Consider the following 106,659-nt stretch of genomic DNA (forward strand, 5'->3'; position numbering starts at 1 on the left):
AAACCTCAAATTTTGACGTTACCAATTGAGACACAATATCGTGCGTAACGTCAAAGCGAAAGAAGCACGTCATACTAGAATTCTTATTACATAACTGATCATGTAAAAAATATTAGATACGCACACGTCAAGTTATTTAAATTCGATGTTTTAGGCAAAAAAGATGGCTGATAAATTTTAGAACGGACAGGATAAAGTAATAGCAAATAAAAGTTATTTTCGACAATGTTTCTATGCCATATTGAACCTATATTGCTCACAAAACCTACAAACTTTAAAAATCACTTATAATAAAAGCATGACAAGTTGAATAAAATAGTTTAAACGTCGATTTTTTTGCCGATCGATTTCGCGCCTTTTAAACATCACCGACGACTGTAGCGCTACCTAATTAATTCCCCCTACTATTGTTGCTAATAGAGTTTGACGACAACGGACGTTTCCAATGACTTGCTTTCCAACTGTACAAAATATCTTGTATGCAAATTACCGTCAAACAATCACCAGGGACCACTATGTAAAGTATGCACTCACTATCCCAATGACGTCATACAGAAAAAGATATGGTATGATTGTCAATGAGACAACTATCAAGAAAAGAAACTAGAGGCTCTCAAGAGCCTGTGTCGCTCACTTTGGTTTATGTGCATATCAAACAAAGGACACTCTCCAACATTGTAGACGAGAATAAACTTCATGACAAAAATCTCTATCTTGTTGATCTTGTATTACTGATCTTTTCGTCTGTTTAGTCTCTATTTTCTTTAGTTTTTGCTCAAAAAGAGGATTAAACAAATCCTCATTTAAGGCCAATCACTCCTACTTTTTAATTGATTTTGCCTTGCTGATCATATTTTTGTGATTTAAAGTGTTTATTTATCTATAACAATTTAAATCATATAATGCATAACGAAAAAAAATGTTTCTCTCTAAATATCATAGTTTTCATGATAATAGGCAAAATAAAAAAAAAATGGTAAAATTTGTCATTTAAAGGCAATAACTCCTATAAGAATTTGTCTAACAGTTTTGACAAATATGGACAATTGGTAGAGCTCATCATTCTGAACATTTTTGCTCCGTTCAGATTTTCTCTATTTATAACGGTTCAAAAAATAAAAGACACAACTTGTATTTTACCCCTCTGTGCTATTTTTAGCCATGTCGGCCATGTTGGTTGGTAAGAAACATCGGACACATGTTTCAAACTAGATACCCTAATGATGATTGTGGCCAAGTTTGGTTAAATTTGTCTCAGTAGTTTCAAAGGAGAAGAATGTTGTAAAAGATTTACAAAAAATTGTTAAAAATTTAATATAAAGGGCAATAACTCCTTAAGGGGTCAATTGACCTTTTTGGTCATGTTGACTTATTTGTAGATCTAACTTTGCTGTACATTATTGCTGTTTACAGTTTATCTATATCTATAAGGATATTGAAGATAATCACCAAAAACTGCAAAATTTCCTTAAAATTACCAACTCAGGGGCTGCAACCCAACAACGAGTTGTCTGATTTGTCTGAAAATTTCAGGGCAGATAGATCTTAACCTATTTAACATTTTGACAACTTGTCAGATTTGCTCTAAATGCTTTGGTTTAAGAGATATAAGCCAAATTCTGCATTTTACTCCTATGTTCTATTTTTAGCCATGTCGGCCATGTTGGTTGGCAGGGGGGGGGGGGGGACAACAGACACATTTTTTAAACTAGATACCCTAATGATGATTGTGGCTAAATTTGGTTAAATTTGTCTGTGTAGTTTCAGAGGAGAAGATTTTTTGTAAAATATTACAAAAATGTTCAAAAAATTGTTTAAAAATTACTATAAAGGGCAATAACTCCTTAAGGGGTCAATTGATCATTTTGGCCATGTTGACTTATTTGTAGATCTTACTTTGCTGTACATTATTGTTGTTTACAGTTTATCTATATCTATAATGATATTGAAGATAATCACCAAAAACTGCAAAATTTCCTTAAAATTACCAACTCAGGGGCAGCAACCCAGCAACAGGGCAGATAGATCTTGACCTGATGAACAATTTTACTCCAGTCAGATTTGCTCTAAATGCTTTAGTTTCAGAGATATAAGCCAATATCTACATTTTACCCTTGTGTTCTACTTTTAGCCATGGCGGCCATGTTGGTTGGCGGGCCGGGTCGTCGGACACATTTTTCAAACTAGATATCCAAATGATGATTGTGGCTAAGTTTAATGAACTTTGACCCGATAGTTTCAGAGGAGAAGATTTTTGTAAAAGTTAACGGACGACGGACGACGACGGACGACGGACGTTAATTGATGAGAAAAACTCACTTGGCCCTGTGGGCCAGGTGAGCTAAAAAGGGCAATGATGTGAGCAACTATAGGTTATTGTACTGCTTTTATGAGTAAGACAACCTAAACCGTATATAGCAAGCTAAAAAAGGACCTGAGAGGACGAAACGGAAACAGTTCAAAAGAGAAACAAACAAACGGCCTGATTGATGCTAAGACAAATAAACGATCTGAAAGTTGAGCGGAGACCAACCAACGACAACAACTAGATTATAGGATTTAAAGTGTAAGTCAAATATCAGTTTGTACCATACAATTATTTCATACGTTATAGATTAATAACTCGAATATAAATCGTTCCGAATATGTCAAACTTATACAGGATGCCATATGTGGAGGAGGTTCTGCTTTCCTTTCCGGGTCACCTGAGATCCCCGGTTTTTATTTTTCTATTTTGTATACTGTTGTTTGTCTTCTCGACCTTTTTCGTTCTTTTGCCATGGCATTGTCAGTTCGTATTCCATTTATATATTCGAGTTTAAACATTACTGTGGTACCTTCTGCCCTCTCTTTTATAGACGTTTTCTTATTTGAGTAGATTACCAAAGAAAGAAAACACAAAACAGATCACCGCAGTTCCAGCAACAAAGGGCTTAATGCGAAAACAGTAGACACAATAAGTTGGTTTATAGGATTCACTAACAGGAAACATGAGAGGAGCTTGAAATTCTATACTAGACAACTAAGCATGAATTCATGTAAACATGCAAAGTGATCATTAATAGCAGATGTTTGTATTCCTTTTCATAAACTTGTCATTTTTCATAGTACTGTTTATGTTGAAACATTGTGAGATTCAGACATGAACATGATAATCTGTGGATTGTTTCTTTTAAATGCCTTATTGTTTGTTGTTTGTTCTTCAGCTACCAATATCTCCAGAGGTAAGTTCATAAATTATCAATAACAAAACATGAAAATAAATATTAAATCACCGTATAAGCGTTTCCAAAATGTTGTCTTCATCAGCAATACTCGAAATCGTTTAAAATGTAAATTAAAAAGACATACCGCAACCAGCAAATCAACAGAAGCATATAATCTAGCAAATGTGCAAAGGAAAATATAGAAAAATCAATGACATGCATAAAACTCACGAGCCTATTCGATTTTGTCCAATACAAAAAACAAAAGGTTATTAAAATTGATCGATAATCTATAGTCAATACAAGGCAAGAGGAAACGGTGTCTTTTTGAGATAATATTAATTTTGTATTTTTATATTGAACCTTTTGTATTCATTTGTTGTCATGGTAACGAAACACTTGTTTTAAATAAAATATCGCTAGAGTATCGACTTTTGTATTTATATATTATTTTATATAACATTATGAAAAGTTCTTTTTACGAATATGTAAAGTGTTTAAATTTCCCGCAACCTTTATTAGTAAATTAATCAATAGAGCACTGAAGTGATATTTTGATAAAGATAGTAAACAATTTTTTTTTTTTTTTTTTTTTTAATTTTTTGCATAGTAACACTTTTTTATAAGTGTATTGGTGTTTTCGATATTTTGCATTTTGATCAATCGACACTGAATATCTATCAAGACTATATGTTTATATTCTCAGTTCAGAAAGATTTAGTTTTAACAAGATTACAGCAACTGTTTTACCTTTTTTCCTTAATTTGATTAGGTATAGCAGAGAGTTGTTGCTCTTTTGAAGCTAATGAAAACTGGGTGTAATCAAAGGGACATCTATTGTTTCACATTCCAGTATGTGTTTGTTTTGACCACAAATCCTAGCTGTCACCAAGCAAAGCAGCAAAGTACATATTTGGTTAAAAGAATATGTACTGATATTAACTACAAACAAACATTTAATAACGTGCTATAGTGTTCTTTTGTTTGTCTTTGTAAATTATTACTTTTACTGCTAAGTCTATTTTTGGTAATATTCATTTGACGTGGCTCGGTACTTAAACATTCCATCACAGTGTTATTGTTCTATGGTAAATTTTTGTATTCTTGTCTTTCGTTTTTGATAAATGTGTTTTGTCTATATGCCTTTTTGTTTTTCTTTGTTGACATATTTGTTTGTGTTTATTGTAATTAAGATTAAAACACAATGTTGACTGCTATACCCCTATTTTGACATTTTTACCTATTATGTCTGTTTGTTTTGTATGTCATAAAAGTGAGAGGTTTAGCTAGCTATAAAACCAGGTTCAATCCTACATAAGAAAATGTGTACCAAGTCAGGAATATGACAGTTGTTATCCACTCGTTTGATGTGTTTGAGCTTTTGATTTTGCCATTTGATTAGGGACTTTCCGTTTTGAATTTTCCTCGGAGTTCGGAATGTTTGTTATTTTTCTTTTTATATTTATGTTGTTATTCACTATATTAACTTTCATTTGATTAAGACCTGTGCAAGCTGAATTTTCTGTTTTCGGCATGCGACCGAAGTTACAATAGCTTGTACTTAAATTTTCTATGAGTCCCTAGTTTAGGGGTTTTACATTATGCAATATATGAGCCTGTTTTCAAATAAATTTGTTTTTTCAAAATAATTACACATAGATCTATTAATTTATATTTTCCTCAATGATTACAGCATATATTGAAGATTTTGGATGGCATAGGTTCTTGATAAATTCTTATTTATAAAGGTTATAAAGGGAAGTATTCTAAACTTAACGGCTAGATGATGATATTTTTATCTGACTTGATACATCCATTTTATTGACACACAATTTTCATGAACTCATATTGGGTTTAAAACGTACATGCATTAAATTGATATATTCATAAGTGTCCGTAGCTGGTGCTCGTGTTCAAACATTTTCAATCAAAATCAATACGATGATCTGCCTTTCGTTGATAAATAATTCGATTTAAAATTCAATTATATGGTTCGAAATTTCAATTTAAGCTAACCTGTATATGTTTATGAGCGAAAAGAACAATCAATGAGGAACATTTGATTTAAGAAAAAGATAAAGAAAACTATGTGTTTTTTTACAATTATTGGTTTCCGACCGGCAGTAATACTGGTATTCAACGCGTGTATTCGCTTCATTCATTTTAAACCACTTAATATATATTGTAGAAGTAAGGAATGATCGTGAGTCTTCAGAAGATGATATGAAAATTGAGAACATCATGACTACTCTACTAGGTACGTAATTTTATGTTTTCCTATGACCGTATATCTAAATATGAATCCAAAATCAATATTGTAGAAACAAAAAAGAATTATCTTGCATCCAGGTAAACATTTTAATTCATTGACATGATTTTGGTGATGAATTCAGAACGAAACAAGCCTATGCTTCATATATCAGTGTGGACATAACACATCAAGCGTTTCGAATAATACCTTCATCATAGTACACCAGAGAACAAGTCTTTGAGAATACAACTTAAATCAATTAAAGAAAATTTGCAAATGAAAAAAAAAACCTTAATAGACTCTTATCTCAATCTACTCATCAGAATCAGATAACTTCATATGTTGTTGATATATGAATTGTTAGTTGGTTCTCAATGGCGTTCCTAGAATGCAAATCTTCAATTACAAAAGAGTGAAACTTTGTTATGCAAATCCGAAACAAGCCCTTCGAAAAGATACTTTGTGGAACTCGTATCCCGGCAGGCAAATCAGAACTTAATATTTCATCTCCTCCTATTAATTTTTTTCCGGTTTTTTGTTTGTTTGTTTTTTTTTCTTCATTTCCTTACGACTTTATTTCTTCAGGTATCTGTATTCATGATAATCCTGATCAAACAATTAAACAACTTCGGAAAGACACACAATCAATTTTGAAAAGTAAGTTTTTTGTTTGTCTTGGTGATCATAAATATAAATAAAAGAGAATATGGGCAACTAAATGATAAACAAATTGCATAAATTGGGATAAATAGTTATTTAAAAAAAAATCAGTAAGATATATTTTACTTCTACCGTACTTTATAAAATACCATTAGCCAGTAAGTCAAAACTATAATGATTTCGATAACGCATTTCATAGTTGAATACGAATTGTATAGATAAACTTTAACATAGATTGTTACTATTTCAAGTAGACTATAATTTATCTAATTTTTTTTAAATCAGATTATCTAAGGTGTTTAACAATATATGCTTTATGTCGTCGATAACAGGGAAAAAACATTGAAATCATTTTTATTTGTACAAAACTGAATGCATTTCGTGTTATGTACAATTACATTATTTTATATATTCTGCTAGATATTGGTATCTACAAGGAAGTAGTAAAATTGAATAAACAGCTAAGAAATGAAATAGCATGGATTGTTGACGGTACGTTTATAAATGGTTTCTATCAGAAATATATACATTAGCACCTTTAGTTAAACAAGGCATATAAACTCTAACCAACTTTGTTATTTAGAGAAGTTAGAATTTACACACAATTTGACACAGCAAATTATAAAAAGGGACACATTTAGGAAAGAGTAAAATATCAAAAATACCGAACTCCAAAGGAAATTTAAAACGGAAAGTCCTTTATAAAATGGCAAAATCAAAAGATCCTCTACTGTGGAAAGTAATTATCTGATGCTCAAAACTGCAGTTTTGACAGATTGATTGAGTTATGGGTTATATTTAAGATTAGAAGTTATGAGTGCTCATGAGCTAACACTCTTAAGATATCCTGAATGTATTGATTTTTATTTAGACATTATCACTGAAATGAATGAATTAAAACCATCTTACAGTAGTCCTTTCTTTATACTAAAAATTACTATTCCATATTATTATTTTTCATGTTAAAATGCAAGTTTATTTGTGTGGTTAATACAAGGGTAATATTCAAGCCAAACACTTGGTTCACCTGGTATATACATTTTAATCGTACAATGAAAACTAGCAAAATAAAACTAAACTATTACAAGACAATGATAGGAGAAAATTATCTTGAATAAAATCAAACAGCACATAGCTGAAAGGGTAATAGAGCATATTACCATTTAAATAAAAATCACCAAACTCGGCGTCGCCTTGATTGAAAGTATTGTCTCGTATATATTCCATTTCATCCTCTTAGGAGTATATGTTACTTGTTTACTCAATAATTGTATATGCCCATTTCATTGAGTTGCAATAGGCAAATCCTCCTAGAAATACTATTATTCAATGCCCGTAAAAATCAAAACTAGTACCTGCTGCCACGTCCACTATGTTTTTTTGTTAGATGTATCTATATTTGTATCCATCTGACGAGTTAAGCCTTTTTTCAACTGATTTTTATAGTTTGTTCTTGTGTTTTACTGTTACACTACTGTCCCAGATTAGGGGAGGGTTGGCGCCTTCAAACTAGTTTAACCCCGCCACATTCTGTATGTGCCTGTCCCAAGTCAGGAGCCTGTAATTCAGTGGTAGTCGTTTGTTGCTGTGTAACACATTTGCATTTCGTTCATTATTTTGTACATGAAATAGGTCGTTAGTTTTCTCGTTTGGATTGTTTCACCTTTGTCATTACGGGGCCTTTTATAGTTGACTATGCGGTATGAGCTTTGCTCATTGTTGAATGCCGTACGGTGACCTATAATTGTTAATTTCTATGTCATTTGGTATCTTGTGGAGAGTTGTCTCATTGGCAATCATACCACATCTTCTTATTTTTATAGAATATGAAAATATTATAATTTCAGAGAATTACAGGGTTCCATTTTCTTATTTTGATTCTTTTTTGAATGAACATCTTAATTTTCAGAATCTAAAGGACCTAGAGAAAGGAAAAGAATAATTGATCTTCTGAAACAAGATGTAAAGGGTAAGATTAATCATGATGAAAAGCGAAAGGTTAAACATTACCCTAAGGGTATCATCAGTCCGTGTTTAGGTACTGATACAATTTTTTGATACTCTTTATTTAAATTGTTCGTTTATGCAAGAAATTTTAAAGAAGATAAGATTCAAATTCTCTCAGGCAATGTTGACCTTAGATAGATTTGGTAATTTGTTTAGGTTCAGATTGGTCATATAGCTCTTCTGGGGTTTTGGCGCACTTGCACACATTTGGCTTTTAAATATTTGGCTTTCAGCGTTCCCCGTGAAGGAACATTGAGGAAAGCTCTTCAGACCATGAAATTTATAAAATGGTATTTTCTCATTTTTTTATAATCAATTTGATAGCATTATGCTATTCGGCTCTCTTTTAATTGCAAGTTTGAGTTTGAATAATTCTAAATGATTCCGTATTTTTTATTTGAAAACAGTCAATTTGTTAAAAAAAAAAAAAATAATCAGAGACAACGTGTTCGCTTAAACAGTGTGATAGAAAAAAAATATCTTCAGATTTAAACATATCCTATACATATCTCTTTAGGATTAGAACAAGAATCGAGAAATGCAAACTGGCATATAAGTAATACAAACCAGGCAAGTAAATCAGGGAGATGATACCTCGTTCGATGTATTAGGCTGAACTATAAATCTCAAAAGAATTTCTTTATTTGAAATTTAGCTACCAAAAAAAAGCTCCAGTATTATTTGGTACGTTTAGTATCATTACATGTTACGGATGCTTTATTTCTGTCATAAAGGTGTAGATATTGTCATCAAGTAACAAAAACGTCACAGCTAAAAAAGAGAGGAAAGTAATAAGTTTAATTTAATGAACCTGTTCGTTTTACTTAAATATTCTGTATAGAAAAATTTAAACCAATATACTTGTATGTGTTTTGTCTATAATTTCAATGGTTATCCAATCAAGTGATTTTTTTATATACAGGCACATGTGCAGCAGAGAAGTACAAGGACTGCACAGAGATAAAAAAGAAAAGTTATCGGAAAAAAGAAAGTGGTGTGTACAAAATATATCCAGACGGCAAAAAATCTGTTCAGGCATATTGTGATATGTCTACAGACGGCGGAGGATGGACAGTAGGTTTCAATTTGATTTCTAATAGTATTGTAGTTAAGACTTTCTAGACATTGAAGTAAACCAATGAAAATAATTAAAATGCATATTTTATCAATATAAACAAGAAAATAATCTTGGAAAAATATTCAGTTTCCTTGCCCCTTTTACGGTCTCGAATATTAAATATCTGAACATATTAAATTCCATATCAAGACACCGTTCAGCGACATTTTAACAAGTCTGAGACAAGGAAAACGTTCTCCTCTGATTTTATACACTCTTTCCTAGCATTTTTTTCCAATTCTTCGAGAAGAAAGTAAAATGCAGTACACTTTTATTTTTTGACTCTAATTGCGGTTTGCATTGCCAGTTAAAGAGCTGCAATGCAATTTTATAGTAACACTATTAAAACGGTACGCCATACTTGGTTGCTTTCACAGTGTAGAACCCTATCAAGAAATAGAACCTTAACGATAATGGCGAGTTTTGATACAATAATTATTAATATTTTGTAAAATTTATACTATTAAGGTTATTCAGAAAAGATATGATGGGTCAGTTGACTTTAACCGGAAGTGGTTGGAATGTGCAAACGGATTCGGTAACATCAATGGAGAATTTTGGTTTGGTATGTACATCAACATTATAATCATTTCGCCTTTTTACTATTTGTTTATAAATTATGTTATTGTAAAACAAAGGAACATTCTAAATAAATTTTTAAACAGTTATCATTGACTGAGAGTCTCTGTACAAGGTACAGAAAAACAATGGTGAAATAAACATTTGGAAGAAGTATTTTACGTATTTCATGTATTTAAAATAGTTTGTTTATGTTCACCTAAAATCTTAATATATTCCTTATTTGATTGAATATTATTTAAGGCATCTTACCAAATGCTCAAATATTAGTCAGAAATATACAGTCGGGATACCGGATTCCTATTTTCCAAATTATAATTATAGCATTTCTGTAGTCTGTTATCTATTTCCCGCACGAAAAGATGCTTGTCAAATCACACTGAACGGGATGCGTCTTTGAATAATTAATACGAACAAGGCCTTAATTTCTTTGGTCTATCCACAAATATGTTACGTTATTTCGATTTTTAATGGACTATTCGTGGAGTTAGTGAAATCTTCCTATGATTACATTCCCCCTCGTCAACGGAGGTTTGTTATTTCTGCAAAACGGTCATATATTCCACTTCAAACATTGTATTCTTTATGAATCGTAAAAAAAGCTTGAAAGCTTCTGATGTTAACAATAGTCTGGGTATGCGGATTTATATGTAAAGTGAAGTTTGCAAAATCGAAAATATTTCACCAGAACAAAGATCATATTTTCCATAATAGGTTAAAGAAATCACTGGAATTGGAAGATCTCTTAATACTCAATTCTAACTGGTTATCAAACACATAATTGTTTAATTCATAAAATGCTTTCTGCTAAAAACAAAAATGTTTGATGTGACAAAAATAAATCAGGGATGACGAAAGGCAATCCCCCAACTAACACAATTTTTTTAATATCTCATTAGATTTCAATTGTAAATTTCATGCCATTTAGATTTGTTTTACTGGTCCATTGTACCGTTTTAACTGACATAAGTATATCTAATTCAACAGAAGTGTCGATGGTCAAATTCACAAAAATTTGACATTCTTCTTATGCTAACAACACACTTTACAGATAAGTTAATAAACAATTTATATGCTGAACTTGAAGGCAAACTTTTAATAAGTAATAGTACAAGCAATTCAAGAGATATTGCCATATGGCTGAAAAAAACTAAACTTTAAAATTATTAATGACTATAAAGATAATGAAGGAACCCTTTTGCTTGTTAATATTGAAATTAATGACACTATAATAACAATATTTAATATTTATGCACCAAATAATCTAAAAAGCAGAAATACGTTTTTTTAAAACAGTTCACACAGTAATAGAAGGGAAATGTCTGGTCAACTAATTCTAGGAGGAGATCATAATGAAATTTTATCCCAAATTGATTCAAAGAGTAGACTTAAACAACAAATAAATAAAAAAAAAAAATTAAATAAACTAATAAAGTCCCTTTAGCTCAATGATGTGTGGAGAAACAGAAATCCAAATTAAAATCAACTTATATGGAGTGGAAAAGATAGATCCGAGTCAACAAGAATAGATTATTTTTTAATAGCTCCTGAAGTATTCAAAAATTGCGTTTCGTGTGATAATAGATCATTAGTATTGCAATCCACAGACCACAGCTGTAGTTCTTTAAAAATCAATTTAAACAGAGGCCAAAAAGGAAGGGAATACTAGAAACTCAACAGTACAAAATGAAGACTATGTTGAAATAATTAATAAAGTTATAAAAACATAAAAAAAATAAAGCAAAAATAAAAAACTGATCTTGATATTCTGTGGGACAATATCAAAATTGAAGTTAGAGACCAGACAATCGGCTATTGTAAAACAAAGTTTACCTCAATAAAATAGTATTATAGACACATGATAACAAAAATAATAATTTATTACAGGAAGCAGAAAATATAGAAAATAAAATAGGAAAGCTCTTTAATGAGAAAAAAAAATAATCAAATAAGGCCACGGGTAAAATAGATTGAAGGAGAGAAAAATTCAGCATATTTGTTAGGGATGGACAAATCTAGGCAGAGTAGAAACACAACAACCCAGCTATATGATGATAAGGGTCAAGAAACAAGAGATAAAAAAAAATTAGATTAGAAACAAATTATTATAAAAATTATACTTCAGAGATAGAAGAAACAAAAAAGTATATAGATTATCTCAAGGAATAATAAATGACTTTGAAAGCAATACTTGTGAAGGGGGAATATCTATCGATGAATGTACTGATACAATTTTTAAAATGAAACTTAACAAGTCTCCTGGGCTTGACGGATTAAAGGAATTTTATACAAAATTTTTATAGTCTCTGCTATTAATTACTGTTATGAAAAATGGAAGCTATCTAACACTCAGAAAGTTGATTTAATATCCTTAATTTACAAGAATAATTACCTTTTGTCACTAGACAAATATAGACCGATCACTCTTTTAAACTATAATGCAAACTTCCTTGCATACGTCTTAGCCCAAAGATTAAATCCCCTGCTACCAAAGATCATACATACTGAACAAAAAGGATATGACAAAAATAGGTATATTGGTTTTAATATTCGGCAAATACAAGATGTCATAGACTACTCTGAAACTTTTAAAATATATGGGGCAATTTTATTCCTTGATTTTACAATAGCATTTGACTCATTAGAATGGGACTTCAGTTTGAGACGTCTTTAAACATCCTTGGCTTTCAAATATTCGGCTTTAAGCGTTCCTGAAGGTAAATCTAGAAAGGCGCTTCGAACGCATGAAATTTATAACGTGTTGTTTTTATTTTTTAAACAAATTTGGCTTTATAAATAGTTTCAAAATTGGTTTAGCCAATGTACTCTGATATTAAAGGATGCATTATTAATAATGAATTAGATTCTACCCGTTTTAGGGCACTTCGTGGAATGTGACAAGGATGTAGTTATCACCTTTACTTTTTATTTTAGCTGTAGAAGTTATGGCAATTAAGATAAGGGAAAATAAAATCTTAAAAGGACTAGAAATAAAATTAGACAGTAAAAGTAATACGCTTAAAATCTGCCAATTGGCGGATGATACTTCTCTATTTCTTCAATCAAAAAAAGACGTCTCTTTCGCAATTAATTTAATAGAAATATTTGGTACTTTCTCAGGTTTAAAATTGAATAAAACAAAATCTGAAGGGATATGGCTAGGCCAATTGAAACACTGTCGTGAACAATTTGAAAATTTAAATTGCATACATAAAATCACTGCATATCAGCTGGATTCTCAAATTAAGTGACGAGAAAATGATCATTTGACAATTATTTCCAAATTTTATTTCAACAAATTAGGAAAAAATCTTCTTGTATTTAAAATATATTTAAAGAATATATATGACATTGATAATAATTTACAATATTTACCAGACTTTTATAAACAACTAATCAAAGATTGGATCATTGTAAAAGGCGGTAATACAAAGTATCCCCCAAAAAAATTTTCGAAATAAGAAAACAAGTTTTGTGGGGAAACGATAATATAAGGTTAAACAGAAAATGCTTGAATTTTGAAAATTGGATAGAAGTGACATTATCAATATAAAGGATATAAAAGATGAACAGGGTAAAACCTCTGAAACTATCACCTTGTCTAAATTTAATTATAAATAAATTGGACAAAAGAAATATATATTTTAAAAAAAGAAATACAAATTAATTGGAAAACAGCTCTTACTACTGAAGATTCCATTTAATCTAAGGTAAATGTCGTAAATGACTTAAAAGTTATGTATAAAACAATAACTCCCTTACCGATCACGAACGAACTCTATAAAATCTTCATACTAAAAGAAAGTTGTGGTAAACCTAATGGATTGCTTATGTGGGGAAAATTAATTTGAGAAAAATTTAAATTCTAAGTTCAAAAATAATTATGTTTTTATTTTTCAATATCTCACTGATAAAAGATTGAAAATATTCAGATGAAAACTTATTCACAACATACTGCCATGTAATGAATTTTTGAAAAAGTGGAAAATTGCTGAAGACAATTTATGTAAGCTTTGTAAAAAAATAAACACTTTTTTGTGAATTGCTCATTTAATTCTGACTTTCGAAATATAGTAATGAAATTAATGAAATCCCTTGGCATTGACAAAGACATTATTAGCCTTGAAAATTTAGTAGCAGGGTATAAAATTGAAGACACAGCATACTTTGATATTAATTACATATTACCAATAATAGCTTTTTAAATATACAAAGCACATTATGTCTCAAAAAAGACGACAAACAAGATAAATATATTCAAAATCTTTCAGACGGAATTACAGAAATTATTGAAATAAACAATTTTAGTAACAAAAATAATAGTAAGATATTTTTAAAAAACAAATAGATTCATTAGACAGTATCAATTTTAGCATGATAGCATGATCCTATTTATACAAATAACAGAAATAAATATTTTAGATGTTCTACTTTTGATACAATACTTGAGCAAAAGAATACATATACATGTACACTAAAAAATTTACATACTCACCAAATTTTATCAAATTGGTTAAATCCTCTTTAGAATAGTAATAGTTAGATGACACATATCATAAATCTGCCCGATAGCGCACATGTTTGCTGAAGCAGCACTTTGCCCAAATTTAAATAGAACACGGATCACATCGATAACGGAGTTGATTCCGGAAAAATAAGTCATATAAAAAAAAAAACAAAAAACAAAGATCTGTATATTTATTCACAACAATTTATCAAATGCATTTGTGGAATGAATTATATTATAGATACTTATATTATGAATGAGCTATATCTTACCAAATAGTGCTTCCTTAACTATTGGATATAATAACGGGAGAGATACTAAGTTAAAAACTGTAAACTTAGTAATTTGTTACAGCAAATATACAATAAAGATATTGTTACGTCAAAGAAAAAGAAATGTCGATGATGTTGATGATGGATTGCTGTTAATGTCCAGTTTCAAATTACATGCATACTCCGGCCAATAACATGTAAATGTGAAATGAATAAGAACCCAAAATATATGAAAATGTAACCACTTCATTGCTTGATACAGGCAATGGGATATACGCAGCAATGACGAATGTATACTCTTTCAGAAAGGTTTTAGGCTGAGGGGTTGTTGAAACAAAATAGATTTAAAAAAATAATTTTATTTTATGAACACTCGTGCTACATTTTTCAACAAATACGCCAGATAAAGCTCCGAACATAGTCATTTTTGGGGGTGTTATTTACATAACACAAACTATTATAATATGAGTCAGATTTCATTCAGGCACTTGTTATAAACAAAAAGACCAAAGAAACTAGATCATTTTGGTCTTATGACGCTTGACGTGACTCGGTATTTATACATCCCGCTATTGGAATTTTTGACTTTCGGATTCAGGATATTTTTTTTAAGTGTTGTTTTCATTTTGTATACTCTTGTATTTATGTTTTACCTAATTTGTACATTATCGAGAAGGCGTGTGTTATATCCGATATGCGCTATCAACAACAAAAACATTTTTTTTCATTTGCCGTCATTGTCAATATACTATCAACTATAAAAAAAACATTTGTTGGCGTCTTTGTCAAATTTATATTCAACTCTTTTGTCGGCGTCTTTTTTTCAATTATTGTCACATGTACCTATTATGTCTCTTTAGGTTGCACACCAAACTTTGTCAATAAAACGGGACTATAAACAACAGTCAAACAAGTGGGAAGATTAGCTAGCTATAAAACCGAGTTTAATCCTTCATTTTCCTTGGAAAATATATGTACTAAGTCAAGAATATGACAGTTGCTTTTTCTGCATTCTGTTGATTGATAATGTTGGATTTTCTCAGTTTTATGATTTAATTTACCTTAAAATTTGGTATTTTTATATTATTCGTTTCCTATCATGATGTTTTTGAAGGGGGATTGCTGTTTAGAAAGAAACTATTTTACCAAAGGTGTCAACTGGTGAAGTTCAAGTCATCCTTTCGAAAGTTTTACAGGTGGAATTAAGAGTTGGTTAATCGTTAAGGAATATTAGTGTCACAGATGACGACTGATACGTTCTAAATGTCGTTATTACAATCCCGTCCTCTTCTTATCGAGTGCGACAACACTGAAAGAAAACTATAACTTAATCCGTACTTGCCATTAGGAACATGGTGGTTGTAGCATTCATGCAGAGCAACATCTTATAAGATCAAACTGAGATCTTTTTTTTTTTTTTTTTTTTTTTTTTTGCTTTTTCAATCTCTATGTTGTTTCTATTGCAAACAGTCTTGTATATCCCATATTCTCAGCATGTTTCAATATTTAACATTTGGTCAAGTTTAAGGGTTAGAAAATTCACCTGACAAATTTTTTAAGAAGGTGTTGATATATTAGGTTGAGATAAGAGTCAATTACCAATTCGCTATTGTTTGAAGCAAAATCACTTGCTATAACTTATCAACGTTCTCTATCGGAGTAGAAGAATGGTATCACATCCGAATATGTTCTGCTAACCCATGTGGAGAATTTGAGATAATTCACTGATTTTGATGGGGTTCTTTTTGCTTATTCTTCAGATTTTGATATGTAATATTTTTGTGGTTTTTTTTTTTTTTTTTTTTTTTTGTCATGGCGTTGTCATTTCTCGTCGGCTAATGCGCTATGAATGTCCTATTGGTATCTTCTCTCTCTACTTTTTCTCTGAAAATATCTGTTTTTTTTATTTTTGTAGGAAACAATTTCGTTCATACCCTGACTGCAAGTGGAAAATACGAACTGAGAATAGACATCGTCAAAAGTAATAACAAGAAATATGCTGTATACAAAAAATTCAGTATTGGAGATGCTGCTTCAAAGTACAAGTTAACAGTCGGTGAATATTCAGGAAACGCAGGTAAAATAGTATTTACATCCATTTTTTGTAGTAAATCAAGTCCCCTACTAGCAAGCAAACCCATCAAATTAATCCGCTACATAATTATGAAAGCAAAAAAAATTAAAAATATTTTTTTTATATTATTGATATTACATAACATGTTTAAAAAAGAACGGTTGTTCTTTCGAAGACATTCAACTAGTATGATTTATTAAACGATTGATGTTTGTTTATTTAGCGCCCGGTAGTTAAAATTTCTTCAATATTAAGGACGAGATAAAATTTGAAAATAAATCAACTGGTAAGTTCAGCAACAACGGCAACACTAGAAAAAGTTCGATATCGATAGCAACAGCTACAATTTTTTAAAATTCTACAAATTGCTATCAAGGAAAACAAAGAGCAGTATTTCGGTGACATTTCATAAACGTTTGAATTTCTAAATACGAATTTTGATCGTATCGCAGACCTCCCACGACCAAATTTCCATATTAACATTGACGGATATCAGAAATGATTTATTGAAACTAAACGTTTTAATTTTATTAGAAATTAAGAATTACATTACAGGGGATGGTATTACAAGTCATAATGGATATATGTTTAGTGCTAAAGATCAGGACAATGACATATGGCCAAAACATTGTGCCTCTGTTTATCAAGGACCATGGTGGCATAACAACTGTTATCAAGCAAACTTAAACAGACCTTATGGAAAGATGTATTGGGTTGGTACAATATCAGGACCTGTGACGATGATGATCAGGAAACTATTATAAAGAATTATTAATAAATAATATAAAAAAGCTTCGTTTTTCTTTTCCCGTTATCAATGAAAGAAGATGTGGGTAAAGGTCAATGAGACAGCAACCTAACCACACAAATAATCAAAACACAAACTGTATTTTTTTTTATTGAAATGATTTAAAGAAACACAACAGCCTCAATTCCATTGTAAATTAAGGCAACAGAGCCAGCTTCTCTGTGTTGCCATAATTTAACATCGATATGGTCATACTTATAAATAAACTGTTAACAAAACTTTGAATAGTTCTGATAGTTAAGGATTTTCCATCAAAGGACTACATTATCTTATCTGTATTTGGTAAAACCTTTCAGAATTTTGGTTCCTCAATGTTCATCAACTTTGTACTTTATTTGGCCTTTTAACTTTTTGAAATCTAGCGTCAATGCATGCTGGTGAGTCTTTTGAAGACAATTATAAACCTGGCTTCTTGGATGTGTTTCTTTAACCGATGTTCAAATCTCGTAATACGATTGAGAAGAGACAAATAAGGTAACCAACAAAATTGAGGGAATTGCATGAACTTAAAAAGAAGCTAGACCTAATGCGTCGACATGGTAGGCGTCACCTATTATGCATGCACCACTCATCATGTGAATCCACATTCTGTCAAAATGTCACAATCGGTAATAGTGTGACGAAATTGGTGTCCATCAATTACATCCCTTCCACATGATATTGAATTTTCACTTACGTTTTATGAAATGGATATATGTAGTACCTTTAATAAATTGGGAATTCTTTGGGATTGTGGTTTCCCTGAAATGAAACTTGTTTCCCCCGAAATTGGGTGTAAACGTTGTTTTAAAGGTACGGGTAAACAGCTTTGTATGTTGTTGTAAATTTCTGGTTTGGATAATTACAAAATGTATGTTCTCAGTTGTTATTGTTACTATTGTGTGAAAATCCCACACAATTTAGATATTCCTAACATTAAAACTATTATCATGCTTACATTTTTTTTTAACATTCATAACACCTCTTAATTGTTATTTCAATTGAGGTATAAAACGTTTTTTCCAAATATCGATCATAATTTTGATAGTGACCAGTTTCGGTTTTGTAAATGTAGGTATTTCCATAGTAACTTTTGGTAAATGGTAAACCAAACCGGTAAATTGCTCAACATAACTATAAATTCAGCGAACAATTCAAATAAATATTTAGTACAATATTACCCTTGGAATTTATATCGCTAATCCCAAGCGGTTTTAATAAGTATAGGTTCCAGTAACCAGACCAAGTAGCACAAGTGACCAGGCAGACAATAATTACCAAGTCTAAAGAGAATTAGTCCGTATTATTTGGGTTGGTTAATTTTTTAAAACGTTATACTTAGAAAATAGCTCAAATAGATAAATTTTATAACAAATCTTTTGGTATTGAAATATAGTAAACAAAATTACCAACCTCCAAAGCAAATTCAAAAAGCGGAATTCCATAAAAACTGACAAAATCAAACACTATCAATCAACGAAACAAGAGAAAAAAAACTGCCATATTCCTGACTTGGTACAGAGTTTTACCGTTTGCCGATTACTGAATTATAGGGTATATTTTCCCGCTATCAATATTTGTTAAGTCTATATATAAGGTTGATAAAATGTCTATTTATCAAATTTAAACACTGTCAGGTTATTGAATATATATATATGTATATGTATTGTTCATATTCAATGCATCTTAAGTTGATATAAGGTGGGTTTTTTTAACGAGTCTTATTTTCATAAAATACTCGTTTGGAAAGTTATTGTATAAAAAACATCACTCTTTCACAGACCAAAAACTTATATACCTTATTTTTCCCTTTAAGTCCGAAGTGTTACCTTACCAGAAGAATCTACCATACCAGGCTGTATACGGAATATAAGAGTACCACCCTAATAAAGATAAGAGTAACTCAATGTGAATCTTTACTCCTCATTTGTATTTCACTACGAAAACATTCTTATATCCGTGCACTAATGGAAAACATTTTTTATCACTACGCTAAGGCTCGGCCGTTCAGCTTTCGTTGCAATCGGATGCAATCGGTTGAATAACATTTTAGACGACTATATTAGTACCTAACGATCTAAAAGCGCAAAAAACATGTCGCTAGTAAGATGAGACACAGACATATCGTATCGTTCAACTAAGTTGACCGTTGACCGTAAAACGTATGTAGTGTCGATTTCAATCATTCTTCCTCATTACTCCGTAGCGCGAAACCTGTTACTGAATATCCCTTCTTTCGGATTTCCATGGCATGTTTGACAAAACGACTGTTTACTCTTTTCTATAATATTCTATATATTAAACAATTGTTTTGAACTATGACAACACTTGGCATTTGTTTTGAATTTGATATTACTTCGCCATCAATATTAATGATACATAGATTGGCATTCGTCATGATTCCTTATACACTTCGCCACTGACAGTATTAACAATATACATTTAATAAATATCTGGTAAACAATTTTGAAATCATTAAGAAACGCAGGTTCCAACTCCACAAGGTAGTTAATGTTGGATTGTTTTGGCTGAGACTAGTGTGACGATATGTTTTAGGTTAATTCAATATATTGAATAATTCAAAGAATCGACAAACAGGAAGAACAGAGATCCGAAAAATGCATTCAGTTTACAATTCATTACTGTTACCCTGCTGGCAAATTTGAACTGTATAAATATAGTCTGTTTGATTGTGTCTGAAAAAACATATAAAAAAAAAATCAAAGTATTGGAAAAAAGAAAGTGGTATGTTACAGATGTGAAAAGTGCTCATCATTTACAACTTATAGTCGGCAAACTGCTGACCAAATATGAATTCATTCTACTCTGTCGTTTCTGTTTAAAGTGCGATGTAAATGTCCTTTTTTATGAACAAACGGACGAAGAGCACGACGGACGAACGAATGCATAGGGTCGTTGTAATATATAACCTTCTTTTTGAGGTGGGGTATATTATTTACCAAAGTGGATAGTTAGAATTGAAAGAGTTTGAAATGTTTTGTTGAAAAACAAGCAGGGACCAGTTTTCTTTGTAGAAACTATTTATCAACTTCTTTCATGTGTGTACTGTCAATTTCTATATTTGTGCAGTTCTCATGGCTTTATTTGCATGCCCACAAACATGTCTAACCACATTATATCTACCCTTAGTCAGAAGCCTGTAATCCAGTTGTCGTCGGATGTAGTATAAACGTACTGTTTTTTTTTTTTATTTTGAATTGTTTGATATTTTGTCAGCCCGAGCCTTTTATAGCCGACAATACAGTATTTTTATTTTGCAACTTTTGCAAGGCCGTGCGGTGATCGGCAGTTGTTAACATCTTTGTTTTTTGTTCATTTTTAATGAAATGCAATCAATCAACATCTGTTTAAGTTATTTTGTTATCTTATCCTTTTGTAACTAGCATTTATCCACCAGATCGTTTAGTTTTTCCCTTTCAAAAAAGCAACAGGTTTGATTCGGAACGTGTTTCAGTGCATCAGGTTCCATTTCAATCTACTTAACTGATATTGTTTCAATAAAGTATGGTATTGATTACTTTTTTTGCATTATTGAAAAATAACTTCTAATTAACAAATATCACTCGATGCCTTTCCAAGTATGTCAGTATCCTTATATGTCCTTTAACTCTCTATAGATACCTACTTATTTTGCCAAGTGTGGCTTAACGTATATGTTTTTTGCAATATCCACACTGTTTAATTGTCTCAGTATGAGCACAATTACAAAATTATATTCAATTATATTCAAAGCATTTATATATTTTATTCTTACTTCTTACTGTGTGATACTTCTCAATAATCTCTTCTTACTATACAAACGTATCTGTACATATTTCATTCCATAACTTCTTGTTAGATGGCATATAAATATCAATCATACATATAGAGTCATCCATAAAGTTAAAAGATAAATAACAAGTGAGACTGTGAGCTGCTGCTCAATTATGATATCCCCGCTTTAACAAATCGGTAAACAGAATGGAGATGAGCGATTAATGTGAAAATGCATCACAGAGTATAGCATGCTGCGAAGGTGTGGTATGATTGTCAAGCCTGATAACAAAGCTCTGATTTATATTTCCTGAGACTGACTGACAGACGGAGATACGAACATACGAATAAACGGACAGACAAACATGGGTAAAACGGAATATCCCCTTCCTTTGGAGCGGAAGTATAACTATAAGGTCATTCCCATCGGAAGTGTATCTTACAACTCTGTCGATATCTGTTCAAATAAAAAAAAGACAACAGTACTATCTGAAGAAATTGGCGGCATTAAAGATATTTCCGCTCAACCTTCAACTTACCTGTGACAGTGATGTTAAAGCAGAAGATAAGCACAAACTGTTAAAATCTGTTGGAAAGGAGTCACAGATCGGAAAGCACAACAAACAAATAAGAAATGACAAAAAAAATCGTGAATTCATAAGGAAGAGACAATTCACGATAACAAACATAATAATAGTGAATCGCATGAACTCCAAAAGAAGCAGATGCACCGAAAGGGTAAACGTCTCATGCGATGTATACATCACCCATCACCCGCCATGTGATTTCACACTCAGTCAAAATATCAAAATCGGGAATAGAATTCAGTCGGTTAGATTACTGATATCTAAAAATCTGAGACTGCGGAAACATGTCGCTGAGCGAGTTGAGCCACCGACAAATAGTATCGGTCCTCCAATGGTGACCGTAAAATTTATGTAGTGTACCACACAAAGTCCGTCTACTCTCAGTAGTATCCTTAATATATATTTCACTAGCATATATGAGATGTAAAAAGTCTGAAAGTGAAATGAAAGAACTTTGCTAGATGCCTTTTTGTTTGTCTTTGAGATAGTACTGTATGACGTCTGCTTCCTATCAGTACAAAAACAAGTCGGCCAGTAATGGAACACAATTAGTAACAATCTGAATACCGAATGTCAATAAAAAAAAACCGAAATTGGGATTTGTTTAGGAACAAATCATGAGACTTCCCTACAGTTAGACAAATATTTTCAAACATTCCCTGGTAAGGTTATGCTGCTTTGGATATTTACCGATTTGTGTTGGCCACAAAAACTCGTAAGTCGTATGTGACCTCGAAAATACCTCAAGGTAAAGTTTAGAATTTGTAAGGGTATTATCTCCTAAACCGTGATTGTTACGGAAGCCGTAAATAGTGGAAAACGTTTAAGTCATTAAGGGACATAACATCAATATCTTTTGACCGAAGGAATTTGAATTTCTTTTAGGGCAAAACCCGCGTTAACCGTTTGATAAAAGAAATTATGAGCTACAACTCTGATACCATATGTAATAGACGCATGGAGTATTTTTGCAATTACATCGGGGATTTATGATCTTGAAAAGGGTTATAAGTTCAAAGGTCAATTTCACGTCTTAGATAAACCTATTTTAGGAGATTTATGTTGTTTTTGTTTTATAGTTTTTTAGAACAATCTGAGTCTGAATTAGAAAATGTTTTAAAAAGTTAAGAAAAGACCTTTCAATTGTTATTTGAACAATTATCTATTTAGCTTTCTTTTGCAATTCTAATTGAAGATTCAATATTACAATTAAAATTAGACAAACGAAGATAAATTTGTTATCCCCGAGCAAGATGAATCAAAACTGAACACATTATCTAAATGGATCAAACTTATTGCATCATGCATACAGAACTTTAATCAAAATCTACAATGAACAATGCACACATGGGTTCTAACCCGTTTAGGAAGCCCATGGTTGTTGTTGCGGTATCCTCTCTTCACGATGAATATGGTGTTGTTCTAGTAGACATTTAGTATTATTGCTTAACATTCAAAACTCATTTTTGGAAAGGCTAACTAAAGGTCGCGGTATTCAGAGCAAAACTAATAATCTCACATTTACCCCTTCATCATTCGAGAAAAGGGATATTTTAAGAATCCACCCGTCTTTGGTCTTTACACAGGATACCTAAACATCATAAAAGTCCTTAGAAAAAAAAACAAATATAGCCGGGTCGTTTAGATGTTGCAATAATTATCTTCATAAAGTTCCTACCACAATTCTTTCTACAGTAAGATGTCGTTCTCAAATATTATGATATGGTGTATTCAAACAGCGGTGTCAATCAGATTTGTTTTCTTAAAAATTCTGAAGATCTTCTCTTCACATTAATATTCCCGTACTCAATTGAAAGATCGAATATATCGTCTTATTAAATAAAGCCTTTTCTATAAAAATTGAAATCGTAGAAACGAATTTCTTGTTTAAGGTTATGAAAACCTTACTTTGCGGAGAACTGCATTGATTCCAAAAACAAATACAACATACATATAATTGTTTAGTAATGTGGATTGATATTTCAACAAACAGTCGGTATTCCAATAGGTACTCATTGTGCAACCCTACTAGTTGACGTTTTTAGTACTAAAAAAAAAGCAGAAATTATACCAATTAAGCAATTAGAATTTTAAAGAATCGACATCTGATTGACTACGCTAATTGAAGATACCTCATGATATGATGGTGGTAATAATCATCTCATTTTCAGCACTTTTTATGCTCCGTAAAATATATCAAGATTTATTAATTGTTCAATTAAATTTATCTAATTATATGTCTAGACATGATTTGGCTTGAGTGGCGAGCGACTATTTAAAAGGCAATTAATTCATTGTCTTATTCAACATTTATAAATCGACTACAATAAACACTCTTAAAACTTTTATGTACCTTATTAAATCAGTATCTTAAACAACTTGATCGCTATATTGTATAATATACAAAGATTCATCAACGTGTCATCATCTACCTATTGAAATAATTACTGTTCGGATTGATTTATTTATTGATTAATGGATTTATCGATTGATTAGTGTTTTACGCCAATTTTAGTACTATTGGCTATTTCGTGGCGGTAAGATTTTATTGGTTTATGAAGCCGGAGTGCCCGGGGAAAATCACCGACTTTCGGCAGGAAAGCTAACAATCCCAGTCAATTAAGATTAGAGTCGAATGCACCTGCCACATGCGGGGTTCGAATACACAATCTCAGTGTTGAGAGTCTAGGGATACAGTAGTTGGACTACTTATACCACTTGGCCACTGAGTCCCCCTCCATTTAGGACAATCAGCATAGTATCATAACATGTCTTGACATCATTTGATTCAGGTAAAGCGTGACTATTAACATGCACGTTGGTTGGCTGATTTTTTTGTTTTTTAACGAGAGTTGTCAAATATTACAATACTTAACGTACTTTATAGACATGTTTAATCAGACACTTTGAATCTCCTTTACAATACATGTTATGGTAGATCAAACTAAATTTTGAATTAAATTTATCTTATAACATGTCTACACATGATTTGGGTCGAGAAGAGTTTTACTATTTAATTACTTGAATGATAGTAGTTACATAACAGAGTCAATGCAAGTTTCTTGAATATTTGTGTAAAGAGCTTATGTAAACACTGTAGTGATTTTATCGGGTCGCCTATAGCCTTCTTAACTTTTCTTTCAACTGTGTTGCTTAATATATTTGTTTACGTTATATAACACAACATTCAAAAATGTGGTTGCATGCGAAATCGGTTCTCAGATAGGTGACCTAAACGCCACAGTGTACACTAATAACTTATAGATTAATATGCAGTAACTCCTTTTTTTACAGAATCAATGATAAACAATGGTACAAACTCTCGGCAGGTGGGTTATCAAAACAAATGCACAAAGAGTAATCTTGTGTGCTTAATTACATTGGTTTGAAACAACCATATCAAAAGAGACACATATATAACTTTTGAAAGAATATTTATCAGCAGAGAATAATACTCTGTTGTTGAAAGCTGAACAAAAGCAGTTTTGACAGATTTATTAAGTTATGATAAAATGGTATGCATGCTTATGAGCTAAAACTCTTAAGATATACTGAATGCATTGATTTTATATTTAAATGATATTGATGTTATTGTATGGGAGGTGAAATGATCATCATTCATTGTTGGGATACATTTATGACGAATCATGTATATTAAAAAACTACTCTTTTTCTTTTCTTTTCATTAACTTGATATATGAATAAATATAATAGAAATAGACAGCATTTTCTTCTTTATCTCTGTTCTACATATAAAAGCTTGAGAGGAAGCATGTTGTAATTTTATGGTAATGTTACCTGTTTGTGTTGCTTATTTTTTATTCTATATATTTTGTTATTTAGTAACAATCATATTTTTTTGATTTATGAAATCTCCTATCTGATCTTACACATGTTAAATATAATTAAATTCAAGGCTCATTTTCAACAGATGCAACAGATCGATATGTGTTAGATATTTTCACTTAACATGAGTTATATTCAATGTGCAGGAATATGTTAAACTGAAAACGACAAGGATTCTTATCAAAGGCATAATGTAACAATGTGTAGGACTAACAGGCCTTTACATTATCAGAGGGGTTAATATGATTCTGACAGGAGTGAAAGTATGAATTGTATGTGCCATTCTTTAATATTACTAAGTTCTTATATTTCTGATAGGGTATTTCAATACTCAAATGATATATATGTAACACTCAGAAACGTGTCCTTCCCCCCAAACGTGTCCGATTCCCCCAAACGTGTCCACATGACGTCACTGAACTGCAAAACATGTCCTAATGTAAAAGGGCGCCAAAGCGTGTCATTTGTATAAACACCCAAACGTGCCATATACCCCAAACGTGTCCAATCCCCCAAACGTGTCCATATCAAGCTTAATTTTTTTCCTTTACTGGAACTATTTTTCGTGTCCATATTATAAATTCGTAGGTTATTTGGTTATTGCTTTTTCATTAACGTATACTCATTTTACTATTTCATTAAAAAAATAGAAATAAATTACTTTAGGTCTTTTTTTAACCGGCAGTATAATCTGGGTAAAAGTGGGGGTGTTTGTTTGGCTATGTTAGATGTAAATGTAAGCAGCCATACTCAGTTAATTTGTAAATATTAAATCAGATACCTTGTGTAGGGAGAATGTCACTTTCTTTGCGCATTAAAACCTTTGTAGCAATTCACTCTTTCATGGTGCCATCAGTTGTATTTTGGAAGGCAACATTATTTTTTTTTGTTTTTTTAAATTTCCGCAACTTTTATTTAAAACGGCCTCTACTACATAACGGAGATTGAAGTAGTTTCTTACTGAAGTCATAAAAAAATCGGTCTTTACTGGCTTTTAAATTTTTTAGATTAAAATCCCAACTAGTGTTAATCCCGAATAACCGTTAAAATTTAGGCCTAATCCTAAATTCCCGGTATGATAATAAAACCTATGTACAGTATTTATTGTTAACATGATGTCGTTCAAATAATGCATGAAATATTTGGCACTGGACGTTATGTCTCTTGTTTGTGTGTCTTTAGTGATGCTCGAAACCTAAAATTTATTAAAAAACCTGATAAACAGTAAACGTTTGATTTGAAGAGTTTTTTAAAATACCAGAACTGTTGAAAAAAGGGAAGTCAATTCTGCGGAAAGCCCGCCGTGCAATATTCGATTTAATATAAAAGGCATCATCAGAATTTATTAGTGGAAAATAATTCACTTGGTAAACGATTAATTCAACTGTACTAAAATTATTTGTATGTTCGCTCTAAATCAGAATGCAATACTTGCAGCTTGCAATTCAGTCAAAAGTTAATTCATATGTTACAGATTAAATTTGCAATTATGATAATCATTAACAACCGGCATTGAACAAACTAATGATAATAAATGACCATTTCATCAACTGTGTCCCCATCATAGAATTGCCGTAAACGTTATTGATGTCATTTGTTCATGTATTAGCGCTAAAAGACGTGAGATGTTCTGACGTTTAACAGTGGACACGTTTTGGCAAATAACAATTATCGGACACGTTTGGGGGTTATGAAATCGGACACGTTTTGGGCAATATATATAACGGACACGTTTGGGGAGAATTGACACGTTTGGGGGAATCGGACACGTTTGGGGGGATGGACACGTTTGGGAGTGTTACATATATAGTTGACATTGAATTCCGACACAAAAATGCAAAGTGCTTCGTCTAATTGTATTTGCATGACATGGACGTCGATATAAGTAAACTAAAAGCAAACAAAAATTAATACTGAAAAGTAACAGACATGACTACTGGAATATGTACAAGATTACGATATAGCTTTAATTTACAAAAGTATTTATTGTAATCATTGTATTTCTACAGAGATTATAGTATGTACAGATGTCATAACTTATGTCATAGCACTGCATAAGATGCATCAAATATCCGTTAATTTGCAGATATCAAACACTCACTAATAAATCTTCAAGCTTATGTTTCTTAGTGAGTATTAACTTATAACGGAGTGGAACGAAAGACAACGTTACAAATTATAGAAATGGTCATCCTTTTGATGCACCAACTTGAAACTATTTTTTCTTCTAAATATATAAAATTGAGAATGGAAATGGGGAATGTGTCAAAGAGACAACAACCCGACCATAGAACAGACAACAGCAGAAGGTCACCAACAGGTCTTCAATGCAGCGAGAAATTCCCGCACCCGGAGGCGTCCTTCAGCTGGCCCCTAAACAAATATATATACTAGTTCAGTGATAATGAACGCCATACTAAACTCCAAATTGTACACAAGAAACTAAAATTAAAAATAATATATTTGTTTTACTCCTTTCAATATTTGTGGTCAATGAAATAGAAAATGTTGGAGTTTCATTTTATCATGAAACGATATTTCACGCAAAATGAATATACACGACTGAAAAAAACTGAGATGTGGAATATTCATCAATAAGTCAGGAACTCATCTTAGACCATGTAATGTAATTCTATTATCATTGAATATATAGAGATACAAAATATAAATACATGTGAAAATAATGTATCGTATCATCTTTGTACTAATGCACGACAAACAGAAGTAAGACTAAAATTACGATAAATAATTATACTAGTATTGATAGAGGCATAACCTTTTTTTAACGAAGAGTTTTTTTATTTAAGCTGTAGAACAATAAGTAGAGGTAATAATCCTGATGTAAATAAATGTGAATTCAAGAATCATTATAGTTCTATAGTTCCATTTGATTTCGTTACATTGACACGGTTCGCCGTAGGTCTCCGGATGGCCTTCAACAGTGAACAAAACCATACCGCGTTGTCAGACATAAAAGGCCCAGTAATGACAAATCAAAATTTGATGACATAAAACAGAACAAAGTTGTCAAGCAAACCATTACGGCTTTATTTGATTTTTTGTGTTTTAATTTTAGTTACACCGGATAAATTAATTGACAATCTCATAATCTTATAATTAGACTTCGGATACAGCCTGGCATTATAATGCTTTTCTTACATTTAATCGAAAAATCTTATTTTAATTTATACTAAAATTTTCTTATTGGTAGAAATGCAACATGTTTGAACTTTCGTTTAAAGCCAAAAAATAAACGAAGTCTCTTTGTTCTATTATTTTCATTCCCATTCGATACACATTTAAAACGAACAAAAATATCAACAAAACAAAAACAGAAACACGGATCTAAGATAACTAATGATAGAAACATCCAGGTAAAAGCCAATTTCAACTCATAAATTAACCTTGTTTTCCCAGTTAAAAAGCGAACAGTACTCTCGTTGAACGAATTAAGTGCAAAAACGTCATTAGCAGTCATTTCAAAGCACGATCTTTTGATGTTCGCGTTTTATGATCGTGTTGAAATAGGTTTTATCGTTCTATCTACACCATCTGTTCAAATCATAAAACTAACATCAGTAGAAACTTCAAAAGTGCCAAAAGAAATAAATATATCGGCTTAGATTGTCTAATTTCATCATATTTTAATGTTCGTATTTATATACCAAACATAAATTTTGCAAAAGAATTGCGTTCAAACAGTTGCTTGGCGTCCTCTTAAATACATTTTCTCTAATATACAGACTGGTAAGCAAAGTGATGTAGCTCTTTTCCATCTTTTTGAACCAGTACAAAGGAGTACTTAGTATTGGGGTTTATAGTGTGGTGATAAATTTTCTCGATGATGCGCACTTTCATAGATAAAGAAGGATCATGGTCCGGTTGAAATAAAATTGTTATAAAGAACCCTCAATTGCGGATCTTTACAATCCGACCGTTGATGATTCATTCTTTTACGCAAAGTTTGTCGAGTTTCAACAACATAAAGGAGTCCATTGATATTGATATAGCACAATATATAGGTTTATTCCTATATTTAGGAAATAAACACAACTAGTTGCAGTATAAAAACGCTGCTACTTTGATGTTTGTGTTTCGCTGTGCATGTACTGATTTAATGTCATGGATGAATGACTCATATAACTTCGAATTCTTTTCCCCTACATCATGTTGCGATTGGTATAGATTGAATTTTGTTATTGATATATGTATAGATTTTCGCATCAATCTCTTGAATGTCATTTGGTATCTTTCACCCCTCTTTTTCATTCACACTCATATATTTCTTCTCTGAACTTTAACTCCCATCCATCGTCAAAGTTTATATATGTATTGCAAGCATCATTCTCGGATTCAAGTTGAGAACTTGTAGTATCTCCTAAACCGCGATTATGGCGGACGCTTTAAATATTAGAAAACGTTGGGGTCATTAAGGGACATTACATCAATATAGTTTGACCGTAGGGATTTGACCTTTCTTTTCGGGCAAAACCAACGTTCACCGTTTGTTAAAAGAAATTATGAGCTACAACTCTTATACCATAGGTAAAAGACACAGGCAGTCTTTTGCAATTACATCAAGGATTAAAACTGAAAAGGGTTATAAGATCAGAGGTCAATATCATGTCTTAGATAAAGAAGTGTTATTGATCCTATTTTAAGAGATTTGGTCCGGGGACACAGTTATCGTCCTTTGATTTTTGTTGTCTACAAATAGTCACTAGTGTGGACAGTGTATAACTTGCAATTTGTTTTCATACACCTTTTAAATTTATTTCATCATATTTTATGCATCAAATAGTAAGTAGGAGGTGAAGTCACATGTACAAATTTGGGGCATAAATAGGTAAATTAGTGATTTGGTCCAGTTTCAAAAAGGCAAAAATTAGTAAATCTAAAGCTGTCAAACTGAATTTAAGACTCCCTTACAATAAAATTGTCCATATTTTAAGTTAAAGCCGATAGACTTTTCTAAAATTTTGATATAATTTGTCGCAAAAGTATAATACTAATGAATTATTAGCAATGTTTTCTTTATATCAAGTAGAGATAATTTTGTTTAATTCTTGTGCTGAATCCTGCTTTGTAAGAAAACCCACACTTTAAGTCTAATTTTGTTGTGCTTACAGTATTAATCATTGGCAACGGGTTAGGTCAAAATAAACCCGAATGGTCCCTAGGTGTACTTCTAAATTTCTACTGCTCTGCGGAGAAGCAGCTAATTCACAAGTTTTTGACCGAACACGCGTTTTTATTTCTTGAAAAAACTGATACGATATCAGATGAATGGATGAATGAGTGTTGCGAGCAATTTCATATAGCTATGAAATGATAAAAACAAGTTACTAGTATATTTGATAAAATGATATGGACCCTCCTTAGTACTATAGACAGACACGCAGAACACGTTTGTTTTTATCGCACTTGCACATTCAATATAAAGACATGTCCTCCCACTCGAATCCATTGTACTATATCTGAACCATCTAGTATATTTCCGTACTGCTGTGGCTAAGTGGATAATCAGTAAATTAAAATTTAAAGTCTCTGTTTTGACCTAACCAAAAATCAAACCTGATCTTCCAAATGCAATGCTAGCACGATAACCACTACACAAATACATTAAGGGGGTACCCAACACTTTGACTAAAATAGCTTTGGCTCGTTTAATTTTCATAACATTTTGACAAAAGAATTACTTTGACCTATATATAAATATAAAAAAAAATAAAAAATTGGAACCACACAATTTCCCGGAATAATTTCATTGTTTATATATCATTTTGACAAACACCAATTATAATCATTGAGAAGTTTGATTTCTCTATACTAATACTATTTAATTAAAACGTTCAGCAGATTTTGAACAGTTAATTTCCTTAGGTGTTTTGTACCCCCCTAAATGTGGGTTCTAACTTCAGACATCGCATTTAGCTAGTATGCACTACGCCACAGTTAGACAATCGCACTTCAGCGTACCAACAAATGCACTTCAGCGTAGCTATCAACAAGTTAGCGTCACATTGTCACCATCGCACTTCAGTGTGTTACCCAACGCACTTCAGCGTGAACCATCGCACTTCAGCGTGCCCATCGCGGTTCAGAGTCCTACATATATGTAAACAGCTGATGTGAACACTGTAGTGATTTAATCGAGTCGCCTATATTCTTCTTAACTTTTCTTTCAATCGTGTTTGCTTCCCAATGTTGCTTGATATATTTGTTTACGTTATATAACACAACATTCAATAAAAATGATTGCACGCAAAATAGGTTCTCAGATGGGTGACCTAAACGACATAGTATACACTACTAACTTATAGGTTAATATATATATATATATATGCATATTAAACTTTTAAATGAATATCTTGTCTTATTATTTAAAAAAGACGAGAATTCCTACAAGTACCATAGTCAATCGAAAGATTATTTTTTCAAATAAAATTACAGTTATCTTTCATTACAATGATATATAGTTAGAAATGGCAGGTGAGATTGGTCCAGCTTGTCAGTATTATAGAACTGGGTCACTGTACCTAATATATTATTAAATGTACCAGCTGGTTTTTATTGCTGGTCTTAATTGAATGGTTTGATTTATTTTTTGGGGATTTATTTGTATTGTTTTCCTTGTGTCTTTTTTTTTTCATCTGCAATTGTTTTAAACAATCATTGTAATCATTGTATATAAATTTAATGTATTTATTCAGCTCAGCTTTGGGCGCTGTGATTACCAATAAAACATTATTCTATTATATGCAGTACCACCTTATATTTTACAGAATAAATAATAAACAACGATACAAACTCTCTGCAGGTCTGTCATCAAAACAAAGGCACTAAAAGTAATCCTTTGTGCTTAATTAGATTCGTTTGAAACAACAATATACAAAAAGACACATACAGATCTCTTGAAAGATTATTCATCAGCAGAGAATAATACTCTGTTGTTGAAAGCTGAACTAAAGCATTTTTGACAGATTTATTAAGTTATGATGAAATGGTATGCGTGCTTATGAATGCATTGATTTTATATTTACATTATATTTATATGATTGTATGGTAGTTGAAATGATCATCATTTATTGTTTGGATACATTTGAGACGAAGTATATATATTAAAAAGGACTCTTTTTCTTTCTATTCTTTAATTTAATATATGATTAAATTTAATAGAAGTAGGCAGCATTTCCGTCTAATCTCTGTTTTACATATAAGTTTTTAAAGTCAAATTTGAAGGAGAGGAGACATGTTGTAATTTTATGGTAATGTTGTTTGTGTTGGTTATTCTTTATTCTATATATTTTGATGTTTAGTAACAATCATATTTTTTTGATTTAAGACATCTCTTATCTTATCTGACACATCTTATGTATAGTTAAATTCAAGGATCATTTTCAACAGATGCAACAGATCGATATTTGCACTTAACATAGATTATATTCATTGTGCAGGAATGTGAAAAATTGATACACCTTAAAAAAAGAGAGGGGTACATATCAAAGGCACAAGTTAACAATCTGAGGGATTACCCGGCATTTCCATTTTTCAGAGGGGTCATTATGATTCACAAAAGAGTGATCATATAAATTTTATGTGCCATTCTTTAATATTACTAAGTTCTTATAACTCTGATAGGATATTTCAATACTCAAATGATATATATATATAGTTGATATTTCATTCCAACATAAAAATTCAAAGCGCTTCGTCTAATTAAATTTCCATGACATGGACGTCGTTGTAGGTAAAGTAAAGGCAAACAAAAATTATACTGAAAAGTAATAGAAATGACTATTGGAAGTGAATTACATTTTTAATCTACAAAAGTATTTATTGTATAAGCATACTAAAGATATCATATTATTTACAGATGTCAAAATATTTATCATGTTACTGCCTACGATACATCAAATATTTGTAAATTTGAAGATATTAAACACCAACGAATAAATTTCTTAACTTCAATTAGTATCAAATTAGAATGGTATGAAGTAATAGAACACAAGACAAAGATGCGAATTATGGAAATGGTCTACATTGTGCTGCACAAACTCGTTTTTCTTCTTAATAAATATTTATTTTACTTTAACATTTGTGATCAATTTGGCAGAAAATGTTCATTATAAGGGTAGATAACTCAAATAATGTAATTTTTCTAAAGAAATGTGTTATGAATATACCTTTTTTTTTGTTTTGAAGCAAGAAAACAAGATCCGTTTCATCATTTTTGTAATTTTTTGAATGCGCATAACAGGAGCTATCTTTTCAACTTTTATTTTAAAATTCTATCGTTTAGATTTCTTTTTATTACATAAAAATTGTGTTTTCCATTCTGAATTTGTTACAAAATCGGACAATTTTGCCCAAACTGGCTTGAAAAAAACAGTGATCTATAATTTTTATTATCTTAACTTAAAAGGCATGATATTTTAACTACGTTTCGACAAATTTTTAAACACTTCTTTCGATTTTAAATAGATCTTCCGTCTACCTTATAGCTGCTTAATTCGGCGAATCGTATATGCTCGTTAACATATATACCTACATGTACATGACTGTCACATTTGTTAAATTGTCATTTCGATCTATGCATCTCAAGTTTTGGGACTTGTATATGACTATCTTAAAATACCAGTAAATCCCCATAATTTCAGAGTTTAAGATAATGATTTTAAGATTTAGAGCCCATTTTATTTATGATATACAAATTGTGTCCTACAAACGTCGTGGCATTTCGATTTGGATCTGGGTTTTTTTCTACCAGTGCTCTTTCTTTCTTTCCTTGATTTCTGAACAAGACTTTGGATTCAATAATTTGAATATAACATCTTGTAATAATAACTCATGCAACTATCATGTTTGTTTGAAAACATGTAGTAATTTTCCTAAGCTTTAAGTTTATTTTGAATCACAAGCCGTAATAACTGCGTATGTCTGCATGTTGATGATTAATATCTATGATTTTTCATAACTCCTGTTATGAATAAATATTGTAATTTGAATCCGAAAGCAAATAATTCATTATTTTATACATAACTTTACAAGTAAACAAGTATTATTAATCAAATTAGTTTAATACAATTTTCAGCGAATGACTTCGCGTATACGTTTTTATGAAAAATTGATAACAACCGATTTATTTATCTGAATGGTCGAGAAAGGGAAAAGTATTAATTTTAGAAAAAGATTTTTTTAAATGTTGTTTGGATGTTTATCAACTGATAATACATTTAGGACTCCCCCTATCAAATTTGATTTATTATAAAAAACAAAATTGGTATGATTGCCAATGACACAACTCTGCACCAGAGACCAACTGACATAGAAATTAACAACTATCGGTTACACTTCGGCCTTTAACAGTGAGCAAAACCGCATTGTCATATATAAAAGCCCAAGTAATGACAAATGTCATTAATATGTTTTCGGTCGGAATATGCACGGTATATTTGTCACTTGGCGTTCATCAATCAAACATAAATCATTTAAATATTTGATGACATAAAACAGAACACAGACAAAGTTTTCGAGCAACCCATTACGGCTTTAATTGATTTTTTAATTTTCTTTGATTTTACTTACATCAGATGAATTCATTGACAGATTCATTATCTTAGCCTTTGGATCCAGCCTGGCATTATAATGCTTTCCTTACATTTAATCGAAAAATCTTATTTGAACTTATACTAAGATTTTCTTATTGATAGAAATGCAACAAACTTGTTTGAACTTTCGTTAAAAGCCAAAAAGGTATTGAAGTCTCTTTGTTCTGTAATTTTCACTCCCATTCAATACACACTTGAAACGAACAAAAATATCAACGAAGCAAAAACAACAATACGGATTTAAACGTACAGATGTACTTAAAAATTTCAAAAGTCAGGTAGAAGCCAATTTCAACTGATAAATTAACCTTGTTTTCCCAGACTAAAATAGCGATCAGTACTCATTAAACGAATTAAAGGCAAAGACGTCATTAGCAGTCATACCAAAGCACGATCTTGTGATGTTTACGTTTTATGATTGATCGTGTTGAAATAGCGTTTATCGTTTTATCTAAGCCATCTGTTCAAATCATTTAATCTTCAAAAGTGACAAAAGTGCTAAAAGTAATAAAAATATCGGTTTTAAATTGTCTAAATACATCATATTTTAATGTTCATGTTTGTATGTCAAGCATAAATTTTGCAAAGAAATCTACCTTAACCGGTGTTGAAGGCCTCATTGTGACTTTGAGATGCAGAACATCAATAAAAGTGTTTTTTTTTTTCTTTTTTGTTTGTTCTTTTGTTGTGCATGTACTGATTTTGTGTCATTAATGTATAGCCCTTAAACTTTATTTTCTACTACATTGTGTTGCGATTAGTCTATACATAATTCGTTTATTGATATTCGTATTGATTTTCGAATTAATCAGTTGAATGTCATTTTCATTCACAATCAGATATTTCATTATCTGAATGCTAACGCCCACCCATCGTCAGAGTTTATATCTGTATAAGCGTCATTCCCTGAATCTTCACTTAATGTCGCTTTATATCAAATGGTCTTTTCATTTATTCTTATATTTACAGATTTTTGAAATATAGAATATAAATGTTATCAGCATTTGAATCTGGAAGTAAAATTTGAAACATAAAACTTTGTCAAAATTTGTCTAGTGAGATGAAATTAGCATTAATTCACGTGAAATTAATTATAATACATCATATAGCTAGAATTTGAATAGGAATATGTCGATTTTAAAGTAATTAGCTCCAAAAATATTGATTAAAATTCATTCATTATAACAAGCATATATCATAGGATAATAATGTTTTTATCCATATTTACATAATAAATTGTCAACTAGAATTGCGATGTTTTAAAGCATAATCGTTTGTATGAAGATACAGGTATATATCGGGATAGTTACATGTAAGCTCTTTGATGTTAACAGACAATAACTGTATAAATTTCAAAAGCATAGGACTAAATCAAAAGATTCATTTTTCAACGAATTAGAACATTAGCATTTGTATCAATTGAACGAATTAATATCTGATTATAAAAACATTGCACGAGCTGACATTTTTAAAGTGACGCACTTCCGCGCTTGAAACAAATTGTACTCGGTCAATGATTTTAAACCCCAATAAAATTACAAAAACAGCCATTAAATTCTTCAATAAATGGCGTTCAGTTCTAAATCATTTCATACTAACTATTTAACATACAAAGAATTGTATTTTTTCTATAGCAACGAATGATAAAAAATAGGAAAGTTAATTCAAATATATATGTATAATAATTACAGCCAGTATAAAACGCTATTGATATGAAAATACACCGGTGTAATCCAGTCATATATAGAAATATGGAGATGTGGTATGATTTTCAATAAGAAAATTATCCACACGGAACCAAAGGACGATGATATAAACACTTATACATGTAGGTCATTGTACGGCCTGTTACAATGAGCAAACTCCATACCGTAGAGGAAGCTATAAAAGGCCAGAGAATGGAAAAACATGATCCAATTCAAAAGAGAAAACCAACGGCCTGTTTTTTGCTAAAAGTAATATACGAAAAACAAATGTGGCAAACAGCAACCAACGACAATCACTAAATTACAGATTTTTTTACTTGGGACATGCGTGCATATTTAAAGAACGTGTCTGGCTTCCAAAATGATTGTGAATTCTCAATTTTTCCATAACGTGAGACAGTGCAACAGTTAACATAAAACAAATTCAGTTGGAAAGGTCTTGATTCATTAAGTTGAAACAAAGCACAACGAAACAACGAATAAACAAGCCGTAAAAGTAAATACAAAAGGCTGACATAAGAGTACTTAATGATACTGAAAGACAGTTTAAAGCCAATTTCAAATAATTAATGTATCAATTGACTAATCAATCAGCAATCAGTACGCATTCATCAAATGAAGTGCAAAGACGTCAAAACAGTCATAGAAAAGCTCAATCTTATGATATTTACGTTTTAAAATAGTGTTGAAATAGCGTTTATCGTTATATCTACACCCACTGTTAATATCGTAAAACTGCCATATCAAGGCACTTCAAAAGTGCCTAGAAAAATAAATTTATCGGCTTCAGAATGTCTAATTCTAATTTTTCAAAGCATTCCGCTCAAACCGGTAATAGGGGGTCGTCTTAAAAACTTGTAGTTAGATGAGTCTTTGCTCCGTGTTGAAGGCCTAACTGTGGCTTTCAGATGAAGAACAGCAATAAAAGTGGTGTTCCTTCGCTGTTTGTGTTTTTGCTATTCTTGTACTGGTGTCGGGTCATGAATGGACATCCTTTTTTGTCTATTACATCATGTTCCAATCTTCTATACAGAACTTTTATATCGATATTCCTATTGATTTTCGAATCAATCATTTGAATGTTATTTTTATTCACAATCATGAAAATTCATTATTTGAATCCTTACTCCCTCAAATCGTTAAAGTTTCTTTCTGTATTTCAAGCGTCATTCTATGAATCTCCACTTAGATCAGACATTATCATCGAATATCAAGTGGGTTTTTTTCTTTTGTTAAATGTATTACCTCAAATCTATATTGGCCACACGTACTTGGAGACGGGACAAATATGATTGCCCTTCCCCTTTTTCCCAAAATGCGTCAGTTTTTTGTTTTTTGTTTTTGTTTTACTTTCTATTATTTTTGTTTTTTTTTCTGTGTTTAAGACTTACATAAATATACTAGAAATAGCATTTGTTTGCTATCAATTGTTAGTGTACTATCAACAGCGGTCACTGATTATATATATATATATATATATATATATATATATATATATATATATATATATATATATATATATTTCATGTAATGATAAGTACATTGCATATATGTTTCCTTAGAATCCGCTATTATCATTGGCTGACAATAATCATCTGGCACTCACCTATGAATTTAGTTCCGTATAAAATACTGTAGCTATGACTGCACGAGCTATCGATGACAATGTTAAAAGAATAAATAGAAAAACTAATTGAAAGCTTGATATAACTCCTAATTTCTTAGTTGTAGCATTAAAATGTAACTATAAGAATTGAATACTTCTTTTTATAATCTTATAGGATTGTAAAAGCGTTGATCGTGTGCACATGTTTTATAAAAACCGCTTCATACAAAATGTGCTAAGGTCAACGCCTGTACACCCCAATTAAATTATAAAAAGAAGCATCCATTTTTAAAATAAAATGCAATATCAAGACTGCACGTGCCTAGAATTATAAGAAACGAAAACGAGTGACCCTTGCATTTTACAAGAAGCGTCGAGGCTTTTTGCTTACATTTCTTAATTTTTTAATAACACTGTACTAGCATTCAATTCTTATATTTGCAGATTTTTAGAAAAAGAAAAGTTAAATATGTTATTCACATTCAAATCTGACAGTAAAATTGTAAACGCAAAATTTCGGCGTAAATTGAGAAAGTGAGATGAAAGCAGTAGCAATCATCGTGGAGTCATATATCTGAAATTTACAGATAAACATGTCGATTTCAAAGTAGACAGCTCCTAAAATATTGATTAAAATTCATTCATTATTACACACATATATCAAAGGATAATTATGTATTTATTCATATTAACAAGACGAACTGTTAATTCAAACATGCAATTTTTTTAAACCGTAATCGTTTGCATGAATATACAGGTATTTACCTAGATTGTTAAGCTCTTTGATATGGTGAAAAGATGATTATACAAATTTCAAAAACATACGACGGAATCAAAAGATTAGTCTTACGTTAAATTATTGTTTCAGTTAGGGTGAAGGTTGGCGCCTATTTAGACGTTTAAACCCGCTGCATTTGTGTGCACCTGTCCTAAGTCAGGAACCTGATGTACAGTGGTTGTCGTTTGTTGATGTGGTTCATAAGTGTTTCTCGTGGATCGTTTTTTTATATAGATTAGACAACGAAATACAAGATCAGCTTTTGTATCAACTGAACATTAATGTTAATAGCATACGATATTGTAGCAAGGGCAGATAATTATGCATCAAAAAATAACGCGTTGTTTTCGCAATGAAAAGCATATAAAACTCGCGGAAAGTCAAATGAAGTATATTTTAGCACGCGAAATCTGCTATGGGAGCATGAAATTTGAGGCAAAGGTTGCACAATGATGTTGTATTAAGAATACACTGCAACGTAATTTAGTGCCAAAAAAAAAAGAGACTGGACCCGACATTACAAAGCTTTTTTCTTCTAATTCTAGCTAGAAAATAGGTACGTGTACTCCATTTTTGTTTAGCAATCGGCTATGTACTTCTTTAAGAAATTTGATTCGAAAATGCAAGAAAAAAACGAAGACTCGTTTTCTAATGCATTTGTATTAGCGGAAAAATTAGCGAGGTTTTTCATAAGCGATAATTATATGATTTTTACATTTTAACGCATAAAACCTCTATTTCAGTGAATGTCTAAAAGGCCAGTTAATCAAGGAACACTGTGCTAAAACCGGGTGAAAATATCTATGTCCGTTTACAAGTTGTGTTGTTTTTCGGAAAGGTCTTAAAAATTAATTTGTGTTTTAACATGAAACAGGCAAATTTCATCAAAATGAAAAATCTCGAAAAGTAAGTCATGGTTAATACTATTCTTCTTAATTCAAAATTTACTTTCTGATAAAATCTTAAAGAAAATTCAACAAGGAATCTTCTTTGTTTCATATGCCCTAAATATCGGATTGTAAAAACGTTGCACGAGGTAACATTTTTGGTATGAAGTGCTTCCAGGCTTCTAACAAAATGTCTTCGGTCAACGATTTTACACCCAAATATAAAATTACAAAACCAAACGCATTAAATTTTTTAATAAATATCCACACTGGACCAAAGGACGATATTATTAACAACTATAGGTCATCGAAAGGCCTTTAACAATGAGAAAACTCCATACCGTAGGGTAAACTATAAAAGGTCATGGCATGACAAAACATAAAAAATCGATCTGTTTGTTTCAAACAAAATAAAACAACGAAAATAAGTTGTGACATCAACCAACGATAACCACTGAAATACAGATTCTTGACTAAAAAAGGGCATGTTAAGAGTTTGGCGGGGTTAAAAATGATTGTGAATGCTCAAACATTCCCTTACCGGAGACAGTGAAACAGTCAACAAAAGAAAAAACTACAAAAATCGATCGGAAAGGGCCTGACTCATCAGATTGACACTAAGCAAACCAACAAAAAAAGAACCAAATACCAAAACATTTGAAACAAAATACGTATCTTAGAGTACTTAATGATACTTAAAGGCAGTTAAAGCCAATTTCCACTTTTCTCAGACTAAAGTATCAAGTTCAAAGACGTCATAAGCAGTCATAGACAAGCACGATCTTGTGATGTTTACGTTTTATAATTGTGTCGAAATAGCGTGTATCGTTTTATCTACACCATCTGTGCAAATCATATTACTCGTACCCCTAGAAACTTCAAAAGTGCCAAAAGTGCCAAAAGAAATAAATATAATTATCAGCTTTAGATTAACTTATTTCATCCTATTATAATGTTCATGTTTACATACCAACATACTTTTTTCAAAGAATTCCACTCAAACCGTTGCTAGTGTTAAAGGCCAAATTTTGACCTATAATTGCTAACTTTTTATACATTGTGACTAGGATGGAGAGTTGTCTCATTGGCACCCATACAACATCTACTTATTTATATTTAAAGAAGTCGATCTTAAAATAGAAGGCTCCTAAAACTTAAAGTAAAAATCAATTATTATATTACACGTGTATATCATACGAGAATAATGTATTTATCCATATTCATGAGATGAATTGTAAACTAAGATTTGAGATAATTTTTAAGTATTATTGTTTGTATTTACCTAAATTGTTAAGCTCTCTAATGTTATGAACGGTCAATAATTATATAATTTTTCTAAAGCAAATGATGGAATTTAATATCGGATTATAAAAACGTTGCACGAGCAGAAAGTTCTAGTATGAAGCACTTTAAACAAAATGTCTTCGGTCAACGATTTTACATCCAAATAAAAACAAAAACCAACAAATACACATTCAAAAATATTAAAACAATTTTTTGCACGCTATTTGACCAACAATTAATTATATTTAAAAAAAAACGAATTACAGAAAAAGAAATATATATAATCAAATGTCTAACTATAACAATTACAATCAGTATATAACGATCGCGATACGACAATATACCGGCGGAACCCAGTCATTTATAGAAATGTGGAGATGTGTTATGATTTGAGACAATTCAAAAGGGAAAACCAATGGTCTGGTTTTTGCTAAAATAAAATGAACGAAAAATGAATGTGGCAGACAGTGACAAACATGTGTGACCAACGACAACCACTGAATTACAGGTTTGTAATTTTGGACAGACAGGTTGCAGCATATGACGGTGTTAAAACATGATTGTGAATGTTGAAACCTTCCCTAACCTGAGACAGTATAATAGAAAAACAAACAATAAAATTAATGGCAAAGGACTCCTCAAATTGACACGAATCGCAACCAAACAACGAAAAAAAAAAGAAGATAAAAACAAAATGCGGACATAAGAGTTCCGAATGATACTGAAATCCAGATAAAAGCCAAATTATACTTATAAATGCACCAAATTTTCTCAGACTCAAATAGCAATCAGAACACTTTCAACAAAGCAAGTGCAAAGACGTTATCCGTACGATATTGTGATGTTTATATTATATAGATCGTCTTAAAATAGCGTTTATCATTATATCTTCACCTTCTATTCAACGAATCACACTCGCATAACAAGAATCTTCAAAAGTGCCAAAAGTACCAAAAGAAATAAATATATTGTCTAATTGCATTATATTTTATCTTGTTTAAATATCAAACATAAATGTTATTGTGGAAGTATTTTATTACGAAAGCAGAACATATAGATATTAATTTCAATATAAATTGAGAAGTTATTCCATTTTTTCAGTATAGGAGTTTTATATCAGGACTTACACGACATATTTAATATTGACAGATAGGATAAAACAAATTTACAATGAATGTGACGGAAAAATTATTTTCATTTGCTTTGACAATAATATCGTTGACGACTGTCCATATTGATGGTAAACCCTGTACGCAGTCCAGTTCGGAATGCCAACAAGTGAGAATGCCATTGATTTCAAACAACCTACAAGCCCCACTTGTAGCGGAACTTGATATCACGTCAATGAACCAGCAATTGAAAAATTACATCGATGAAGATATCAAATCCTCTTTTTCTGAGGATGTTCAGGACATGGTGAAAAATGAGCAAGAACAATTAAAGAGATCCATGCTACAAGATTACTCGTCCAAACTGAACGGTACAAAGGAAGAATATGACAAAAGGATGTCAAATATAGTTAAAAATCTTGAAGACAAACAAGAAAAGATACAGCTAGAAGTATCTGAAGTTTACAGAAATTTAAGTGAAAGTGAATCAAATTTAAACACGGAAATAACAAATTTGTTGAGTGGATTCGAACACAGACAGGAAAGTTTGAAATTGGCGATGTTGTCAGAATATTTATCCAAGCTTCAAAAATCACAGGACTCTAACAAATAATAAAATAAACGATCTTGCTAGTGACCTTAAATCTCAATTTGCGAATTTATCACAAGAACTCGAAGGAAAAATTACTACTTATTTACAAATTCAAAGAAAGGAATAAGAAGAATGGAGGATAAATTTGACGGAATCATTGAATGGTAAGATTGATTTAAATCCTATGTCCTCTCTCTCTCTCTCTTTCTCTCTCTTTCTTTAAGCGTCGTGTTCTTAAGAATGTCATGGATTAAAGCAGACCTAGCTGGTTATGACAGTATCCGTCATTGAGTGGAATAAAACATTTAACAAAACGAAAACTGGTCGGTGACTGAAAATTATCAGTGCAGCTGATCGTTAAGATAAGGGAAAGAACAGTGTCGTTTCTGACCCTTCAACTTTTTTGTTTCGAGCGTCAGGCACTTATGAGTCTTTCATAAAAGAAACGCACGTCTGTCGTATCAAATTATACGACTGGTATCTTTGATGAGTTATTTCATTCGACTTTAAAGTATTTTGTATAATTGATTTATTGATTGTAATATGCGTTATATCCTTTAACGATGGCTTGCATCTGTGTATTAGTTGATTCCTAAACAGAAAATACACAATGCTTTATTCTAGATCAACAAACATCATTTGTTTTGAGCTATACTGGTTCCAAGAGTGAATACTAGTAAATCAATCTCAAAAGTATATTTAAAGATGGATATTCGGTTATTGATATTACAATAGATGAATAATCTTTGTTTCAATAGCTAGACTTGTAAAGTATTTTATATTTTGAACTATTGAATGCTCATATTAATATTCTATTGTTATTTATTGTAAATTGGAGCGGACTTCGTCAGTATGGTTTCCTTGTGTCCAATCCGTTTAACTTTGACTAAATAAAATATGTTTGAAATAACACCACACATAAAAACTGACGTAAATTGGATACTGCTAGGAACTTCGAAGCTCTTCAGAAAGATAAACTTGCTATTAGACTAATCTAGTATTTAAAATCATGTTCGACATGTCCATTTTTGAGACACCGCGTTATTTGTGGTGTCCGACTGTAAAAAGAGGTGTCCCTATTCTAAAGCAGCAACTAGAATTTGTTTTATGATAAATTAAGACCAGTTACGATAGTTTTTGGGACACGTCTAGAATTCTGATAGTAGTTAAACAGGCATTTAGAACTTGACAATGTACTTTTCAGTAGCAAAACCGACAAAACAAGAACAATAGAAAAGTTACTCTTCAAATGAAAAATCGACAAATCAACAGTAAAACAATGACAGAGACAATACTGATTAAAAACTATTTCTGACAACAATCGTACATCTTAAAAACGGCATTTGTTAAACTGTGTTATTAGAAGTTTACATGCAAAGCAAATGTTTTTTTCATTATTTATCGAAAATACCTGGATAGTGCAATCCTGATGAAGCTAGTTTATCTGGTAAAGTATTGCGTTTATTTTTTATCGCACTGTTAATATTTTCAATGACTACATTGTTCATTTTAAATAGTGTGTTACAATTACATGTTAAAGCAAACAATATAAAAAAGTATATATAGGGTATAAAAGTAGTAACAATCAACCTACTATCCATCTAGCGTGGATCAGTTGGAAATTAAATTATCTAAATGCTTTCTATGATACTTAACACATTTCAAAGTGTAATAAAATAATTGTTATATTTTATAGATCCATGCAATATTTCGCGTGACAAACTACCTTCATTGGGCGAGTGCAACCATCTAGATAACATCATATGCTGATAATTAAGATTATTTGCTACTAATTGTAATTTCGTACAGTTAGATCTATTGGTGCTTTGTAAATTGTATGAAGTTAAAGATTCATTCCTTCGGTTTATGATCAAACTGTTTACATATATATATAGAACTTCACAATTTAAATGTTTAAATGTCAAAACAAGACTCTTTTATTATTGAAAGAAATTTCAATGACATATTAAAATAACATCATGCTAAGCAAGATGGAAAAATGTAGCTAAGCGTCCGTCTAAATGGAGAGAATAGTTATAATGGCTTGAATAAGGCTTAATCTATATTCCTGTCCTAAACATGCATTACAATTTTTGTCTCATGACTAGACGCAAATCAAAATAAATCATTCAATCAGATATTTGTGCATCGAGAAATGATGCAGCAAATCTTAAACGTACGTTCAAAATTTGCATGAAGGGAAACAGATGTCTCATGAATGTGTAGATATTGACACCAAAACGAGATATTACAGATAACGAAGAGATGGCAGAAATACGGAAGATTAAATTAAATGTACGGTTTTTTTATCTATATTTTCTTACTTTATTTGTTTTGTTTAAAATAACCCATCATGATTCCGTCTTGGGATTTGTTTTTAGATACAGAAACATATGAAGAGAAAAGATACAAAGACTGCACAGAGATGAATAAGAAAACCTTTCAGACGATGGAAAGTGGTGTGTACAAAATATATCCAGACGGCGGAAAGTATGTTAATGCATATTGAACATTCAAATGTAAAATGAATAGTACCCGTGTTGTTTCTATAGGGAAACAGACTTGTATATCCTGTATCTTGAAAACCGTGTTTTTATTTTAAAGCATAACGTCAAGATTGTGGGGTAAGAAAATTTTTAATTGACCGATAGTTTGAGAATTTGATAATGTCTTCGCCTACATCATAGTAAATTACAAATTCGTAATTTCGTTTATACTATCAGTTTAATTTATTTGAGTTAAACAAAGGATTTCACATGCCAGTGCAGAAGGATCTCCTTCCCCTGACGGACAATCCGAGAACAACCCAGACTTTAGATGATTCTTGTTGTTGCTAGTCTCTAGTTTTTTATGAAGTGTTTTGTGGACTTCATTACCATTTTGTCGTTTGTTTGTCTTTTGTCTTTGTGTTGTCATTTTACGTCGACTTATGCGTTCTGTATGTCCTATCGGTATCTTTTGTCTCTTTTCTATGTGTACTGATGAACAGCTTTTTTCTTTTTATTGTAGGAAACAATAACATGCATACTCTGACAGTAAGTGGAAAATACGAACTGAGAATAGACATGGTTGACAAAAGTAATAACAAGAAATATGCTGTATACAAACGATTCACTATTGGAGACGCTGCTTCGAAGTACAGGTTAACAGCCGGTGATTATTCAGGAGACGCAGGTAAAACATTATTAACATCAATATTTTGTATTACATCAAATTTAATATCCCCTATCAACAAGCAAACCGATATAATTAATCCGCTACAGAATTATAAAAGTTTAATCAACTCTATTTGAAATATATTATGTATTAAAAATATAAGAATTAGAAGATGTTACAACAGTAGTCTAACTCCCAATGAGACATTTTTCCAACAATGTTTATATTACATGTAGATTAAAGAGATCTGTGATTCCTTCGAAAGCATCAAATTGATCGAATTAATAGTGATTGGTTGTTGTATTTTTTTTTTTTTTTTTGTTTGGCTTAGCATTCAGTGTTTTATTATATTTTGGGACAAATCAAATAAAAACATTCATTCAATTTGAAAGGTCAAGAAATGTTCAGCACTAAAAATAGTTTGTACATTTTTGTTGTGTGTTTGTTTTTGTTCTATAGAAGTTTTGCTTCACATTAGGTAGACCAATGTTTTAACATTTTCAAATATTTCTAGTCTTACAATGAACAGTATGTTAGTCACAGTCATTTTCATAAACGAACAATGTCGTAGTATAGATTTAAACTGTATCGCATACAGTCAATTTCGTCTCTATACATTAACGGATATCGGGATTACACTCCTTGTGTTTCGTGTCAATAAGGTTGTTGTATTTTAACCTTAATTGTTTCATTTACTTACAAGGGATTTATTGAAATATCATAATGGATATAAATTTAGTGCTAAAGATCAGGACAATGACATATGGAAAAAAAATTGTGCCTCTTATCGTCAAGGACCATGGTGGTATCATAATTGTTATAATGCAGACCTTAACATACCATTTGGAAAGATATATTGGAGTGGTACAATATCAATTTCTGTCATGATGATCAGGAAAATATAATTTTTTTTTCTCCATCAATAAATGATTTAATAAATCGTTATTATGTTTATTTTACTTTTTTAAAGACGATATGTGTTATACATGAATGAGACAGCATGTAACAACAAAAAATAACCAAAAATACATACTGTATATCATAATTTTTATTTAATTTCATAAAACATATATTTTTTTTAATGTAACATCTTATTTGTCATTTATCTATTTTACATTTGAAATCATATCAATTGAAATTCTGTAAGATTTAAAATATGAACATGCACATGCACATGGAATTGTTAGAGATGCATATTCACGTGTAAGATTTAAACTAATTAAACATAGTGAACGACTTTGGAAAAAAACACACCACCAGAAATGAAAAGGAACATCGTCTTACAAAAAAGGACATACAACAATCATTAATGTGATTCATAACATTACAGGAACAAAGTACAAATAAAAGCGCGATTGGTTCCCATATGAATACACACAATGTATCGATAATTTCTATTGCCGAAATTTACATGGATATTGTCGAGGAGAAAATTAACAACTTTAATCATCTCTTCAAAGTTCTTGTGAGTAAAATGACATACATATTGATCGTTTTTTACTACAAAAGAAAGGTTTTCGGAACCATTGACATCAGACTATGTGGTACGGGTTTGAGTTATAGTTGAAGACCGTACTGTGACCTTTAGTTGTTAATTTCTATGCTGATTGGTATCTTCTGGAGAATTGTCTTATGGACATTCATACCACATCTTCCTACTTTTGTTCATATGTATACATGTTATTATGATTTGCACCAAATTATCTGATACATTAAAAGAGTTTGGTATGATCATATTTGTTGAGTTTGGTGGATTGATATTTCAACGGTCAGTTGGTATTCGGATTGGTTCTTACAATTCCGTTTCAGACTATTTTGGTTCAATGTGATTGTTCGTCTGTTTTTAGCGACTTTGTTTAAGTTTTGATACTGTCCAATAGGTCTGGAAACCATATTGTCGTTTTTTTATTTTTTTATTTGAACAATATGCAGACTTAAAATAAAATAGAGAAAGGAAAAGAGGAACTTGTCAAAGAGACAACAATCCGACCAAATAGCATAAAACACCTTAATGTATGAAACGCCAACACTATCTTGTTATGACCATTTTCATTATATGATGTGCATGTACCTTTATATGATGTGCACTTGTCATTATATGATGTGCAAACACCTTTATATGATGTGCAAATATCCTTATATTATGTGCAAGTATCCTTATATGATGTCCAAACATCCTTATATGATGTGCATATATACTTATATGATGTGCAAATGTACTTATATGATGTGCAAACATTCTTATATGATGTGTAACCATTCTTATATGATGTGTAAATATTCTTATATGATGTGCAAATATACTTATATGATGTGCAAATGCACTTATATGATGTGCGAAGATCCTTATATGATCTGCAAATATCCTTATATAATGTGCATTTTCTGTTATATCATGTACAAACATCTTTATATGATGTGGTTGTATCATTATATTATGTGTTTGTAACCTTATATGATGTGGTTTGGTGTTCTTCATTATATGATGTCGAAACGTCATTATATGATGTGCTTTCATCGTCGTTATGGTCAATGAACATGATTACGATTAGAACGATTACTGTCTACGTCATTAATGATTCCGATCTGCTTCTGCGGAATTACTATAAACCCGGCTCAAATCTGTAGCTATCGTTTGGAAAATCGTTCTGATATTGTTAGAAAATTGTCAAAATATGAATTGCAAAGTTAAGTTTTAATCGATGGGTCTACAACAATGAACATACGAAGTCTACAATAATGAACATACGGTTAAAGTTATTCAATTTAAGAAATAATTCTTTCATGCCATGCTCTATGCTCATTTTAACAAGGGTAGGCATTATATTTGTCGATATCTTTATACCTAGCGTTAGCATTTTTTCTATAAGAAGTTAATACATGAATTTCCAGTCTGTTCATTTTTCTAAATTTTGTCTTGCTGATCATTTTAGCTGTTCAAGTTTCTCTTTATATATTCTCAAGATAGACACAAAAAATGGGCAAAAATCGGACATTAATAAGGTAATGAATCATATATGGGACCAGTCAGTTGAAACCCAAAAAAGAGGAGATAGGATGAAATAAAGGGGGCCTTTAATTTTATTATTTTTGGAATGGAAAGGTGGCATTCAATTTTTTATAGATATAGATTTGCCGCCGTATAATGTTAAGGCGATGTATTCGTTATCCGTAGACATCAATTGTTACGGCCCGTTCCGCTCGCCTCAATTGTTAAAACCTAAATCCTTAGTTTCAACAATTTTTTTTTAGCAGAGTATTTTTCATCTGAAGCTAATATTGAATGAAGGTGTGGTAAATATTAATGAGACCATAACCGGCAAATCCAAAGTAAGTTCCCTGAAGTCGCAAACAACTACCCCATTTGAAATTCTAGATCCACTACTGACACAATATTTCAAACTTATAATGCAATAGAAACTTAATGCGTTTTTTTTTTTGTTATCATGAACAAAAGTGTTGAAAATGTGTGTGTGTGTGTGTGTGTGTTTGTGTATGATTGTTCGGTGGTGGCTTTTTTGGGGGAATAAGGGAGGGGGGAGGGTAAAATGTTTATGTCTTGATTGTTTTTCCTTCTTCAAGGTGTAGACTTCAATAAAATAAGAGAAATTCCAATGTTTCCTCCCACGTCCCCACCCTCAATGAAAGAAAATGACCATAATCATAATTTATCTATTTTTAAATCTGTTCTTGTCTATACCATTTTGCAAGAAAATGTTTCTCTATAGATAAGTTATCAAGATAGTAGGCAATAAAACAACAAAACTCTTAAGAGTAAAAATTGCCCAGATGGGACCTTTACTATAGAGTATATTCAGACACATTGCACTATTTGTTTTTTTCTAATCTATTGTTGTTTCCAGGATAAACGCAAAATATTAAAAGCCGCTGCCGTAAATCTTCACTTAGAAAAATTCAAAACACAACTCTCTATCTGTAAGAAACCAACAGGTCTCAATAAACAATAAATAAATGCAATGTTTTATGTTCATTTAGACATCAATTTGATTAAATTACAGATATTGTGTGTTCAAGCTTTGCTTACGCCGATCTGAAAACGCTCCATGCTATTTTCTGTTTTAAAGACCATTGGGATTCGCTGGTTTTGTCGGATTAATTCACACCTTCAAAACATGAAGGCTGAAATTTCATGGCTGATGTAATATTTACCAGAACAGAAAGACAGTAAAATTAAGTGTTGTCAGATCCTTGTAACAAAAGCTTTGACAGATGATCTATACATTGTATATTAATCAAATTGGTTAGACACCTACTCTTCATCTAGTGTGTGCAGGAGCACGTGTATTTCCTAGTGCTCAGGACAAACAAATTTTTCGACTTTAATAAAACATAACATGGTTATTTTTTTTTAATTTCATCATTGTTTTATTTTTTCCCTCGTTTTAAATGGAAACAAACTATTTCGCTTCCCTTCTGAAATAGATAAAATCTCTTTCAAGAAATTTGCTTTTATATTGCGGGTTACTAAAATTGAGAATGGAAATGGGGAATGTGTCAAAGAGACAACAACCCGACCATAGAGCAGACAACAGCCGAAGGCCACCAATGGGTCTTCAATGCAGCGAGAAACTCCCGCACCCGGAGGTGTCCTTCAGCTTGCCCCTAAACAAATATGTATACTAGTTCAGTGATAATGGACGTCATACTAAACTCCAAATTATACACAAGAAACTAAAATTAAAAATGATACAAGACTAACAAAGGAAAGATGCTCCTGACTTGGGACAGGCGCAAAAATGCGGCGGGGTTAAACATGTTTTTTGAGATCTCAACCCTCCCCCTATACCTCTAGCCAATGTAGAAAAAACAAACGTACAACAGTACGCACAGTAAATCTCAGTTTAAGAGAAGTCCGAGTCCGATGTCAGAATAGGAAACAAAAGAGAATGACAATAATACATAAATAACAACAGACTACTAGCAGTTACTGACATGCCAGCTCCAGGCCTCAATTAAACTGATTGAAAGATTATGTCTTCATCATATGAATATCAGGCACAATCCCTCCTGTTCGGGGTTTAGTATTATACCGTTATAAAATATATGAGAAGAACATAACCCGTGTCATGCCAACAACTGGTTTTAGAATAGATATGTTTAATTCCGATGCAAAGACCCTATAAGTGAATCAATATTAAAGCCAAAATATGCAATCTTTAATGACCTGACAACAGTATCGTAACTATATCCATTCTTAATAAGTCTGTTTAAAGGTTTTGTTAGCTTTTGAGGTAAATACTGACATTTTTGTGCTTTGTAAAGAATATTACCATAAAAGATTGGATGTGAAATACCCGAACGTATAAGATGTCTGAATGTTGAGTTATATTTACGAATGGTGTCCTTATACCGATGATAAAATTTAGTAAATGTTTTGACTAGTTTATGATATCGAAAACCCTGGTGTAATAATTTTTCAGTAATCTATAAATTTCTCTCGCTAAAATCTAATACGTTGTTACATACACGAGCGAATCGTACAAGTTGAGATATATAAACACCATAAGATGGTGACAAGGGAACGTCACCATCTAAAAATGGATAATTAACGATAGGAAATTAACAATCATCTCTTTTATCATAAATTTTTGTATTAAGCTTCCCGATATAGATATAGATATCAAGATCAATGAAAGGACAGTGGTCATTGTTAGTATTAGCTTTATTTAAAGTAAGTTCAACATGATAAATTTCTTTAGTATACATACTGAAGTTGTCATTATTGAGAGCCAATATATCATCCAAATATCTACAAGTATTGTTAAATTTTTGTATCAGATGTTGTTTCGATGGGTCTTTGCTGATTTTAGTCATAAATTGTAACTCATAACAATACAAAAACAGGTCCGCAATAAGTAGTGCACAGTTAGTCCTCATTGGAATTCCGATAACTTGACGATATACGGAATCTCTAAAGCGAACAAAAATGTTATCAAGTAAAAATTCAAGGGCAGATATAGTATCAAAGCATGTCCAATTGACATAGCTCTTTTGTTTGTTGCTACTAAAAAATGACCTAAAAGAGTTTGAACATATGTATTTGCATTCCGACTTTTTAAATGCCCATTTGATTAGGTGTGTGAATTTTTTCTTAATAAGAATATAAGGCAAAGTGGTATATAGGGTAGAAAAATCAAAACTTTCAACAGATTCAAAATCACCAATATATGCATGCAATTTATCAAGTACTTCCAACGAGTTGTTGAAACTCCAAAAGTAGTTAATTCCACTATTTTCAAAGGCCTTATTTCTACAATTTATTACCAGGTTTTTGATTGTACCAAGTGTACTAGTAAGTAGAATAGACAATTTAGTAGTGGAACAATGACTTGAAGACGAAATAAATCTATATTTGTAAGGTGATTTGTGTAGCTTCGGAAGCCAGTACATAGTTGGGACTTTCATTGTATTTGGTTCTGCTTGTAAAGAAGTAGCTAATAGTTTATGTTTGTAACAGATATTCCTTGGCTTGTTATTTAGTTTATGTTTGATACGAGAGATAGGAATTTTATGGTTGTTGTTACGAGTAAAATATTCTTTAAAATGTTGTATACGTATATCAACTATCTTCATTACTGAATTAAAAAAAGAGTCCTAAGATTTTTTGTCAGCTTTTTCCCGTTTTATCCATTTCAAACAGTAAGCACACAGTGAGTCGTGGATGACATTACGACACTCATTCCTATTAATAATTGACGGGGGACGATATTTAGGTCCTTTACTGAGGAATGATTTTAACTCTCGGTCGCGAACGATGTTAAGGTCTCCTATTATAACATGGGAAATGGGGCCATAAGTGTAATTACTACAATTACATGACGGAGGTGTATTTTCACTGATATTTACATCTTTACAGACTCGGCTATAATTAAACACAAATTTACGGGTAGATTTCTTGTAAATATAACAAATAAGAGGGAGTTCAGTATTATCAAAATATCCAGGATTTTGTTCTTTAACAGAATGGTCGTTAAAAATACCGGCAATATTTACAAAATCAAAACCTTTATTGACATACTTTATTTTAATAAAATATTTTTTATGATCTTCAGGGCGATCAATTTTGGGAAACAGTTTAGAATAACAATATGCCATTATAATTTGAACGATTTCATACTTAGGACTGCAATATGAAATTGTGTTGCAATCCTCTAAAATTTTATTTAATTTATTTATAGGTAAAGAACAGAGCTTGGTTAATAGATAATGTCTGCCGTTGTTTTTTGAAATAGAAGTTAGGTCCGAAATATTTGTATGGTTAGTCCAAAATTTTCTTTGATTGCGATTTTTTTCTACGCCCATGAGAACGGTTTTTACGAACAGTTTTAGAAACTATATCCAAAATGTTAACAGAATCGGATTTTGATATATTACCAATTCCCATGATATTATCATTAAGACCGAGAGGGTAGACTGTCTGTAATTTTTTAATCCAATTTAATTCAATTATTTTACGCGATCGTACAAACTTTGAATGAGATTCACCAGGCTGCTTATTTACTACTTCTAAAGGTTGAACTGTTAAATATTTAATAGGATGATTGTGCTTTTTAAGATGTTGATAAATGATACTTTTGAATTTATTGGGTCTTTTAAAACGATACAGGTGTTCTTGCGTGCGTTTAGATAAATATCGTCCAGTTTCACCTTCGTACTGAATACCGCATCCCGGTTTGTTTCATGTAGACATCTTATACTGTCTAGTTGCGGTGCTTTATTGGTATCATGTTCGCCTCGACCGCGGGAGGTCATGGGTTCAAAACCCCGGCCGGGTCAAAACCAAAGACTTCAAAATTGATATTTGCTGCTTCCCTGCTAAGCACGCGAAATTAAGGAGTAAGAACAAAGGCTGGTCGGCTCGGAATCAGAATAATGTGTCCGGGTAAGGCCACATGTCTTCCTTCTGACTGTTACCTTGTGAACTAGCATGTTAAAAACCCAGCTCAGGGTGTCGGTCTAGTACAAAGCATGGTTAATATTCATATCACATTAACATGTTCTCGTACGAATACTAGTATGCATATCAATTTGCCGCTGGACGTCAAGCATCCATCCATAATCATCTAGTTGAAGCTGTGAAATATATGCACGAAAACATAATAAAAAGCTGCACGCAAATGTAATGCACCGAGTAGAAGTTCATTCCATATCTCCATTAATCCATTTCAGAGGACCGAGTGGTCTAAGTAGTCGAACTACTGTATCACTAGCCTGTCAACACTTAGGTTGTGAGTTCGAATCCTGCACGTGGCAGGTCAGCTCGACTCCAATATTAATTGACATGAATTGTCAATTTTCCTATCGAAGGTCGGTGGTTTCTCTCCGGGCATTTCGGCTTCCTCCACCAATATATCTCACCGCCACAAAATAGTATGCTAGTGTTGAATGTGGCGTCAAATAACAATCAATCAACAAATTAAACAATCAATCAGCCTCTATATCTATATCTTTATTCTCATAAAGCCAATGCATGACATCAGTACAGAGATAACAACAATAACTATTCTCAATATATACAAAACAAGGGAGAGAGGTTACAAAAGTCACTAGCAAGGAGGACAAACGCACGTGTTTATATTTTTTATAAATGAACAAAGCTTCTTCAGGACTGGTTTTCGAGTACTCGACATAAGTTCAGAGAAATTAACTGTTTTATGTCGTTGTACAAAATAGGAGGATAAATACTCTTTATGTTTTTGATCGAAAAAGAGCATTCAAATATATAGTGATATTCGTCTCCAATTTGTCGATTGTAACTTTGATGGCAAAAACCGTTTTCTCTTAATACGTTTTACCACCTTCCTGTTTCAATCGGCAATTTGTTATTAGTCGTTCGAAATCGACAGAGAACCAAGGCACCATTAAAGTTCCAAATATTAGAATATTCCTCATATTCCAGGTTTTAGTTTAGTCCCCACTTCGGTTTTATCCTGTATATCTATCATATAGTCATTTTAAAAATTTTACTGTTTGCAAAATTATACATTATTTTAAATAATAAGGATGTTCTTGTCCCAGGCAGAAAACCCTGGCCGTGTTAGGCGCAACTTTTTAGAAGTTTTGGTCCTCGGTGCTCTTCAGCTTTGTACTTGTTTTGGCTTTCAAACTTTTTTCATCTGAGCGTCACTGGTTGATCTTGTGTGGACGAGACGCACGTCTGGCGTATTGAATTTTAAGCCTAGTACCTTTTGTTAGCTATTATTCGTGTGTTTCTTTGTCCTATATGTTCTCCCATTTATTTGTATTGTGGTCCTGTCATGTGATGTTGTCGTTTTGGTGTTGTGTTTGACGTTGCCATAAAAGCGGGAGGTTTTGGCATGCCACAAAACCAGGTTCAACCCACCATATTTTTCTTAAAATGTCCTGTACCAAGTCAGGAAAATGGCCATTGTTATATTATAGTTCGTTTCTGTGTGTGTTACATTTTAATGTTGTGTTTTTGTTGTTTCGTTGTTCTCCTCTTATATTTGATGCGTTTCCCTCAGTTTTAGTTTGTAACCCGGATTTGTTTTTATCTCTATCGATTTATGAGTTTCGAACAGCGGTATACCACTGTTGCCTTTATTTTTCTTAAAAATTTAATAGCTAATAGCTTTTGACGAATTTTGGATTAGCGAATTCTAATTCTGAAGAAACTGGTTTAACAATCTTTGCTTTATAACAGTTTTTAACCAATCTTTATTAATGAAATGCTGTGTTTCCCATATATATGAGAAACCACAATTTTGAAATATTTTTTTGACAAACAGAATCCATATAATCTGCATGTTATGATGAGCGTTCATATGGCGAGAAAGTTAATATAATATAAACGAAAACTTTGCTTGTTTTCCGGATATCAAATTTGCCCAAAATAATACTGCTCGAACTTTTATATATATGTCGACCGGATGGCGACCTAGTTCCCCGTAAACCATACAATTTGGTATTGAGGATTTCAGATTTAAAAGTAATTTACAGAATTTTAAATGTATCTTTTCTTATATATAATTATTACTAAAACCCCATACTTCGCACCCATACAACAGAATTGGCTTGACCATTTTGTCAAAAAGATCAAGTTGACATTTTACAGAAAGCTGATACATCCCATTCTCAGGGCTTCGTACATGGCTTTTATGGCCTTATCGGATAAATGTTTTTTTGTCATATTAAAATTCCCCGTTTTAGTAAAAACAATTCCCAAATAGTTATGCTGCTTTACTATCTCAATTTTAGTGTCATTGTAAGAAAATCGAAGATATTTTGGCAAACGTCATAAACAAAACACTAAGGCTTTGGTTTTGTCAACGTTTACTTTCAAGTTCCAAGCATGACAATAATCATGAAAAGCATTGAGTTGAGTCTGGAGGTCCTGTGCTGTTTCGGCCAACAATACCGTGTCATCTGCGTACAATATAATAAAAAAAACTTAAGATATATTTCTAATTCTCTTTCCAGATCTTCTGTTATAGTTTTAAGTCCTGTAATATTTTTACTCACAAAGAAATTTTCTTAGTCATCCAAAAGTAAAGAAAAAAGGAAAGGTGATAAGTTTTCTCCTTTTCGTACACCATTGTCACAAGAAAGCAGGTATTCCAATTACAATTATTATATGATATACTAGATTTAATATCACTGTACATATTCAATATTACATTATACATCTTACCATCTTACATCTTAGCTATTATTCGTGTGTTTCTTTGTCCTATATGTTCTCCCATTTATTTGTATTGTGGTCCTGTCATGTGATGTTGTCGTTTTGGTGTTGTGTTTTACGTTGCCATAAAAGCGGGAGGTTTGGCTAGCCACAAAACCAGGTTCAACCCACCATATTTTTCTTAAAATGTCCTGTACCAAGTCAGGAAAATGGCCATTGTTATATTATAGTTCGTTTCTGTGTGTGTTACATTTTAATGTTGTGTTTTTGTTGTTTCGTTGCTCTCCTCTTATATTTGATGCGTTTCCCTCAGTTTTAGTTTGTAACCCGGATTTGTTTTTATCTCTATCGATTTATGAGTTTCGAACAGCGGTATACTACTGTTGCCTTTATTTACCATTTATATTATTCAATAACATTTTATAAAACAAACCATCTCGCCATATTATGCATGAGTCGATAATTTTATAGCTATTGTTATGAAATATTTTTAAAACTGACTTTGAGTTCATTGGTATCTTTTGCATTGAATAGAAATAAGAAGGTATAAGTGCTAGTAAGACAACCCACCATCCAAGTCACAATTTGTAACAAGTAAACAATTATAGGTCAAAGTACGACCAACAACACGGAGCCTTTACTCAAACCGAATAGCAAGCTATAAAGAGCCCCAAAATTTGTTTTATCATATTTTCGCCGCAGCTGGGAATTTCTTTAACTAGCTCCTGTATTTATTGATCTTAATCTTCCTCCGAAATATTTGTAACGTTGATTTTTGTTAATTTGCATTATCTCATTTTTCCTAATAATTGCACTTTCGCTAGCGAAAGCTAGCCTACAGATTTAAGCCGTGTTTATAGTTACTCCGCAGAAGCAGATCGGAATCAGTTATGACGTAGACAGTAATCATTTTAATCGTAATCATGTTCATTGACCATAACGACGATGAAAGCACATCATATAATGACGTTTTGACATCATATAATGAAGTAAACCGAACCACATCATATAAGATAACAAGCACATAATATAATGATACAACCACATCATATAAAGATTTTGCACATAATATAAGGGACACTGCACATCATATAAGTATATGTACACAGCATATAAGTATTTCTGCACATAATATAAGTATATTTGCACATCATATAAGTATATTTGCACATCATATTAGCATATATGCACATCATATAAGTATGTTTGCACATCATATAATGATGTTTGCACATCATATAAGGATATTTGCACATCATATAAGTATATTTGCACTTCATATAAAGGTATTTGCACATCATATAATGACAAGTGCACATCATATAAAGGTAAATGCACATCATATTATGAAAATGAGCATAACAAGACAGTTTTGGCGTTCCATACTAATGCCAACATTGGGTCTTCAGTGCGTCGAGAAATTATGCACCCGGACGCAGGCATCAGCTGGCTCCCAAGCAATAATGTATATTAATTCAGCGAAAATGAACGCAACAACAAACTCCGAAACGTACAAAATGAACCATTTACATTCTCAATTTTATCAAAATAACAAAACCACATAAGACCAACAAAGTCTATTTTAAGATAAAGCATAAACATTCATATAGAACTATCAACCTGTACTGATTTTTTCTCTCTCTGTTTCTGATGCTAACCATGTCAACAAATCCGGTATCACTCCTTTATACAGTTTATCTTCTAAATGCATTTATTAGATATGTTCATCGGTATGCTACTGTAGCGTGTATATGATATTTCAGGGATTGCGTTTCCTATCTTGATTTTCTTCATAGAATGTCGTGGCTAAGGAATCCTTATATCAAAGTTTTAGTCCTCTAGTCGAAGGTTCCGACCCCCTCGGGCAAAGGTGAGCCATACATATTAGTTTAAGACCAATTTTAATTATCTTGCTTTTCCTGTTTGGGTACTTGTAGTTTTTCAGCTATAAAATGAACATCCCAATGATGGTCAATCAAGAAAAGGGCTTTGGACGCATACAAAATATATGCTGTTGTTTTCATTTGTTTACGGACAACATCATGATTTGATTTAATATTTTGGAAGATTTGTATCAGGAAACAACTAATTTTTATTACATCTGGCGTAGCTTCAATCCCTTCCTCTTTTCATCTACTGTGAAATCACCAAAGACCATTTATCACCATACATGTGTACCTATGCGGCCTAAGGGTGCCATTAGGGAAGCATGAATTTTCCTTTCTTCCTAGCAACCGAGTTCAACACGTGTTTATGTTGGGGGTTCATGTTTTTCAATCTTACATTTCCAATGTAATGTTGTGTATACTGTTGTGTCAGTCGTTGTGTTGTTAAATTTCCTTAATCTTACATTTTATACGTAATGTTTTGTATACTGTTGTGTCAGTCGTTATGTTGTTAATGTTCCTTAATCTTACATTTTCTATGTAATGTTGTGTATACTGTTGTGTCAGTCGTTATGTTGTTAATGTTCCTTAATCTTACATTTTCTATGTAATGTTGTGTATACTGTTGTGTCAGTCGTTATGTTGTTAATGTTCCTTAATCTCACATTTTCTCTGTAATATTGTGTATACTGTTGTGTCAGTCGTTATGTTGTTAATGTTCCTTTATCTTACATTTTCTATGTAATGTTGTGTATACTGTTGTGTCAGTCGTTATGTTGTTAATGTTCCTTAATCTTACATTTTCTATGTAATGTTGTGTATACTGTTGTGTCAGTCGTTATGTTGTTAATGTTCCTTAATCTTACATTTTCTATGTAATGTTGTGTATACTGTTGTGTCAGTCGTTATGTTGTTAATGTTCCTTAATCTTACATTTTCTATGTAATGTTGTGTATACTGTTGTGTCAGTCGTTATGTTGTTAATGTTCCTTAATCTTACATTTTCTATGTAATGTTGTGTATACTGTTGTGTCAGTCGTTATGTTGTTAATGTTCCTTAATCTTACATTTTCTATGTAATGTTGTGTATACTGTTGTGTCAGTCGTTATGTTGTTAATGTTCCTTAATCTTATATTTTCTATGTAAGGTTTTGTATACTGTTGTGTTAGTCGTTGTGTGTTATATATAATCTTTTTCTACCATAAACAAAGATATGTGGTTTGATTGCCATGAGGCAGCTATCCTTAAATCTTCTAAACGACATGAATGTGAACAATTACGATTAATAATTGACCACTCTTGTGCAGGAAATGAATGATTAATATACAAATATATCATGCCTACAAAGGGTATTTGCCACAAATACTGGTTGTCAGTTTTTTTGGCAAATGCCCCTTGTAAACTTGCTATAATTGTTTGAATCCACCGCATGTTCTTTGTATCCATCTTGACATCAGAAATGTTATTGTGATCAGGTAATATATATACTGAGTTTCAGCTTGACTGTACAATTTTTGTATATATTGCAGATGTGCTAATTGCGCAGTCAAATTGCATTGGCCGTTTAATAATTGATCATTTCTTATATACAGTCACTGACCGTATATCTATTCATTTATGACGTTGACAATGCTTTTCCGTTGAGTTTTATTTATATAACGTCATTACAAGTACAGGTTCGCAGATTTTTACTCAAAATGATGTTTTTTTATCCTAAATATTTCATTTGGAACAGTTGTAGGAGTTGTAGTATATAAAGAATAACCATAAATTTGTCCTATTTGAAAAGAAATAGTACATTGAGTTATTTTTATATATGGTATTCCCCAACTACAATGGTATTTGCTAGTAAATACCTCAGCACATGTTATTTTCTAATGACAAATACATTTGTGACATCGATGTGAAGTGCGGGGTATGCTTTCAGTTAACTCAGCTGCATGCAAGAAAACGTGATCAATATATTTCAGAAAAAGTGTTTTCAAACGATACATCTGAAAAATCACATATCAAATTGATGACAAATACACCGGCAGAGAAAAAAAATCTCATAACCTATAAATTGGTGGAAAATGCAAATCAAAACGCAGCATGTTTACATGAGGTGGACTTATACACAATATGCGTTGATTGTGTTTGACTTCTAGAGGTATTTCGGAAAAAAAACTGTTATTTGTTCAGTCGATGAAAACTTTCACACGTCACTTTTTACAACGGAAATTTGTTATTTGTTCAGTTATTTATAAATAACTCACAGTTTTCACTTGAAAATATTTATGTCCAAATTTGATTATTTTCTAAATTGTGTAGAAATCTTGAAAACGTCTGATGTTTACAGTAGTGTGGGTTCCTGAAAGACAATTTGTTTGACCGTAAGCGAGCTGTTTAGTGAAGTGAAGCTTTAGCAACGGAAAATTGTGATTTCTGTACAAAGAAACAGCAGTTTTCACCTTAACATATTTATGTCCAAATTTGATTCTCTACTGCAGCGTGTGAAAAGCTCGGAAACGTCTGAGTCTTCGAGAATAATATATCACACGTTTATTTTTTCCCAAATGGTATGGAGTGCTTTGTGATATTATGCATAACGTCAACATGAACATGATGAAGCAATGATCATTGATAGGATTTTGAATATCAATACTGTAACTAAATATCTTCTGTCCTAGACATGTTCTGAACTATTTTGTATTATTTATAGCATATCGTATCATAGTCACATGATGCGACCAATTGAAGCCAATATTTGTTTCCTAGTAATCTCAAGATGCCGCTAACATAGAAAAATTTCTAATAGCTTCGCTTTGCATTGAAATGCGAAACAACAGGAAAAAGAGGTTTAACAACGTTATGAAACCTCTATTTCATTTAATTAATTCATTACGGTTTTTTTTTTCCTTAAAAGAAAACATTGTTTTAGTATGAAAAAAAATAATGACAAAAGGTATCAACAAGCAACACAGACTTTGTTTTTGAAATTAAATGCAAACGCAGGAAAAGAACATATAAATGTGAGATTAATAATGTCAGTGTTAGAAACCAATTCGTCTTTGTATATCCTGTGTATTCAAACCCGTTTGCTTTGTTGTTTTTTTAAACATAACGTTGAGATTGTAAGGAAAGAAAATGTTACTCGATCGATGGTTTACGAGTTTGGTTAAGTCTAAGGCTTACATAACTGTCATTGAAAATCTTGTATTTGGTTTATACTATCACATGTTTTTTGTTTTTGCCTTTGCGTTGTCATTTTTCGTCGACTATTGAGTTATGTAAATATCAGTGACAATACACCTACGTCATGAAATTGCAGTAATTCTGAATACATGTATGGCTTTGACTGTTCATGACGTTAAAATACTAAATCTCTGGGATGTATTTTAGTTGATTTTAGTCTCTGATGCATGATTTTTTATTATTAATTGTTTTCGCTTTGAACTAGCTGTCAGTAACTGCGAGTACTCTCAAATCGTACTTTCTTTTTGATTTGACCTGTTGATACTATTTGTAATGCTTTTTTGTTATTTAATGTTAACATGGATCTTGTATATATACCAGCTTTGATTATTTGGTATTTAATTACTACAAATTTTCACTTCTTCGTACTATGAACATCAAAATTATTTCATTTTTCCTTAGATGCTATTCTTGGACCTGTACAGGAAGTTTTATCTAGCACTAATTGTATATTTTTATTGTTGATATTCACCCCATATGTACCAAGTGTTAGATTAGTTTTGTTGATATTGAAGAAATTTCTTGGTATTCCTAAACGGAAGATTTTATACACACAGAAGAAGAAGTATACATAACAACAAAATTATTTTCATTTACCTGTGTATAATATGACGCAGGTTTCTTCAAAAGTGTTGATTTTTTATAAATTGTTTGAAATTTCACAGTGATAACATACTCTAACTTTGTTTAAACCTATTTATTTACTTTTGACTTTAATTGTTTATCCCTTGTAATTTTTTATTAACTGTGTATTTGCATTCAGGTGTCACAGGTCAAATTTATTCGTTCATTGTGTGTTAATTTACGTTTTTTGATCGAGTTAAGCCTTCCAATTGATATTTTATAGTGTGTTTTTCTATGTTGTGATGTTATACTATTGTTTCAGAAAAGGGAGAAGGTTTGGTACCATTAAAACGTTTAATCCCGCTGCAAATATTTGCACCTGTCCTAAGTCAGGAATCTGATTACAGTAGTTGTCGTCTGATTATGTAGTTCATACGTGTTTCTCGTTTCTCGTTTTTATATAGATTAGACCGTTGGTTTTTCCGTTTGAATGGTTTTACACTAGTAATTTTTTGGGGCCCTTTATAGCTTGCTGTTCGGTGTGAGCCAATGCTCCGTGTTGAAGGCCGTACCTTGACCTCTAATGGTTTGCTTTTATGGATTGTAACTTGGATGGAGAGTTGTCTCAATGGCACTCATACCACATCTTCCTATATCTATGGCTTCAGTTCCCATGTTATAGCAGGAGACCTTAACCTCGTTCGTGACCGAGAGTTGAAATCATTTCTCAGTACAGGACCTAAATATCGTCCCTCGTCAATTATTAATTGGAATGAATGTCGATATATCGTCTATGACTCATCCCGTACTTACTGTTTGAAATGGATAAAACGACAAAAAAAGCTGACAAGAAACATTGTACTTTTTTTATAAAATTCAGTAATAAACATAGTTGATATACGTATACAACATTTTGAAGAACATTTTAATTTTTAAACAACCATAATAACCCTATTTGTTGTATTAAACATAAACTAAAAGAACTCGCCAAGGAATTTGTTGTTGTCCCGGCTGATAAGGCTGCTGATAATGTCATTTATTTATCGTTTGATCTAAATTTACACCGTATAATCGACCCGAATGATTCCGTATATAACCCGGCGAATATGATCGCTAGAATCACGCACTTAAAAAAGCTGGAAGTTTCACATTTCGTTAAATTATATCTTCGTTTTTTAATGAAATATGTTGTCCTTTTGTTCAGACTAATATATATTAGTTACTTAACTCAAATTGATAAATGACTTTTGCATATTGTTCCATTTCTTATACCGTTTATTTCAGTTTTATAATAAAACAAAGGTCTTTTCTCTACCAAATGGAAAGATACGATATGACTACTGATTATTGTTTTTTTTTTTGTCGCCGATGTTTGACAAAATTGCCTCTGTATCTGTATGAAATCTAAAAAAGACCTAGGCGAAAGATACCAAAAGGATAAGAAGTAAAAGAAATCTCACTACAATGGCAAAAATTGAAAAACAGTCAAAATACTAACAACGGTCTACAGAACATAACATAATAATCAAGTTCGCACTAGTATTTCTTTCGAAAATACTTACATGTAATAGGAATTTATAATATAAGCAAAATTAAATATTTTTGAAACAACCAGTTATAACAAGAGACACATATGGATATCGCAAAAGAACATTTATCAGCAGAGAATAGTACTCTACTGTTGGAAGGTGAATTCATGCAGGCTTGACGATTTATCGAGTTATGGTGTTTATTCAAAGATTAAAAGTTTTGCGTGTATATGAGCTGACACTCTTAAGATATACGAAATGCATTGGTTTTATATAGAAATGATATTGATGTGAGTGTATGGTAGGTAAAGTTTTGCGTGAATATGAGTTAACACTCTTAAGATATACGAAATGCATTGGTTTTATATAGAAATGATATTGATGTGAGTGTATGGTAGGTAAAGTTTTGCGTGAAAATGAGCTAACACTCTTAAGATATACTAAATGCATTGGTTGTATATAGAAATGATGTTGATGTGAGTGTATGGTAGGAAAAGTTATGCGTGAATATTAGCTAACACTCTTATGATATACTAAATGCATTGGTTTTATACAAAAATGATATTGATACGAGTGTATGGTAGGTAAAATGAGCATCATTCGATGTTGAAATAAATTTGAGATTATTTATATATAAGTAAAAAAAGGACAATTTTTCTTTTACTTTTCGTCATCTTGATATATAAATAAATATGATAGAAATAGGCAGCATTTCCTTCTTTATCTATGTTCTATATGTTGTAATATGCTAATATATTGTAATTTATGATAATAGTACCTGTTTGTGTTGATTGGTCTTTAATTTATATATCTTTTTGTTTAGTAACAATCTTATATTTCCGATTTACGAAATTGCCTTTCTTCCTGTAAAAGATTATGTTAAATATAACTAAATTCAAATTTCATTTTCAATACATGCAACATGTTGATTTAAATCAGATATTTTCACTTTACATTAGTGAGATTCATTGTGCAGGAATATGAAAAACCGTTACACCTTGAAAAAGGACAGAGGAACATATCAAAGACACAAGTTAACAATCTGAGGGATAACCCGGCACTTCTATTTTCAGAGGGACCATTATGAAGCAAAAAGGAGTAAACACATACATTTTATACGCCATTCTTCAATATTACTTAGGTCGTATAACTCTGATAGGGTATTTCAATACTCAAATGATATATATATACTTGATATTTCATTCAACATAAATATTAAAAGTGTTTCGTCTAATTACAGTTCCAACCCACGGACGTCGATGTACATGTAGGTAAAGTAATAGTAAACAAAAAATTACTATCGGAAGTGCATTATTTGCAATATTGAATAACATCTTTAATCTACAAACAATATTTATTGTATGAGCATACTACAGGTATGATATTATTTACTGATATCAAAATATTTATCATGTAACTGCATATGAATTATCATGCATCTTTAAATGTGAAGATATAAAACCCAAACGAAAACAATTCTAAACTTCAATCAGTATCAAATTATAATGATATGATGTAATAAAACACAAGACAAAGTTTCTAATTTTGGAAATGGTTTACCTTGTGTTGCATCAACTTGAATATATTAAAATTTGTGATCAATTTGGCAGAACTTGTTTGAATTTCATTTTAATGAACATATTAGGGGAGCTAACTCAATTCATGTATTGTTCCCTACGAAATGAGTTATAAATATATCTTTTTGTTTGTTTTTATGCAAGAAAGCAAGTACCATTTCATCTTGTTTTTCTAAATGAGCATAACACGGGCTTTCTTCCCAATTTTTATTTTGAAATTCAATCGTTTCGTTTTCTTTTTATTATAAAAAAGTTTGTTTTCCATTCTTAAAATTCTTTGGTACTTATAGTGTACACATGGGGTTTACCAAACGTCCAGGCATTTCGATTTGGATTTGTTTCTTCTACTAGTGCTCTTTCTTTCTTTTCTTGAATTCTAAACAAGATTTTTGATTCCATTATTTGAATATAACATCTTATAAAAATCTATTAGAATAGAAACAGTTTTGCTAAAAATCACATGTTTTAAATTGTTTTGAATTATTCTTGTGAAATAAACTGCTAATTGTAAATGTAGAACTCGTAAAGGTCGATTCATTTATTTTAAGTAATGACAAGTAAAGTGACATTGGTTTGTTGTTATTCTTATGTTTGCAAATTATTTTTTTTTTACCTATACTTTTGTATTATACTAAATTGTAGTTTACATATATCTGATCTTTTGTTTTATATAAGTTGATATGTGACATTAAATGAAACATGACATATATGTAGCTATAATTTGTCTTTTAATTTATCAGAAAGCAGCCAGACTTTTTAATCTGTATATGAGCATAGCTGTTTCGTGGAAACTTTTGGGTAAAATGATAAGTAACACTATTTCGTGAATTTTTCGTTTGGTCTTTTTTTGTGATAACTGTTCATATCATGCTACTCACTTGAGATAGAAAATCACCACAAGAAACTAAGGGCACACATACTGTTGTTAAAATCAATCTTTGCATTTTACACTGGAAAATCATTTGCGTTTTAGTAATTTTTGGCACATTTTTGCAGCTGTTCAATTATTTTAGGATATACCTTATTTGAATGTTGTTGTTTGAAACTGACTAAAGCCTAATCTATGTACTAATATAGGGAAGTGAGGACGGAAATCTTGTTTCATACTAATAAAATGAATATTCATTTGACATATTTGTTTTTGGCTTGGAACTGTTAACTCAAAAAGAAAATTATAGAATCTCTTTTTAGTTTTTTTACCCTCCAATAATTTTGTTATAATCAATAGTTTTATTGCAGTTATGGGACTTTGATCATAATGTACTGATAAACATCTAGATCTGTGTTCCATCACATTTGCATATTTCACCATAGGCGAATCAAAGTTATCTTTACTTTTTCATTTAAACATGAGCTATCCGATTTTAATTGTGTTTAATAGCTATTTGTATTTACCAAAATAGCTTGTATAAAAAATAATATAACCAACCAAGCACAGGGGAATATTGAAATGTGGTAGTATTTTTTGTATGTGTAGTCATATCATAGTAATCGATTTTATTTGACTAATGCATTGTTATTTAATTGTAAAATATGTTAGACATTGGATTTTTGGTATGTTATTGAAAGTTTTTGCAAATGTTTTAGTTTATTTGTTAACTATTTTCCTACAAAATAAAAGTTTTTGGCTTTAGATTTGTCTTTGTTTAATTTTAGTTTTAAATTCTATGATGGTATTTTTTTAATGAGATACCAGCTCTACAACATTTATTGTATACAATTTCTGGAATGTAAAATTTCATAAGAAGACAGTTGATGCTATTTAAAGGAGAAGGTACACTAGGCCACTGTTTTGCTTTTTGAATTGAAAAATACTTACGTATTTAAAAAACCTAAAAAACATAAAACATCGATGTCCATAAGACACCAGTCAGTCCCATCTTTCTCAGTAACTACATTACAAGGATTTATGAAATTTGGTTTCAGGGTTTATGATGTCACGAACCAGTAAACTTTGCAAACAAACTTGAAAGATAATTAGCTAAAGGATGTACTTTGATGAGGTTTTGGAATTTGTGTCAGATGTTCGGACTCCTTGGTGTTTTTCCCTACGATACAATGTAAAATATTTTGCCCCATAACACCCATTTATTTTTTTCATATAAGACTTTATAGCTCATAAAATGTCATTTACCAAAATTTAAGCAGATTCTTGATTTTCTTTCTTTTGATTTGAGACCCAAAAAATACCAATGCAAATATAAGGTAAAAGTCCGAGTCAGTCTTTTCCCGCCATATTTTGAAAATCAAATATATTGAAAAGGAGCTCCATGACCTTTTTTTAGCTTATTTTGATCCTTATCTAATGATCTTCCGGGTTATGCTATTAATTTTAAATTCTTGATTTATTTAATTTTACCTAGGTACATCCTTAGGCTTGCAATCAACAATCACTGAATGAAATACTTTTTGTCAATAATACGTTATAGATTTGTTTTAGAAGCAAAAAAACATTTAGTATATATGCTTGCATTGGTTCAGTAATTTCAATAGCATGATAATTACAAGACACTTGTTTCATTTGACTTTAATTTTGATTTACTATTTTTGTAATATTGGGTATAAAATAATGGCTTTCATCATACCCAGCCTTTATTTATTTTTTCATCTAAAAAGAATTATCTTATTTCTGAACTGTACTATACATATCAAAATGTCCATTGGAAGTCATATTTTCAAACTGATCTACAGCCAAAGACAAAGCTCTGAACAGTGTTCAAGCTCTAAATAAGACAACGTTAAATAAGGACCTTTTATAGCTGACTATGCGATATGGGCTTTGCTCATTGTTGAAAGCTGTACAGTGACATATAGTTGTTAATTTCTATGTCATTTGGTGTCTTGTGGCGAATTGTCTCATACATCTTCTTTTTTATATTAAATGATCGATCAGCTATATAAAAAAGATGTGGTATGATTGCCAATGAGACAACTATTCACAAGAGACCAAAATGACACAACAACTATAGGCCACCGTACAGCCCTTAACAATAAGCAAAACTGCATAATCAGCTATTGAAGGCCCCGATATGAAAAATGTAAAATAATTCAAACGAGAAACCAACGGACTAATTTATGTACAAAATAATAAGTGAAAAAGAAATATGTAACACAGCAACAAACAACAACCACTGAATTACAGGCTCCTGACTTGGGACAGACACATACAGAATGTAGCTAATGCCTACTAAGTGCACTTTCTTGATTTGATTGTATTTTGTATATCGTTGAGCTGCTAATCAATTAGCCTTTTTATATATTATAATTATTCTATGTTTTTATTTTAAAAGAGAGGCGAGAGATACCAAATGAATAATCAAACTCGTAAGTCGAACGAACTGACAATGCCATTACATATAAAATAGAAAAACGATCAAAAGACAAACAATACTTTACAAAATACAATATAGAAAAGGAAAAAAACTGAGCAAATATTTACCGCACTGATAAACGGGGTTAATATCAGATGCTCCGGAAGGATAAGTGTAAATGTCCGCCAATTATAATCCATCAAATTCACAAGTAATAAAATAAAATAGTAGATTGTTCAAAATTATAGCTTTTACAAACTGCTAACTGAAAGTAGTGTTCCTATGGTTAACAAAAATGTATATATTACTTTAAAAAAGCTACGTTTTGAAACAAACCCATTTAACCTATTTTGTATATACATGTAACATCAAAATAAAGTTATTAATACTTTAAAGTGTTCTCAGTACAAGATTTTCAAGGACGTCCTTAAACAGAGGAAATGTTTTACAATAAGCATTGCGTAAGTTAATCTTCCTCATATTTGTATATGAGAAAAAAATATAAATACAATGTCTTAAGTGCAGTATAATATTTTCCCTCCGTTTAAGTCATTAAACTATATCTGGTTCATTTTGATACATGTTCTTGAAATTGTGAATACTTATTTACAAGCAGACGTTTTTGAAGTGGAATTCATGGTAGTAGTGATATTATCTTTTCTGTTATGTATCTGCAACGGTAATGTGTTTGGTCCTAATACACAAAGTTCTGTGGAGGTGGACAAAAAGGAGCCAAGATGCATACAATCGGACGTTAATGTTTTGAAAGACGATATGCATGAGCTACTTAAAAGAGTATTTAAATACGAAAACGAAATTTCTTCACTTCAAAGTGAAAATCAGTATCTGACAAATAAACTTGAAAACGAAAGGCGTCAATTTTCATGCGAAATCAACGTGTTACATGAATACTCTAACGAACATCAACGAGCATTGAATGATACTAACACGGAGATAAATCACCTTAATGAAACTATAGAAGAATTGAGGAATGGTGTCGATAAGTTAGAAGAGTTACAAAGACGAAGGTCAGAGGAAAACATTACAGAATGTATTGACAAATCAGGTATGCTTCGGTTTAAATTTGTAGACTAGCATGTTCAAATGGGGAGCTTTAAATTATCATTCATTAATTGTTTTTGTACTGTTATGAATCTCAGTATGTGTCCAAGCTCAGTAAAGAGCCGATTAAATTGCATTTAATTGATAAATTCAACAACACTTACCGTTATTTTGATGATTTTTTTTCGTTAAATAATCAAGAATTTTCTAAATATACTGCCTAAATGTACCCAAAGAAACTTACTTTTAATAAATCAAATGTAACTGTCCTTTCCTAGATTTAGATATTTAAGGTTCACACGGGAAACTCCACACTAAAAATTACGGCAAAAGGGACGATTTTTCGTTCCCTATTGTTAATTTTCCTTTTTTGATGATAATGATTCTTTGGCACCATCTTACGGTGTTTATATATCAATACTCAATCGCTATGTCCGTGTCTGTTGTGACGTTTTGGAATTTAATGAACGTAATCTATGTATTACTGGTAAATTATTAAGTCAGAGATTTCGTTACCACAAATTACTTAAAACCTTTACTTAATTCTTCCATAGATATAAATATTTGGTCTTGCAGTTTGGTTGTACCTGTAGAAAACTTATTTCAAACGCACATCTTCGTTTTTAAAATTTTTCAAATATCGGCTTTAGTGGTGACAGGTGGACGATAATAGCACACAAACGACTGCGGGAAAAAATTTCACTCGAACATATATTCTCATTCCAATTTTGTTTTAATGACTGTCACCAATAGATCGAATATTTTTATTGAGGTGATTTTCAATTTATAACAAACTTTTTCATTTTGTCATATTTTGATTGATTTTCAACTTTGATAGAGAAAACTATGCTTAACTTTAAAATGCTAAGGTAACTGTCAATTAACCCTGTAGTTATTACTTCGTTAGTTTTCTATCTTTTCAACAAAGATGCTAAAAAGATGCTCTCTCTCTAAAATAAACTTTCAAAGGTAAAATATCTGGATAAACATTAGTGGATGTAATTAAATTCTCATTCTTAATGTCTTAACTCAATAGCGACATGTGTTCGCAGTTAGAACTTGAGATACTACAGTAGTCATTCAATCTAAAATTTGACCGATGGTGTCATATTCCCGATTCTAGCATATTCACTGAATGTGGATTCGCATTGCGGATGATGCATGAATAGCAGGACACACTAACCATGCCGACGTACCCAGTCTTTCTTCTTATAGAGTTTAAGCCATTCCCTCAAATTGTGTGTGTCATCTTTCTTTTTTGAGCGTCACTGATGAGTCTTTTGTAGAAGAAACGGGCGTCTGGCGTAAATACAAAATTTAAATCCTGGTATCTATGATGAGTTTATTTACAACCACTGGGTCGATGCCACTGCTGGTGGAGTTTTTATTCCCCGAGGGTATCACCAGCCCAGTAGTCAGCACGTCTTTGCTGACATGAATTATCATTGATATGGTAATATTTATAAATTAACTGTTTACAAAACTTTGAATTTTTGAAATACTAAGGCTTTTCTACCTCAGGAATAGGTTACCTTAACTGTATTTGGCAAAACGTTTAGGAATTTTGATCCTCAATGCTCTTCAACTTCGTACTTTATTTGGCCTTTGTAACTTTTTTGGATTCGACCGTCACTGATGAGTCTTTTGTAGACGAAACGCGCGTCTGGCGTAAATACAAAATTTAAATCCTGGTATCTATGATGAGTTTATTTACAACCACTGGGTCGATGCCACTGCTGGTGGGGGGTTTTATTCCCCGAGGGTATCACCAGCCCAGTAGTCAGCACTTCTGTGCTGACATGAATTATCATTGATATGGTAATATTTATAAATTAACTGTTTACAAAACTTTGAATTTTTTAAATACTAAGGCTTTTCTACCTCAGGAATAGGTTACCTTAACTGTATTTGGCAAAACGTTTAGGAATTTTGATCCTCAATGCTCTTCAACTTCGTACTTTATTTGGCCTTTGTAACTTTTTTGGATTCGACCGTCACTGATGAGTCTTTTGTAGACGAAACGCGCGTCTGGCGTAAATACAAAATTTAAATCCTGGTATCTATGATGAGTTTATTTACAACCACTGGGTCGATGCCACTGCTGGTGGAGTTTTTATTCCCCGAGGGTATCACCAGCCCAGTAGTCAGCACAATTGTGTTGACATGAATTATCATTGATATGGTATATTTATAAATTGACTGTTTACAAAACTGTGAATTTTGAAATACTAAGGCTTTTCTACTTCAGGAATAGATTACCTTAGCTGTAATTGGCAAAACGTTTAGGAATTTTGGTCCTCATGCTCTTCAACTTTGTACTTTATTTGGCCTTTGTAGCTTTTTTAAATTCGAGCGTCACTGCTGAGTCGTTTGTAGACGAAACGCGCGTCTGGCGTAAATACAAAATTTAAATCCTGGTATCTATGATGAGTGTATTTTCTACGTAATCAATATATGATACGTGAACATTAGTAATATACTGTTGCTTGTATTTTACTCCATCTTAAAAGGTTTGTCAAAATTCTATTGTCAGTTATTGTTATTGTTGTTGTAGATGTACATCTTATTTTTCTGTGCACGTAAGGATCATGTACAAATGCATCACTTTCGATTATTCAGAAACTTGTATTCTTAACTTTGATCACAATAAGGAAGTAGGAAAACCCATAAGTCAAAAGATTACTTACAGGGGGAAAACACCGAACTATTATGAAGTGTTTGATATACAATCTTCCACTTATTCTCTTATTTCTTCTTAACTTCTTGATAGGCCCTTGAAATTGATTTCAAAAAAATCATCAACATCTCGCTCTAATTGCATTAAAAAGATGAATAAGACAGCCCCAGTTCTAGTTCGACATATTAGAAAGTTACAACTACAGAATATTATACTATCAATACTGCTTCGTTAAATAATCAAGAGTTCTCTAAATATTCTGCCAAAATTTACCCAAAGAAGCTTACTTTAAATAGAAGATTTCCCATAGATTTAGATGATGAAAAATCTGCCATAGATTTTGGGTGACATGACGTCATATTTACCATAGATTTGAAATCTTCAATACATCTGCAATCGATGTATTAAGTCCAATATATTCACTCAGAATATGTTTCCATTCATGCAAATACTGTACAATCGATGAAGATTTGCCGTATCATTTTTCGGCGCTTACAAATCTTTCTGAAGGTTTATTTTTATTTGTGTTTTGTCAAGAGACGAAACTTTGCATGCAGATTTGGGACGGGAATATCTTATTAATTGTTTTATATATATATATATTAGTCAAATGCGTTTTGTTATGATCCGTTCATCATGATTTGACTCTTTAAAATTTAAGAGTCTATCCTAAATTGAGGTTAATTATATGGCCTACCAAATACCGTTTCGATCCCTATCATCACTGAAGAGACATTAATTGTCGAAATCCAGATCTGTTGTACAATTTTTTTGGCACCTCATGTTTGTGGTATACCATCTTTCCCGCAAGTTTATTGTTTTCTGTTTGGTAATAAATTAATAAAGATTCAATTTATTTGGCAATCCCCATTGGCAGTTAGCAGGGTTTAAGAACATCAGTTGTTCGACCTGTTAATCTAATGCGTTTTGTTAAAATAAGTCACAAAAATACTAAACTCCGAGGAAAATTCAAAACGGAAAGTTCCTATTCAAATGGCAAAATCAAATGATTAAACACATCAAACGAATGGACAACAACTGTCATATGTAGAAAATGGTGGATTGAACCTAGTTTTATAGCGCCAAACCTCTCACTTGTACGACAGTTGCATCGAATTCCATTATACTGACAACGATGCGTGAACAAAGTAAACAGACATAATAGGTAAAAATATCAAAAATAGGGGTACAACAGCAAACACGAACCCCACCAAAAACAGGGTGTTTTTCATGTGCTCCGGAAGGGTAAGCAGATCCTACTCCACATGTGGCACCCGTCGTGTTTCTCCAAAACTACTAAAATATACTTTTTCACTTTTTTGGTCTTTTGGAAAATGTTGTTTGTGCTGTATTTAGACCCCTCACGAAATTTGTTTTACATGCATACGTATAAAAATTGCGGTTTTTATCCAACGGAATCATAGGTTTGAACGTTGTTTTCAATTTAGAAATAGAGCTTTCGATGGCCGGGTGTTACCTTTCCATATATATATATAAGTCTAAATTGAAAACAACGTTCAAACCTATGCTTGCGGGTTTTTGGGGTTTCAAAATAGTCAATAACAAATGCGTTATTGCATTTATACTATCAATGTTCTTTAAATGAGGTCAGTAGTTCTTCATCATCCTACCCCAATAAAAACTGCCCGCTATAAAATAACCAATGATAATGAAAATATCATTAAACACCAATCAATCAATCTATAGAATCCAGAAAAAACTGCTTCAGACGCTTCAACACATTTTAAAAGTGATATTTTCAATATTCCTATATTTTCCATTGCAAAATGCTTTGAGTATTCAGAAAAATAGGAATATGAATAACCATGGTTACATTTCAGCAAAAGTTTTTTTATCATCATTTTTATATAAACAAAATCTGGACCAATGAATCACCTTCTCAAAAAAACTTTATTTGGTCTGCTGATAAACCATCAGGACCAACATGATTATATACACGAAGTATTCCTGAAATTCTACAATACAAGTTTTTGTCGCTGACATAAACTTGATTCTGTTGTCACCGATAGACTGACATTTTTACTGATCAAGTGGCACAAAGTAAACATACGATACTAATTTTCCCTGGCGGACTGGCGGATTCATCGATCTGATGGTAGTAAATAAACATATGATACTATTGTTCCCTGTCGGACTGGCGGATTCATCAATCCGGTGGTAGTAAATAAACATATGACACTGATTTTCCCTGGCGGACTGGCGGATTCATCGATCTGGTGGTAGTAAATAAACATATGATGTTCCGTGGCGGTCTGGCGGATTTATCGATCTGGTGGTAGTAAATAAACATATGACACTGATGTTCCCTGGCGGTCTGGCGGATTCATCGATCCGGGGGTAGTAAAAAAATATATGTATGATACTGTTATTCCCTGACGAACTTACAGTATCAAGGATCAAATGATAGAAAATAAGTACGATTCACAGGAACATTTTATATTAAGTTTAACAGAAGAGTCTATTTCGAACGGAAAACGATGGACAGGAGAATTTTTGCTATGTTAGTAATATTTCTAACCATTCCATTTATGACTATCCAGACTTAAGTATGTGAACCAGGAGAGTGTGTATGAAAGAGAATGCTGGGCAAACAATCGAGGAATACAGCCAACTGCTGAAATGAATGAATATACCGGATGTCTGAAAGTTTTTGTCTGTTTGGAAGGTTTAGTCGTTGTACGGAATGTATGTCGTCACTTATATATTCCTGATGTAGCCTACAATTATGAAAGAAAATAACAACGATGAAAGAAACAAGAGTGCACACGCTGAAATGTCTCGCCTTCTTTACTAATCACTGATATTATGTTGATAGTCCTAAATATAAAGCTTTACTACAACTATCACATATCACAAGAAAATGAGGTCAAGGTCATATAAACCAAACAAGAAATACATGTACACCTTACAATCATTCAATACACTAAATATAGTTGACCTATTGTTTATGATATAGTTTCTAAGAATTAATCAGGAAAACTAAACATTAACCAATGAACCATGAAAATGAGGTCAAGGTCAGATGAACCATGCCAGGCAGACATGTACAGCTTGCAATTCTTCCATACAACAAATATGGTTGACCTTTTGCTTATAGTATTAGAAAAACAGACCAAAACACAAAAACCTAACACTGAGCAATGAACCTTGAAAATGAGGTCAAGGTCAAATAAAACCTGCAAGACTGACATGCACATCATAAAATATTTCCATACACCAATCATAGATGACCTATTGCATATAGTATTAGAAAAAAGACCAAAACTCAAAAACTTAACTTTGACCACTGAACCATGAAAATGAGGTCAAGGTCAGAAGACACCTGCCAGCTAGACATGTACACCTTACAATCATTCCATACACCAAATATAGTAGACCTATTGCATACAGTATAAGAAAAAACAGACCAAAACACAAAAACTTAACTATAACCACTGAACCATGAAAATGAGGTCAAGATCAGATGACACCTGCCAGTTGGACATGTACACCTTACAGTCCTTCCATACACCGATTATGCTAGACCTATTGCTTCTAGTATCTGAGATATGGACTTGACCACCAAAACTTAACCTTGTTCACTGATCCATGAAACGAGGTCGAGGTCAAGTGAAAACTGTTTGACGGGCATGAGGACCTTGCAAGGTACGCACATACCAAATATAGTTATCCTATTACTATAATAAAAGAGGAATTAACATTACAAAAAATGTAAACTTTTTTTCAAGTAGTCACTGAACCATGAAAATGAGGTCAAGAACAATGGACATGTGACAGATGGAAACTTCGTAACATAAGGCATCTATATACAAAGTATGAAGCATCCAGGTCTTCCACCTTCTAAAATATAAAGCTTTTAAGAAGTTAGCTAACGCCGCCGCCGCCGCCGCCGCCGGATCACTATCCCTATGTCGAGCTTTCTGCGACAAACGTCGCAGGCTCGACAAAAAACCATGACCTAAGAAAATACGACACAAACTTTAGCAGTGTGCTCTTTTGTTGTCTAGACCATGCAACTGTTGATTCAAAGTGATAATATAAATGTAATGAACAAAATATATCTGTGATAATAAAACAAATGTGCAAAATAAGTACATGCGACTGTTGTTCAATGTTCTGTCAGTGTTGCGATGTAGTGGAAGTACTATTGTACTGATATTTCTTTATAGACAGACAATGTTACTAATCTAGTGGCAGTAATAAACGTATGATACTGAGGTTAGAACAATGCATGTTGATGAAAATTGCCATTTGAAATATATTTCATATTTCACTAAAACTATTGCAACTAAATACTGATATAGAACTGATGATATTGCACTTTTCAGTAACATGAAGTAATGATAATTTGATAATTTCTATTAATTCTGCAACTTTTGATTCACGTCTTGTTACCAATCACCAGCACCGTATCAGGACCCACTAGCACAACGCCAGGACACACCGGCACAAAATCAAGGGGTGTATGAACTGAGAATTTCCACAATTGTATACATTGCTACGGTTTTTCATCACAAAAAAATTGTCGCACAAATTTTTGGTATGGACAGTGAAATCTAGGATCGCACTTTTTTTTCTTTCTTTTTTTAGTCCTAGATGTTTCAAAAATAAGAATTGTTGTGTTACGTATACTGAAACAGGCCAATTGTTTAATTGATTGCATTTGATCGCATACTAAACAAAATTAAAACCTTTCAATTATTTCTTTTCATGATTTATTTGAGAAAACGTTGAACTCATCTTTTTCATTGATGTTTTCCTTTTTTCAATGATCACCACCATTGGTTAGGACCAAATCAACAGCACTGAACATTCTATCGCAAGACAACTTACAAGAGATGTTTGATATTCGTTAATAAGACACCAAATCTTATTAGATCATTAAGTGTAATCTTTAAATATTGAATGTTAAGAGATACAAAATATAAATACGTCATGTGAAAATGATGTACCGTATCATATATGTACTAAAGCACGACATACAGAAACAAGACGAAAAATACAATATATAATTATACTTCTATTGTAAAGACATAAACTTTTTTTTCAAATAAGAGTCTTTAATGTGTAGAGAAACAACTAGAGGTATAAATCCTATTGTAATACATGTGTATTTAAAAAGATTTAACCCAAATAACGTCCACGCTATTTTGTAACTTGAAGAATCACTATGAGTTAGGAACGTTTGCGGAAATAAATTATAACTTTCTCTGGATGATCACAGTCTGCTTCGAGTCAGCAAGCATAGACGAATTATATTCGCTGAACTTTTCAATCTTTACAAGAACATTGCAAAAATGTTGACTTTTGTAGGTATCAGGAAGGAGTTCCACAAAACATTCACGACTAAAATAGATTGTAGGTATACTGAGTTGTGTAAGACTTACGATCTATCTAGTGTTTATGTTTTATGATACTCACTCCTGTAGGCATATGTTTATAAAGATCGGCTCTGTAAATACAAAATTTACTTAAAGAAGCGAAACTATATATATGCCCCCCTCTTTCCTCCCAAAAAATATAATAGTACAGATTTAAATAACAACAACAAAAAAACCCAACTCCTAACAAATTCAAAACGGAAAGACCCTTTTCAAATGGCAAAATCAAAAGCTCAATTACATCAAACGAATAGAAAACAACTGCCATATTGCTGACTTGGTAAATGCATTTCCTTATGTCGAAAATGATGGGTTAAACCTCGTGTTATAGCTAAATTAATCTCTCACTTAAAGCTCATATTGAAACCTTCAATAAGTTCAATGATAATTGGTGTAGAAGGTGTATTTGGTTTTTTTTTCTCTCTATATCAGCATCGTTCAAATATTCTTATTAATTTTCTTTGTCCCAATTAAAGCACTTAATTTCAGCTAATCGTATATGCCCGTATACACTAACAAATTTATTCTATGAATATCTTATGACCAGCTTAAGACACCATTTTAATCATCCTAGAGATTAAGATAATGATTTTAAGTTTTAAAGCCCTTAGTATATACACTATACAATTTTTGTCCACCAAAACGTGGAGGTATCTGAATGTGTCGCTTTTGTTTCTATCAGTGTTCTTTTTTTCCAACAGGACATTGGATTCAATAAGATTAATATAACATCTTAATTTCGATAATTTTATGCACAAATGTTCAATGTTATAAAATCACTAGTATTACAGGCATTATGACTTTTGAACAGTTGTATACTACTAATGCCTTTATATATGTCTGCATGTTAATGATTAATCGTATGTTCGTAAACATTTTTTTTCAAACTTAAATCCGAAAGCCAGTAATTATGTAGTCAATATCTTGAAATTATTTCATATTTAGCTTTACAAGTATTATTTTCATAGAATAATTTTATGTATAAGCGTTGTCGAAAAATTGATAACCACCAATGTATTCATTATATTGTCGAGAAGGTTAAAAAGTCGAACCTCCCAATATCACGTTAGAAAATATAATTATAAAAAGAATTGTTTTCAAATGTTTTTAAATTTGATTTCTTACTTGTTGAATAAGGGATATGCTGGTTGGTCCGATAAATCGACACCGCCAATATTTTCATTCAAAATACTGATATTACATTTATGACACCAATCATTAAATTGAATGCATAATTTATATGTTTTCGTCCGGAATATACATAGAATAGTTGCCACTGGACTTCTACTATTTACAAATACATCAGTTTAAAACTTCATGACATAAAACAGGACACAGACCAAGTTGTCGTGTGAACCATTACGGCTCCGATATTGTCGTTACATCGGATAAGTTCATTGACATGCTCATAATTTAAGCCTTTGGATCCTGGCTGACAAAAATATGCTTCTCTTACATTTAATAGAGAAAAAAAATCAATTGAAGTAAATAAATATTTAGGTTTACATATTTCTAGAAATGCAAAACAAAACTGGTTTGAACTTTTAATGCTAAAAAGTTCTGTGAAAGCTATTTCTCCTGTTATTCTGATTCCACATATCAATGCGTAATAAGAATGTACAAAAATACCAACATACCAAAAATATACGGATCTAAGAGTACTTAATGATACCAAAAGCAAGTTGAAAGCCAATTCAAACTCATCAACAAACCTTATTTTCTCAACATAAAACAGCACGCAATTAACAAAGGAAGTGCATAGACATCTTCTGTAGTCATTGAACAGCACGATCTTGTGATGTTTACATTTTATGATCTTGTTAAATTATCGTTTATCGTTATATTTCACCATCTGTCCAAATCGTAAAACTAGCACTACAAGAAACTTCTAATCTTAAAGGGCTTAGAGTACCAAATGAAAAAACATATATTATCTTATAACATATATAATCCTGAATTTCCCTTCGATTATTCATTTTCCTCAAGTCTATAGAATATTATCTTAATTTAAATTAGGTTGTTTAAGAATAAAGTCTTGTTTAGAGTTAATTTAAAGTTCTCCTCCTACTGCATTTTATGTTTTCAAAATTTGTTGTGTATGCCTTTTATAGCAATTCAAAAGGAAAATTTAAAGTAACTTTTATTTCATTTTTGTTTGATTCTTTCATTATTTACTAGTCCCTAGAGGCAGAATCCCCCAGTGCATTAACTGACAGCCTAATGTACTAGTTTAAGATCATCCCAGTCTTTGCTTTAATGAGAAATGACCAACGAAGGGATTGGAAAATGCTCTATTTAAAAACATGTGCGTGTAATAATTAGAAAACTTTCGTAAGTTGACAAAAGGACGAGGTTATAAACAACTATAAGTCATCATAAGGCCTTCAACAATGAGGAAACCCCATACCGTAGATTTAACTATAAAAGGCTTCGGCATGACAAAAAAGTAAAAAAGCAAATTTACCGAACTCCAAGAAAAATTCAAAATGGAAAGTTCCTTATCAAATGACAAAATCGAAAGCTCAAACACATCAAACGAATGGAAAACAACTCTAAACACGAAACAATCTACATGAGACAGCGTTTGGTCTGCTTTTTGATAAAAAAAAAAAAACCAAACAAACAAACAAAAACAAAAAGAAAAAACAAACCTGTGAGACAGTGACCAGGGTCTTATCTTGGGTCAGGTATGTAGGATACGACGTATTTAAATATGATGGTAAATGTTCATACATTCCCAAACACGAGACAGTCCACCAGTACAACATAAGAACAAACTATAGAAATCAGTTATAGGGCTTTACTCCTCAAATTGACACGAATCACAACCAAACAACGAATAAACAAAGAATGAAAATAAAGACAAAACCGAACTGAATGTACTTAATGATACTGAAAGCAATTTAAAAGCCAATTTCATCTCATAAATAAACCTTGTTTTCCCATACTTAAATAGCAATCAGTTCTCATTTAACGAATTTAGTGCAAAGAAATCATCAACGTTCAGAGAAAAGCACGGTCTTGTGATGTTTAAATTTTATGACCGTGTTAAAATTGCGTTTATCGTTATCAAATCACAAGGAACTTCATCACTGTCAAAGGTGCCAAAAATATGGGCTATATATTGTCTGATTACAGAACATCTTAATGTTCATATTTATATACCAAACATCAATGATATTGTGGAAGTATTTTATTACGAAGGCAGAACTTACAGATATCAATTTCTATATAAATTGCAAAGCTTTTCCATTTTGTCGGCAGAAAAGTTTTATATCAGGACTTACACGATATATCTAATATAATCCGGTAGGATAAAAACAACTCTACAATGATTGTGACAGAAAAATTAATTGCATTTGTTTTGACAATACAACTGTTGACCACTGTCCATGTTGATTGTAAACCCTGTACGAAGTCCGGTTCCGAATGCCAACAAGTGAGAATGTCATTGATATCAAATAACCTACAAGCCCCCCTTGTAGCAGAACTTGACATAACGTCAATGAACCAGCAGTTAAAAGCTTACATTGATGATGATATCAAATCCACCTTTTCTGATGATGTTCAGGACATGGTGAAAAATGAGCAAGAACAATTAAAGACATCCATGCTAGACGATTATTCGTCAAAACTGAACGGCACAAAGAAAGAATATGACAAAAAGATGTCGAATATAGTTCAAAACATTGAGGACAAACAAGAAAAGATACAGCTAGAAATATCTGAAGTTTACAAAAATTTAAGTGAAAGTGAATTTAACTATAATACGGAAATAACGGATTTGTTGAGTGGTTTTGAACACAGACAGGAAAGCTTGAAATTGGCAATGTTATCTGAATATTTAACCAAGCTTCAAAAATCTCAAGACTATAACAATAATAAAATAAACGATCTTGCAAGTGACCTTAAATCTCAATTTGCGAATTTATCACAAGAACTCGATGGAAAAATTACTGCTTATTTACAAATTCAAAGAAAGGAATTGGAAGAATGGAGGATAAATTTGACGGAGTCATTGAATGGTAAGGTTGTTTTAAATCTTTTTTTGTCCTCTCTATGGCTTTCTTTTAGTGACTTGTTCTTAAGAAAGTCATGGATTAATGCAGACACAGCTGATTATGACAGTATCCGTAATTGGGTGGCATAAAATATTTAACAAAACGAAAACTTGTCAGTGACTGTAAATTGCAAGTGCAGCCAATTGTTAAGATAAGGGAAAGAACAGTGTCTTTTTTGGTCTTTCAGCGTTTGTGTTTCGAGCGTCATGCACTTATGAGTCTTTGGTTAAAGAAATGCACGTCTGGCGGATTTGTGTTCTCTTAATCAATTTATGACTTTTGAACAGTAGTATATGACTGTTGCCTTCATTTATCAAGTTATGAGTCTGCTATCTTTGCTGAGTTCTACTTTAAAGTATTTTGTATAATTGATTATTTGATTGTAATATGCGTTATGTCCTATAACGATGGCTTGCATCTCGTCATTGTGTTATTGTGCTATTGTAAATTTTCATTTCTTGCCTTTCATGTTTGCTAATGTGCTTTGTCTATATGCCCTTTTGTGTTTCTTTGTTACATACTCGTTTGTTTTATAGTGATTATATTATAACACAATGTTGACTGCTGTACCCCTATTTTTTACATTTTTATCTATTATGTCTGTTTGTTTTGTTCACACATTGTTGTCCATGTAATGGTATTTTGTGCGACTGTCAAACAAGTGAGAGGTTATTAAGCTAGCTATAAAACCAGGTTTAATCCACCATTGTCTACATAAGAAAATGCCTGTGCCGAGTCGGGAATATGACAGTCGTTGTCCATACGTTTGATGTGTTTAAACTTTTGATTTTGCCATTTGTTTAAGGCCTTTCCGTTTTTTTATTTTCATAGGAGTTCGGTATTTTTGTTATTTTAATTTTTGCATTAGTGTATAAGTTGACTCCTAAACGACAAATACACAATCCTTTATTCTAGGTCGCTAACATCATTTGTTTTGAACTATACTAGTTACAAGAGTGAATACTAGTAAATAAATCTCAAACGTATATTAAGATATGGATATTCGGTTATTGATATTACAATAGATGAATCATCTTTTTTCAATAGCTAAACTCATAAAGTATCGTATATTTCGAACTATTGAATGCTCATGTTAATATTCTAATGTTATAAATTGTAATTCGGAGCGGACTTCATCAGTATGGTTTACTTGTGTCCAATTCATTTAAGAAAGCGGAGCAAGTAAACGGGTATTTGCGACCATCAAATCACCAATTGATGCCGTCGGAGCTTAAAATACAATATTGTTATCTCCATTCTATTGAAACTGACAGAAAAGCACGTCAAATAATACATTTAAAATTTGCCATACTTCGTCTGCACTTGCGCGTACGTTTTCATACCATCAATTGTTAATTGATTCCACGAAAATTTGTGACGTTATCCAATCAAAATGAACGTTACAAACGATGTTGCATTAGAATCTTTTATCATTGACTGAAAGGAGAAGGTATGATAAGCTACGTAGATCGGTCCCCTATTTTAGTGAAAAATTAAAGACAATTGTTTTTATGAAGTATATGTTTTTTAACTTCCAAAAATATCGAACTAACATAAACACCATTTAAATCCGAATATTTCAAACTTTTAGCAATCACAAATACACGATTTTCTTTGCCTAGTAACGCAAAATCAACAAAATGGTAGGTACTTAACTGTAATATCTATTGAATTAAATAGAAGCCCCAAGAAGATATTTTCAAATATTGTCAAAAATGTAATGTTTTGCCACCTTGCAAAAGGACTTTTTGAGCGAGCGTCCGCTCATATTAAATTTTTTTTTTTAAATCTGCTGCAATTTTGCCCCAAAACTAACCTTTTTACCGGTTGACAGAATGAACTCGGTTTTTTGCCAAATTTACGTACATTTTTCCAAGCTCATTTTCATACACGTAGATTAAGTTCAAAGACTTATTTGGACTTTTCCAGTTATGTAAATACATGGACAACAACTACGAATTTTATCTAATGACCAATCAATAGTTCAATTTGAACCGCCGAATTGTAAGACTTATTTTGTGACTCAGTTTTTATCGGAAAGATTGAACTGATACGATAGTTTACATTAGCAAACTACACAGCTGAAAAACAGAGGTATGTACTACATTATGTTTCAGATAAATATTAATTTATAGATGATTTTATTAAAAATCTGTTATAAAACAAGTATACGAAGTCTTATGAAGACATAATCTTTTAATCAGTTTAATTGAAGTCTGGAGCTGGCATGTCAGTAACTGCTAGTAGTCTGTTGTTATTTATGTTTTTTTGTCATTTTGTTTATTTTCTTTTGTTTCCTATTCTGACATCGGACTCGGACTTCTCTTAAACTGAGTTTTACTCTGCGTACTGTTGTACGTTTGTTTTTTCTACATTGGCTAGAGGTATAGGACGAGGGTTGAGATCTCAAAAAACATGTTTAACCCCGCAGCATTGTTGCGCCTGTCCCAAGTCAGGAGCCTCTGGCCTTTGTTAGTCTTGTATCATTTTAAATTTAGTTTCTTGTGTATTATTTGGAGTTTAGTATGACGTCCATTATCACTGAACTAGTATACATATTTGTTTAGGGGCCAGCTGAAGGACGCCTCCGGGTGCGGGAGTTTCTCGCTGCATTGAAGACCCATTGGTGGCTTTCGGCTGTTGTCTGCTCTATGGTCGGGTTGTTGTCTCTTTGACACATTCCCCATTTCCATTCTCAATTTTATTTTTATATTTGCCATAGAGCAACAAATCTCCGATAAACTTGAAAGTTTCAATGTGATGATAGGGAAGTGGCAGAAGATCATCAGCGCAATGGTTAAAAATATTACTGTTGAAAATACTATGCGGTACAATACACGTATGTTTTGTTTAACTTGATATTTGTAAAAACAACCCAACCCCGAATGATTTATTTAGTTTTATCAACTGATCTAGGAAAAAAACACGTCATATAATTAACAGAAGATATAAGTATATCTAAATTACCATGTTCAGACAATTAGCCGCCGTGGCGCAATGGTACAGATCGCTGCTCTGTGACAGATGTTTTTTTTTTTTTTTTTTTTTTTTTGATAATTAAAATTATGTAAATAATATTATTTGAATGCTATTTTTAATCTGTTTTTTAACGAAATAACAACCAATTACAAGGCATGAAAATGTTCACTATGAGGAATTGTAGATGATGATTATAACTGTTATTTTGAGTTCTTTTAATTTTATTGAAACTACTATAAAATTCATACCCGTTTCTTTACGGAAACTTGAATCCAGTTATGTTGAATATCTAGACATAATTATAAAAGATAATGTTTACGTTCCAAAGGAATCGTTGAAATTATCAACAAGCAAACAATTAAAGGATAGTTTTCCCTGTCACGTCCACTCTGTGGATTATTTAGAAATATTTCTGCTTAGTATCCATCTGATGAGTTAAGCCATTTTCGATTGATTTTTATAGTTTTTCTTATGTTGTACTGTTACACAACTGTCCCAGCTTAGCGGTGGGGTTGAGAGGTTGGTGCGCATTCAAACTGGCTTATCTCTCCACATTCTGTATTTGTCTGTCCCTAGTCAGGAGCCTGTATTTCAGTGGTTGTCGTTTCTTGCTGTATTTCATTTTTGTTTTTCGTTCATCATTTTGTACATAAATCAGGCCGTTAGTTTTCTTGTTTGAAATGTTTTACATTTGTCTCGGAGCCTTTTATAGCTGACGATGAGGTAAAGGTTTTACTCATTGTTGAAAACCCGTACAGTGACCTGTACTTGGTAATTTCTGTCTCATTCGGTCTCTTATGGAAAGTTGTCTCATTGGCAATTATACCACATCTTTTTATTTTTATAGGACTTAGTTTTCAATATGTCTTCGAATTAGCTTAACTTTTGTATGAAATAGAACGGCCTTGCACTGTTGCAGGCAGGCGGTTGGAAAACTTTTGCTTATTAAAGTACATAAAGATTATCTCCATGAGGTGTCAATCTTAGAGTATTATAGCCAAATATATGATTATCTTTTAAATCTAAGAATGGAAAAATTAGTCAACATTGTTGTTCTTGGGTCCTTGTCGGAGCTGGTTGCAACAACAAGAGTTTAAACCACAACGAAAATATCAGATGCATTTTGATAAACATACATTTTTATCTTTTTTAGGTACAAAATACGTTACTGAACGTCACAGCAATCCGCCTGGTTTGTTTTATTGGCGCATGGTTTGTCCTTAATACAAAAAGAAGGAGATGGTTTTGAATATATGTATAAAACTTAAATGTAAGTTGCAAAATTATTATTGATACTTGAAAGGGGCATTAACTACGAGATATGCAATAGAATAAAATACACACAAAATGTAGATACATATTATCGAGTCCATGCATCGTAAACTGTTTATTTTAGACTTTTTATAATTTAGATATACGTTTAAGTATGTTTTAAAACAGAAAAACTTATAACAAAATAATTAACGAAAAACCAATATAACAGACATGAATCAACGACAACCACTTGACCTTTGACCTTTTAACAACAGTATTCAATTTACACAAAATAAAAAATACAATGGAAAATCTAATAAAACACTTTAATTCTACATGACGTAATTTTTAAAATTGAAATTCCAACAAGAGGCCAACTCACGTAGTTATAGGTTGAATTTCTGTAAATATAGACATTGCAATTTCCTATAGGAACTTCTTTTACGTTTTACATGTATCGATAATAATTTGTTTACATTTTTTCCAGGTGACTGATGGCTTAAGACTACAAGTGTGTGGTTTGTGGGAGATGTCATCTAAAATCTAGACGTAATATTACCATTAAAGCACTGACACAGTTTGTAAGAAAAAGAATTGAGCGAAACATTCAAGAAAATGATGTGATATGTGAGAAGTGTAGATCAATATATAGGAAAACACCAAAAAAATGTAAACAATGAACAGAAAGTTTCAAACTGTCTTACCGAGTGTATTTCAGATGACCGTGACTCTGAGTGTGTTATAAATACAGAAGAAGCCGTATCTACGAAAATATTAAGTCCGAAACAAATTGAACTGAACATTTCTTCCACTCACACATCACATAGATTCTGCATTGTATTCAAGAAGGAAGGAAGCAGTAGAAATAAGTTATGCAAAGTTCCTTTACAGGCAAGAACCAAAGCCTTTATGAAAAAATACTGTTTTTATAGATGGGAATACACGCTGTTGCAAACATCATTTATCTGAACAACTTTTCGACAACACACCCCTTCAAGCATTAACTGCAAAATACACTACAACATATATGCATCGTTCTGATATAACTTCATTATTAGAAAATGTAAGAAAAACTTTGGCAAACTCTCATATCCTGAATTTTGACAACCAATTATCATTATCTGATGGTGACTATTACAATCTAACTGGATTATCAAAGCAGCAGTTCAATGAACTCTCCTCATATATTGTTTCAGCACGTCAAACCAATGTTAGGTCTGTACGCACATGTATAGCTGTCTTGTTAACAAAACTTAGAACAGGACTACCAAACCATATACTTGGAACAATATTTTCGTTAACCAAAAGCCAGGTACAAAGATGCATTCATAGTGCCAGAGTTTCCCTTATGCAGTATTTTGTACCACATTTCATTGGGTTTCAGCATATAAGCCACGAAAATTTTGTTCGGAATCACACCAATCCAATAGCAAAAACTCTGTTTGCCAATGATTCCGAAGATGCTGCAATTATTGTCATAAAAGGTACTTATATCTACCTTAAAAAAGGCTCTGATTATGAATTCCAGAGGTTGTCATACAGCCTTCGTAAAAACAGATCTCTTGTTAAAGCAATGGTTATTGTAGGAACAGATGGATATATCCTGTCAGTTCTGGGTCCATATTTTGCAAACGCAAAAAATAATGATGCATCAATAACAAAGCATATGATTTACGTCAATGCAGAAGGCATGGATGAGTGGCTAGAGACTAGCGATGTTTGTGTTGTAGACCGGGGATTCAGACACGTGGTAGACTTCTTAAGAGAGTAAGGGTATAATGTAAAAATGCCCGTTTACCTGGAGAAGGGATCCAAACAGCATCCAGTAGAAGAAGCTAACGCAAGTAGACTAGTCACCAAAGTCAGATGGGTCGTGGAAAGTGTAAATGCTCGCGTCAAACAATGGAGATTTTTTGACAAAGTAGTTTTAAACCATTTTATTCCAATCATTGGTGATTTATTACGCATTGTATGTGCTGTTTGCAACAAGTTTCGCCCACAACTTGCTAGTACATACCATGAGGATAAAAGTATTGCTGAAGCCATGCTTGATAAATGCAAAAAGGGAAATGCTATCGAAAAGATGGTGACAGAAGAAGGATTATTGACAAAACGTTCCGTTTACAAATTACTTGATGCTTCAAATGTTTTAGATGAAATAACGGATTTTCCCGTTCTCAGTATGGATAAACTACGAGAAATAACCATGGGGGTATATCAGTTGAAACAGGTCCCTTATTATGTCAGAGAACATGAGGATGAAGATGGAAAATTTGAACTGTATGTGTGCAAAATTAAAGAAAACCTGCTCAAAATTAAAATACAATCAAGACACAGTAACAAACTTTCCCATACTGTCTTTATAAGTTACAGTGACGAAGAAGATATAGAAGGATGGTATCGTACATGCAAAACGGGAGCACGAGTAGTTGGTTGTTGTGCACATGTTGCAAGGGTGCTTTGGTATCTAGGGTATCAAAGACTTGAACAGCAGTCTGTTTCAAAAGAGAGAAAAAGATACCAGAGGGACAGTCAAACTCATAGATCGAAAATAAACTGACAACGCCATGGCCAAAAATAAAAAGACAAACAGACAAATAATAGTACAGATGACACAACATAGAAAACTAAAGACTACGCAACACGAACCCCACCAAAAACTGGGGGTGATCTCAGGTGCTCCGGAAGGGTAAGCAGATCCTGCTCCACATGTTGCACCCGTCGTGTTGCTTATGTTATTACAAATCCGGTAAGTAGTCTAATTCGGTACATCACATTCGTGAAAAGGGAAGGGTATTGTAGTTACGACATAAGGAACATATCCGTTAACATCTGTGAAACGGTTATTCCATAACGGTCAACCAGTTCGTGATGGCGTCCGTAAAATTTACGAAGGAATGACATCAACTTCACCATTTGGAACTCTTGGTTTAATAGCTTCCTTGTGAGCAGCAATCCTCTATCAAGGAAATCATCATAGGAAATACAAGCCCGGGAATATCGTATCAATTGGGAGATATATACTCCGTATGCAGGCGCTGCTGGAATGTTGCTACATAGAAATGGAAAGTTCACAATTGGGAAGCTGAAATCATCTCTTTTGTCGTAAAGTTTTGTTTTCAACCGTCCCTTATTGTCAATTTCTAGATGTAAGTCAAGATATGAGGCAGACTTAACTGTATCTGTAGTATCCTTTATCTCTAGTTCGATGGGATAGATTCGTTCAACATAGTCACCAAATTTTGTATTATTTAGTGAGAGAACATCATCTATATAGCGGAACGTACAGTTAAAGGATATTGCCAACTTCTTATCTTTCGTCCTAAGAAGTTCCTGTATGAAGTCAAGGAGAGACTTTAAAACATCCTTTTTAGATGCATTTTACATACCTAGTTCTGATGAAAGTGACTGTTATTCTTTGCCAGAGGAGTAAAATAACTTGTACAAACTGTGTGTATTTGACAGCTACTCTTCACTTATATTTCAGAGCATCACTTTAGGTCAAATTCTGTTTGATAAGAAAATGGTGAAATAAGTAATTAACTTACATATTTTTTTAGCATTTACAAACAGTTTATGTCTTGTTTTCATTATATACCGAATCCTGCTGATTTGGTCATTATATTGTGGTTAAAAAAAATTCTAAAATGAAACGGTCATAACTTATTCAATTCTATTGTCAATACAAATGTTATAAAATAAGATTTTCATATAATTTTCGGTACTTTAAATTGGTACATCTACATAGAGCCAGGATTGATTATTAATTGAATTCACAGACACATAAGGAGTAAACAGGCTTTTAAACGAATTGCTATTCATATACATTTAATTTACAAGAGATTGTTGTATTTTGTATAAGAACAGACTGTGCTTTTTAAATGTAGTAACATAAAAAAAAGTCTAACGCTACTATGTAATAGTCAAGCATTAAATCTATTCTTTGTTTCCATGGCACCCACTGAACTTATAAGTCTAAACATTAAGTGTTTTGGACCAATTAGAAAATTATTTCTGTTGATTTTGAAAAGTTGTGTTTAGAATATAAGATGGTACAAATTAAGATAAAAATACTCTAGAAAAATATCTTAATGTGCTTGTTCAAGCACTTCCCCTTTCTGACTTGCTGTTGTTGCTAAGGCAATACTAGTAACTATAATCATGATGTTGGTAATAAGAACTACAAAAAGCCAACGCAAACCTTTACTAAAGATTTTCATATTGCTTAATAACATCCTCAGTGGTTGCTAGGGACCATGGTCATTACTAGATTGAAGCTATTAATGTAATGTAATTCATACTAAATATTCATCTTGACATATTTTAGCATTTGACACCACTTACTGCATTTTAAATATTTCATAGCTATTTCAAAGAGAAACTCCACAAATAAATTGATATTTTATGGTATTTACTAAAATCCGTTGCTAGGCAATCAACTGTTCATGTAAGAAAAAAAAATGCTCTATGAAAAAATCTTCTGATGAACGATTATGCAGTTATTTAAAGAGTGTGACTAAAAAGGTCTGTAACATACTAGTATCTTCTAAATTTTTAACCGTTGCTATGTGCTATTTATGTTGCTACGTTGTTGACAAAAGCATTTATAGAGCTACAATTAAACTGACTTTTTCATTTCTTACCAATTGTTATTTCTGTACATACATTCTGTTTTTGCATTTGTTCTTATTACCGATAGTACAATAAAATGACTACTTCATTTACAGTAAGCTTTAATTTAATATTTTTTGCTGTTGCTAAGCAACATTTGTGCTGCTACGCTCAATATAAACCTTGTCAAAACAGATAAGGATTACTCACATATTGTATTATAATGTAACACCATTATATGAAAGCAAACATTGCTAGATTCATACTTCGGAGGACAAAAATCACCAATGTATTTACCGTTGCTAGTGAATATTTCTGTTGCTAGGTTGTTGGTAAGCATCTTGTGAGCTCAAATTGAAGTGACTTTTCATTTGTAACTTCAAGTTATTCTCAAACCTGCCATCTTATTTGGAAATTTGGTTATTTGTACAGATACAGCAATTCGTATATGCTTATTCTATTATCTAATAAAAACGGTTGCTAGGCAACGTTCTTTTTACCAGAACATAAAAAAAAACTATATTTTTTCATGTTTCTATACAAAGGCTAACAATGGTATAAATTAAGGCTTCTTTTCAGAAGGGGCCAAAAACACCCCTTATCATACCTTCTCCTTTCAATGAAATATCAAAATACCATCATGCTAAACAAGATGAAAAAATGTAGCTATTAAAAGCGTCCGTCTAAATGGAGAGAATAATTTTAATGGCTTGAATAAGGCTTAATCTATATTCTCGTCCTAAACATGCATTACAATTTTTGTCTCATGACTATACGCAAATTAATATAAATCATTCAATCATATATTTGTGCATCGAAAAATGATACGCATCATAAACGTATGTATTAAATTTGCATGAAAGGAAACATACTTTGGATGTTTGAACAGATGTATTATGAATGTGTACATATTGACACCAAGACGATATATTACAGTTAACGAAAAGATGACAGTAATACGTAAGACTAAATTAAAGGTTTTTTATCTATATTTTCTTTTAATTATGTGAAAAGAACAGACTTTATATTTTGTGTTTAAATTGCCCATCATGATTCCATCGTGTGGTTTGGTTTAAGATACAGAATCACATAAAGATAGAAAAAACAGAGACTGCACAGATATAGAAAAGAACAGCTACAAGACGCTGGGAAGTGGTGTGTACAAAATATATCCCGACGACAGAAATCTTGTTAAGGCGTATTGTGATATGTCTACAAACGGCGGAGGTTGGACAGTAGGTCATGCTTTTATTTCTTGTTTTGTACTTAACATGTTTTATAAATTTTAAAAGTAATTTACAAGAATCTGAGAAATATATATTCTCTCAATTTGTGCCAGGAAACTCAGCATGTTGGAAAACAAGTTTTAGTTTATAATCACAAATGTTAAATTTCTCAACATATTAAATTCCATATCAAGACACAAATGATATTGAACATTCTGGGAGAATTCGTTCGTCGAAGTTTTTACCAATTCAACCGCAGTAGAACCCTTCCTTTTACAACGAACACGGCGTCCTTCATTATAAACACTGCTTCCTATGAGTGTTTTCCAAATCCTTCTAGAAAACAGTAAAAATGTAGTATACACTAAAAGTCTTATATAATTCTTATTGGGGTTATTTCAAAGAACTCTATCAATAGTGATTACCTTACCTATGTTGCAAGTTTTAATACAATAAGTGAAAATAATTGCTTTATGCTTATCATCATAGGATATTTCATATTTCGTAATAAATTTACTATTCAGGTTATTCAGAAAAGATTTGATGGATCAGTAGACTTTAACCGGAAGTGGTTGGAATGTGAAAACGGATTCGGTAACATTGATGGAGAATTCTGGTTTGGTATGTACATTAGAATTACCTTAAATTTGCCTCGTTACAGTAGTTTTTTTTTCATATTATGTTATTGTAAAAAAAGCACATAATGATTTTCAAATAAAATTGATTGTAGTATTGCTTGTATTCAAAATAGTAGATAGTAGTTTTTCACCAAAAATTGTTATATTGTTCCTTATTCGATGGAACATCACTTATGGAAGACTCTCAGATCAAATACCTCATTATCAGTGACAAGCTAAAGATACCAGCTTCTCAAACTCTCAGATCAAATACCTCATTATCAGTGATAAGCTAAAGATACCAGCTTCTCAAACTCTCAGATCAAATACCTCATTATTAGTGACAAGCTAAAGATACCAGCTTCTCAAACTCTCAGATCAAATACCTCATTATCAGTGACAAGCTAAAGATACAAGCTTCTCAAACTCTCAGATCAAATACCTCATTATTAGTGACAAGCTAAAGATACCAGCTTCTCAAACTCTCAGATCAAATACCTCATTATTAGTGACAAGCTAAAGATACCAGCTTCTCAAACTCTCAGATCAAATACCTCATTATCAGTGACAAGCTAAAGATACAAGCTTCTCAAACTCTCAGATCAAATACCTCATTATTAGTGACAAGCTAAAGATACCAGCTTCTCAAACTCTCAGATCAAATACCTCATTATCAGTGAAAAGCTAAAGATACCAGCTTCTCAAACTCTCAGATCAAATACCCCATTATCAATGACAAGCTAAAGATACCAGCTTCTCAAACTCTCAGATCAAATACCTCATTATCAGTGACAAGCTAAAGATACCAGCTTCTCAAACTCTCAGATCAAATACCTCATTATTAGTGATAAGCTAAAGATACCAGCTTCTCAAACTCTCAGATCAAATACCCCATTATCAGTGATAAGCTAAAGATACCAGCTTCTCAAACTCTCAGATCAAATACCTCATTATTAGTGACAATCTAAAGATACCAGCTTCTCAAACTCTCAGATCAAATACCCCATTATCAGTGACAATCTAAAGATACCAGCTTCTCAAACTCTCAGATCAAATACCCCATTATCAGTGACAATCTAAAGATACCAGCTTCTCAAACTCTCAGATCAAATACCTCATTATTAGTGATAAGCTAAAGATACCAGCTTCTCAAACTCTCAGATCAAATACCTCATTATTAGTGACAAGCTAAAGATACCAGCTTCTCAAACTCTCAGATCAAATACCTCATTATTAGTGATAAGCTAAAGATACCAGCTTCTCAAACTCTCAGATCAAATACCCCATTATCAGTGACAAGCTAAAGATACCAGCTTCTCAATTTTATTTTTTATTTACTTATGGTTGTGTTCTCTTTTTATCTATTGAACGCATGAAAAGATCACACTGAAAAGATCACACTGAAATGATCACACTGAAATGATCACACTGAAAAGATCACACTGAAAAGATCACACTGTAAAGAGTGCGACATAAATGATTGACACGCAAAATATGTTGATCATTTGGTTGTCTTATCCATAGGTATTACGAAATTGTTAACTTTTTCAATTATTTACAAAACACTCACATGTTTCACCTGAAAGTATGTTTTAAAAGCGTGCATAAAAAACGTTTGATATTAACAAAAGTCTGGGTTTCATGAAACACTATTCTTAATACAGTAAGCGGAATTTGATGTGAAGTTAAGCTTGCAAATTCAAAAAATAATTCACAAGGACAAATATCCTTATATTTTGTTTTTCATTTTAATTATTTCCATATATCCTGCACTTGGTACAAACATTTTTAAAAGCAATACCATTGAGTTCAAGTTTTTATTTCAGATGTAAGTTAGTGAAATATTTTTTTTAAATGATATATAAAAACAAACGCACATTCAAAGCATACGATAACGAAACTCGTACAAGATCACCTAAAACTTAAAAAAAGGGAAAATTTATTTCAAAGTAATAATTTAAAAAAAAAATAGATCTGGAGCAATGACATGAAGACAGTCCAAGACAACCAGCAACCGCACATTAAATCTGTTAAAAACATACAGTCAGATCAGAATATTATGTTTTTATGTTTCCATAGAAACCAGATACATACCATTTATATTCAACAAAAACAAGATTTTTGTAATCAAGATGGATATTTAGATCTTGAATATTTATAGAAAATACAATTTTAAGGTTGGACACATTTTATACATTCAAAGTGCAAAAGCAAATAATTGTAATATCTTCTGTCCGAGACAAGTTCCCAATTATGTATCTCGTTCTAGCCTATCGACTTATAACCAAATAATGCGACCACCAATCAGAATCGATATTTGTTACGTAATAATCTCAAGATGGTGTGAACATCGAATGAAGCTAATAGCTTCGAATCCCACCGAGATGCAAAACATTCAGAGAAAGAGGTTCAACAACCCGAGTTTTTACTCGTTTGCAACCTATAGTTATTAACTTCATCAAAGATTTTTGCTGAAAAGAAAACATTGTTTTTGAGTGAAAAAAAATAAAAGGGAACTGTATTAACCTCCAACATGTCCAACACACACAATTGTTTTGAATTTATAACAAATTTTCCAGTTTTTGATGGATTATATTCATGCAATTCAGATGATGATGATTAATAATAATGATGATCATGGAATGTTGTTTAAACGACTAGTCCGAAATTGATTGGCTACGCAGGACAAGAATATTCAAATGTTAAATTAATAGTACCCGTGTTGTTTTTATCGGGAAACAGACTTGTATATCCTGTATCTTGAAAACCGTGTTTTTATTTTAAGACATAACGTCAAGATTTTGGGGTAAGAAAATTTTAATTGACCGATCGTGCGAATTTGGTAATGTCTTCGGCTTCCACATCATAGTAAATTACAAATTCGTAATTTCGTTTACACTATCAGTGTAATTTATTTGAGTTAAATAAAGGATTTCACATGCCAGTGCAGCAGGATCGCTTTTTCCTGGCGGACAATCCGAGACCAATCCACACTTTAGATGATTCTTGTTGTTGCTAGTCTTTTGTTTTCTATGAAGTGTTTTGTGGACTTCATTACCATTTTGTCGTTTGTTTGTCTTTTGTCTTTGTGTTGTCATTTTACGTCGACTTATGAGTTCTGAATGTCCTATTGGTATCTTCTGTCTCTTTTCTATGTGTACTGATGAACAGCTTCTTTCTTTTTATTGTAGGAAACAATTACATGCATACTCTGACAGCAAGTGGAAAATACGAACTGAGAATAGACATGGTTGACAAAAGTAATAAAAAGAAATATGCTGTATACAAACGATTCAGTATTGGAGACGCTGCTTCGAAGTACGGGTTAACAGTCGGTGATTATTCAGGAAACGCAGGTAAAACATTATTAACATCAATATTTTATATTACATCAAATTTGATATCCCCTATCAACAAGCAAACCGATGTAATTAATCCGCTACAGAATTATAATAAGTTTAATCAACTCTTTTTGAAATATATTATGTATTAAAAATGTAAAAATTATAAGATGTCACAACAGTAGTCTAATTGCCAATAAGACATTTTTCCAACAATGTTTATATTACATGTAGATTAAAGGGATCTGTGATTCGTTCGAAGACATCAAATCTGTCGGATTAATAGAGGGATTGGTTGTTGTATTTTTTCTGCTTAGCATTCAGTATTTTATTATATTTTGGGACAAATCAAATAAAAACATTCGTTCAATTGGAAAAGTCAAGAAATGTTTAACACTAGAAATAGTTTGTACATTTTTGTTGTGTTTTTTTTTTTTTTTTTTGTTCTACAGAAGTTTTTCTTCGCATCAGGTCGACCATTGTTTTAAAATTTTCAAATATTTCTAGTCTTACAATGAACAGTATGTTAGTCACAGCCATTTTCATAAACGAACATTGTCGTAGTATAGATTTAAACTGTATCGCATACAGTCCATGTCGTCTCTATACATTAACGGATATCGGGAGTGATTTCTTGGAATTAAAAGTTTGAACTACATACACTCCTTGTGTTTCGTGTCAATAAGGTTGTTGTATTTTAACCTCAATTGTTTCTTTTACTTACAGGGGATTTATTGAAACATCATAATGGATATAAGTTTAGTGCTAGGGATCAGGACAATGACATATATGATAGAAATTGTGCCGCTTTGTATGAAGGACCATGGTGGCATCATGGTGGATGTTATCATGCAAACATTAACAGGCCTTTTGGAAAGATGCAATGGAACGGAGCAATATCAAGATCTGTCATGATGATCAGGAAAATATAAATGTTATTTCTCCAACAATAAATGATTTCATAAAGCTGTATCCTGTTGATTTTAACTTTATGAAAAAGGTGGTATGGGATATACATCAATGAGACAGCAACCTTACAACAAAAATAATAAAAATACATACTGTATATCATCATTTAATTAATTTTATAACAGATAAATCTTTTTTTAGATGTAACATCTTATTTGTCATTTATTTATTATTACACTTTAAATCATATCATTTGCACTTCTATAAGATTTAAAATATGAACATGAACAGGCACATGATTTTGGGAGAAATTCCTATTCACATGTAAGATTTAAACTAATCAAATCGGACATAGCGAATGACTTTTGAAATAAACACACCATAAGAAATGCAAAGGAGCATCGCCATACAAAAAAGGACATAAAACTTTAATGATTGTGATTCACAACATTACAAGAACAAAGCTAACATATAAAAGCACGATTGGTGCCCATATGAATATGATAATTTCTATTGCCGAAATGTACATGGATATACATTGTCAAAGGAGAAAATTAACAACTTTAATCATCTCATCAAAGTTTGTGTGATTATAAATGGCATACGTATTCATCGTTTTTCATTTCAAAATACGGCTTTTCTGGACCATTTACAGCTGACTACTGTAAATTCAGAAATTATTGCGTGCATTTATTATTGCGATTTTGTCATTTTAGACTAAAATGCGATTTTAATTTTGCGCTATTGAGAAAATCCTGTTTAATTCATACAAAAAATTTCAAAATGCGAGTTTAAATTATTGCGATTATAACCCTGTCGCATTTTTCGCAATAATAAAAACATCGCAATAATTTCTGAATTTACAGTATGTTGTATGGGTTTTACTTATTGTTGAAGGCCGTACGGTGACCTATAGTTGTTAATTTCTATGCATTTGGTCTGCTGTGGAGAGTTGTCTCATTGTCAATCATACCACATATTCTTTTTTTATATTTATACATGTTATTATGAGTTGAACCAAATACTTATTGAATTTAGTGGATTGATATTTCAGCGGTCAGTCGGTATTCGGATGGGTTCTAATAGACATTTACGGAAAGTCTCAGTACCGACTCTTGACACCGACTCTTGACAGGTAAAATGGAGGGGGTCGTCACAAAATAAAAAAAAGTACTAAATAATAGCTTTTCAAGGTAAAATTTGCAAATAACAGTTAAACAAGATTTTACACAACGATTTATTCAATCAAATAAGGTTTGTCTTCTGTTTATTTCCTATATTTCTTTTACTTAATGTTGACACAAATCTTATCCCCTGCTTCTTAGCTCAAAGGTATCTTTGAGCTATTGCCCTGATCACATAGCATCCGTAGTTTTTTCAGTTATCTTTTCCGACTGAAAAAAAGTATATTACCAAACTTGGTATAAACGAAAGCCCTTTTAGATGCAGGAATTATGTCTGACAACCCTTTCAAATTTCAAAATTGCCATCGCAGCCTTTCAGCTTTCAACATCTCGTCCAAAAATGAATGTAGGATTGATGAATGGATGGTTGGATGTTCATCTTATTAAAGTGCCAAGCTAAATTCAGGAAAGGGAACATAATAAGATACGAATATTTGACCACGCAATGTACAAGACCGACACACCGATTTTTAACGTTCCATTTCAAAAAGTTAACTGTCTGCAGTAAAACAAGTCAACCAACCCTAACACATTCTGACTCAAGGCCGACCATGCTTCGTGCTTAGTGGAGAAGCAGTAAATATAAATTTTCAAGTCTTTGGTTTGACCAGTGGCGGATCCATAATTTAAGGTGGCTAAGAAGAAAACTTTCGTCCTACGTTTTATTTTCAACAAATATCGAGGTCTGACTTTTTTTCTTACTTGAACTGGTCCCTGATTTGTTACTTCATTGATACATTGGTACTGCCTTTTTATTGCAAGTTTCTTCTTTGTTTTATTCTTATTGTCGGTGGAGCGAGAGTATGTTCCGTTTATGGACTCCTTATGAATCAAGTGCGCCGCTAAATTAACTTTGAGACGACCCCTGTAATTTTTGCTGTCAGAGTCAGAGTCAACAGTCGGAACCGATCCGAGACTTTCCGGAAATCTCTAATAGTACGTCCCTACTTGTCTACTTGTATGTATACTCATGTGATCATGTGAAGTCATATCTGTTTCCATTCTAATCGATAAAAATTCCAGTCCAATACAATACAATTCAGTATCTAACATTTTGGTTCAATGTTATTTCATTTTTTTTGAGCGACTTCGTTTAAGTTTTGACACAGGCCATTTTTCTATTTTGAACGATATGCAGACTTAAAAATATTTTTTTAGAAATAACATGGGTTGCAACGATTTACAGTGAAACAAAAATCGATCACTTATACTTCAGTTCCGTTATTTGTTTTTTTTTTATGTATTCTTTTTCAAAATCGAAATGTATGCTATCAAATGGTGTATACGATATTCTGGGATAGCGTTTTCAATCTTGATTTCCTTCATAGAGGGTTGCCGCTCTTTGCATAAAGCTTCACTTCAGTACGTGTGCGAAAGCCCCATCAATTTTCTTTTAAAATTCGATTTCACCCAGAGAACATGCACATCAAGTCTATTATAAGGATAGCGCCGAACAATTTTCATACAAAAGTTTTAGAGGTTTAGAAATAGTTGTTACTGCATGTCACGTTTTTGTTCTTTTTTTATCACTCCTATAAATGTAAATTGCTTTTTCTGACATAAACAAAGAACTGGTGTATGATTGACAAGAGACAGATATCCATAAAAACTACAAACAACAAGGATGTGAACAATTAGGATTATTAAGTCGCCACAAGACATCCAAAAATGGCCATGTCACATCCCGTATGGAATTTGGCGGCTTAAGACATGTTTGTGAGCGATCATAAGACCCCCCCCCCCCCCCCCCAAAAAAAAAAAAAAAAAAAAACCCTAACCCCCAATAAAAAAAAAGAAGAGGAAAATAAAAAACAAAAACCCGGAACAATGGGATAGCAATACAAAATTGAAACAGTTTTTTTTTTTAATCATTTAGGAATGGCGTGGTTCGTCATATCGGCACAAGGCACAAACAGAACTATAGTTTTTTTTTGTAATTTATTTTATCTTTTCATGCATTAGTACAATGCTAGATCTGTTTTTATTAGGACAATGGTTCCTTAAAAGACTCCCATATATCCTTTCTTTCCTATTGAATAACTTTGCATTCTGCGTTAAGCCAAGGGTAAAGATTTTCCAAAAAACTATAGGAAAATGAATTGAAGCACTCGGAATTCTCGTTTCGAATGTTTTCTTTGCTTTTGGACGTATATATTCCAAAACTGATAAAAAATTTGTTGTAAACAACCATGACAACAATCCGTAAAATAGGATGCAGACAAACATCCGCAGAGCAACACAAAGAGAGAAGTATTGGATTTTCTCTAGACATCTTGTTTGCGATGGTCAATGCTAATGCTTTTGATTGTAATGTTTTAAAACAGTCAATATATATATATTAAGATACATGCATTTTGTTACATCTTGTGATCAATTTATTTGGCAATCGCCAATGGCAGTCAACAGGGTTTAAGAACATCCGTTGTTCGACCTGTTAGTCAAATGCGTTTTGTTAAAATATACCTTTTCACTTTTTTGGTCTTTTGGAAAATGTTGTTTGTGCTGTATTTAGACCCCTCTAACAAGAAAATTGTTTTGCATGCACACGTATAAAAATTGCGGTTTTTATCCAACGCAATCATAGGTTTGAACGTTGTTTTCAATTTAGACTTGTTTATATGGAGAGTTGTCTCATTGGCACTCATACCACATCTTCTTATATCTATATATATATATATATATATAGCATCTATTCAGACGAGAATTACATAAATATAAGAAGATGTGGTATGATTGCTAATGAACCAACTCTCCACCAAAGATCAAACGACGTGGAAGTTAACACTATAGGGCAATGTTCGGCCTTCAACAATGAGCAAACCCATACCGCATAGTAAACTATAAAAGGCCGTGAAATGACAACTGCAAAACAATTCAAACGATAAAAATAACAGCCCGAATTATGCACACAAATTAATGATAAACGAAAAAAATATATAATATGCAACAACAAACGACAACCACAGGCACATATAGAATGTGGTGGTATTAAACATGTTTGCTGGCGCCAAACCCTCCCAAGTAATCTGTGACAGTGGTGCAACAATACAACATAAGAACAATCTAAAAAAAATCAGAAAAGGGCGTAACTCATCCAATAACGACACAAAGAACACAAAAAAATAACAAAGTACAGAATAGATAATATTTCATTCATGCTGAGATTACAAATGTACTAGATAACACATTGTGTTACAGTGTTCAAGGATTTTTTGTCTATCTTACTATACAAATCCTTGATGTATGCGTCCAAGATTGGCATACCAAAGAAAGAATTAAAACCTGAAAGGACATTTTTGGGTTTAAAAAAAAAACAATTTTAAGTCAGTGGGATGTTTGTTAATTTGTTTGGTTTTTTTTTGCTTCTTAATTTTGTTTTTGGTTTTGTTTTATGTTTTGAATCTTTATTTGTAATAAAAAATCCTTGAAATTTCTCCACTTTTCTGCGCTCTGATCCTGTATGACATGTATAAGTCAATTCTAGAAGCTGTGGATATGAAAGTCCCACTGCACGTTTCATTTTTGGATGCGAAAGCCGCCTTTGATGTAGTGGGCCACTCAAGCTTATACAGAAAGCTCTTTCTGGCAGGTGTCACCGGAAAGCTATGGATACTAACATACCTACTGAGCCAGGGAGCAATGACCTCAGTCAAATGGGATAATGAATTCACAGACCCTTTTTCAATCCTACAGGGAGTAAGACAAGGTGGTATCCTCAACACAGATCTCTATAAGGTGTATGTCAATTCCTTGTTGAATCAGAACTAGAAGAATCTGGTATAGGCGCACATATAGGAACCATCCCTTGCGCTGCGTCAACTTGTGCAAATGATGTGTCTCTCCTAGCCAATACACCAGAAGATCTCCAAATACTTCTAGATACCGCTGAAAATTACAGCAAACAAGAAAATTACATGCACAACCAACGACATGTGCTGTCATCTCAATGAACTGCAAAGATAAAGATTGTCAACAATTTAAATTGGGAAATAATACATTACCACAACCAGAAACCTGTGTACATCTGGGCATAACACATAACAAGAACAGAAATAAAACACTGTCCACTCACATACAGTCTAACATAGAAAAGGCTAGGCGTACACTCTATAGTCTGATGGGGGCAGGGTTCCATGGAAAAACGGCTTAAACCCAATTGCTTGTCTGCACCTACTACAAGTATATGTACTCCTGATCCTGTTATATGGATTAGAAATCCTTCTTCCATCCAGAAACGAACTGCACGCAATAGAAACATTCTACAGAAAAACCCTGAAACAAGTACTATCAATACCAAGTACAACGCCAGATACAGCAACATACATCCTAGCCGGAACAAGTCCTCTAGAAAGTAACATTCACAAGAAAGCCTTAGGGAGGGATGTAAATGCTCTTATGTTCCGACGTTGGAAAGTTCCGGGCGGAAAGAACTAACCAGCCGAAAAGTTCCGGAGGAAGCTAAACCTGCTAAAACACCTTAGCCGTAGATTGTGTTTTTCTTTGCACGTAGGCAGAAATACCATTCTCAACGCTTTGCCTAGTAGCAAGAGGAAGGGATTAAGGGCAGCCATATCTCTGTAAAGTACTGTTCCTAAACAAACAAAAACATTTTTACTAGAACAATTGTGACTTATACTCTACTCCGTTTACTGGAGGTGGTCCTATATAGGACGGATCTACTAAAAGACATCAAGCAGAGGCGGACCCCCCCCCTTTTCTGGGAAAAATTTGGTTGATTATATAGAGAATCACTGGAGCATGAATGGAGCGGGCCCCCTCTTAGGCAGTCAGTGGGCCCCCACTTATGAAAATTTCTGGATCCGCCACTGTGACAAGACAAGACAAGTGTGCGTCCAAGATTGACATATCAATGAAATGAAATAGCAAAGTACAGAATAGATATTATTTCATTCATGCTGAGATTACAAATGTACTAGATAAGACATTGTGTTACAGTGTTCAAGGATTTTTTTTTCTATCTTACTATACAAATCCTTGATGTATGCGTCCAAGATTGACATACCAATGAAAGAATTAAAACTTGAAAGGACATTTTGGGGTTTAAAAAACAAATTTAAGTCAGTGGGATGTCTGTTAATTTGTTGCTTCTTAATTTTGTTTTATGTTTTGAATCTTTATTTGTTTCGTTATTTGGTGTTTTTTTTTTTTTTGCTTTTTAATGTTTAGTCTTGTTTTGTTTTTTTTTTCTTCTGAATTTTTCGTTTTTGTTTCAGTGTATTTATTGCAGGGGGGTATTTTTTTCTTTTTTTCTAGTATATTATTATAATTTTTGTCATTTCTATTGTAATAATTATCATTATCTTTTTTACTTGAGGTTTTCGTCGTAAGCGGTACAAGTAACATAACATAACATAATACTTTCTCAGAATCTTTTTCAAAGAACTTAGATAAAATAACTGTCAAATATGATAATTATATTGTGCTTGGGGATTTAAATTTTGACATGTTAATTTCTGACAAATGCCAACCTTTAAGTGATATCTGTGATATTTTTGATTTAGATCAATTAGTAAAAGACCCAACTTGTTTTAAAAAAGATTGTAGACCATCTTTAGTTGACGTCATTCTGACGAACAAAAAGTCATCCTGTTTTAAAACCTTAAATTTTCCAACTGGTATTAGTGACTGCCATAATTTTATTTCTACCACTGTAAAGGGTCAGTTGCCTGCACAGCAGAATGAAAAAATTGTATACAGGAGCTATAAAAATTTTGATATTGATAAATTTAATAATGATATAGCTAAAATTAAGATTGAAATTGTAGATGGAGTAACAACTGCAGAACAGGTAAATGAGATCTACCAGACATATGAAAATAACTTTATTAGCACACTAGACCAACATGCACCTTTGAAGTCAAGGTATCCCAGAAAAGTCCTCTTCCATGTATGAATGGAGAATTAAGAAAAGCTATATACCGAAAACACATGCTATTTTCTCAGTACACCAAAAAAAGAAATAATCATACTTGGGAAAAATTCAGACAGCAAAGAAATTTGGTAAATAAGTTAAAAAGGAAATCTATGAAAATATATATTTTTAGAACGCTGTTCTGGAGGATCAAAAAGTGCAGATTTTTGGAACACTGTCAAACCTTTCTTTTCAAAAAAATGCAAATCCCAAGGGCAAAAGACTATTTTATTTGAAGAAAATAAAATTATAAATAATTCAAAAGATGTATCAGATATTTTTAATAAATTTTTTGCTACTGTTGCTGAGAAGATAGGAAATGATGTTATATATGATCCATTAAACCATCATAGCATAAATGCCATACATGAACAAAATCACTTGAAAACAGATACAAAATTTGAATTTCAAAAGGTGACATCAGAAAAAGTGGAAAAAATCATCAATAAAGTTAACGTGAAAAAAGCAACAGGAGCAGATGGGATACCAGCAAAAATAGTTAAAGCAAGTAAATCTGTCATTGCACCTCAGCTGACCAGTCTGATAAATTTGACTGTAGACACGGGCATATTTCCAGATCGACTTAAAAAAGCCCAAGTTACACCCTTACATAAAAAGAACGACCCACTACTGAAATCAAATTACAGACCAGTCAGTGTGTTACCTATTTTTTCAAAATTTTATGAAAAGATATTTGAAATACAGTTATACGATTTCTTTGATTCCATTTTTAATCCTTATCTATGTGCTTTCCGTAGAGGACATGGATGTCAGACTACGCTGCTCAGATTACTGGAAGACTGGCGTAAAGCCTTAGACAAAAATTTTTATATAGCTGCAGTTCTTATGGATTTATCAAAAGCTTTTGACTGCTTACCTCATGATATTTTACTAGATAAATTATTAGCATATGGTGTTTCTCCACATTCTGTATCTTTATTAAAATCATATCTTTCTGACAGAAAACAGCAAATTAAAGTAAACAGTGTTCTGAGTAGCTGGGCTGCCATCCAAAAGGGGGTACCCCAAGGTTCTATATTAGGGTCCCTTTTATTCAATGCCTTCATAAATGATATTTTTTATTTTGTTAAACATAGTACCTTATACAATTATGCTGACGACAACACTCTGTCTTTTAGCAGTCCGGATTATGACCATCTCGTATCTATATTAGAATCTGAGTCTCAAGTGCTGATTGATTGGTTTAAAGAAAATAAGATGCAGGCAAATCCTGATAAATTTCAAGTTATTGCTGTAGGGAAAAGAACCTTTGCAAAAAATCTATCTATACAAATTCAGCAAAATATTTTATCATGTGAAGAAACCGTCAAGTTACTTGGAATTGATATTGATTACCAACTAAAATTTGATGCACATATAAGTAACTTGTGTAGAAAGGCATCACAACAGTTGAATGTTCTCAAGAGAATTGGATCCTTTTTAAACAGATTAAATAAACTTACAATTTTTCATACTTTCATTTTGAGTAATTTTAATTTTTGCCCTTTGGCTTGGCATTTCTGTACAGAGAAAAATTCTAAAAAACTGGAAAAAATACAAGAGAGAGCATTAAGATTTGTATATGACGACTATTTATCATCCTCTGAAACTCTTCTTGAGAACGCAAAGGTTCCAACCCTACAAGTAAGACGCATCAGGACAATGGCACTTGAGACTTATAAAATTTTAAATAATTTGGCTCCTTTATGTTTATAAAATTTACTCCAAATTAAACACACTAAATATTCTTTTAGATACAGCAATATTTTGGAAATACCACAGGTAAGAACTACCTCATATGGAAAAAAATCTTTTAGCTTTGCTGCTGCTTCTTTATGGAATAGCTTACCAGACCATTTCAGGACTGTTAACAGCTTCTTACATTTTAGAAGTCTTGTTCAGTCCTGGAGTGGAACAGACTGTTTTTGCTCTGCCTGTAGGTAATTTGTGTTACATTATTTATGCTTTTTATGCTGCATTAACAGCTTGCATTGCAACTGAAATTTTGTTTTCACATTTTAATAATTACAAGATTTGAAATTTTTACTTTATGAATTATTTTAAAAAAAAAATTTAAACTGCAAATTTTTAAAATTATTCCTGTATTAGTGCTTCATATATATGTTTTGGCATTTAGCAAGATACATGTATATGCTAGAGTTAAATGTGGTGCTGTTTTTTATTATTTATTTGCATGCTGCATGCCTTGTTTTATTTGTTATTGCATATGTCTTTATATTCGG

The 106,659-nt window shown here is 32.0% G+C and overlaps 1 protein-coding gene across 5 annotated transcripts; it reads left to right on the forward strand.

Moving 5' to 3' along the window:
* Positions 1 to 3,112: 3,112 nt before the first annotated feature.
* Positions 3,113 to 97,361, forward strand: LOC127723037 (fibrinogen-like protein A). Of its 5 annotated transcripts, XM_052229465.1 has the most exons (10): positions 3,113 to 3,224; positions 5,395 to 5,463; positions 6,043 to 6,114; positions 6,538 to 6,609; positions 8,027 to 8,086; positions 9,047 to 9,198; positions 9,710 to 9,806; positions 16,515 to 16,644; positions 46,383 to 46,414; positions 97,118 to 97,361. In XM_052229465.1, the coding sequence occupies exons 1-10, from the start codon at positions 3,143 to 3,145 to the stop codon at positions 97,321 to 97,323; spliced, it is 972 nt and encodes a 323-aa protein (XP_052085425.1). In that variant the 5' UTR covers positions 3,113 to 3,142; the 3' UTR covers positions 97,324 to 97,361. The 5 variants fall into 5 exon arrangements, with proteins under 5 accessions (XP_052085425.1, XP_052085424.1, XP_052085423.1 ...); XM_052229464.1 differs by lacking the exons at positions 9,710 to 9,806; positions 16,515 to 16,644; positions 46,383 to 46,414 and adding exons at positions 92,958 to 93,054; positions 96,242 to 96,406; XM_052229463.1 differs by lacking the exons at positions 46,383 to 46,414; positions 97,118 to 97,361 and adding an exon at positions 17,229 to 17,465 and having other exon boundaries at positions 16,515 to 16,676.
* Positions 97,362 to 106,659: the final 9,298 nt, after the last annotated feature.

The sequence above is a fragment of the Mytilus californianus genome, unplaced genomic scaffold (genome assembly GCF_021869535.1).
Source record: "Mytilus californianus isolate M0D057914Y unplaced genomic scaffold, xbMytCali1.0.p SCAF_13, whole genome shotgun sequence".
In the NCBI taxonomy this organism is placed as follows: domain Eukaryota; kingdom Metazoa; phylum Mollusca; class Bivalvia; order Mytilida; family Mytilidae; genus Mytilus; species Mytilus californianus.

Excerpts from the sequence above, each read along its gene's own strand:
- LOC127723037 (XM_052229461.1), top strand. The coding sequence starts at position 81,634 with ATGATTGTGACAGAAAAATTAATTGCATTTGTTTTGACAATACAACTG. Across the intron at positions 82,328-92,284 it reads TTTGACGGAGTCATTGAATG|ATACAGAATCACATAAAGAT; the intron begins GTAAGGTTGTTT and ends GTTTGGTTTAAG. Across the intron at positions 92,443-92,957 it reads CAAACGGCGGAGGTTGGACA|GTTATTCAGAAAAGATTTGA; the intron begins GTAGGTCATGCT and ends TTTACTATTCAG.